Source organism: Neolamprologus multifasciatus, chromosome 18 (assembly GCF_963576455.1).
Source record: "Neolamprologus multifasciatus chromosome 18, fNeoMul1.2, whole genome shotgun sequence".
NCBI lineage: Eukaryota > Metazoa > Chordata > Actinopteri > Cichliformes > Cichlidae > Neolamprologus > Neolamprologus multifasciatus.
The window spans coordinates 19133112-19273615 of NC_140456.1; the positions used below are offsets into that span (position 1 = coordinate 19133112).

General features: G+C 40.8%; 11 protein-coding genes, 1 long non-coding RNA gene and 4 other non-coding genes across 33 annotated transcripts in view; 6 read left to right on the forward strand and 10 right to left on the reverse strand.

The window, feature by feature from the left end:
* Nucleotides 1–2148: 2148 nt before the first annotated feature.
* Nucleotides 2149–5811, reverse strand: tmem275a (transmembrane protein 275a). The gene is made up of 2 exons (XM_085139507.1): nucleotides 5192–5811; nucleotides 2149–4424 (listed from the first exon to the last, which is right to left on the reverse strand). The coding sequence occupies exon 2, from the start codon at nucleotides 4384–4386 to the stop codon at nucleotides 3766–3768; it is 621 nt and encodes a 206-aa protein (XP_084995633.1). The 5' UTR covers nucleotides 4387–4424; nucleotides 5192–5811; the 3' UTR covers nucleotides 2149–3765.
* Nucleotides 5812–6213: 402 nt separating this feature from the next.
* On the reverse strand, nucleotides 6214–18462 carry kncn (kinocilin). The gene is made up of 5 exons (XM_085139513.1): nucleotides 12391–18462; nucleotides 10279–10347; nucleotides 10111–10182; nucleotides 8627–8720; nucleotides 6214–7414 (listed from the first exon to the last, which is right to left on the reverse strand). The coding sequence occupies exons 1-5, from the start codon at nucleotides 12542–12544 to the stop codon at nucleotides 7345–7347; spliced, it is 459 nt and encodes a 152-aa protein (XP_084995639.1). The 5' UTR covers nucleotides 12545–18462; the 3' UTR covers nucleotides 6214–7344.
* Nucleotides 16148–16219, reverse strand: trnag-ucc (transfer RNA glycine (anticodon UCC)). Its single transcript has one exon. It is a non-coding gene; the product is annotated as a tRNA-Gly (tRNA).
* Nucleotides 16523–16596, reverse strand: trnai-aau (transfer RNA isoleucine (anticodon AAU)). Its single transcript has one exon. It is a non-coding gene; the product is annotated as a tRNA-Ile (tRNA).
* Nucleotides 17016–17087, forward strand: trnaw-cca (transfer RNA tryptophan (anticodon CCA)). Its single transcript has one exon. It is a non-coding gene; the product is annotated as a tRNA-Trp (tRNA).
* Nucleotides 17379–17450, reverse strand: trnap-agg (transfer RNA proline (anticodon AGG)). The gene has a single exon. It is a non-coding gene; the product is annotated as a tRNA-Pro (tRNA).
* Nucleotides 18463–19030: 568 nt separating the features above from the next.
* Nucleotides 19031–40146, forward strand: gigyf2 (GRB10 interacting GYF protein 2). Of its 8 annotated transcripts, none has more exons than XM_085139483.1 (29): nucleotides 19031–19160; nucleotides 21010–21061; nucleotides 21232–21391; nucleotides 21582–21677; nucleotides 21866–21974; nucleotides 23911–24016; nucleotides 24118–24158; nucleotides 24257–24289; nucleotides 24435–24611; nucleotides 25040–25251; nucleotides 25387–25537; nucleotides 26562–26801; nucleotides 26902–27074; nucleotides 29856–30012; nucleotides 30114–30280; nucleotides 30623–30717; nucleotides 31483–31611; nucleotides 31720–31850; nucleotides 31938–32038; nucleotides 32204–32344; nucleotides 33038–33196; nucleotides 33280–33528; nucleotides 33612–33734; nucleotides 34740–34979; nucleotides 35910–36112; nucleotides 36261–36412; nucleotides 36517–36719; nucleotides 38641–38782; nucleotides 38866–40146. In XM_085139483.1, the coding sequence occupies exons 2-29, from the start codon at nucleotides 21024–21026 to the stop codon at nucleotides 38931–38933; spliced, it is 3996 nt and encodes a 1331-aa protein (XP_084995609.1). In that variant the 5' UTR covers nucleotides 19031–19160; nucleotides 21010–21023; the 3' UTR covers nucleotides 38934–40146. The 8 variants fall into 8 exon arrangements, with proteins under 8 accessions (XP_084995609.1, XP_084995610.1, XP_084995612.1 ...); XM_085139484.1 differs by lacking the exon at nucleotides 19031–19160 and adding an exon at nucleotides 19177–19368; XM_085139486.1 differs by lacking the exon at nucleotides 19031–19160 and adding an exon at nucleotides 19456–20126.
* Nucleotides 40147–43619: 3473 nt separating this feature from the next.
* snorc (secondary ossification center associated regulator of chondrocyte maturation) lies at nucleotides 43620–50305 on the forward strand. The gene is made up of 3 exons (XM_085139510.1): nucleotides 43620–45003; nucleotides 49069–49227; nucleotides 49321–50305. The coding sequence occupies exons 1-3, from the start codon at nucleotides 44925–44927 to the stop codon at nucleotides 49428–49430; spliced, it is 348 nt and encodes a 115-aa protein (XP_084995636.1). The 5' UTR covers nucleotides 43620–44924; the 3' UTR covers nucleotides 49431–50305.
* Nucleotides 50306–54391: 4086 nt separating this feature from the next.
* LOC146497748 (G-protein coupled receptor 55) lies at nucleotides 54392–60011 on the forward strand. The gene is made up of 3 exons (XM_085139502.1): nucleotides 54392–54567; nucleotides 55665–56427; nucleotides 57209–60011. The coding sequence occupies exons 1-3, from the start codon at nucleotides 54563–54565 to the stop codon at nucleotides 57431–57433; spliced, it is 993 nt and encodes a 330-aa protein (XP_084995628.1). The 5' UTR covers nucleotides 54392–54562; the 3' UTR covers nucleotides 57434–60011.
* itm2cb (integral membrane protein 2Cb) lies at nucleotides 59718–65108 on the reverse strand. 2 transcript variants are annotated; one of them, XM_085139505.1, is made up of 6 exons: nucleotides 64393–65108; nucleotides 62436–62573; nucleotides 62130–62318; nucleotides 61923–62033; nucleotides 61614–61764; nucleotides 59718–60914 (listed from the first exon to the last, which is right to left on the reverse strand). In XM_085139505.1, exons 1-6 carry the CDS (start codon nucleotides 64477–64479, stop codon nucleotides 60823–60825), a joined length of 768 nt encoding a protein of 255 aa, XP_084995631.1. In that variant the 5' UTR covers nucleotides 64480–65108; the 3' UTR covers nucleotides 59718–60822. The 2 variants fall into 2 exon arrangements, with proteins under 2 accessions (XP_084995631.1, XP_084995629.1); XM_085139503.1 differs by having other exon boundaries at nucleotides 62130–62321; nucleotides 64393–65092.
* Nucleotides 65109–66382: 1274 nt separating this feature from the next.
* On the forward strand, nucleotides 66383–70294 carry hes6 (hes family bHLH transcription factor 6). Its single transcript, XM_085139506.1, has 4 exons — nucleotides 66383–66697; nucleotides 66792–66878; nucleotides 66981–67062; nucleotides 67395–70294. Exons 1-4 carry the CDS (start codon nucleotides 66623–66625, stop codon nucleotides 67802–67804), a joined length of 654 nt encoding a protein of 217 aa, XP_084995632.1. The 5' UTR covers nucleotides 66383–66622; the 3' UTR covers nucleotides 67805–70294.
* Nucleotides 70295–70774: 480 nt separating this feature from the next.
* per2 (period circadian clock 2) lies at nucleotides 70775–103701 on the reverse strand. Of its 5 annotated transcripts, XM_085139478.1 has the most exons (25): nucleotides 103501–103701; nucleotides 96149–96637; nucleotides 96072–96115; nucleotides 86728–86820; nucleotides 86381–86535; nucleotides 85771–85892; nucleotides 85445–85646; nucleotides 84407–84458; nucleotides 83422–83564; nucleotides 82839–82917; nucleotides 82630–82736; nucleotides 82381–82534; nucleotides 82121–82235; nucleotides 81083–81223; nucleotides 80367–80457; nucleotides 80052–80232; nucleotides 79631–79755; nucleotides 79242–79448; nucleotides 77689–77952; nucleotides 76344–77236; nucleotides 75914–76030; nucleotides 73811–74021; nucleotides 73404–73611; nucleotides 72033–72183; nucleotides 70775–71946 (listed from the first exon to the last, which is right to left on the reverse strand). In XM_085139478.1, the coding sequence occupies exons 2-25, from the start codon at nucleotides 96518–96520 to the stop codon at nucleotides 71797–71799; spliced, it is 4377 nt and encodes a 1458-aa protein (XP_084995604.1). In that variant the 5' UTR covers nucleotides 96521–96637; nucleotides 103501–103701; the 3' UTR covers nucleotides 70775–71796. The 5 variants fall into 5 exon arrangements, with proteins under 5 accessions (XP_084995604.1, XP_084995605.1, XP_084995603.1 ...); XM_085139479.1 differs by having other exon boundaries at nucleotides 73485–73611; nucleotides 96072–96637; nucleotides 103501–103700; XM_085139477.1 differs by having other exon boundaries at nucleotides 96072–96637; nucleotides 103501–103700.
* On the reverse strand, nucleotides 88160–96065 carry LOC146497752 (uncharacterized). Its single transcript, XR_014870495.1, has 2 exons — nucleotides 94365–96065; nucleotides 88160–94315 (listed from the first exon to the last, which is right to left on the reverse strand). It is a non-coding gene; the product is annotated as an uncharacterized LOC146497752 (long non-coding RNA).
* Nucleotides 103702–115717: 12016 nt separating the features above from the next.
* On the reverse strand, nucleotides 115718–128368 carry LOC146497753 (solute carrier family 12 member 9-like). The gene is made up of 14 exons (XM_085139496.1): nucleotides 127940–128368; nucleotides 125784–125918; nucleotides 124284–124421; nucleotides 124098–124204; nucleotides 123630–123831; nucleotides 123326–123433; nucleotides 122430–122541; nucleotides 121938–122095; nucleotides 121369–121451; nucleotides 118367–118491; nucleotides 118048–118240; nucleotides 117766–117940; nucleotides 117366–117512; nucleotides 115718–117218 (listed from the first exon to the last, which is right to left on the reverse strand). The coding sequence occupies exons 1-14, from the start codon at nucleotides 128139–128141 to the stop codon at nucleotides 116332–116334; spliced, it is 2772 nt and encodes a 923-aa protein (XP_084995622.1). The 5' UTR covers nucleotides 128142–128368; the 3' UTR covers nucleotides 115718–116331.
* Nucleotides 128369–128652: 284 nt separating this feature from the next.
* thpo (thrombopoietin) lies at nucleotides 128653–132869 on the reverse strand. 2 transcript variants are annotated; one of them, XM_085139509.1, is made up of 5 exons: nucleotides 132492–132869; nucleotides 132279–132403; nucleotides 132013–132063; nucleotides 131166–131330; nucleotides 128653–129340 (listed from the first exon to the last, which is right to left on the reverse strand). In XM_085139509.1, exons 1-5 carry the CDS (start codon nucleotides 132502–132504, stop codon nucleotides 129194–129196), a joined length of 501 nt encoding a protein of 166 aa, XP_084995635.1. In that variant the 5' UTR covers nucleotides 132505–132869; the 3' UTR covers nucleotides 128653–129193. The 2 variants fall into 2 exon arrangements, with proteins under 2 accessions (XP_084995635.1, XP_084995634.1); XM_085139508.1 differs by having other exon boundaries at nucleotides 132013–132099; nucleotides 132492–132855.
* Nucleotides 132870–133309: 440 nt separating this feature from the next.
* The window catches only part of clcn2a (chloride channel, voltage-sensitive 2a), a 64220-nt gene continuing 57025 nt past the window's right edge, over nucleotides 133310–140504 (forward strand). For 2 of the 5 annotated variants that reach the window (XM_085139490.1, XM_085139493.1), the window contains exon 1: nucleotides 138249–139819. In XM_085139490.1, the coding sequence (XP_084995616.1) occupies nucleotides 139769–139819 (51 nt within the window). In that variant the 5' untranslated portion in view covers nucleotides 138249–139768. Of the gene's footprint in view, nucleotides 134332–138248; nucleotides 139820–140504 lie in introns of those variants that run through there. The other 3 variants (XM_085139494.1, XM_085139495.1, XM_085139492.1) reach the window with 3 other exon arrangements.

The window sequence follows — 140504 nt, forward strand, 5'->3', positions numbered from 1 at the left end:
GAGCTGAAAGAAAGCAGCTGGCAATGGATGTGTTCTCACAGTTTATCGCAGTGGATGTAAAGTGCAAACAAAGCAATGTTTCACAATGTGCCAACATTTACTACCACTTGTTTACTGCGTGCCTCTGCTTCTATGAATGTTCTTTCACTTCAGCTTTCTGACAGACTTTAGACATACTGCTTTATTCTGATACAGCAAAAATCAGCAGTCACAAGGTACACATGCAGGATGAAAAAAAAGAAGAAAGAAATCCAGGTCACAGGCTGAAGGCGGTGTGTCTGCTAAGGGTGTTTATCATTACCCCTAATCTGGTACAAAGCACTGATGCAAAATCTGTCCAAGAATTATATCTTGATTTCAGCAATAAGGAAGACTTCCTTCTTGTACTGTGGAGCTGTAAAACCACTATCTGGCTGGTGATGAAAACCCCAAATGAAAATGATCCACTTTTTATAGCCTCCCCATATTACAGTGGACATTGACTATGTTGAGAAAATCACAGCTTTAATCAATATAAAAATGACTTTAAAAGCAGTCTGTGTGGACACAGGTGAGTTCAAGGGTCAAAGGGCGATATCCATTTGTTTTTTTTCATCGCATGTAAGCTGAACTAGTGCAGTTAACGTGACAGTCCCATTCCTGAACTTTGCCCCCACAGGCCATAAAAATGTGAATATTCCTACTCAGCCTGCAGCTTTGCCACAAACCCATTCACCTTCAAAAGGTGGTAAATCTTCCAGCCTTCAGGTGGATAAAGGTTTAACGTGTTATACAAGCCTCTTCACTCCAGGCCAAGAGGCAGAAGATGCTGGGAACATGTTTGACAGAGGTCCGAGGGAAATGTTTGGGACAACATAAACCTGGAGTGGTTTTCATGTTTTTGCAATATACCAACTGTTTTGCCGCAGGTTTAATCACAGAATCCCATTATACGCAGTCGATGCGTGACTGACACGGCGTCTTGGCCGAAGTCCTCGTCTGGTTCATCCAGTAACTGTGACCAGCCTCAACCAACCATCTGCTGCTTCAAACTCTTTCCAGCACTTTACCTCACTGTCACTGTAAACGGATGTGTCGGTGCATCGGGCATCATTCGAAATACATTTATTAGAAAACCAAAGTATAACGAGATTTTTATATTTTTGCTACATACTAATGCCTCAAAATCTCTTTAGGGTTTCATTAGTGGTGCTGCCAACCCAAGACTCACTGTATCAGGAATTTAGCAAAGGTATTGAGTCGCTTTTGGAGTCTGAGGAAAACATCCTGGGTCCATTTTGTCATCTGTGAGCTTCCACGGAAAGTAGAGCACCCCAGATTTGTGCCTTGATTATCCTGTGTGTACAAAACGGGAGTGGGGGCAAGCGATGGTCTGCTACCCTGATTAGAGATAATTATCAGGTGAGATTGCCAAAAACAGTTTCTTGTCACGTTTTCATACTCTTTCTAGGAATACGATGGAGACTGCAGACATTTGTGACAGCTTCCTCTACTGATCTTTGAATGCCAGTAATTTTTATGTGGATTCAAATTCACTTAAATATAACCCACTATAAGACTGGTTAATGTGATTCCCACAGGAGAGGCTTGTTATGAGCGACTGACATCTCTTGGCTTGTTGTAAAATGACAGCCGCTTTTCTGTAACCTCACTGAAACGCATACATGTGGTTCTAGCGACCTCCAGTGGTAGCAGCTTTGAGCGCATACGCAAACACTTAGCGGAAGAGCCAGATGGACCTCATATGGAGTTCTTCACTCAAGGCCATCTTGATGTAATGTGTTCGGGTAGATGCAACATTTCTGGTTCTTCCCAGCAGATTTTCAGCCAGGCTGCCTGACTGAAACACTCAGATATTCAATCAATTAGTCAACTGACAGAATTTAACCACAAAAATGGTAAATAACGCAAAAGCTTGCAGATTTGACCCCCTGTTCTTTACCAGCGTAATTTGGGTGTCTTCAGGCTTTGCACTGCTGCTGGGAAAAATAAAACAAGCAAAGAAACTGGGGTGGACACTCACCTCTATTTTCAAATGTGCCATAAACTTTAAAAAAAACCAACCAATTGTTATAATTAGTATATTAACAGTAATGCAGGTCATTTTTTAGTGGAAGAAGACTGCACAAGAAATATAAACTTGAAAAGTATTTTTTACAGAAAGAGCTTTTTTTATTTATGCCTTTTGAAGAAATCACATTGGGTTAGAGACCTTTAAATTAGTCTTGACAAAAATATTCTATCCTTTACATATTTTTTTGTTTAACATTTTCTATAGGTGCTACACAATTTAAAACACACAGACAACATTAATCAGTCACATCAGGGTGTTTGCATTCCCGTAACCCATTTTCTGAACATGCAAAATTAAGCTTGACACTCTAATTTGGCATCAGAGGCGAACTCTGAAGGAACACCAACTGGCTTTTTTTTTAAATGTCAAACAGTGTCTGTTTGTCTGTATGTATGCAACTGCTACCTGATACAGACTTCTGAAAACATCCTGCATGCATTTATAACACAAAAAAAAACACAAAATCACTGAGTCTTTCTTAACAATGCTGAATAGAAATCTGGAGCCAAACAAAGGCTTTCTGCAGAAAACTGTGTTGTGCACTTTTTTATAGCCCTCATTAGTTTGATCCTGATATCTCAGTCTAAGGCAACTTTTCCTTTCAAAGGAAATCAGGGGTTGAATGTCTACTAGGCAGATTTAAACTGACACGAAGCCATCACAGTGACAGGGAACAGATGCATTTTATATAATTGGAATATCTAAACTTCTTGGCTTTCCAGTGCTGTCAATGTTAGGTCCATAGGAGGAAAACATCTCCTGTGAAATTCCTTTGTTCACATTTAGAAAAGATGCTCTTATAGCACTCTAAAAAAGTAATGAAATGCACGCTGAGTAAGAGGAGAAAGAAATCCTTGCTCTGACTGGATTATGCATTAGGAACTACCGATTAAAGCTCTGATCAACATGACCTTAAACTGATGGGGTTGCCTTCGATTAAAAGTTTAACATGTCATAAACTGCCAGATGAGAAGAGAAAAACATAATATTCACAGCATTGATGATGGTATTCATTACATCAAACTACAGAAATAATGACTTCAAACGACACTGTATATAGTTACACGTGTACACATTGCAATTGGCTATTGTGTGGTGCAATCCCTTTGCATTTCAAGGGAATATTGCTTTGGCACATGTATGACCTATAATAGCTTACACCCCCAAAACAAGCTGAGCACTGAGCATGGCACACAAAATGCCAAATGTTATTAAATGCGTTTCCGTCCAGTTTAGCTACTGACCTTTCACGTGTAAAGTTTTCAGAAGAAATAAATAATCAGATGTTTAGTCTTTTTTGTTAGTTAGCCCTCTAAAGTCACTGCTGAGAGTTGAGGTTTCCATTAATCAGAACAAGAGTGAAAACGAGTGTTTAAAGTTTCAGACTCTTTGACTTCTTCATAAAATCAGTTCATAATGCCCCACGTTAAAAACAAAGACCTGTAAGAAAACGACACGAGAGAGGTAGGAATTTGAATTCCGAAACCTTTGATCCACAAATACTTGCATGCTATTTACCAGTTGGTACGGCAAGAAAGTAAATAAATGAATAAATAAAAGCAGAACTTTTGACACCTTTTCACAACCAGAAATATGGCAGTACGTAAACTAGAGAATACAATCACACCCAGCAGCCCCTCTGCCCAGAAGGATATTTACACTGCTAGCATAGACTAAGAGTCTCTGCCCTGCTAGGTGACCACTTCTTCACGTGGTAGGTTGAGCTTCACCTCCCCTCCTGCTGCTGCGGAGGTTGAGTAGACTGCGGTGGCAGAAACACAAGACGGCCCGTTTGTCTCCATGGTGAAGAGCTTGCAAGGTCCTGGCAGGGCTGCATCAGCATCAGGAGCCTCCTTTTCTGAGCTGGATGCCTGGGATGATGCAGGGGAGGATGTGGGGCTCAGCTGCACAGCTGTAGTGTCCTGCAGCGTGTGCTCGCTGGTCTCTATTTCAAATGCTGCCCCGCCAGCCAGCCCGCCGTGTCCCATCAAGCCAGCCCCTCTGCCCCCAACCTTGGACCTCCGTGAGCTGTGTGGAGGCGGGAGTCGACTGCACACGCAACACGCTCCGAAAAAGGAAAAGGCCACCAGCAGCAGGATAGGTCCGATGATGATTGGGGGGTTGGCAGAAGGCATCAGTGTGCTGAAGGCGAATGCTCCCACCAGGGTGATGTTGAGTCCAGCCAGCATGATGCATAGGCCACAAGCACAGCAGAGTGCTGGAGAGGGCAGACCATGAGGGCGAGACTTCCTTTTTTTCTGGGGCTCCTTTTTAGGCACAGGGGTGCCGGTGTTTCTATCAGCGATGACCATGGTTTCCGCTCCAGGCTCTCTGGCTTTCTATCTTCTATCTTTTTGTAGATACACAAAATTAAGGAAAATAAGCTTTTTTAAGTCATTACAATGGCACTGGTGTGCACGTGTAGAAAAGCTCTGTCAATCAGTGAGCTTTGATCTGTCACCTCATTGCGCTGCTACACCTACAGAATACAGATATGAGAACAGATTGTAAAAAGTTGAGTGAGCAGCACTCAGGTAGTGGTCATCTATTGGTGACACCTGCATAACATGTGAAGACAGCTGGCCACTGAAATCTTCCTAAATCAATTACACTCCTGTTTAAAAAAAAAAAAAAAGGATCTAAACAACAACTGTACAACAGCCGCGTGGACGGGCAATTCACTCTAGATGGCCTAAAATAAGATCCGTTAACAAAAAAGAGAAGCATGAGCCCATTAAGAAAAATCCTCAGTGGTACTTAATAACATGTCTTTAAGATGCATCCCTATTTATTTTCTCTTAAACTGTGTACAGTCACCGTGCAGCTGCTTCATTCATGCCACCCAAGCCACTAGAGGAAAGGCTGTGAGTGTTTAGTTGCAATCAAATGAGCCCTTTCATTCCAGCATGCGCCCATTGAAGATCAGACAGGAGACCTAAGCAGAGGGGATGTATAAAATATATTTTTGTAAATATGTGTCTGTAAATGTGTGATATATCGCAGTTGGCACGTTTATAAAACGGGTTTTGCTTGAGAGGCGTTTAAATGCGCCTTTACTTCCACTGATGTTGCATTTCTGCAAAAATTAAACCATGAAAGAAGGGGGGAGACACTCACCCTTTAGGTGGATGCACTGAAGGTCTTTCCATTGTTTGATCAGCAGATTTTCACCGCGGTTACCGGTCTTCTAATTAAGGGGCGAAATAACTGAGACGCTGAAAGGGCGAATCAGCACCAAACGAACGATTTTCATCCTGTTCTCGTGGCTTCACAGTCCTGAGGGCACAAGTCATGAAAGCCCTTCAATCACTGGCTCAAGCAAACACACACGCACAGACACACATACACGATTCAAGGCGACCGACAAGATAAAATCCGAGAGTGGAAAAAAAGAAGAAGAAGAAGAAGAAGTAACAGGCAGAAGATCACTTAGGTGAAATGGCATTTCTTAGGAGCAGACACGCAGACACACCGCGCGCTGCTGCTCCAGATGTGGACCGAGCAGCACGTAACACCTGACAGGTCAGCCCGAACCGGAAATGGTGTTCCAGACATCTCTGTCTGTGTGAAGCTGTCATATTTTCATTCATTCATATCTGAACTGAGCATATTCCCTCCGTCGCCGGACCGCTGGATGCGAAGCTCGTTCCCGAGCCACCCCTGTGTGCGCGAGCGAGTGCGCAAGTGGAGGAGGGGGTGATGAAGGTGAAAGCTGTTGCTCTCTACCTTCAGCCCACACCGCAATGTTGCTGATTCTTGAAAGGAAAAGGATTTTAATTTATTCCACAACTCTCTCGAATATAAATTTTTTTTTTTTATCTAAAATTATTATTTATTTATGCTGTGTATTATTTTATAATATAATTCAATATGAATATTTTTCTGTTAAAATATTTATTTATTTAATATTATAATTTAATAGAAAAATAGAAAACATATTATATTCATTCATTTTGTATTATTTTATGTAGCTATTTATTATTTTACTATAATTCAATATGAATATTTTTCTATTAAAATATTTATTTATTTGTTTATCTATTATTTTATATTATAATTTAATAGGCAAAAATATTGTATTTCTTTATGTGACTATTTGTTATTGTATATTATTTATATGAATATTTTCTATTAAAATATTTATTTGTTTATTCATTTTGATCTTTTTTTGATCATGTAGCTCATGATGATGATAATGATCCAGTGTCTACATTATTGGCTATCAGCTTAACTGGTAATAAATCGAGGATAGCTATTATTGGACCAACTTTTGGCTTGCTGTGGTAAAAGATGAGTCATCAGAACTCAAGAGGGTCACGACCTTTGCAGTAAGTCAGCTAGTTTGCAGCTACTGAATCTATACATGACAGCAAAAGTGTGTTAGTAACAAAACAGTCCTTTAAATGTTTTAAAATGGTTTAAACCTTCTTGTTGCCACCCAGGTTATTTACTTATCCTGTAAAATATGGACTATATTTGTGTATGCAGTTCATTACATGCTCCTCCACTGTCTAACTCCCAGACACAGGGGGATTGTGGTGTTGTGATTTGAGGCTTGACAATCAAGCTGCACCGCAGACTCCTCGGGGCTCCTGTTGTGCACAGCTCATGAACACAGCTCGGCATTATTCAGCCTCACAGCACGTTACACTTTTTTTGTTGCGCTTTCTGCCGGTGCTGTCCTGAATATCAATGTATTACGTTTCACTGCGGAGGGGGTGGGTGGGTCGCAGGTCACTGTGTGCACGCCATGGATGTTGCCACGTGTGTGTATTTGCATTCATTTATTTGTGTGTGTGCTACTCATGGAAATTACAGGCAGGGGAATTGAACAATATCCAAAACCCATCATCGCTTAATGAGTGTCATAATTTTATAATTGGTGGCATAGAGCATTGTACCATGATTAGAGGAGCTGCACAGGAGTTGGACTATTGGGCCTAATTTGCTTCACTCAGTGTCAGGATGTAAAATAGAAAACAAAACTCCACTAATGATCACAATCTCTGGATGTTTATTAGATGACATGCTGTTTTATATATATATATAATGAGGTGATCTCAGCTAACATGATGAGCTGATATCACAAATGAACAGGAAAACGAGATTTATAAAGATCTACACAGCAGAGAGATTTACACAGCAGTACTATTTTGTACTAAGTGTGAAGGAAGATCAATACAGAAAAATTAAGCTTCTTCTGCAGAAGTTGCAACCTTCTGCATCCAGCTTCCTTCACATGGAGGGGCCAGTCTTGCTACATGATGACCTCATGGCAGATCTTGATCGGAAGGCTTTAGTTTCCGTCTCGATAAGACATCCGGCATGTCTGCAGAAGTCCTGCAAAAGGCAGACGGATCAGTCATGAGGGAAGCTCGCGTTGTGTTCGCTGAACTAAAACCTTTTCCTTGAGATAACTGAGATTTTAGATGATCTGCACTACGTAATTCCTCATCTGTTAAATAACTGAGCCAAACAGTGCATCTGGTTTGTTTTTCTTGTTTAAATGAGACTATAGTGCTGAAGTGTGACTTCAGTTGTCTGGCTTTCAAGATGCTACACATTGAAAAGTACTCTCTTTCACAAATGTCAGTGAAGACCTGAAAAACTGCTTCGTTTTGAAGATCAGTGCAGACTCTGCTGTCTGTTTGTTGTCACACAGGACAGCGCATGAAATGCATGATGACATGATTGAAATATATGTGGTAGCACCATTGCCATAGTAACAAAATGAAAAGTGAGTGACTTTGAAAAGTAGGTGATACTTGGTAATGTTCACTTTCAAAAGCTCCCCATTCTCCTCTAAATTGCTTGTAGTCAGCCAACAAAAAGCCCCACGTCATTATGTAAGGCGTTTTGTTGATTCTTTTCTTGACAGTTTGGCTATGGTTTAAAAAAAATGTCTTTAACTCTCAGAAATAATAAAGGTAACCCTTACCTGTCTGGATAAACCTAGTTATAAAGTCATTCAAATGGAAAAGTAGAGACTGAAGTGCTGAAAGGAAGACAGCATTCTCTAAGTAGCGCATGTCATCAGAGTGAGACTGTCACATGGTAACATTTCAGTGTTTTTTCTCGATGTTACTTTAACACCTTAGTGTTTATATTATAATTTTAAAAAATAGCAAACAGTTAATTAATATAAGGCATAAAGATCAACAAGAACTACCAATCGGACGACACAGCAGATCTGTACATATCAAGATTCTGAGTAAAGCCCACGATAGTACTGCATGTGAGATATACTGCACTACTATGGAGCTGCTGGCTTGTGTATTATCACAGCTCTCAAAGGTTTTTGAAGTTTTTCCAAGATCCATTCATGCCCAGATTAGATTTTTATAAGTCTATCAACACGCTGACTAGTTTCTGCAAAATGTGATTCATACTGCAAAGCTTAGGAAATTAAAAGTACTCTTATATCCAGGAAACATAGCATTACAGTCACAGGAACTATATTCCAGATAAGGTATATTGAAATGCCTTTCTGCTGTACTGTGGTACCATTCACATCCTTATTTTGATCATGTATAATTATCAAAGGAGACAGACCCCTCATCCGGGTTGGCTTCAGCTATTGTTCCAGCCTCCACAAAGGTTCCCATACGACTCTTAGACCGTTCCAGATTAATCTGACTGTGAGTCCCTGGCAAGACAACAAGAGAGCATGGAAGCATTAAGTGTAACAGTACATGTTTAACTAGCACGTGAAACAATGAGCACTAGATCAGAAGGGTTATACAGAGGGAAAAACACTTATTTGGATTGTATAGTCACATATATGTATATAACATGGGTCTTAACAATTAAGGCAGATAGTTTTAAATGAATTAACTTAAACTAAAAAGACCATAACAGATACAGGTGTGGTTAAAAGTTTACATACATTCATTCACTCCTCATGGGCATGAAAATCATGGTAGTTTGGGCTTTTAATGATTTCTTTGAATTGTTCATATTTCCAGATTGGAATGATTGTACAGCATACATGTACTTTTCAGTCGAGCTTGAAGTTGATGATTTTGGACCCGGGGCTTCTTTCTTGGTCACCACTCTCTCAGTCCATGTTCTCGTAACACTCACTTCACTGAACAGTAACACTGGTGTTCCAGCAGTTTCCAGTTCCAATGTTGACACATCCGAATAACTTGCATTTATGAAAATTGCTTGAACTGATTACGTTGGAATCTGCGGTTGTCTAGAAATCACTCCAAGAGACCTTTTCAACTTGTGTAAATCTACAATTCTCCTTCTTAGATCTTCACTGAGTCCTTTGGACTTTGGAGTGCTATCAAACAAATACATTTTAAGCTGGCAAAGATGATCATGATCGTGATGACTACTGAGAAGTAAACAGACCTTGGCCTTGTCAAGTTAAAAGACAGTGCGCATGAAAACCTATGCTCATAAGTGTAGGTATAAGCAGCTCATCTAAGTGCAAGAATATAGCTTCAGAGAGGGAATTTTAGGACGGGAATGCAGGCATTCCTGAATTTTCCTGTGATTTTGACCTTCACATATGATTTCAATAAGTTTTGATATGCAACATTTAACTCAAACTGATAAAACAAAACAAAGACACATAATTTGCAAATGTTTCACTCAGTCTGGTAATAGTTTCCATGTTTGAAGTCAGCATGTCAAAAACATGAACCTACTTTCACTGGAGCACAAACATGCACAGATGCACAGTTGGCTGCACAGCGCTAAAACTGTATGCAGACAAACGTTTCCCCTGGCTCATGTTTGTTAACAATTAAGTGAAAAAAAAAAGCAGTTAGGAAAGAAGGAAATTATATTATTTTTTTTAAGCGCACTCAGTGAGACATTAGACAGATGGCTGAAGCGCTATCTCTGATAACAGCCTGAGCACAACATCTGCCTCATTGCTGTCAACTCTGCAGTGTTTCTACAGGTGTCTGAGTTTTTATCAAACAAATAAGGCGCATAGACTCAATGCAGATCAGTATCAAGTGCCTTTGAGTGTTATACGATAGCATTATTAACTCACTGGCTCGCTCCTTCATTTCACCCACCTTCTCGTCTCAGTGTCTCAACTGGCTGATCCGGAGCAGGATTGGCAGGTGCGGGGTGCACTCTGAAGTTCGCTGAGGATTTTAGCCAAAATGCCTTTTATTGTTATCGTGAACACACTTACAAATAATAGCATTAAAAAATATACAGGTATATATCAAACTGCTTACGAAAGGATGGAAGGATGTGGTTGATGTTCAGCCAAGCTTTTATGAAGGGGTAGATTGCTATTAGCAGGCCTGGAAAGCACAACAGTCCAATAAATTTATTAATTAAGGCCTGGCTTTACTCTAGTTCCCTTATGGTTGAAAAGCAGCAGATTTACTGCAGTGTTAGTGCAGATAACTGTCACCACGAGAGAGGAAAGCATTTGGTGCTGCAGATGCAATGAGAAGCCTCATTAAAAATGGGCATAAATTGTAATAGTGTATTAAAAAATACAAATTCAATCACCTGCATGGACTAATTCACACCAATCAGCGTAATTTACTTTGTTCAGTTGTTTGAAATGCAATCTCACTGCCTCCGGCTCCCGTGAGCCTTAACGGCTCATAAAAATAACAGTTTTTAATAGAAGTTTCCATACTTGGAGACTTTGCGGAGAAACAATAAGGCTGTTTGATGAAATATCTATTCCCAAACTGAAATCCACTCGACAAAGCCTTAAGATTATTCTCAGCGCAGCAGCTACAGTGTACGATGTTTTGTTCAGTTCGACTCAAAGTACAAAGTAATATCTGAACCGCTGGGCTCGTGTGCCTCTCTGTGGCACTGCGCTCCAATTCAAACGTTATTGATTTCCCTCTATAAGCCAGAAGATCTGGCATTACACCCCCGGCAAGTCCTGAGGGTGGCTGTGATGCATGTTTGTGCTTAAAATGTCATGAAACTGCGGAAGGAGTGAAAACAATCTGCTGAGAACACTCTGTTCATACTCATTAGTCAGCCTATGTGTTGGAGGCAGCTTCGCAGCACACAAGCCCCAAAACACATAATTAGATGCTACTCAGCTGCACAAATGCTGCCAAAGCGAATGTTTCTGTCAAGTGGCTGTGCGCAGTGTTGATTTGTCAGATTCTTAGCGCACATTACAAAGTCAAATTAGTTACTGAAAGATGATCAACTCATCAGAGAGGATGTTTTTTGCATTAACTATGCATGCACTCTGATGCCGTCGTCCTGTGATTGAAAACCCTGCCCTTTTGCTCCTTCTCTCCAGGAAACCGGTAAAGACACTTCTTTATCTTGGCAGCCCAGTTCCTCTGGCTATCAGCTGGCTCCAGTTACAGTGCTGTATCAAATGAATGAGGGATGGAAAACTGACACTGACCGCTGATCTTTCACCTGAGTTTTTGACATTTCATTTAAAATGGATATTCCAGCGAGATATAAATGTGCGCTCCCTCACTTTTTTGGCCTTCTTGAATTGGATTTTTAGTGAATTAACAAATTAACTCACTCACAAAGAAATGCACTGTGTAATAATCTCTCCGGTGACGCACCTTAATGTTTAGATATAACTATTCCCTAAAATCTTCTGCTTAACCTCTTAATATACAACGTATCACTGGTAAACCCTCCCGGGCCAGGGTTGGATTTTATTTTAGCTACATGCTACATGTTAAATCAGAAAACTGTCTAAAATGTTGCATTTTAAATTTTGGCACTACAGTTTTTCTTTTAACGGCTTTTCCTAGTTGAGCCTCATACACAAACAGAAACCAATATATCGATTGGACTCTACCCCTAACACCACATGGGTCACCAGACGACCAGGTGGGTGTTAAAAGGTTTAAAAAATGTGAAAGCCACAGAAATGGAGCATAATAAAATACACTGTATGGTAATAGCAGAAGTTTTAGCATCAAAAACTGCTTAAAGTACCTGAAGTAAAACTACTAATTTTGCAAAACCTTAGCCAATATTATTGTATTAATAATGTGCATTAATATGTATCAAATGATGTGTATAATACGTTATTTTGGGGGGCACAGAGAAGGCCAAACATATCATATGTGCTCTCTCAAAAGTGTGCAATTGGACATCACACAGAATTTGTACTCAGTTATAGATTTCTTGCATGAACCTCTGTTGTATGAAAGTTCAGGGCATCAGTGCATGAGAGACAACAGATCTGTCATGACCTCCTGAAAAATGTCACAAGTTAAAAGTTACACACAGCAATAGCAAAAAGCAGGTTTAATAAACAAATGTAATCCAAATATCCAGAATCGGCTTATTACCCTCCCTATAACTGCATCACCTAAAAAATCTTAAGACACACTCACCGAGGCCCCCCGCTCCCAGGAAGATACCTCCGACTGCATCAGCATCGCATTCCCTGGATACCCCAATGATGATGCAGCCCGCCACAATGCTGAGCAGGGCTGAGCCTACCCGTAGCCCGTGGTACTCTCCGGTGCTGACAGGGTTCATTCAGCACGTGGATGCTCCCCACCTGCTCCCCCCCACCACATGCACTGAGGAGCCCCGACACTGTGCTCTGCTTTAACTTGGGCCCTCAACTTTAATGTCCCCGAGCCTCACCCCGTGTCGTCTTTCACTCTCAATGATGCAGAAACACTTTCTCTAGTTAAGTCTCAGTCACTATATTCTGTTTCTTAAGATACCTCATGCATCTTTAAAGATAGAGCTCTGGTTTCCATTGACATAGAAAATTAGAAAACTAGTGGCTCTGACTCTTTTGACAGTGAAACCCATGCTACAAATCTGATTATAGTCCTCCGGCATCAAGTATCAGGGCTGCAGCAAATACCCTAATTGCAATTCTCAAACTGTTAACAAGTCTTGTAGAGTTGCAATGTGCTGAAACTTAAAGGCGAGGTATGGCAGCATGACTACAAAGGCAGCACAGAGGAAACTGTGACAGAGAGACAGTTAGATTACGCTACTTGTCTGATTTGCCTGTGAGCTTGAAGGGAATGTGTAATGAAAGGTTCAGAGAGTTCTCCATGTGGTGGGGGCCCGAGGCCATCCACAAAGGCATGCAGTTGCCATAGGAATAGCATATCCATGGCAACGGGGGAGGAAGGGTGGGTGGGGGGTTAGAAGGATTAACACCGGTGAGTTGGGTAACAAATGAGCATACTGGGTGGAAGAGAAAGTGACACATTTACTGTTAAGAAAGTAAACTCCATCTTTTCTGGATGATTGCATGTATTTTTAATCAATGCTGGTAATGCGGTTCCTATGTGTGTGTGTGTGTGTGTGTGTGTGTGTGTGTTAGTGACACAGCAAATAATGGCTGACAATAATGACTCTTGACAGCCTTTGTGGCATGTCAACCTTTAAAATCAAGCTAACTTGCAAGGGGCTGCAAATCCCCAGGAGTGAACCAGCCTTCCGAAGAGATTTATCAAGTCCTTTGGGGTCATCCGTCCCCCAGCAGACCAGAACATAAAAATGCCACATTACACCAGAGACTCATGAAACAACCCCATCATGGTGTCACAGAAACTGAAGGAGCACTTCTGAAGGACAGAGCTGTAGTTTCTGCTCAAGGTATTTGTTTTTTCGTGCTGTCCCCCCAGCAGAAAGAGAAGCACTAGAAGTCCTGATCTCCTGCTGTTTACAGATTCTGATGGGCTAACCAACTGAATAATAATACAGAGTCCTGTATACATCTGATCATTCATTGTGGAAAATAACCACAATTGTTCATGTATTTCTTTTCTGATTATACAATTCACAGAGAGGTTGGAGCCAACTGAGCTCTTAGAGGGTGAAAGGCCAGGATACACTATGGACAGTGTTGGGGAGTAACGGAATACATGTACCACCGTTATGTATTTAAAATACAAAATATGAGTAACTGTATTCCGTTACAGTTACAGTTTAAAAAGGTGGTGTTCAGAGTACAGTTACTTTGTTGAAATAAAGGGATTACATGGCGGTCTTTTCCTGTTTCATATGTTAGGCCAGACCTTCCCAAAGTGTGGGGCCCGCCCCCTAGGAGGGGCACAGAGCCATTGCAGGGGGGGGGGCTCAGCATGAAAAGGGGGAAAAAAACAAATCAACGCTTGGACACTGCTAGCACGGGGCACATACAGAAACGCAAAGCAGGAGATGAAGCATAGCGGAATATGTTTCCAAACCAACTTCATTCTAAGCCAAAGACTAGAAAATATGGTGAAGCAAGTGCCAAGGTAGGTCTCCCCTGCAAAATTGGTTTTCCCTTCGTCTGGAGCATCGCTGGGCTGTTCAAATCATTGACAAACAGCATCCCACATTCTTGATTTTTAGTTCACAAACACTTCTTGTGATGACTAACTACTCCTGACATTTTGGAGATGTTAGCTCTTTATACAGTAAAGTTACAGCAGGATACAAATAACATCAGGCTGATCCCGCCACGATTTGTTCCCCCTGTCTAAATCCCGGACTAACAGTATCCCACAGCTGTTTATGTTTTTAAATCCATTTTGCACAGAGAGGCCCACAGCTGACGTGAAAAAAGGCGCACACCTTTGACGTTGAGTGACGAACTCTGTATTCCTCGTTGACACGTAAACGCAAAAAATGAGTTTTAAAAAATCTCCATTTTTGGTGATTCGAAACGCCGTTTACGTGTGGACGAAACAGCTGCGTTTTCAAAAATACCCCTGTAGGTGCGGACATAGCGTAAAAGAGTTAGTAGTTTATTTCCTTACTACCTGCAGATTACTTGTATTTGCTTAATTGTTTACTAAATGTTTGAGGTGTGAAATAAACCGCAATTGAGCAAAATATGGGTGCGAACATTTTTCTTGTAGAACAAAGGGGGGCCCAGCGAAAAAAGTTTGGGAACCACTGTGTTAGGCTATGCCCTCTCTATTTTTTGTAATTCCACACCGGTGGAAACCCAAACAAAACACGCATTAAGAGGCTTAAATGCCTGTGTCTCAATCTTGCGTCTCATAATGACGTGAAGAAATATTTTTTAAAATGATTTAATATGTAGGCAATAGGCAGAGTGTTACAGGCATCGCCCTAAAGAATGTAGCCTCACGGGCAGTGTAGTCCGTGCTGCAGGGAGAATGGACTGCCATACCCCTTATGTGTCTGTGAGCGCGAGGGAGGGAGAAAAAGGAGAGTGGAAAAGTACGAGCTGTCAACGAGCAGAAATGGGAGCTGGAAGCATGTAAATATAATAATAACCACTGCAGCCAAAAAGAGTGCCTGAAGAACCCCGTTCTAAGTAAGCTATTAAGGCTCGACTGTACGCTGTGTTCGTGTTTTCCTCCGAAACAATAAGTTCCGCTGGAGCAGCCTTTCAACTCCTCTCTCTGTCTCTCACTAGCAAAGTTGACCCAGACAACAAAGTAAAGCTAGTTTTTGCCCAACACGGAACCCACATATTAGCCAGAGGTCTCTTTACTATGGTTCGGAGCCTCGGAATAATTTTCTATATGAGATCGCTGCAAAAAGCGCAGCCTTACCTAATGTCCACCCTACTGTTACTCATTTTATATTAAGATTTAAAAATCTACTTGGTATTGGTATGGCGAGTAACCTTCAGTAATAGTAATAATTCACACAGCAATAGTACATTCACGTAGTTGTAAAGAAGCATGATAATATATTAAGTAATCCAAAGTATTCAGAATACGTCACTCTCATTGAGTAACCTAACGGAATACGTTACAAAATACATTTTGGGGCATGTATTCTGTAGTGGAATACATTTTAAAAGTAACCTTCCCAACACTGACCATGAACAATGTTGCCCTTTTATCTATCACAGGGCTAACACAGGGAGAAAGATAAACCATTCATGGTCATATTGACACCTCAGCTAACCTAACCCATGCACTGTGGGAGGAAAACGGAGTAAATCCACACAAGCTTTCACACAAGAGAGCATGCAAACTCCACACAGAAAGGAACAGCCAGCTAGCTGAGTCACACCCAGACTGTCATATGTGTTATATGAATGTTAACATATGCACATGCAGTATTACCTTACGATAACATTTGCAACTACTGTATTTTTATGGATTTGGACGAAATTAATAAAAAAAAAAAAAAGAAAACAAACTCTGCGTTGGCCGGGAATCGAACCCGGGTCAACTGCTTGGAAGGCAGCTATGCTAACCACTATACCACCAACGCCTCGTTTTAGGATGGCTACTCAAATCCACTTCAATCCATACCGTATAGTTCATATGAACTATAATATTTATATTTTATATATACTACATATTATGGCTTTTCGCAGTCTGTCTACATAGTAAATATTTGGCGTTCTAGAAGTGTCTATATTTGGCTATAACATGGGGCTATTTTATTCTATTTTTTCGCCAAACCAAATACATCCATACTGACACGGCTTGTTTTCACACCGTATTAAAATCGGGCTCGTTATTTTCAAGCAGCAAAATAACGTTCCCAAAGAAGGGGAAAAGAACGTAATTGTGGCCCGTACGGGGATCGAACCCGCGACCTTGGCGTTATTAGCACCACGCTCTAACCAACTGAGCTAACCGGCCACTTGCCAATTTCGAGGTGATACGAGTCACTATATACAAATGACTAATGGCTGGGCCCACAATACAATAGAGATATGGACAACCAGCCCCAAAGTTTTTACTGTCTTACTTAAAAACAGGCCTTCTGATTAGGACTTATTACGGAAGAGGATTAGGGCCACTGGAAAAAAAAAGTGGGCACATTTTCTTTTCCAGAATTCTGAGAAAAAAGTCAGAATTCTGAGATTTTTTTCTCAGAATTCTGGCTTTAATCTCAGAATTCTGAGAAAAAAAAGTCAGAATTCTGAGATTAAAGTCAGAATATACACATTTCGACGTTTTTCATAAAATATTACTTAGTGACACAAGCTAAAGACCATATGTAGCCACAGCACAGCATGCCCACCTTTATGATAGGCATATACGATCCGTGAGCCACAGACCTCGTGGCGCAACGGTAGCGCGTCTGACTCCAGATCAGAAGGTTGCGTGTTCAAATCACGTCGGGGTCATTCCTTTTTTGTTCTACAGTAAAACGCACGCTTAAATTGTAATCTTCCATCTTACAAGTTGCTACTTGCCGCGTTTGCACGCATGGTAATTAAGAATACAGTTTTTTTCTTAAGAGATCGACATTAGATTGAGTGCTGCAGCAGTGAAGATTCTCACTCTGAAGAAGCTTTGTCTTATAATCCTAAATATCATCGCAACTGCATTTAATTACGTATCTGCGAAAGCGATATTGGCAACGTTAACAAGGAGAATTATTAACAGCAATTCAAAATAAAAAAAAATAAAACGGTGGGCTCGTCCGGGATTTGAACCCGGGACCTCTCGCACCCTAAGCGAGAATCATACCCCTAGACCAACGAGCCAGCTCGAAAAGCGGCATCGTCGTAATCCAACAAAACCAACAACAGGTCCTGAGCTCACAATTAGTAGCAGTTTAAAATTAAAAATCTTTATGTTACGTGTAACTGCAGTTGTTTTTGTTAGCTATAGATCTCTACATGAGTTGGTAAAAAACAAGGCAAACAAACAAATAACAAACTGTTGTTATTGTTCGGCCGACTGGCTAGTAAAAATGGATACAGAAAGTGTAATGCTATGGCCACGGGAGGATTCATCTCAATACAGATAAATAAGGCTCATTAAAAAGTGTTTACCAGTCCGACTAACTTTACCTGATTTATTTTACCTCGAAGTTTGGCCGGAGCCTTGGCTTTAGCAAGCAGCTGGCTCATACTCTTACATAAACTTTATAATTACTCAGCACCACATGCATTTCGGGTCTTGGGGTGGATAAATCCGTGCATTGAATCCAAAAAGGAAAATCACATACCTAAATCCACCATGCTATTTTGCCCTGCAGGGTAGATAGCGCCAATATTAACACTCACTGGTCTCACTTGGCTAAGCACTAGCCTGCATTAACCAGTGACCAGGCCTACTGGTATAACCTGTTAGTTAAGCATTATGTAAGAGTGACACATCAATACTGAACTGAATTGTCCTGAACTGAATTGGAACCTTGTCTGGCTGTGACACCTTTGTCATGACTGTGTTACAACTCTGAGTTGGAGGACCACAAAGCAAATTTGGCCTTTACTGAACCCCCTCATTTCACTCTCTCTAGCTCTCTGTTTAGAGTGTCAACTCCAAATTTTTGAGAAGTACCTTTTTATACATGGGGATACAATTAAACACAAGTTACCTCAAGCAGCCAACAATAATAACATATTTTAACACAGCTGTATATAGCAAGATGTGCCTTCTCTCTTATTGTGCTTTAGTGGTGCCTTTCCAAAAACAAAACAATGAAAAGTTTGTTTGTTTTGTTGTGTTAACTAATTATTGTGGAAGGTAACACAAGCAGATATTTAATAGCTATTAAAATGTGTGATTATATTCAGTGCTGCCATCTTCGATTACTAAATTGGTTTATGTGCTTCTCTGACTTTCGAAATCAGATAAAAATTCCAACTGCTAACTCGAAAAACTCGAAATTTCTGAATAACTAACCGACCTAACGTGTCGGTAATGATATCAGTAATATTGGGCCTGTATTTACTAAATATGGGATTATATCAAAAACAGCACTATTTTCCTATCATTCTACAAATTAATAAAGAAAACAGAAATCAAAATGTTAAGGGCTGTTTTAATGGGATTTGTAGTATTCCCATACAGTTGTGTTTATTTATAGCAGTAGTCTATACAATTATTGCTGTACAGTGAGCCATTTAAACATGTTTCGTATGTGGTGTTACATATGCAAAGTTTGCATTATACTGAGTTCAGTGGCTTATTGCGGAGAGGCCCGTGTCACGTCCTTTTCTCAAGATTTTTAAGGGATAAATACAAAGTTCACTTTATTTAAAATTAACATTATGAGCCAGAACATTACCACAGGCTGCTACTGTGTGTAGCAGTCAGCAAATCTTTCCTTGGCATTCGGGTTTATATATCTGCTGTCATGTGACCTGCGCTCAGCCATCTTGTGGAAAACGAAGAGAGAGAGAGAGAGAGCCCAGAGAGAGCCACACAGCTCGTATACAAACCTTGTGCTGTCAGAACAAGCGAAGGTAAGACAGCCAAAGTTTGACACACTAGCGAGGAAAAAATCATTCGCGTTAGGTAGCCGCCACGTCAGGGGGGCAAATTGCGAGGATCTGGGGCGCTTGGGGTTGTTGGTTCTACCACCATGTTTACTTGGCCTTGCAGCACCGGGCCCCAGTGCCTCCGTGTGCGTGTCTGAGCCGCGCGAAGTGCGGGTTGTTTTGACAAGGAAAGGTAGTCGTCGATCCAGGCTGCTCGGGAGGCCGCGTGGAGCTAGTTGGCTAACCCGTTAGCATGCTAGCAATAAGCATTGGTGATTGGATGGGAGGGGGGGGATTAACTTATTCCGGAGCAGTGTTACACAGTTTATGTGAATTATAAGCTTTACCTACTCTCTTGTGATAAACTAAAACAGTGTCAGTACACGCGTCTGCCTTTACTTGTCACACATATACGATAGCTAGGTTGGGATTAAACGTTGCTGGCTAATTAGTTAGCTAGCACGCTGGGATAACCACCGTTGGCCATCGTCTTTCTGGATAGCAAAAATACTCTGCACCAGGCAGTAAAGCGGCTCTTTAACTACAATTCTGCCGCCACCTTTCCGCACGTCTATAACCCCACTATGAGCATTTAACCGTCGGAAAACATGCTGGATAATGACAGTCACGAATGAGCAGTGAATGCTTTAAATATCCACGTTAGGTGTTTACAGGACTTGCTAGTTTGCTGCGTTGGCTAACACAGTGCTGGCAGCTGAGGGTGATTTGCTGAACCTTCCTCAGTGACCATCACAGCGAGCATTGCAAAGCCAGCTTTAACATTATTCAGCAACATTAACTTCACTTAGTACGTAATCAAGGCTGGGGTTTGACTACTGTAGTTTTGTTAGGAGTTAAACTATGGACTCGGTGACTTTCCCGAAAACTTAAAAGGAGTTTAACGCTCACTCCTATTTTGTACCATTTAAGCTGCTTAACAAAATTGTAACGGTACGTTGACTTCATAAAACTGATAAGTTATATTGCTGTGTACAGATTACGCGTTAATCATTTCAAAAAACGCCGTATCGTTATATAAAGCCGGCCAATCAAAGGTCTAGCTTTAAAGTGTGCCTAAACTCACAGAAGAAACACCACAAATGTCGCAAGCCCCCCTCCGGTTGCTGTATTTATTGCTGTAACTACCAACTTACACGTGGCTTATTCAGGCTTCCATATGGTCAAGGCTATTGTAAGTCAGCTGTCGCCGTTTGTGCCTGATGTTTGAGGAAGGCCTGTGCCTTAGATCTGTGCTTCCGGGTGAAGGGAAGGTCTTAGTAGTAGGGACACTAGCATAAACAAACAACTAATGATGCTGGCATAACATGATTATTTTGGGGAGAGTTGTTTTTGCTGAAAGAAAGTCCATCTCAGTCGTCAATTACAGGTGTCTGCCACAGCCTCCTTGCAGGCTGCGAGATGTCCTAAAATAGCTTTAGCACATTGAAATTGTACACTGGTTGTGTGCTTGTGGGATGGGCTACATAGCCTGAGGAGTTGAAATGCATTAAAGCCAGGGACAAACCCCTAATGTGTTTGAAATGCCTGAGTTTTAGTTTTCAAGATTTTCAGCAATTAAAGTAAAAACTGTATATACAGGTGCAGACCAGTACTGCATTCCCCTGTCTGTTTATGCCACATGCAATTTTGGAATACCCATTTATGTTTCCAAGTCAAGACATGCACATATCCAATTTTGAATGGATGCAGTAACACTTGTAAGCAGTATAAGGCTGCATGACTGTCTGTCTTCTTTTTTTGCTGTTGTCTTTTTGGGGGGCCGGGATGGCAGGTGTTTGGCACTAATCCTTTACCTCCATTTCCACATTTGCAGAACTTCAAGGGAGAATGGCCGAAACCCAGACACTTAACTTTGGACCAGAATGGTAACTGAACTGGTGTAATTTAATAATTATTGTGGATGAAGTGATTTTTAGGTTGTGAAACTGGTTTTCTGCGTGGGCCTAGTGCAGGTTTTCTCGTTCATGTTGAGACCTGTTGCTTGATTGATGTTTCTCTGTCCGTTATGTTTTTACTGCTTTGTCTCTGTCTGCAGGCTGCGTGCCCTGTCTGGAGGAGGAGGCAGCAGTGGTGGTGGTGGAAGCAGCAATGCTGTTGCCTCTCCACCCCTCTCACCTGCATTGCCAAAGTATAAACTTGCAGAATATCGCTACGGGAGAGAAGAAATGTTAGCACTTTATGTAAAGGATAACAAGGTGGGTACGTCCGTAACGTCAGCGTTAGATGTTGACGCAAGATCGTAGCCATTGTGATTTTCATACAAAGTGTGTGACTGCCAAGATTAAATTTCATCCCCCATATTTTGTTGTGCTATAATAGTCTTTGAAAATTGAATGAAATGGATCTTAATGGTGAAAACTTGTACTGTGCGTTTGTGTTGTCCAGATCCCTATAGACCTACACGATAAGGAGTTTCTGCCCATATTGCAAGAGGAGCCCCTGCCACCTCTGGCACTCGTGTCTTTTACAGAGGAGGAACAGGTATCAACCAGATCAGAACAATGACATTAATGTCAAGCTGGCCTGAGGCCAATTGAAATATTATTATTTTAATGGCATATGCATTGCATTTACTAATTTAGCTTTATAATACAGAGCGGATACAAAGACAAGAGCTCAGACTTGGCTTCCCCTCCGTTTGCTCCCCTCCCTTCTGTTTGTATTTGCAGAGAAATTTTTCCATGTCTGTAAACAGTGCAGCTGTACTTCGGCTCACGGGGCGTGGAGGTGGGCTGATAGCAGGGGCACCAAGAGGCCGAAGTACTTCAAGGGGTAGAGGTAAGAATGTATCTAAGCTCATGAATACATGAGTAAGTTGTGTTTCCTTTTATAATTTCAAGGAGAAGTAATATGTTGGATTTAATTTCTAGACAGACAGGTTTAATTCTTTGTTGAAGAAATGAGGCTGTGTTCTTCCAACAAGAGTGTTTTGAGCTACAAGGGTACTTGTTACCAAATGCAGTGGTCTGATTGGTCAGATCAGTTTATTTGGAGCTGAAAAACTGAGCTTGGTTCAAAAAATAAATCCTGCAAATTTGTCCAGGGAAGTTAAAGGCCTTTAGATGCCAGTCCAGAAGCTCCCACACGTTTAATCAGTGAATCAGTATAGAAATGTTTTGTCACAAGATAAAAGTGATCACTCTTGACAACTTTTTATTTGATTTCCCTCTATAAAATAAAGGAAGAAACAGAACCAACTCAGCAAAATGTTGCCTCGCACTGATGTGCCCTAAAGGTGGAAAATTGTCTGTGAAAGCAGACGGACGTTTGTTGAGGTGTAGTCAAGATGCATATCTATTTAAAAAAAATGAGTATTTTCTCACACCAGAGTAAAATAAATTACTGTTAGTCAGCCTTGGAGCAAAGGATATACATTCTGCCTTCTGCTGAGCATAAAGTGTTCATCTGTGAATCTGAGATTATTCCAAAGGAAATTTGTAAAGTTTCCTGGTGTAAACCGTTGACTGGAGAGGTGGGTGTTGCTGATAATTCTCAGCTTTCCATCTACATGGCTTTTCACAAAATCAGTCTACGTCTTCTTTCGCTCATCATTCTTGGAAATTGTAAATAATAAGATGAGGCATTTACATAATGATGGCTAGCTTGCAAGGTGTAGGCTGCAATAAGGATCGGTGTAATATTTCAAGATTCTTGCATGCTAATGCACTCCAGTAAAGGTGCAGTGTTAGACAGAGGTCATGTTAAGTTTGTGGCAACAGTATGTCACTATGATTTCAAATTGACCTTTGACTTAGTTCAAAGACTTAACCTTTTATCTGTAATAATTTTCTAAAATATAACGTGTTAAGAAACAAACGTCTTTTATAGAAACTGCTATGTTACCAGCTACCAGAGTTTGGTCTTGAAATTCAGATTATTTATTTACATATTTTTTTAAACAATTTAAGGCCCTGATGTCTGGACTGTTGATCTTTTGCTGTCGACATGTTCAGTTTTACATACACAGTGTGGGCGAGGTTAAATATTAATCAGAAATAGCTATTAATATTCATAAAATAACTGTTGTTACTGGCATTGGTCATGTCAGGTATACTTTTCCTGAACTAATACTTTAAAGTTTGATCAAGAGGTCACGCTATAGCTATATAGATAGGCAGTTTAATTATAAATAGAAAGTTAGTCATAGTGACACAAAAAAGTCTGAAAGTAAGTTATTGTTCTTCACTAGAAGCAGTCAGTGTGCCCCAGGGTGGCTGTGGCTACAATGTAGCTTGCCATCACCAGTGTGTGAATGTGTGTGTGAATGGGTGGATGACTGGTTGTGTAAAGCGCTTTGGGGTCCTTAGGGACTAGTAAAGCGCTATACAAATACAGGCCATTTACTATGGCAGTAAAACATTGCAGAATACTTCATCAGCCAAACTGATTTGTCCTTGTTCAAGGGTGTTGTCTGTGAGTCATGAGAGAAAAGATTCAATTAAAAATCTCAGGAACTGCTTTCTTGTACACCTCTGGATAAAAATGTGAATGGAGAGTACACCATCATGATTCAGCAGATTTGGGTTTATGGACCATGGTAGAACTCCTGCTGATGAATATAATGCTGAATGCAAATAATTTGCAAGAGGAATTGCTGGAGTATCTTAGCGGCATTTGTTCCTTTATAACCGTGTTAAATATCCCAACCAAAGGAAAGCCTGTGGAATATGATTATGAGCAACTGAATCTCATTAGTGTTTGTGATTGTTTTCAGGTCGGGGCAGAGGAGATGGAGGGTTTTACCAAAGAAGTTTTGACGATGTGGAAGGTTTTGGTCGTGGAGTAAGGGAGATGCATCGCTCCCAAAGCTGGGAAGAAAGGTATTAAAATGTTCATCTTTTTCTGTCAAAGCTTGAAGTTTTTTTTCCCTTTCGGCATAACAGTCATAACTTTATATAATGACTTTTCTTTCTATCAATAGGGGAGATAGAAGGTTTGAAAAACCAGGTCGAAAAGACCCAGGTTGGTGTCACATTTTGCTCCTCAAATAATCAATATGTGGTGATCTTTTGGGGCGAATGAACTTAGCTTATCTATTTGTTGCTTTGTTTTTGTGACAGATGCTGCTCCAGGACATTTTCAGATCAATCACAGTAAGTGTGTTTATGCAAGTTGAACTTTTGACCAATAGGAAGTTGAGATTTTTGAAGAATGTCGATGAGGCATGAGTTTGGTAACATAGATTATGATCTCATTGTCGATATAATCATTATTTACCTTTCACTCCATCGTTTTCAGTGCGAGGTAATTATGAGGACGGTGGAGCAGGACTCCCGAGGAAGCACGACTTCACGCGTTCAGAAAGTGAGAACTGGCGTACTTCTCGTGATGATCAGAATGGTGAGGATGATGAGGGGGGTTGGCGCCCGGCAGGTTCTCGGCGGGACAATGACCGGTGGTGCCCCCCAAGCCCAGGTGGGCACTGCACAGTCCACGTTACCGATACATTTATCAGAGATAAATGTATTTGTGGTGACTGCCACTGCCTGTTTGAGAAAAAAGTTTTTTGTTTCACAGCCAAACTGCTGGTTGGTTTTTGGAATTCATGATAGCACACAAAGTTGAATTCAGTTGAATTCTCCAGCTCCACCTCTTTCTGTATCATGGGCATTTTGTTAGCTTGGCTGTCAGTAATTTACTGCTTCTATAAAGTACCAGCCAACAAAGCGTGCATAGAGTGAGATTAGTGATTCTTCACCATTGATTCTTTATTTTAAACTGCTTTTCACTTGCACAGGCAAATGTATTACTTGAACATCTGCATGAAGTTAAAGTATATCATGAGTAAAATGGTTTTCTCATTATTTTCCAATGTTTTTTTTGTATTTATTTTGTCTTTCCAGATGGGCCTCGGTCAGCAGGGTGGCGGGAACACCCAGACCAGCGTCGCCGTTTCCCATTTGATGCAAGAGAAGACGAGCGTGGCTACAGGAGGCCAAGGTCAGGGAGTGGCAGCCTTGAAGATGAGAGGGACAGCCTGCCAGAGTGGTGTCTGGAGGATGCAGACGAGGAGGCGGGCACCTTTGATTCATCGGGGGCATTTCTCTCACTCAAGGTGATTTCATGCAGAAACCATTATACTGATAAATGGCAAGACTTGACTATCCTCAACTGGCTTCAAAACACTAATGGCTTAAAGGGATATGTGTGCCAAATTTTCAAAAGTGTTTTTTTTTTCCCTTCATAATAGCAGAAAGCCTCCAAGGAGCCGATCTTGGAAGAGGCAGAGATTGAATTCAAACCCTTGGAAGTGTGTGAAGAGGGCCTGGAGGACGAAGACTGCCAACCCAAGGAGACCAAAGAGACAGAAACCGAGGCCAAAAGAGAAGCTGACCGAAAAGGTCAGTCACGGTTTTTACATAGAAGTACATCTAAATAGACTGTAAGACTCACAGTTTTGTAAGCACGTTGGAAATGAAAGTCTTTTTATGAAGCGCACAAAAAGACTGGGCTGTTTCACTTTTGGGAAATGGCATTCCCCGAAGCCAAGCTCAGCCTTCAGGGTGATGGCGGTCTCTTACTGTATGAACTTCTGTATGAACTTTAGAGCTCTGAGCCAGATTGTAGCCAAATCACTGCTCAGGTCAGAGCAGCCACAGACATGGCTTCACCCACTCCAAGAACCATCCTAGGAGTTTGAAATCAGCACAAAGTCTGAGCTTCTGTGGGTTGGTAAATGACAGCCATCAAGAAGAACAAGAAATGACTTGAAGTTTGTGGGATATGCAAAATATCATGCATTAGATTTTGTTTTTTTAATTTTTTCACACCAGTTTGTTTCGATGTACAGAAGGGAAAAAATTCTCTTGTAGTTCGAACATTTTGTCAGCAGTTTCCAGAACCAGATTTTAGTGTGAGTGCCGCAGTATGACCAGTAACATAAGATTCCAGAAAAATACTTGTCATCAGTCAGATTTCAGTGATTTATAAGGTCTTGCAGTGTGAGCCTAGCATTAGTGGACCAGCATGTTGACTGGAAACTGGTTGAGATGTACTAATGCAATAATTTCATATACATCCCAGCAGTTGCTTAGATTAATATACTTTCAGGCAAAGTATTGTCTGTAAGGCGAAATTGTGGGAGTCTTTCAGCCACTGTCTCAAGGACACTAAAAAACACAATGGATTGCGCTGCAGGTGCTGGGCTGTTTTGTGCTTCAACCATTTTTCTAAAATAAAATGATGGCTGTTTAAAGGCGTGATTCAAACATGACAAAAGAATGTGGAAAATTATGTGGATGTGATACAATATCAGCTAATCACTGTTGACACAACGCACACATTTTAATACACATTTTTTAATATTACAAAACCTAATTATTATTTATGACAATTTCATATTGTGATTTGTAATTTTTACTTTAGAGTTGGCTAGAGTACCAGAGGAGGCCCCACCTGTTCCTCCAACTGCCTCAGATCCCCATTCTCCTGCTCAGTCTTTGTCCCCAAACCTGCCCAGCAGGACAGAAGACCCTGAGAGGCCAGCTGAGCGACAGCCACCCCTGGAACTCCCCCCAGAGCCCTGCAAAGTCCCTGTGCATGTCCCCATGTCTAATAGCATACTGGAATCTCTTCCTATGACGCACATTTCTACCACCCTTACAGGTGGGACTTTTATGCAGTTTCACTGTAAATATGACTTATTTTTTCAGCATGTGCCAAAAATACAAACATCTGCTTTTTGTTTTGTTTTTTTTCCATACAGAAGTTTCTGCTCCATCACCTACTCTCCATATACCACAGCAAAAGTCTATAGAGGTTTCTGTGCCAATGAACAATCCTTTACCCTTTCCTTCAAATATAATGGCACCTTTTGGCAGGCCCAACACTGTGTCACATGACACTGATGAAGACGAGGGATTAAAACACTTTGAACAGGTAATTATGTAAACTTTTATCATGAAGGTGTGTCAGCAGGACTGGTCACCCTCTGGGGTCTATGGATGCGCCAGTGCGTCAAATTCACATGACCAATTTAAGACGACGCAGCGACCCAAAGTCTCCATTTCAACTTGGGTCAAAAGTGCAGACTTCAAACTATATACCAGTTTTTAAATTGTGTCGATGGGCCATGTAAAACCAGAGTTATGATAAGAAATACACGCAATGTTTTTTTTTTCCTGAACAAAACAGTGGTGTTTACAGCGGGAAGAAACGGTAAAAACAGCATTTTCTAAGGACAGCGCTACCAAACACGCTCCGCTTGCGAGTGAAAAAAGAAAAAACACCCCTTCCCTGTTGGTGTTAAAGCGTACCATGTTAGTCAATCAAAAAAAATGATATGGTAACATGTGACACTTGGTTGTTCAGGAAGAGAGGGACGTTTTAGGAGTGGCACTGGCAAGAGAAAGCGAGCGAAAGAAAGAGCAAGTTTTCATATGTGAGACATTAGTGACGTTAATTGTGTTTGGAGGCTATAGTTGGTGTGTTGTGTAGTCATTGTTTTGTTTTGTGTGTCAGTTATACTGCTGAATGTCACATTTGATCCAAAGAAGCCACAAAAGGCAGATTCCAGTGTAAATGCTGTCTCCACATGGAAAAGAGGACTGTATTTTGTATCATATCTATCTAATAGACTCCAATTTGTGCATGTAAATGGAGAGTCCTCTTCACACACTGAGGTTAATTATGGAGTTCCACAGGGTTCAGTGCTAGGACCAATTCTGTTTACATTATACATGCTTCCCCTAGGCAGCATCATTAGAAGACATAGCATACATTTTCACTGCTATGCAGATGACACCCAGCTCTATCTGTCCATGAAGCTAGATAACACACACCAATTAGTTAAACTGCAGGAATGTCTTAAAGACATAAAGACTTGGATGGCCACTAACTTTCTGCTTCTTAACTCAGATAAAACTGAGGTCATTGTACTCGGCGCTGAAAAGCTTAGAAATATGGTATCTAACCAGATTCTTACTCTGGATGGCATTACCTTGGCCTCCAGTAACACTGTGAGGAACCTTGGAGTCATTTTTGACCAGGATATGTCCTTCAACGCACATATTAAACAAATATGTAAGACTGCGTTCTTCCATTTGCGCAACATCTCTAAAATTAGAAATATCCTGTCTCAGAGTGACGCTGAAAAACTAGTTCATGCATTTATTACTTCCAGGCTGGACTACTGCAATTCATTATTATCAGGATGTCCAAAAAACTCACTGAAAAGCCTTCAGTTAATCCAAAATGCTGCAGCAAGAGTACTGACAGGGACTAGAAAGAGAGAGCATATTTCTCCTGTTTTGGCTTCCCTTCATTGGCTTCCTGTTAAATCCAGAATTGAATTCAAAATCCTGCTCCTCACATACAAGGTCTTAAATAATCAGGCCCCATCTTATCTTAATGACCTTGTAGTACCATATCACCCTATTAGAGCACTTCGCTCTCGCTCTGCAGGCCTACTTGTTGTTCCTAGAGTATTTAAAAGTAGAATGGGAGGGAGAGCCTTCAGTTTTCAGGCCCCTCTTCTGTGGAACCAGCTTCCAGTTAGGATTCGGGAGACAGACACTATCTCTACTTTTAAGATTAGGCTTAAAACTTTCCTTTTTGCTAAAGCATATAGTTAGGGCTGGACCAGGTGACCCTGAATCCTCCCTTAGTTATGCTGCAATAGATGTAGGCTGCCGGGGGATTCCCATGATGCATTGAGTTTTTCCTTTCCAGTCACCTTTCTCACTCACTATGTGTTAACAGACCTCTCTGTATTGAATCGTATCTGTTATTAATCTCTGTCTCTCTTCCACAGCATGTCTTTTATCCTGTCTTCCTTCTCTCACCCCAACCGGTCGCAGCAGATGGCCGCCCCTCCCTGAGCCTGGTTCTGCCGGAGGTTTCTTCCTGTTAAAAGGGAGTTTTTCCTTCCCACTGTCGCCAAAGTGCTTGCTCATAGGGGGTCATATGATTGTTGGGCTTTTCTCTGTATCTATGAAGCGCCTTGAGGCGACATTTGTTGTGATTTGGCGCTATATAAATAAAATTGAATTGAATTGAATTGATACCCCTCCTGTTGTCAGACCTGCAGGGTTTAGGCCTGTGGAATTCTGTCTTATAGTGGATAGAAACTTTGGAGTTGCATAAATAATTTGTGTGCCTTCTTATTTGATGCTGCACGCCTGATTGTTCTGTAAATAGTTTTAAATGGTTATATAAAAAACACCTGAGACCTTGGCTGCATTTTTAGGTAAATAGTACCATTTAAATTTGTTGTTTGCAAAACTTGTGCATTATGTTTTGAAATTTGCCATTTTTATTTGCATTTCAAGTTATGAAAATGATTCGTTTAACATATTTGTGGTTTGTACAGTAAAAAATATAACTTTTTTCTACTCGGATATTTAATTTTTTGTCTTGATTTAGATCAATTGTACTAATATAGTATGTCAAAATATTGATACCAAACAAGGCAAGATAAACAGTTTTTGAAGGTGAAATATAAAGGTAAAATCAAAAGTAATCAAAAACGGCCAATTATTCCCTGGACCCCAGAGGATTAATGACCAGGTTTTTAAAAGCAACTCTTTTAAAATCCAAAACATAACAGCTTCTTTTTTTAATCATCTGAGACGAGGCAGTCTTTTGTGTCAGTTTTGATTTGGCTTAGGAGTAATTTTAATGCCTTTTCTTTATTTAAAAAAAAAAAAAAAAACTTTCCAGGAGGCGGAAAAGATGGTAGCGTACCTACAGGACAGTGGGGTGGATGATGACAGACTTGCAGCAAAGACTTCAGAGAAGCCCAAGCCTGCAGGCCTGCCCCTTACCCATGAAGCTGCTCTCAAGTGGTTTTACAAAGACCCCCAGGGGGAGATACAGGGTAAGCCTGGACTTCATCTGGTCAGAGTGTAGCTTAGATTGTAGTTTTGTCTTAAAAACAGACTCCTGAATGTTTTCTGCTTTCTTTTTGTGCTCCTTTAGGTCCATTCAGTAACCATGAGATGACAGAGTGGTTTCAGGCTGGGTACTTCACAATGAACCTTTTGGTCAAAAGAGGGTGTGATGAAGTATTTCAGCCTCTGGGAGAGATCGTGAAGATCTGGGGCAGGGTACCATTTACTCCAGGTTCTGCACCTCCACCTCTACAGGTAAGGATCCTGCAAAGTGTGCTCCATTTGATTCTTAAACGTGGAGGGACTGTTTTTCAAATCAGAAGTAGAATCAGTACTACCTTTTATCCTGTAGGTGGTGTAGTAGTCCTTTTTTAAAATAGAAGGGTGTGTATGGAAACGCGAGGAAACCTCCTTGTATTATCTTTTAAAGCACAATATAAGATGAACTCTTTTCAGTTCAAGCCTCCCTGTGATGCTGAATTAGATGGGCAGCTAGAAAGATGGAGATCAGAAGCTTTTTAATGCTTTGCTTTTTCTCCAACTTGATTTAAAAACATGATTTTTTTTATTGTAATTCTTTTTTATTATGTTTTGAAGGGAGATGGGGATCAAGAGAGGTTGAAGAGGCACCAGGAGCTCACTGCTCTCAACCTTTACCAGTTACAGCAGTTCCAATATCAATACCTCCTCAGGTATGCCAGGCTCAGATTTGACACTACATCAGCAAATTCACACAGCTCACTTTGACGCAACAAATTGGCAAATTGGTTTACATATGAAGTATTACTGCCCAAGACCTGCAGACAGACTGTGGTGTGTAAAACTGGTAGAGTTCCCGTTTAAGTTGAGACATTATTGCTTATTTATTCTTGCTTTCTGTGCAACAATAACTTATTTCGATTAAAAAATACTAGTTTTATTGACTCAACACTTCATCAAACATTAAGTTGGTTTATAAAAAAGTTCCAGTTTAGCTAGTGAGGACAAGAAGATTTATGGCTGCAGTGAAGGACATGCAGAGGGTGTGGTGTGACAAAAGAGGATGCTAAAGATAGGGTCAGATGATCTGCTGTGGCGACCCCTAAAGGGAGCAGCTGAAAGAAGCAGCAGCTGATCCAATATTGATTTGACACAATGCATAAATATCAGCCTCTGACTTTGGTGAATGTCATCTTATTTATTAATAACTGCTTTTCTTGATGGATCTATGAACTGTCCACATTATTTGTGGTTTTATTTACCAAAAAAAAAGGTTTATGGAATGCTTTTAATGCCAAGAGAAACAGGAGCTCCCAGACAAAACCTGCAACACAGCAGGGAGAACAGGCAAACTCCACATGAAAGGGTTGAAAGTGTTCAAACCCATGCTGCTTTTGCTTTGATTCCGCACTACAAAACCCCCCAGCCACTATACTGCTTTTTTTCTAATCACTATCTACCCAACTTCCTCCCTTTAGGCAGCAGTATGCTCAGGCCCTGGCCCAGCAGAAAGCTGCAGCTCTTAGCTCAGCTCCTCTTCAGCAGCAGCAGCAGCACCAACAGCAGATCAACCTGCTTCAACAGCAATACCAGGCTCTTAAGATAAGGTTGATAGCATCATTATTATCATAAGTATTTCAGTGTTTAAAAATGTTACCTCTAGAGACATCAAGGGAAACTGGATCCATTAATGTGTTTGCTTTATATTACTGTAGAGCATCTGAGAGCCTCCTACCTCCTGTTACCCGATCTCTGTCTGTACAAGACTCTGGTTCTGTGTGGGAAATGCAGAACCCGTCTACTCAGGCTTCCTGCACAACTAACCTCCAACAAGCTTCTCAGAGCAGTGAGTTTCTTACTTTAGTATCTTGAAGTTGATGGAAATGTGTTTTTGTGGCAAGTGTAATGTATAAAATTGAATCATTCTCAACAGCGTGGGATAGCAGCAGTGTATGGGATTTACCCATAGACTCCATGGCACAGGCTCCAACTATTGAGCAGATGCAACAGTTTGAGAAGGCAAAGAATGCAAAGGTGATTAAAAATCTTGGTCTACGAGTGTTTTACAGTGTCTCTACTAACCTCTAAAGATCTCAGAAGTTTGGAATACAGCAATAGAAGTCTGAAATGTCAGACTATTATTTTGAGATCACGTTTCTGTGAACAATGCCTTAAGTTCATTATTTTGCTTTGTGTCAGCTGGAGCTGGAGAGGCGTGAGGCAGAAATGAGAGCTAAAAGGGAGGAAGAGGAAAGGAAACGGTTGGAGGAGGCCCTGAGAGCTCGACAGGAGGAGGAACGGAAACGTTTGGAAGAAGAGGAGCTTGCACGGCAGAAACAGGTGGAACGCTTTCATAGAAGCACTTAAAAATGGAATGAGCACATGTCTTAGTGGCACTGGGCAAAAAGACAATCTTTGAGGTTTTCTTATTCACACAGTGTAAGAGGGGGCAGACTCTTCTGCACCTCCGGCCTCTCATTTCTGTCATTTAAATAAATTCTAACCAATGAAGGGAGTCTTAGGTCAGTACTGTAAAGAGTGGAAAATTCACATGGGCAGCAAAATTCAATGTTAAAGTGGGTTGAGCAGACTTTTTACCCATGAAGCTAGAAATGCGGAATTGACTTTTACTGTAGGGAAAGACGTTTTCCCTCTAGATTTCTGCCTGTTGAAGCTGTAAAGTAGAACCCATTTCCTGATCATTTTTTGTAGTAGAGACAAAAAACAAAACAAAGGGCAGTATTGATGTATCAGGTGCTTTATACAGATACAGTATGTCAGAGTTGCATTGTAATGTAAAAAAAGGTGGCACCAGCTAGTTTGTAAACAGTGTTGCTTGGAATTTGCTAAGCATTCATTGCTTAGTAAATTCTTAGTAATATTGTTTACAGACTAGCTGTAATCAGGCTTTATTCATGTTGCGTTCCAATGACAACAACCACTGGGTTGTCAAAAAAAAAAAAGATATCAGTTGGGTTTTTATGTTTTGGAGTCACCCTTTGATTTGACTGACACAACATTGTGAATTTTAAGGAGGAGGCACTAAGACGGCAAAGGGAACAGGAAGAAGCACATCGGAGACAAAAGGAGGAAGAGGAAAGAATGGCACAGGAGGAAGCTCTTCGAAGATTAGAAGAACGGCGGAGGGAAGAGGAGGAGAGAAAGAAGCGAGAAGAGTTCCTACGCAAACAGGTAAGGGTACAAAATCGTGTCTAATAATTCCTCTTCTTGAACCCAGCACTGAGCTTATTGGGTTTTTGTATCTGCTTCACCAGGAAGAGGAGCGCAGAAAGCAGGAGGAACTGGAAGCATTGCGGAGGCGTGAGGAAGAGAAGCGAGCAGAGGAAGAGGCGGCAGCCGCTGCAGCCGCTGCTGCCCTGGCCCAACAACAGGAAGAGCAAAAGAGGAGAGAGCAGGAGGCCCAAAGACAGCAGGAGCTGCAGAGACAGAGACAACAGCAACAAGAGGCCCTCAGGAGGCTGCAACAACAGCAGCAGCAACAGCAGCAGCTTGCACAAATGAAGGTATAAACAGAACCCTTATTTATTACAAATACAGAGCACGAGATGACTTTAAGGTTTACAAAATGCCTTATCCTGGTCCACAGCTTCCATCCTCATCAAAGTGGGGCCAGCAGTCACCAAACACTATAAACCAGACTCAGAATGCCCTGTCATTGGCCGAGATCCAGAAATTGGAGGAAGAGAGAGAACGACAGACGCGGGAGGAGGTAAGAAGAGTGGACCAGTTTAATTTTCAGTGAACTGCTGCTTTTCAAAAGTGTAACCAGTCTGTATACACTATATTAATTTTTTCATACACTGAATTGCCAAAAGTATTCACTCACCCATCCAAATCATTGAATTAACATGTTCCAGTCACTTCTATGGCCTCAGGTGTATAAAATCAAGCACCTAGGCATCACCAAGTGCAAGGCAAAGCATCAGATGCAGTGGTGTAAAGCATGCTGTCACTGGACTAGAGCAGTGGAGATGTGTTCCCTGGAGTGATGAATCCCGCTTCTCCATCTTTCAATCTGATGGATGAGTCTGGGTTTGGTGGTTGCTATGAGAACGATGCTTGTCTGACTACATTGTGCCAAGTGTAAAATTAGTGGAGGGGGATTGTTGTGTGGGGTTGTTTTTCAGGGTTGGGCTTGGCCACTTAGTTGCAGTGAAAGGAACTTTGAATGCTTCAGCATACCAAGACATTTTGGGCAACTTTGTGAGAACACTTTGTGGATGACCCCTTCCTGCTCCGACACGACTGCCCACCAGTGCAAAAAGTAAAGGTCCATAAAGACATGGATAAGCAAGTTTGGTGTCGAAGAACTTCACTGGCCTGCACAGAATTCTGACCTCAACCCAAGAGAGAACACCTTTGGGATGAATTAGAGCAGAGTTTGCAAGCCAGGCCTTCTCATCCAACAAGTCAGTCTGACATCACCAATGCTCTTCCGAAAAAAATGGTGGAAAATTCCCATAAACACTGCTAAACTTGTGGAATATCTTGCCAGAAGAGTTGAAGCTGTTTTACCTGCAAAGGGTGGGCCAACATCATATCAAACCATATGAATTAAGAGTGGGACATCGCTCAAGTTTGTACGTGTGCGAATAATTTTAGCATTAATGGTCTATCATCTGTCATCAGTACTTTGTTTCTTGTTGTTGAGATGCTGTTTCTATATATATGTGTATGTGTTTATATGTATATTAATACTGTGTTCACTTCACAGCATCGACGTCAGCAGCAAGAGATCCTTAAGCTACAGCAACAGCAGGCCCTGCAGCAGGCTCAGCAGCCTCATGCCAAGTTGTCGGGTTGGGGCAACATGGGCAAACAGCCAGTTGCCACCAAGTCTTTGCTGGAGATTCAGAGGGAGGAAGCCCAGCAGATGAAACAGCGGAAGGAGCAGCAGCAACAGCACCAACAACATCCTATTGTTGCCCCACAAACGCGCACTCAAAACAGAACTGTATGTGACACAAACAATAACACAAGATATTGTTGACTGAAACAGAATAAGAGCTTCGTAGAAAAGCAGAGCTGTATATGAGTCGTTAGTGGAGTCAGCATTTTAAGCCAGAATATCATTAATAACATCCAAAATATCGACTAATGAAATTTTCATTTAAATCCCAGGAGGAGTTGACAAAATTGTGATTTGATTGTTTTTTTGTTTTTAAATTAGTGACTTTACAAATCTGCTGTTTTATGCCTCTGCACGAGCAACAGCTGTGATCAGAGGCATACCTCAGATGTTTCTTCAGATATGGCACAGATGTTTGCTTGAAACCAGAGATGAACTGATTAAAAATTGATGGTCTGTTTAAGCAACAGCTGAAGAATTCAGAAGCCAGTCGGGTGAAACTTTGAACACGTTAGTCAAAAAACGAAGTACCATAATCATCTGTGGCATCATTATGATCTGCAGAAACACTTTCCTGGCTGTAATGTAGAATGTCTTTCTTTGTCCCTCCCTCCCTCCCTTTTGGAGGCACTTTAACCACAAGGCAGTAATTGTTGTTCTTCTGGTTTTACGTTTCACTTCTGCAAAAAGGAATTCCAGCAACTACACCAGTTATGATGAATCGGCAAAATCCGCCGATTTTCAGAATCAGCAGATTTTCACATAATCTGTTTGTTTTCTTACTTTGTAACCAAATATTTGCAGCTCATCCTTTTTCTGACTTTTAAGCTGTGAAGTTTTACACTTTTATTTCTTAAGAAACCAATCTGGGTTCTTGAACTGATAGATGGACAACACTATCACATCAGTCAATTTCTTTGGAAACTTTAAATTGTCTTTTACCATTTTTAGGCATTTTATATACCAACTAATGTACTGATATCTTATGAATGTAATGGGCCAATTAATCTGAGACGTGTCTGGTTCTCTTCACAGACTTCTCTGAGTAACTCTGTGTGGGGGTCTGTTAACACCAGCAGCAGCACTAACTGGGGCTCGGACTCCAGCAGCATCTGGGGTGACACCCACAACTCAAATATGGGTTTCTGGGATGAGGCTGTGAAGGAAGTTGTCCAGCAACCTCAACAGACCCGAAAAGGCAACGCGCAGAAGAACAATAAAGGCAACGCCAACCTCAGGTATTTATTTAGAGTGACAAAACTTTACAAACCCTCTTAGTCACAGGCTGTGATGAATAGCATGATTTGCAGCGTGAGGGATATGAGTAACACGCAGATCTTAGTGACTTACTTTGTCTTTCTCTTTCATTTGTTTGTGCACATGAAGTAACTCTTTGAGTGGGCGAGCCAATAAGAAGGTGGAGGAAGAGGAGAAGCTGCTAAAGTTGTTTCAAGGTGTCAACAAGAGTCAACAGGACACGTTCATGCAATGGTGTGAGCAGACTCTGCACACCCTCAACACGGCCAACAACCTGGATGGTGAGTCTTTAAATATAATTTAATATGAAGTCATCCCACCAGGAACTATTAATGGGCCCTTTCTGGAAGCCAAACACAAATATTCTCCTCCTCCTCTCTGCCAGTTCCTACGTTTGCATCTTTCCTCAAAGAAGTGGACTCTCCGTACGAGGTGCACGACTACATCAGGGCCTACCTGGGGGACACTCCCGAGGCCAAGGACTTTGCCAAGCAGTTCCTAGAACGTCGTGCCAAACAGAACGCTAACCAACAGAAACAGGCACCACAGAAACAACAGCAAGCCCTCAAGCAGCAGCAGCAACAGCAGGTGAGCAGGACTTACAAGAACATGGGTTGTTACACCAATTGTCTCACTTCCATATATGAATTGTAATGAGGTGAAAGTGATGTTTCACTTCACTATGTGGCTTTTCTGGCTGTATGCAAAAACTAAAACTGTTGCATCACCCTTTAGATGACCCCAGAAAGATGCCATCCATAACAATGTTTTTTTTAATCAGCTAATTTATAAATCTTAAGTCATAGCAAGTGCCAACATGGCAATTCTTTTTTCTTTCTTTTTTAGCCTGCTCTTTTTAAATAATAGAAAAAGAGATTGTCGAAAAGGTGAATTTTATCACTACATCAATGTTATGAAGGATTAATCCATGTTGCTTTTACTAAAACATGAAGGCAACCTTTCGTCTATGTTGTCTGTAGTCAGAGCAGCACCTTTTGTTTGTATAAAACCTGACACGCGAATGAAAATTTTTTTTGTTTATTGGAAGAATAATCTGAGTGTAGTGGTTTCTTTGAACTGTAAACACAGTGGGCACTCTCACATTGTTTTCCACCACATTACCACAAATGAGGGAGGCAGAATATTAGGAACACTTTTAAATGCAATGTGGTCCAGTACACCAACACCTCCTAATGTCACATCAATTTTGCACATTAACAGTGTTGTTTACAATGGCACTAAAAACTCAGTGTCATAATTTTGTAAAAGTGGAATTTATGGCAAAGTGCCTGATCATATTAACGGGTTTGGTTCTTCTACCATCAGGGTTGGGCTGATTTTAGTAAGTGGTTTTTATTAAAAGGTAAAATACAATTTAGTTTATCAAATAGCCAAAAACATCAGAGAATTCAGTTAAATATGTGAAGACTCTGCCTTGACTGTATGATCATTCATGCTTCCATACACAGTCACTCCTCCAAAGCAAACTCCCATTAATTGAAAAGTTTGATAGCTCATATTTATATTAAAAAAAATTATATTTGTGGATTAAAGTGGACCGAGTGTAGTATATCATAGTTTTACTTTTAAGATGTGATTTTTAAGCATCCAGGATTTTAATCATACTATAATCTGTCAAATTACACTTATGAAGCTCGTGCAACACTACGTTGTGGTGACAGACGTGTTACTTTGACACCTTTGTCTGTTTAACACACCTTTGAGCTGGCCTCTTTCTAAGTAGTGAAGAAAAGTGGGGCATCCATTCAGTGAACACATATGTCTTTTGGCTATATTTAGAAAATGCAAGGCTTTCAGTGAACTTTTTAAAGCTAACTGAACAATCATCAGGTGTCTGGCTTGTCCCATCTGTGCAGTCAGATTGTCTGTCGGTAATGTTGCTGTCAATTTTCTTGATATTTATTTATAATCACATCTGTCAACCCTGGATATTTATTATTTGGTGATTTGTATATATTGTGCTATTCCTTATATCTTAACATATTGTACTGTTAAATAGTCTAGTGTGATTCTGATTCTGATGATAAAAGTCGGGGTAGAATTACAGGAGTAGTTTGTTCCTTGATCAGAAGGTGGCGCTGATGGAAAAAATTATATGTAACAAAAGGCAAACTGAGCATTACATGACACCATTACGCCTTTCTTCACCCAAGTTTATTGTTTCAATTGCAGTAGGTTGCATCAGTAGCCTCGTGTGTTTAATGTCTTCAAGTAGAAACATTGACATGAGAAAAAAAATAAAAGATGCGGGTTTTTTTCGAGGCTCATCTTAAGCTATTTAGCACCTCCTTTCTTTTGTGAAAGTTTTAACGCTGTCACTAGTGGCAGTTCCTATTATTTCGCACTTCATTTCCCTCCACAGTGAATTCGAAGCATTAATGTTAGCTCTGGTTTCATCATTATGTTCAGCGATATCTAGTGGGACTGCGTTGAGCCTTTTCCCTGAGAGCTGAGCCGTCTTTTAAGTGCAAGTTTCTCTCTTTCCAAGGATTCTGTCTGGGGTGGAACAGGATCTTCATCAGTTTACCAGTCCAACCATACGAGTGGGCAGCAGCAGCGCTTTGAGACAGTCACCTCAGGGAAGAAGAAAAAGAAGCAGAAGATGGTCCGGGCAGACCCCAGCCTACTAGGTTAGGACAAACATCCATCTGAAAAATGATTACTTTTTTTGTGTTTCATGTGCTAATTGAGTTGTTTCTTTTTACATTTTCAGGTTTTTCTGTGAACGCGTCATCTGAGAGATTGAATATGGGAGAGATTGAAACTTTGGAGGACTTTTAAGGGACTGCAGCCAAGCAAACCCCCCCACCCCCACTGACTGTATCCAATTTGAACAGCAGCTGCTTTACCCGAACCCCCAACTGCTTCCTCGACTTTCACCCTTTATTTTTCTGTTTCCCTTTTATCAGGAGTACACTGGCCATTGAGGCAGAGCGTATTTTTCTGGTGCAAATGGACCTTTGATCTAAAAGTTTAACCCTAGAGAGAAACAGACTGGAGCAAACAGTCGAGGGATACCCCCAATGGAGAGTCTGCTGATTTGCTGACATCTCTTCAGCTGCTTCATCCAAAATTAACAAATTTAAAATTTGGCCTAAACTGTATCTCATTGTTTTGTTTTGTTTTCTATATATATTTTGAAGTGTGGATACATGAATGGGGTAGCTTGGGAAAGATTGGAGATTATTTCCATTGTTTTTTGTTTTTATTTATTGAGTTCCCCCCTACACTTTAGTTCCCCACCCCCTTCCTCCCCTCCTCCCTCTTTTGGCTGGGTGTTCATGGATAATGACAGCAAAGTAGAGCCCAAGGATTCGTGCCCACTTATGTCCTGTTTTAAGGACAAGTTCAAAAGTTCCAAGTAGTTATCTATTTCTTGTAAAATACTAGGCTGTTTAAAGAATAAACTTTCAATTCTGCATCTGTATTATAATATATGAAAATGATCTGCTGGAGTCATACTTTTTTATTGCAGTATGAAATAATAAAACAGTCTGATGTGTGGGCTGTTCACACCTGTGTCTGAACCATTCAGAAAAACTGCAAAATATGTGTGTAACTGATTTTTTTTTTTTTTCCATTAACCCGGTCACACTGCAGGAAACCACATTTTAGACATCCTGTCCGTGAATAGCTCGAAATGTATGCATGGTAATTGAATCAGTGCCAGGTGATTAAGAGGGTCTATTAATGAAATTAAATGTAGGAACCATGGGACAAGTTAATTATCTATGCATTTAGCCATGTAGACACGGCCAAGATGACCTGCTGGTGTTTAAGTATAAGAACACTGACTGGCCACAGTGTTTGGTACAGTTGTTCTACTGTTCATTAATACAATCACATATACCACATGGACAAGGTCAAGATGATGGGGAATTAGTGTGACTTGCACAACTGTAAACATGACATGATTGTTGATGCAGACAGGCTGGTCTAAGTATTTCAGAAACTACTGATCATCTGGGATTTTCCCATACATCTATCTCTGGGATTAACAGGGAATGATCTGAAAACGACAAAAGAAAGCATGACTTCAGTAACTCAAACAACCACGGCATGCAGAAGAGCATGCACAAAATAACCTTGAAGGAGATGGGCTACAGGTTGGATGTTTTGAGCAACAGAAGACCACACCAGGTGCCGTTACAAAAGCAGATATGAAGCACTGTGTGATGCTGTCATGTGAGGAATGTTTCCAGCACCTTGCTGAATCTACTAATCTATCTAATTGAAGACAGTTCTGAAAGCAGATGGGAGTTCAACCCAGTACCAGTAAGGTTTAGCTAATAAAGAGTCCATTTAATGTATTTTGCGTGCAGTAAACCAGATTTTTGCTCCTTTATTTCTTTCAATTTTTTCCCACATAAGCAGTTTGTTTTGTTTTTTTAAAATCGAAACTAACACTTAAGCCTCGAAAGTACAGTATCAAAAACAGCTTACTGATATTGAGGAAGTAAAACTGCATCTTTCCACAGTGCTGGCGCTAGTGTTAGTTACATGGTCAAGTCATATTTTTAAATCCACAAAGGGGAAAATTCTCCCATAAACAACAAAACATTTTTTTTAGCACGTGCTCTGGAGAAGCGACATGTGATGAGTATCCGTAAGGCAAAAACAGGAATGATGAGCTTCCCAAGAATGACTTGCTAAGATTGACTTGACCTACTTATAGTGATCAGCCACAACACTAAAACTATGGCTGAAAAGAATAACAATCATCTTGTTCCAATGAAATGTTTTGCAGAAGTTACTTTGGCTGTGAATCTCTCGGCTACATATTACCACAGACCAAGATACACCTAAAGCACCTGCCACAACACAAAAACTGCACAAGAGACTTGACAAACAACCCAAGGTGTTGAACTGTCTTTAACTCCCCAGACTCAAGTTAGGTACTCTGGTACAAGTTCAATCAAAATCAGAATGAAAATTTATTTATATAGCACATATTAAAACAACAATGTTGACCAGTACTGTTCACAACATACATGATGTCCCACAAGCCCCAAAGGATCTGCTACCAAAACCTTGTTCAAGACACCACAGGACAGCCCTAGAGTTTTATTTTGCCGTTCGCAAGGAGATGACTAAGATTTTAACATAAAGACGAAATCTTTGAACATAAACATTTTTAAAGTTAGTGTAAGTGTAAGTTTGCAGACAGGAAATGCTTGAAAACTTGCAGTCAGCTCCAGCTTCCCCACGAGCAGCTGCAATGTTGAAGGGGAACTCTTTTGTTAATGGGCCTAAAATCTTGTTTACAAGCGACACAGGCTAAACACTCCAGTGACAAGAGCTTATTTAGGTAATGCAAATGCTGAGCGCCAGACTTCCATGCTGTGACCTTTGCTACACCTACATGGTCCTGATACCCAGCCTAGAAGCAGTTCTGCATACTTTCACCACAAGATTGGTGAACCTGAAGTCAGAATTACTGAGAGCACTGATGATAGGAAAGAAGCTGATTGGCCAATGATCAGAAGATACATCCCAATGTCAGCCATTAGTACCAGATGATAATCTGGTACTAATGGCTCGAACCTGTGGAAATGTAGGTCGGTTCTCAAATGACACTGAGGCAGAATAGACTCAGGAGCTTGCTGGTGAGAAAGAGGAAAATGACCCCATCAGTACAGTTTGGGTTGTTAAACTGGTTCTGTTCTGAAAATGTGAAAATAGTTCCCTTGGTAATACTTGATAATTTAAGCACTTAGCATCTAATATTTAATTCAACGGTATTAGATGAGATACACCTGCTGACGATGTCATCATAGTTTGTGCTTTCTATGATAATCTGATTTTGTAGTTCCCAGAGGAAGCACCTGTCAGGTTTGAATCCAGTCCAGAACCTGATCTGTGTTGTGAAAAAGCCCCTAAAACGACAGAGATGTGCAGTGATTAGGCTTGTTGTGTTGTTCTCAGTGACAAAATCAAATCAATCTTCAAAAGGGTAAATAGGAACTGAAATGTCCTCATGCTACGTTGCCAGATTGTTGGCTACACCCATGAGTCATGGTCAGAAATTTATATGTGCTCATCATTGCCATGCGTCTCAAAATAATTTTGGCCTTTTATTGATTTCTTTGAACTATTCTTTTAGTTACAACATACATCTTTAGTGACTTTACAAAACAAGAATCGGGTGGGCAAGTTTGAATTTGTTTTGTATTTTCTCTAATCACAGATTAGAGAAATCTCACAGAGTCAAAGTATATATACAGGCTTAAACATATCTTCTGCTTGTGCTGTGTTAGTATCTGCATATCATTGGATGATGGTAATCTTCCTGCCCCTGGCTATCATGAGTCTTGGTGAGACTGGTTTCCATGCCAACAGCGCCCTTGTAGCCTCTGGCGCCAACAGTAGCGCGAGTCCTTGGGTGTGATCGTGGTCCGCATCTTTGTGAGTAGATTATGGTTTCACCTGAAGACAGTCTGGTCTGGCCGCTTCCGATCCATCGAGTCTCACATAGTCTGAGAACCTTGATGCTGTATCTTCTCATCTCATTGGCCACCTGCGCTGACTTTTTTTTTATTTTCTTTTTTTTAGTTCAGATGGCGTACACAAAAGACGGGAAGACTTGTGAAGTTCTTAAAAACAGCACAGCTATACATGCTAACTGGGAACAGCTGGGTAACATGCTTGGTGGCATAGTGGTTAAAATGGTCACCTCACAGCAAGTTGTTTCCTGGTTTGAACCCCAGCTGAATCGCACAGGATCAGCTTCCTTCCCATAAACACGCATGTTAGACTAATTGGTGTTTGGTTGTGTGTGGTCACGGAAGGGATGCAAACAAAAGAATAATGTGCTGTATCTGTATGTTTAAAAATGTGACTCTGACGTTGTGAAAAGAATTACATAAATACAGTGCTATACATGAGGTGGTATAAATAGGTGGAAGTGGAAGGTGCATGGTCAAATACTTCAACAATTTCAGCACAACATTGCTTAAAAGAATGCTGCAGGACTTGTTATTAGTAAAAGATAGTGAATGTGGAGAATTGAACTGTGTACAATTAAAGAAGACCGACACAAACAAGCTGCAGGAATGCCACCGCTTTCTCCACACTTAAACTCAGCGAAGATGAATTGAAAGCAGAAAACATTCCTGTGGTCTCACCACTCAGGATTTAAAATTGTTTTTTAACTTCATGTCCTCGGAGAGAGGGCAGAGTGGACCTACAATCCAGCAAAAAGAAAAAAGATAAGATAAGATAAGATAAGACTTTATTGATCCCATAACGGGGAAATTTTTGCGTCAAAAAAGATCAGCATCCATTTGCATTTGCATAAGTGCACATAGAAAGCACAGCTATGAAGATAAATCAGTGCTGAATGATATGTACAGGGCTTAACAAATTTATTAGATAACCTGTCATAAAAACAAGGAAAACAAATAGTTTAGAAATCTGTCAAAAACAAGTTTATAACCAAATAGTTTAAAATGATATTTAAGCCACTTTCATTCAGGGTTCTGATGTTACAGGTCCATATCCTGGTCTTGGCCTTGGTCGTAAGAAGACTTGTCAGCGAGCTTGCTTCCGAAAGGCTTTCACTGGCACGCATCATGGGCCCCACTGAAGAGGAGTCTTCCCGTCCAGGCAGTTGTCGGGATGTACTTGTTGTTGCAGTTTCTGTAGCATGGTTTTTTTTTAGAGGATGGGCTTGCTAGCCCCACACCCAACCCTCCTCTTTTCTCATCCTGGGCTTGGGACCAGGCAATGGCGGAGTTGGCTCTTATATATATACTCTCTCAAATCTTTTAAGAAGTGTGCTGAAGGTTCTACAAAATATTTTAACTTGACAAGGCCAAGGCGTATTTACAAAAATTGAGATATTTGGCTACAATGACCAGAGGTGGGTTTGGAGGGGTAAAGGTGAGGCTTTCAAACATAAGAACACTTTACCAGCTGTCCAGCATGGTGGTGGTGCTCTGGGGTTGTTTCACTGCTAGTTGTATTGGTATATTGCACAAAGTGGATGAAATAATAAAAGAGGACGACCTCCAGATTCTTCACCTTCACCTCAAACCAACAGCTAGACAGGTGTTGGGGCTTCCAACAGGACAATGATCCCTAATACACATGAAAACTGTTTTTTGTAAATGATAGAGCAGACCACAAGTAAACCGACAGAAATAAAAAAGTGACCTCACTGGTAGGTCGCCTAAGACTGACTGCTCAGGAAACCAGCAATTCCTGCAGCAGGTGACTTAACAGGAATGGAAGGAAAATATCACTGGGCCATCAACCTGAGCGTACATGTAGAAGCTGGTATTTTATGAAGAGTCCCCCAACTCTTTGAAAGTGCCAGTTTGCTGAAGCACCCCTTTAACATACTGTCCACATATTTGAAGCAGTATCAACAAAGATACTGTCTTTAGATTTTCTCAGTACATAGTTTATCACTGACACCCTCCAGTTTGCAGTCAGATATTTCCTTTAAGAATTGAATGTCCAATAGAGACCTGCGTGATGTGACCAGGCCCGAATGTTTACCTCTCACCCCAACTATGTGACCGGAGAAGTTGTGGAGTGGGTGGGCCCCCGTGATGATGTGTTCACAAGGTCCACACTGTCCAGAAAATCCTGTGCACACCTAGTTCCACCCACCATCCCTCTCTCCCTCTCTCTCCTGCTTGCTTTCCCCTCACCTTTCTCCCTTCTGTGCTCCCCCGTACTCTTCTCCTGCTCCCCTCACAGACTCAGCTATTCGTTAAGAGACTCTGCTTGAGGAGTTTTTGGAGACGCTCGTCGCTTGCAGCCGCCATGGTTCACAGCAGCAGCAGCATCTGCAGAGTGGCCCTGCTGGTACTCTTCAGCCTCCTGGTAGCCTTCGTCCATGCAGGTAAAACCTCTAGTTCTGAGTAATATTAATATATATATATATGTATATTTGTGGAATACATTTGTCGAATACACAATAAAGATCACCTGGTTGGGCAGAAGTTAATGGAGGTGGAAATGTTTCAGAACGAAACATGCAAAACCGTAAAGAAAGCATCAGCCTGTCGCATTTTAAATGTGGGCAAATTAATTTTTTTACATTTTTTTAAGTAGGTCGAGGTGATTTCTTTACAGACACTAAGATAATTTCATAATCTCCATAAAGACTAAAGTATTTTCTTTTATTATAGCTGAGCTTTTCTTATATATGAGTACATTTTTAGGGTTTTTAGACAATGTTGCCTGCGTTTCTCACAGCTTTCAAACAAAAAACTTTGTATATTCATGTCATATTTCCCACAAAGGCACACTGAGGGCCTGATGTGTGTGTCGGCGGCTTGATGTAAATGATGCAGTTGTGAGAACTGAGAGAGCTGTGAAAGCTGCTCTTTGACGAACAGGATGACTCAGTTGCTTTGCCTGATGTTCGTATGAAACTCAAACCCGCCGCCCTCTCACTCGAGCTAAGCTGAAGTGATTCAGCGTAGTGCTGGTTTGGATTTTGGTACCTCTGCAGTGCATTTTATGTGCGTGAAGAGAATTTAGAGATGGTAAGAAGAACATTTCACACAAAAACTGTTGGTTCTCTGAATAAGGGCTATTAGGATTGACAATCTGAAATAGCCCTTGACAGATTGCCACATCACTGCTCTTTCTTTCACTTTCTCTTACCTCTGCCAGTGTTTCCTTGGAATATATCTCATATTCACTCGAGAAAACCTCGGGAGACTGTAGACTGGCTCTCAGGCCTAGAGGTCAGAGTAGCAGTCAAGAGGGCAATGGGGCAACAAGGTCCTCCCTGTCTTGTATGGGAAGGAGGCAAAGAAAAATGTGTGACCTGTCACCGATTACACAACACCTACATATATTGTGAAAGACAAGTCTGCAGGAGTTATGACTTGCCTACAGCTTTCTACATTTTGTGGGCTGTTCTAACTTTGGAGGGTGCAGTTGCAAGGTGAAAGCATGTCCTCTATGCCTGCCAACACTGACGAATGAATGCTTTGTTGGATCACAGAACAAAAAAGAAAAACTCCCGCCAGGAGAAGTGCTAATAAGGCCAAGTTGTCATGGCTACAGATTGCATCTGTGCTGACTTCTTATATAAAATTGCGGTGGCACGACTGCATTGTCATACAGCAGTGTCCTCAATTGTTGTCACAAGTCTTGACCACAACATCATCCAAGATGAGCGTGACAGGCAGCTTCATTGGTTGACTCAGCATGGGAAACACACAGAGAAATGTCAAATAGGAAGTTTAAGCAAAAACAGTGTGATAATTACTCACATACACTCAGTGCTGAAAATCGTAGCCTTGACAGTGGTGTAGTTGTGTAATGTGAAAATGGAAAACAAAGTCTCTTCAGGCTGTCCTTGTTTCAGAGTAAAATCCAAAACACACACCAATTATTTTTCAAATATTTTACTGTGGAAAATGTGTCCACCTACTGTGGTATTTTAAGATGGCGAAACGAGGGCACACAACACCACCGGTGTCATGTCTGGGCTGCCTTACTTGTGGTTTTCGATGCTCTGCCAGGTTGCTTTTCACATGCATTCGTCTGCGTGCTTTGTCACCTGTCTGACTTGTGTGAAATCCTGAGCAAGGAGGCCAGGGGCCCCAACAAATGGGCCTCTGTGCTTTTTAGTGTCTGAAATCAGCCCTGCCCACAGCCTGCCAAACGCGTAGCGAGTCTGCGCTATATAAGAAGAAAGGCTAACGTCTGGAGTTGTGTATCTTTAAAAAGAGAGAAACAAGCAAAGATTTTTTTCCACCCTGAAAAACGCGATGTACACATATGCACGCAGTGAGCACTACTACTGTGAGCAGGAAACTGCACGTAAATGACAGATGCAGCAAATATGTTACAAATTAAAATTCATATATGCAATTTCATTTGATTTGTTAGAAGGTTCAAAAAACCCTCCAATTAAACAAAAAAAAATTCTTGCAATCTTTTCCTGGTTCACACTTCACATGGTTAAATCGGACAGACAAAACTGTCATTTTATATATAGCACACATGTTAAGACAACTCAAGGCTGCTGTTGCTGTTTGTTGCTCTGAATGCTCTGTGGGCTTAAAATGAAAATAACTTCTTTCTAAAACTCATTTTTATTTTTAGAAATGAAAACTCCTCAATGCACTGGTGCGTGCTGCTACTTTCAGAAAACAGTGCGAACTTGCTCTAACAAAAAGGAGAACAACAAATAAGGTGTCCAACATTATATATATCAAAATGAACTGTGCTGGTTTTTTTAATGGGAGTAGTACAAACTGTGCCATGATGTGCCATTGCAAAATGCAGCTCTGTGAGACTCTGTAGGTATACCTTAAAAATCATAAATGCTTTATAATGAATTATTCCATTAACTATGAACTAATTATGCACTCATGTATTGCAGTTTAACAGCTAAATGTTGGGCATGAATGGTTACAATAACAAAAACTCTAATAATATAAATCCAAACTTGACTAATTATCACAATAACAATCACCACGTTAATAAAGATTATAATCCATTTATAAGAAAACCATTGGAGTGGTCATGTGAAAGAACTGTGAGTCCAAACATGCTGAGGCACAGACAGTAGATAATATTTTTTTTCTCTAGTGGCTCCCTGACTAGATTCAAACCCTACCTCATGGAAACAAACCCAACGGAAAACATGTTATTATTTTTTTAACCTTCTTATTAAATCATTCTGTCCAGAAGGTGCAGCCTTTCACACATAGAGAATATTTAATAAACAAGTTTGTTTGACATCCAGTGCCCAGCCACTGGCTGGCTAGAGCCTGTCCGGTTGTTACTGGTTGCAGCCTGCTGCCCTGCGTGACCGCACAAGCTGCCTTTTGTGCCCTCGGCTGAAGGCCTCATTGATGCCTGAGCTGGCCACAGGCCCAGGCCTCCAAACCTTCAGCCAGCTACAGGACAGGAAGCTGCACACAACTCTGAGTCAATACTAACATCAGGCTGCGTATCAGAATTTCAGAGATACTGCCGCTAACAAGATATGATATGATGTGCACTAGTTTCAGTAATTTTGTCGTGTTTTCCCCTCTGTTAGCAACTAAATAAGGTGCATTTGAGCCTGAAATAAGGATGAAGGAGCTCCCTGAGGGCATCGAAGGCCACAAAGTAAATATGTAGGGTCAAATAGCTGAGTGTAAATATGTTTGCACGGTTTTTTGGTATGCGCAGAGTTGAGGACAGAATAATTGAATCTGTGAGGGTCTGAATGGGTGGGCTTGTCTACATTGAGCTTATTTTTTAAGCAGAGATGATGATCAGTTTTTCCCCCTCTAACTTCTAAAAAACAGCTGTACAGCTGTTCGATTGCCAAAGCTGTTACCAAGCCGTTAAAGTGGTTTAAACTCTCTAAGTGAGCATTTCCTAAACTCTAAAAATTGGTTAGGAAACACAAAAAATTAAGTCCAGAGAGACATCGTGTTTTTCTGGCTACTGCAGCAATGTGAAAAGTCTCAGGGCGACTACACGCTCAGAGCAGAGGAATGCCAGACAAAGAAGATTTGGGATGGAAGGAGAAGAGACGACTGAAGTTGAGAGCAGAGTCGGCAAATCACTTAATCTCCTACAGGATGTTTGTTTGTTTGTTCTGTTTAAGATTGGCTGAACCCTTTTGGGGAAAAAGAAACATGTTGAGAGACTCTACCTGGACCTCAAACGGATAAAATGTTCATCTTCTACAAAGAGATCTTTATACCCAGACCTGAGCTGTTAACCCAGTGAGACAAGAGAGACGCTGTTGGAGTCCTTACAGAAAGCCCCATGCATGCAGTTTTGCATCCCACCTAACACAAAGACAAGCAGGCCCGTTAGCAAACCTGGCGCCTCGTCAGTGAAAGACTTCAGTAAGAAAACATGCAATCATAGCTGATGCAGCACATCAGCCATGTCTTTTCTTTTTTTAATAAAAGCTATCCTTGTTGTCCTTTTTCTGCAGACACTGTTTCAGACACTGCCCCAGCAACTAGGGACAACCAAGACACCGTGTCTGGAGATGAGCCACCCAGCGACACCACCCCCAAAACCCACTACTTAACAGACCATCCCTCCACCATCGACTATGATGATGCCACAGAAGTTTTCAACGAAGAGGAAGGTAAAGTTGTCCCATTTTTGACTGATCAACATGCACACAACAACCAAATAAATTTTCTTTCCTAATTGTGTGTGTATATATGCGTGTGTGCAGGGGCCATGGGGCCAGGGGCCATCACAGCCATAGTTATAGCAGTCTTCCTGGGAGCATCTGTCCTCCTCGCTCTCATCGTCATCACACTCAGGAAGTTCACCGCCTCCTAGAGGAAACACATATGATTTGTGTGTGTGTGTGTGTGTGCATGTGTGTGTGCGTGTTGGTAAACCATGACTGTTTGTGTGCCAGTTTTTCTCTGTTGCTTCTCAGTTCCATCTTTCAACTCCAGGCTCGACCTTTGTGTAAAACGTGTCTTTTGCTTTGCTGAAAATTGTGGCAGGCTCCTTATCTGACTATTTGCAGGTTTCCTAAATACTCAAATTGTTGCTCAACACGTCCACTTGTTGCTGAAGGAACCATCTTAGAAACTGGCTGGCTCTTCCAGTGCAATGCTGTAGCACATTTGTCACTTGTGGGTTTTTTTTTTTAAACATGTTGTTTTCCAGTCATTCATGTTTCGCCTGTCTTCAATACATGATTTTGCTTCTATGTTAGCAGGAAGTGTTTGTGGTTATGTTTGTCTGCGTCTTACTTTTCCAATCAGTGAGAAATATATTTGAATTTTTTTTAGCCGTACACGGAAGGTTTTTATTGGTCTTTCTCAGGAACTGTACCTGAATAATTTTCAAAAATATTTCCGAGGTGTCGCCGTGCAAAAGTTTACAAGTTTGTATTAAACCATTAACAAACATTTGTAGAGTCAAATTAAGAAGAGAACATCTTTAAAAGGGGCTTTTTCAATGAAAGTAAACAGACGTGTTGTTTGTACCTGCAGAGCAAATATGCAGTTAGTGCTTGGATGAATGTGCCTTTTGTCTTTGCATGTTTGTGTGGGTTTTTTTGTCTCTCTTTTTTTGCAGGAGGAAAATTAGTATAGTATATTATGAGATATTTTTCTGTACAACCCAGAGTCCTCAGTCATACAGCTGGATGCTGCCATTTTATCATCAAGTCAAAAATTATTAAATCATATTTTAATAGTTTAATGTGTGTGTGTGATTGCACATGATTACTGAATTAACTGTAATTTTTTTCTTTTAGACATTATACATTTTCGTGTACAATTACAGACTGTATATAAAAGATGCACATTTGGGTTTGAAAATTGAAGCCAATTCAGTTGGGCTTTAAAGCTGTTTTCTTTATATTGGCCAACAGGGCGCCATGTATCTGATTGCTAAGATGAAGTCAAATTCTTTGGGAGTTTATAAGGGAGGGATCCCACTGGCCCCTCGATGTTTGACTTCAGTAAACACTTTCCTGATCGGTTTGTACTTAGCTTTCGCTCATATTTACCAAAACATTCACTTTGTAAATTATGGTACCATTTAGATATATAAACATGATAAAGCATGGTATGATCCGTGGCACCTTGTGACTAAAAAGTCATAAGAACCATATGGGCAAGCGATGTCCTTCAGTTCTTATTCACTGCTTGCTCATCACATTTAGTTTCAAAAACTAAACAAGGCAACTGGAAAAAACCTCCTTGCTCAATGCTTTTCATAAAACCAGACAGTGACTCACATCAGAAATTATTCAATTTTAACTTTTACTATAGAACTAATACTGTTATTTCTTCTTAATTCTGAATATTAATTTTAAAATGTGATATGTGTCTTTAGTAGTTAGTAGTCATCCTGTACTATAGTATATCGTCTTTCACTTCAGATGAACAAATAATAAACAAATAATAAATGAATTAAGACACACACCATGTCTTAATTTATTTAAACTAAACAAAGCCAAAATTCAGAGGTACTTTGTGAAAAAATTAATACTGAGTTAACAGAGTAAGTAGATACCGGGTGCTGCAACTCAAATACACTTTCAAACTGATCAAATTAACTCATCATCAGCTGGTGTGTGCTAACTCAGTGACGAGAATTAAGGACATCGGCAATGATTTTAGGAAAACAGCTCTTGCTTTCCATCAATCTTGAAAGATTTATGAGGCCATTTTCAAACAATTTGAAATTCACCTTTCCAAGGAGAAAACATTAAAGACAGTTGCCAGTTTTCCTCACAGTGGACACCCTGGCAAATTCACCCAAGCCCAGACCGTGCAGTGCTCAGAGAAACTGCAAAAAACGACACGCCTCAGTTAGCATGTTAAATGTTAAAGTCTATTAAAGCAGAATCAGTGAAAGACTGAAGAAGCGTTGTCTGTTTAGACGGGATGCCAAGAGAACCTTTCTCTAAAAAGAACATGGCAGCACAGTTCAGAACAGCATGGCAACGTTGCAAACTCAGCATATCAGCAGAAACAGTTCATACCAGCTATGAAGCACGGCAGTGGAGGGGTGATGATATGGGTTTATATTGTAGCCACAGGCACCCGTAGCCACTGAGTCCTCAATGAACTCCTCTGTGTACCAAAGTATTCTGGAATCAAACGTGGGGCTATATTTCCAACAGCTAAGGCTTGGATGAAACTGGACCAGGCAACAAAGCAAATATCCTGAGGAGAAAAGAAAGAAAAGATTCACGGAGTTGTAATAAGTCAAAGTCCAAACCTCAACTCAAATGAAATGATGAGGCGAGGCTTTTAGAGCGCGTAAACAAATGCCCACAAACCTCAACGAACTGAAGCAAGACTAAAGAAGAGTGGGCCAAAATTTCTCCACAACAATGTGAGAGACTAAGAAAGTCATACTGAAAACACCTACTTCAGGTTATTGCTTCCAAAGGTGATTCTTGAAGCTACTGAATCAGGGGGCGTACTTAGTTTTTCCCACACTGTATCTGCATTCTGGCTTAGTTTGTGTTGAATAAAGACGCGGTGTAATATGTCATCCGCTGTTGTTCATTTGAGGTTGTATTTTCTTAAGAACTTGGCAATGACCAGATGACATTTTATGTCCTGAAAACATTAGAACTGAAAGAGGGCATACTTTTTTCACATGACTGCATACAAAGAAACACATTTACAGAAACAAAAAAGTGTCATATGGTTTCCCCAAAAGTGAAAGCAATTTTTTTCCCCAGTTTAAAACTGAAAGCACATCTCGATCTCTTCTCACGTACTTGAATTTAACTATATTTCTCTGGTGACTGATGACGGTAACTTCAAGCTGTGAAGTGTAGCTGTGGGCACATTCTCACACTTTAAATTCAGTTAAGTCATCTCAGTACATGAAACCAGGAAACCCTTAAACATAATCACAGTCTAAATCTGCTTCTGCAGCTTCTCACAGACTTAAAAGGAAAAGGGCTTTGAAAGCAGTGTTCAGAAATTTTCTTTCACATAGGACAACTCATAGCGGTACGTTTATTAATAACAGCACTACTACTGAAATCACAGTATTGGAGGCATCTTGCTTTATTAATAGTGACTGCTGAGAGACTGTAAACAAACTAGTTGTTGACCTAAAAAAAGAAAAACCATGCAGGGAAGTCACATGGACAAGGCCGGGTCTTTATATTCAGCATTAAAGTATTATATTTAATTTTGATCAAATGTTACATCTTATATTATATAAATCTACATTCACATTATATTCATATCTCTTACGATTCATGCAAATCAATTTGTAAATAATGATGGAAATTCCAGTTTGAGGAAACAAACCGCAAGCAAATGAAAAATCTTGTGGTATTAGGCAAGATTTTTTTATCAATAACAGTTTCCTCAGCTTGATTCCTTTTCAGCAGCCTGTGTCTACATCTGATATGTGTTCTACCTTGTAGCATATCCTTTGCTAAGACTGCAGAACTTAAGATGGTAAAGTTGGTCTGCTGGTCACTAGGTTGGCTTACCACTTTGGTTCAACTTGAAATTTCTCAACAGCTGTTGGATTTCTCCAGTGTGTGATTCCTACTAGCTCACTGCTACTATTTTAGTGAAATATATCAAACAACAAGGATGGATTTCTTTAAAAAGCCACAGATGTTCAGATTTTACTAAGGATAAATAACAATAACACTTCATCTTGACGTCAAGAAATTTGTGACTTCTCTCAGGATCAGACTAGGAAATCTTTCACTTGTTGAGCAAATGTGCAAGTACTACAATATTTACCATGTTAGGTTTTAATTTTTAGGCGATAAATAATATGTCCCCTAGCCACACAAGGGCTGGTCCGGAGTAGGGATAAATGGAGAGGGTTGCATCAGAAAGGATGCCCGTCATAAAATCCTTGCCAAATCAAACATGCAGATCAAGACTAAAACAATAAATACCAAGAAGGCCACACATTTTAGTTAGGTTCTGGCAACAAAACCATTTATTTTGATTTAGGCAAAGGTCACACTTTGGGTTCTGGTCACAGGCAGGATAAAAGGTGGATGTAGCTGACATGATGCCACCCATTGGTTTCTTAAGTCCCATTTTGATCAACATTGCCATTTTGGTTGCAACCCCCCCTCCCCCCAGATGTGATGAGGAAAGGGTGGGTCTGACTGTGAAACCGTCTCTCCCTGGGTCATGACTTGTCATTCGCAAGTGGTTAGCTAATGACTTTGCAGTTTCATATCACTGACAATCCTCCATTTTAAAACTAGGAATGACCAAGATTTTCAAACAAAACTTCATCTTCTATTCAGTATGACCCAAAAAGAGTGACTGAGCTCATAATAGTCATGTGCCCATGTTTTATACTGTCTACATTTTTTATATAACCTTTCAAGAGCTTTAACCAAGCCTTCAGGAGCATATCTGAACCAATAACAGGTACCTCTTGTTATCTCTCACAGCGTAAACCAACCCAAACCTAAAACTGAAAGTACTACAAGACAAAATAAACTTTTCTGATTTAAAGCACCAAAGCCACACTTCTTAAAGTAGCTACTGGCATAGATTAGCTCATAATGCAAATTAGCTAGTAGTCTGTGTTGCATAATTCTAACCTTAAAGGCACATTTACCTTAAATTGCAATGTGGTGCAGTGGATTTGTAATATCATAGGCCAGTCATGTAGCCTTACAGGCCTACAACTACTCAAATAAGTCAGGATAAAGCCCACAGTCATTTTAGGAAAATATCTTGCCACTTAAACATAAACATAATCATCGTGAGTGCTGCTGCTCCTTTCTTCAGATGTTTACACAAAAAATAGAATTCCAGCAGACGTGCAGGGCAGGTTCATGTTAATTTGATTTTAAACAGCTATAATGCATTTTTGAACACATGCATGATGTGTGGCACAGTCAGGAAGTGGTGATGAAACAACAAAGGTTTGAAAAGGAGAAGTGCGTCTGGCACCGCGCAGACAGTCAGACACACTGAAACTTGACTGGCATGAGGTAAGTACACAACTAGATTTCACATTTTCCACTACATGTTAGCTGATCGTAAAAGAACGCCAGGTTACATGTTAAAAGTGCTGCAGTTACATGTAGATGATGAGTCAAACGTGAGGAACTTAAATTACAAGACATATTTCATATATTTATTTCATTTATTTATTTTTTAAATATATTTACTTATTTACTTCTAATTAATGCTGACGTTAAAAGTCAGGTTTCATTGTATATATAATGTGCTTTTTTTATCTTCATGCTAATTATTTTGATCTAAGTGCAAAGGGCCTTCAGCTTGCTCGCTGTAAGGAGGGACTCTGCAGCCAGCGACACGTAGCACACGCAGTCAAAACCTGCCTGTTTTTTTAACATTAGGTTTATTTCAGTCGAGTGTCATCTCGATGCACAGACAGTCATGTCAGAGATGTATTTGGGATTTTCCTGTAAAACCATGGCTTCACTCAAAATAGAACAGGTGTCAGGTTTGTCCATCACAACCTGACACCAACGCAATGAAGAGTAGAACATGTGACGAACCACCTGCTCATTTGTTTTCAACTGATATTAAATCGGTAAACACTCCGAGGTAAATTCCCATTTACCTCGGAGTGTTTGCCGATTTAATATCAGTTAGTTATTGTTAGTGTCTAAACAAATAACCTCAAATAGAGAACCACTTAACTGTGCTGTTGCAGATTGCAAAACTGATACAATAACAGAAAGTCATTTCCTTTGAAATCTTGATCATAATATATTCACAATTTTTTTCTAAAGGTCGAAGTAAAATGAAAGTTACTCCGGCCTGTACTTTACTAAGACTACCATTGCTACTACTTTCATGAGAATCAGGAGGCTAAAGGTTAATAATGTTCACGGTGCTCTTATGTTTGCTATGTTGTTTATACCAGAAACAAAAAAACAAGTTCACAGTTCCTGTACCCACACAGCTGAGAGGTTTCTAGTGGCTTGGTATAGTGGCGTATCATACAGCCCTTTCTGTGTGGGAACGAGTAACAAAAACAGGAAAGACAACTTAGACTGTTCTTTGAAATCCTGGCAGAGATGTTGAGATAAAATTAAATCCAACTGTTATATTGCAGTGACATCATGACCAACAACATGTCAGTGAACTGCAGTAAAGAGTTCGACCACGTGGATGGAGTGATGAAAGTTTTGGAGCTGGTCTTCTATATTCCTATATTTGTCGTCGGTCTGATTCTCAATATTGCAGCGCTGGTGGTGTTCTGCGGCCTTCTGCGAAAAAAGACTGAATCTGCTATTTCTGCTATCTACATGATAAACTTGGCTTTGATGGACTTGGTTCTCCTGTTGATTCTTCCCTTCAAAATGCATGCCACTAATTACAAGTGGCCCGCCAGCTTCCACGGACTGTGTTCAATTTTGGAAGGGCTTTATTTTTATGGGATATATGGAAGCATATACATCATTATGTGTATAGCTGTAGATAGATGGGTGGCTATCTGTCATCCGTTTAAATCCAAGCAGTTGCGTTCACCCAAAGCAGCTATGGCGACTTGTATGGCCGTGTGGATGCTTGTGTCTGCATCAGTCATTCCAGTCATCTGGAACTTCAGGAAAAGCAAGAGCAACACATTTCATTGTTTCCACGAGTTTTCACCGGAAGGCTGGAAACCTCTGATCATCATCAGTGTGCAGGTGTTTGGGTTTATTGTGCCTGCACTGGTGGTGGTTTTCTGTTCAGTTCAGATCATCTGGACTCTTCAGCAGTCTGGCCAGCACAGCCCACAGAGCCGGGCCTGTGTGAAGATCATCTACAGCGGGCTGTGCGCGTTCCTGGTGCCTTTCACTCCGAGCCACCTAGCCATCTTCCTGCAATTTCTGGTGAGAAACCCAAAGCTCATTTTATGCTCATTTTAAGTGTAAAGAAACTGAATCAACAGTCCAAAGCATATCACCTTAGGGTCCATTTAGTAGCTGTCCTTTATCACATTTATTTCAGCAGGTAGACATTTAAAAATTTGATGTTTAAAGTCTCGAACTCCTTATAATCCACTGGGCTGCCTGAATCAGAAAAATATAATGTGTATTGAACCTATTCTAACCTATATAATGTGTACTGAACCTATTTTATGAAGAAAAAAACAAGCTTATTAATATTTCAGTTAAAAACATTTAACTTTCTGCAGGTCCTTTACAATCACTTTTATTTAATTCAGTGATGCAGCTTTTTTACTTTGATTTGAGATTTATGTTGAGTATTCATCAGAAAAATTCAGGGGGGGAGGATGCTGCAAATGTTATGACTCAGCAGCGCTTTTTATGTCAGTAGCACATATGGTACGACGAAACAAGCCTAAATGGTTGTAACCACTGGGGTATTTGTTGAGGGGTACTTGTGTATAATTTTGATACTTGCAATAAAATTCTTCTTCAAAAGTTGACGTTATTAGAAATTATTAGAAATTAATTATCAAACTGGAGAGTATGGCAAGTGCGTAAGCATGTGTAAGTACTGCAGATATGCACAGAGAGGATCTTCATAGGAAATTTCACAGATAGGACCTGCACTTCACACTGCAATGCTACCTCTGCTACAAACCAAAAGTGTCACACATGATTCTTTGATGGTAAACTAATGTTTCCTTAACACACATACTCGCAGGTGCATCAAGGAGCATTTCAGGACTGTGGCACCAAGGCCAATCTCAGCCTGTTCATACAGATTGCTATGTGCCTGTCAAACATCACCTGCTGTCTGGACGCCATGTGCTACTACTTTATCGCCCATGAAGTGAGGAACACCAGACACAGCTTAAGGATGTCAATACTGAGCCAAAGGAGAGCCACCAACAGCACTTCTGAACGGGAGAGAGGCGAGTCAAGTTGAGACAAAAACTGTCCCTAGAGGATCACTGATGTGATGTTATGTTGTGTTAATATAGCAAAACGAGGCTAAAACCTTGTTTTGTATCAGAGCAGTAAAGCTGGAGACAAGTCAATAGTGGACCCAGTAGCTGATAAGCATAGTGTCACGCACTAAAAGTAATTAACCTGCCCGTATGGAAGCAGGTCAGAGTGTAATCTAAATTAACCACACAGCTGAATGCAAGGCTGTATGATCTGATCCAGCAGCAGGAAGCCAGTAGGCACCTTTTTAACCTCAAAGCGCTCTAATGCGTTAAATGAAGGCTGCAAAACAACCCATGAACTAAAAAGCCACAGTCTGACATGCTTTAAAAAATCATTAAAAGCATGAAAAGGTCAATCAAACCTGCAAACCAATAGTGAGTGAGAAAGGGACAGGGACAGGCAGCATGACTCATTTTAAAGAACTAAAAACTGATACTGGCGGGCAGTTCAAAAACGCCTTTGTGATATTATCTAGGACTGAAATCAAACATGCACAAAGAGGGCTCTTATTAGTCAGAATTCTCTTCAAAGACAAAATAGATTGATTGTTTCAGAATAAACGAATTTAACAGATGCATAATTTTTTTTTTTTATATTCAAAAAAGTTAACTAACTGTAATAATAAGCATTTTTTAGTACTGAATCTCTAATCTATGAAATACAGATTTACATAAAAAGTAAACAAAACAAATTTATGCCAATATATCGAATTAATTACGATTCAAATATGCATATTTCCTTGACGAGTACACAGATCAATCAGGGTTTATAAATCACATCCACAGGTATAGCTTTAAACAAACTAAAAACAAAACATTAGCAATAATTTCAGTGGTTCATTTCATTTTTTAAAACATTAAATAATACAAGGATCCTAAATGGTTGTAAAAAATTCTCACTGCAAAATAAGTAACATATCATCTATATTTATTAAATAATAATTAAATGCAAATGTTTAATCAGAAATACAGCAACAGTCAAATATAGAAATAAACACAGCCTGAGGAAGAATAGAGGATTTTTTTGTGCGTTGTTAATAGATTTTACATTCATTTTCTGTCTTTTAAATCTCATAATTTATACTAAAAAATATAATATAAAAAAAATATTAAAAAGTGACATTATTATAAGACAGGACTAAAGCATTTATGATTATTGCATTAAGTGATCTGTTTATAGTTTTGCAGATGAAAACTGACTTCGTATGCTTTTTTTGCTTTGTTTATAAACTGATATTGTTAGCTGTAGCATTTCATATTTAGCTGTGCTGAACTTTGTATTTTATTTTTAGATTGCAACATTAGGTGCATAATAGTTTTATTGAAATGTTTAAAAACCGTAAGTATGTAGTCCCGGCCATGCGTAGGTCACTGCTGAAAGAACAGTTTTCATTTTACTGTTTGGGTTTATGTGAATGCTGTCACATGAAAAGTCAAATGGAAAGCTGCTTATGAAGCACACAGAGCTGTCGCTGACCAGATATTGCCGATGTTGAACGGTCATTTTGTGGCGACAGCGGAGAGTGTTTTATGACAGCGTGCCTCACTGGTGGCTTAACTGTACCATAATGTTGTATTTAATGTATATATCTTTCATAAAAATGTGTGAAAAGCTCTCTGTGAAACCATCATATGCTGGTTTCATTGCATTACCTGCATATTGAAACTATATTTTATTATAATTTAAGTTTCTGCATTTTGTACTCAATTTTATTTTTGCTTGTAAAATACTTTTGTGATCCCTGCATCTTGAGCCAACCCACGGAGTTTGTCGGTCTGGGATTTTTTCCTTTTCTTCATAAGTTTAAAGTCAAAATAAAGACAACGTGAAGACAAAAACAAAAAGGATTTATGAGTGAATATTATGAATATTTATCCTAAATATTTAATTAATGAAATGCAGCCGGAAACTAAACTTTTACCTAAATATTGCATTTTTGTAACTATAGTAACTGCTGAATATTTAAAAATGTACACTATTAAATGAGACATTGTAAAGTAGGCTGATCAAATCACAAATGTCTTACTCATCAGTTTTGAAGGGAAATAACCTGAACAGATTATGATGTTTAATTGATAACAAAGCTGCAGATGAAAACTTTCAGATATTATCACTGTATTTTTGTTCCATTTCAGTGAGAATGCCACAAAGGCAGTGTAATGCTGTGTTGTTTCTCCTACTTTTATCAGTACTGTTCAGCCAATCTCAGTGATTATGAGCCACCGAAACTGTTGGTGAAGAACATTCAAAACATGACCAAGAAAGTTTGATAATTTATTGTCAAAGCAGCAAGATTTTACAAGAAAAATTGACTGTACAGCGAAATACAGTACCCAAGACAGTGAAATATGATAACAGATCACAGATCTCTCTCTCTCAACAGAATCAGATTTACTCCAACTTATACATCAGAAAGACAGCCCAAAATCTTTTCCTTTTTTAAGCTGGGACGAAACATCAGAACACATTATAATGCCAAGATAGGAAAGATTGGGAAATGGCAAGAGCTGAAGACAACAGGCAAATCTGAGTGAAGAGGAGGAAGAGCAAGACAACGTGAGTTTTTAGCCTTTGATATCATCTACAGTAAGTGATCTAGACTATAAAGCGTTCTTTATAAATAATTCATATGTCCTTAAAACCAAGCTTGTAGCATCCCTGACTGCAGACTTTGGTTCCTTCTGTCCTTCTACAGCACTGCTACTAATTACAGTCTAAAGCCGTTTATATCCAAGGAGTAGGAAAGTGTGAGAAGAACAAAACTAAAAGGCAAACAAGAAAGAAATGATCATCCACAAAACAAGTTGATCTCAGATAAAAATCTATGCATGTAACAATATGAAATTAAGAAGAAAATCAATGTACAGTATATATTGCTTAGGAACAATCAAAGTTATATACACCACTCATTATGATATCAACCAGCAAAGTAATATCTTAACTACATGAGGTATGTTTCGCCATCTTCCGACATTCAAAACAACAACAAAAAAAGTAACTAAAAATAACTTAATCAAAAAAAATACGAGGACAAGTATAAAAATGAAATGAAATCAAGTCCATTGATGTAAATGTCACAAACTTACATGCACAGGTTAACACGTTCTGCACAACATGACAAGCTACAGATATATCTAAACAAATCTAAAACATTATCCAGGAATCCGTTTAAATTAAAAAGACATTAACATAGTACACGGACGTTTCAAAAAAATAAAAGCATAAACAAAAACATTCCAACTGGATCTGAAACTAAAACTACGAGACAAACGCTTGCTCTTAAAGTGCAGTTTAACGCTTAAGGAATTCAAGAGGTATGGTTTAAATTGGCTTCAGTGTTGGATGGCTGTGATTTCCACCTCAGATTTAGAACCGGTCGCAGATCACAGTCTCGACCACAAAAGTGTTCTCAAAGTGGCGGATGCTGTGACAATTCTTGGTCTCACGCCTCTCAATACCTGGAAGAGAAAAACACGACGCATTTAGAAAATCTGTTCAGAATCGAAAGCGGACATTTGTTTCACATGCTTTCTCAAGCTACTCTGCCTACAACGTCCATTTTGAATCAGCAGAAGCCATCCCCACAAATCACGTCCATATATGTACGCAGGGGGAAGTTTGTTGCATCATTTCTGAAGCTCTAAACCCAATCAAAGGCAGCGACGCCACAGATATCACTCATCCGAATCACAAACACCTCCACAGAGTGTGTGGATGTGTCCACTGCACTACAAGTGACTCACATAGCAGGAAGTTCCCAGGCTGAGCCCACACAAACACAAACACACACACACACAATAATATTCAGGCTCACAAGCTGGTACAGCAGCATGTTACACTGCACTGCACTGTCTCAAGTGTTCAAAGGAAGACCCTATATGGTCCTCATTGATATTTGCTTTTCTGTCACTCTCTCTTTACTCCTACACACCAACTCTGGACACTGGATTCCCTGTGACTCAGTGGAGGAACATCTTCCTCCTCAGGTACAGAGTTTACAGCAAACCAGCACACGTCACTTGACTCAACATCTGACAAGAGCTGGTGTGAAAAAGAGGGTGACGAAAAGCGGAAGCAATCCTGCACATGTCACTACATTATTTAACATTTCATATAGCCCGAACAGACTGGAAAAGGAAGTGAATGTGTCAACTCACGTTGGCGCTGGCTGCGGCGTCTGAGGCGGTAAGTTTCTCTGCCGTAACAGAGCCTGTGAATGAAAGGGCCCAGCTGCCTCATGTTCCTCACCCTCCCCGTCACCATCATCTCCTCCTGGATGATGTACGTCTGAGGAAGGTACGTCCCTCTCTGTGGCAAAGAGACAAAAATGAATCACTCGACTGATCGGTCTGTGGGAGGAACGCTGCCAACAGGAAAGTGGGAACACACTGTCCTTCACTCTCAGACAACCATTTATCTCTTACAACCACAAGTGGCATTAACAGCTAATCCACTGTGTGTCTCACCTTGACATTGACGAGCAGCTCCCACAGGTTGCGTGGTGGCATCACTAAAGTTGTGTTCAGCTCGGTGATGTAGCATTTGTCCAGTGCGATGTCGTGATAAGCTGTAAGGCCCTGGAACAGAGAAAGAGAGAAATCGTGTTATGCCTTAATCCAGCGCTTACAAACAAGTGTAATGAGAGGAAAAAACATGCGAAGACAAACACCTACCCTCTGAAAGTCATGGATGATATCGGCAGGATCGCTGCCACCAAAACGTGGCACGGGTACGCTGATCTGCTCGTAGTTGTCTTCAAGGTAGATGCCGACGTTTTCCTCGAGTTCTTGCCGCCCCCTCAGTGGAGCATACACAGAGTCCTCAAAGATAACCCGACAATGGAACAAACTGTCTTCTGGGATCTGCTAATGGGATGCAACAGAACTGTGTCAGCATGTGACGTTTACTTTCAGCTGTGTGATTTTTACCCACTGTGTTCAGGATGTTATTTAAGAAAAGAGGGGTAATTGCTGACTAACCTGAGGTATATAGTAGTGGCGATAGATAAAGACAGACGCCAACACCAGTCCTATCAAGAAAACTGCCAGGCCCAAGGCAAGGCAGCACAGGCCGGTTGGAAAAGGCTTCTTTGGCCTGACTGGGTGAACCGACTGCCCCTGTAAAAAGAAAAAGCAGACTGATTAGAGTTCAGATCTTAGATCTTATCCTACATCCTGCTTCTTTTCATAGTAGTGTGTGAAAGTTTTTAAGAGTAGTTTAAATGATGCACTGCAACTCTGAATTTGCTTTGTGCAGTGTGAAATATTTGTATCTAATCCTATCACACTCACACTGCTTTACTTTCATACCCAAAAGCCAAATTTGTAACAGAGTTAATTTTGAAAAGAAGCAAGTGCCAAGTTGAGATCTGGTAGACGTACGACGGACATGAATAAAGCCCGCCAGATGCCCACCCACAGTCTCTCAGTCAATCTGCTGCCTCTCCCTACTACTGTTGCTATGGTGAGCGGAAGCATGCTCTGACGAAGATGCTGGCACGTGGCCGTCTGGGTCTATTCTTAGAGGCCTACTTCCACGCTCCATATTTGCAGATATTAAGTCTTAACTCCCTTGGTGGGAGTTAAAAATGAGGACAGTTGCGTAGAACAGGAGTCCCTCAGAGGCGGGCGTATTAATAGATCTACACACATTGGCTCTGACGCCTAGCCTGCCATAGCAGCCAATGAAAATCCACACAGCCTTTCACATCCTTCTGTTGACGTAACGAGCATTGGTAAAATATGTGTGCAGAAGTGATAGGTGCGTCATCTGTGCAGTGTGCTAGGGGGGAAAAAAGACGAGAAGCTTTATGTGAACATCCATTATGTGCCAAATATCTAATTATGTTCAACTCTGGGGATGAAGTCCAGAAAGGAGGCTAAGAAAAGCTGGTGACAGATCTGACTTCCCACTCAGCTAATGCAGGTACAAGCCGTTCTGCAAACCCCACTTTACACAAGCAAGGGAAAAAAAAATCAGTGTTTGAGAAACTACATCTATGTAGTTAAATTACATGTTTGAGAAATGGAGACTGAAAGTGTTGCAGAACTGAAATTGAGACAGAACTAAACTCCTCAATTTTTTTTTAAAATAAACTCCAAGTTTTCCAAGTTTTATCTCCTCTAATATATTCATCGAAAGCAGGAGCTATAAAACAGCTAGGTCAAACCGACACTGACTTTTTATACTGCTAGTTTTGGGAGGGTTAAGCTGCCTTTACACACACACACTTTGCTGCTAGATTACTACCACTCATTCTCATCTGCTCTCCGGCACTATCTGCAGGACACACGTGGTATAACACCGTGACATTACAGACTGGTGCAGTATCCACATCTGACAGCTCTATTGTTTCCTCACAGCGACAAAAGAATAAACAAACCCAAGGCTATCTGTACGCTGACAGCGAGAAGCCTGAGATTTTTATCTTATGCGTGGACACTTTATGAACAACTTGGTAAAATTATGTCCTCTTTCTGCCAATTGCACAAATGTATACAGGACTGCCTCTTCTGCAGTGTGCCTCCTAGCTGTGGCTAAACAAGGTGATGTAATACCAACATCCCATAGGTGGGATTGCATTGCAATGCTGGGGCTGTTCCCTTGTTGTAATATTAATGCACAATAAAACTTTTTTAGGCTCAGAAACACTACCACTGCCTTTATTAACCTTTAAGGGTGTAATTATATTTTTTAAGAAAACAAATGCAATATATCACTTTAAGCAGTTACTGGCTTTTCTTTATAATCATGTTAATCACATAAAATCCAATCCCATTAAATGCCATGATGCATGGACAAAGAAAGCAAAACTAATTATATCAAACTTTATTTTTTTAAGCTATAGCCTATGCAGGAGTAAACATCTACTTATTCTATAACGAGACAAAAGACAAATGCCGCAGCATGAAACAAAGACAAAGTGTGCAAACTCACGTGAGCCTGAGGTATAATGATCTTGTCCTCATCGTTGTCTTTTTCGGGCTTCTGCGCCGACACTGGCTGGAAAGTGATCTTCACCATGTTTGTTTGCTCAGTGTGTGCTTGCTTTGTCTCCTGTCTGATTCAGTGCGCTGGTTTCGTCCACCGGACCGGGAAGATTATATAGCGCCGGACCAGGCTCGCCCCCGGGCCTCGGTGACCTCACAAGAGCGTCTTCTCTGACGAACAAGCAGTGTGTGGGTCTCAGGGAAAAGCCGCCTCGCCGCTGTCAAAATAAGAGCCGCTAACGGACTTCGACTTTTAGAAAAACGCTAAAAATAACAGACTGTGAGCTTAGTTGCTTCCTGGTGAATTTAATTAAATATTTAAAGCGGCTTGATTGGAAAAAATGCTAAATTTACCTCGATTTTGGGGATATTTGGCTACCACGTGCCCTTATTTTGAAGACAAGCGCCCAATATGGAAGTGCTTTCCGTATTTTATTTAAAGCTGAATCTTCTATTCTCAATGTTCTCAACACTATCATCCGGAAATATTGTGATGTTTCAAACTGGCTGATCCAGCTACTACACTGCAATAAAGTTATCAATAGGTCAGCACTACTTAGTAGTAAGAGAGATAATGCTGCTCAGATGTCCATGGGCTCATCAATGCATATATAATATTTTACAAGGTGATTGTGTATAACTTGGTTAATATGCCATATAATCTAATTTAGCCTTTAGTATAATATAAAACTGAATGTGGTTACAAAATGTACTTTTTAAGACAGATTAAGAATCTATATTATGCATAAAACAAGCCTGATGTCATTAATACGATTCTAATATACATAGTAACATTAAATTATTCATTTCATTCTAGTGAACATCACAAGAAATATGCTAATCAGTAATATATGCACATTTTTTACAGCCATGGTGTACACACAGCTCTCATCTCCTTGCCTCAGTAATCATTACAGTATCTATGACTCACTACAGACGTAAGACTTGCAGCAACGAATTAGACAATATAGGAAATTTGAGCTGATAGTTAGTGATAGAAGCGTGTCCTGAAAGGGTTACAATCCACACCACAGCAAAGTGAAGTCCTAATGCAATAGGGATGATCTACTCTCCACAGTGTCATCACTGTTTTCTGGTCTTGATCACTTTTAATGAGGTTCCAGGCGCTTTACACATAAGAGTGGTCCATATTCTCCGGGATCCATCTAGTACTATAGATGGGGTGATGCCTCACAAGCTCCAAACGACATGAATGTGTGGACTGGCAAACATACAGTCTATAGCCCTAGGGGCTGTGGCTCAAGTGGCAGAGATCAGTGGATCAATCCCAGGATTCTCCAGTCCACATGTCTAACACATACTTGGACATACTGAACCCCAAATTGATGCTGATCTGAATGTGTGTAAATGTTAGAAAAAGCACATACAGAAAAGCATAGTAAAGCATGGATGTGTATACGTGAGACTGAGTGAATGAGACTTGTAGTAGAAAGCACTATGAGTGCTCAATTTGAGTAAAAAGGTGGCTTTGAGGCGATTGTTATGATTTAGCACTATATGGATAAGTGTTTACTTCTTCCCACTCCCTTTCAACATGTAAATTAATCATAATGGTAGCTATATTGAAATGTATTGATTTTTTTGTATAGTATTTTTTTTCTCTTTTCTTTTCTTTTCTAAATGTACCTGTATGTTGTTTACATGTTTAAAATAAATGACCAATCAATCAATCAATAAATAAAACTGAATTTAATATAAGTAACATGTTTACCAAAGTTGATTGAATGTGGTCAAAAGCTAAACCTCCGGTTATGTTTTGCTTTTCCAAAATAAAACTATTTTCTTTCACCCACTACAAACTAAAACCTTCAGGGTTGTTGACATTACCTTTGCAGCCTCTTTGTCCATATTTTGCACTCTTATGTCTGCATGCTGCTCCATGGTTAAGACATCGTTGTGACACAATTTAAAGTGACCACATGTGTTGGGGGGTCGTTGCTCGTTCACCAATTCACATGCAAATGAACCCACACATAGACTGCACACAGTGCATTCCCCACCCCACCCAGTTTCCTCCTCTCTGTGCTCACTGCTGCTGGGATCGCCTCGGCCATCTGTCCCACTGACGGCCTCTAACGGCTCTTTGGATTACACACCAACTAACCAACCTCCAGTCTGGTCGGCTCCTGGCAGCGCCTGGGTTGAACTGCAAAAACATGGCCCCCATCAGCAGCAGCACACACGGCCTGGACAGAGTGGATGACTGCGGTGGGGTCAGACCTGACAGAAAGGTAAGATCCCATGTGAGGATTCAGAGGCAGTATTCATACTTTTAGTCAGCTTTGAACTGGGAAAAAAACAACTCAGTTTTCCTTACTGTTGTAGATAAGAAAACCTCTGGTTGAGAAGAAAAGAAGAGCTCGCATCAATGAAAGTTTACAAGAACTCAGAGTCCTTATTGCCGACGAAGACGTAAGTTGCTGTTGTTTATGTAGCGCCATTGCTCAACAGCAACTAATGCAACTAGTGTGTTGTGGCTAAGCTAGCTTGTGTTCCTGATGTTTGTTGCTGCAGTTACAGTCAAAGATGGAGAATGCCGAAGTGCTGGAGATGACAGTGAAACGAGTGGAAGGCACTCTTCAAAGGCGTGTTCAGGGTAAACCGTACATATAAACCTTATTTAACTTTATTTACTTGAGTGTACAGTATTAACCATAAGCTTTTTTTTTCTTCTTTTTTTTTAAAGAGACATATAAACAGCAATACAATTTACAAATCATTCTTCCGCCAAGTAATATAGTTCTTTATAACTGGTAAAACTACTGATTAATTCATTGCTCTTGGCGGATTAATATTTTAATCAACTGTACTGTGGCCGCCACAGGTGCGCTTCGACCGTGGCGCAGCCAATCAGAGCACAGAGTGTCTGTTAGTAATTGCGCGTTAGAAACTAAGGTTTAACGGTCGTTTCCATCTGTCTGTCCGCAGACGCTGTACACCGGGAGGCCTGTGAGCGTTTCGCTGCCGGATACATCCAGTGTATGCACGACGTTCACACATTTGTGTCCAACTACCCAGGGATTGACCCAACAGTGGCAGCGGAGCTGTTGAAGCACCTTCTGGAGAGTATGCCACTTAACAACAACGAGTACCACCGAGTGATGCTCCCGGACATCGTAGCGGACAGCCCTTGCTATAGCAGCACTTGGTCCCTGTCTGAGAGCATTCACACAGCCCTGGTGTCCCCGGCACCCTCCACCACCTCCAGCGACGACCTCTGCTCTGACCTGGATGAGACCGACTCAGAGCAAAGCCAGGTTTCTTCTGAGGAGGAGGCAGACGGTCAAGAAGCGTTGCCCTGCCTAACTTGCTCTAAAGCTCTGTGGAGACCATGGTAGACAATTTAGGGTGGAATAGGAGTTTGTTTGGGGTTTTTTTTGTCGAAACAATAGCTTGGGTTAGAAATAGGCCAACACTACCTGAATAGGCATCAGATAAACTCTTCGTAAAGATATTCTAATATATCTTTACAGAGCTTAGTGACCTTGTTTGGGCCTGCTGACTTATGTAAATATGTACTTGTTCAATATAACTGCTGTATAGAAAGTAGACCCCCACCAGAAATGCACTGATATGAGTGTGTGTAAATTATTTCCTAATTAGGATCTGTTGAAAATTCTATTTATACATGTCAGTTGTCTGCTAGTAGGCTACCTCATCTAAGTTAAGCTAAAACTTTAATAAATATTTTAGGGGAAAAAAAAGACTTGTACTCCATTTGTGCAGCAGACTCTTCAGGAGAAAAAAAGCCTAATTTCACACACAAGAATCCCACTAACCACCCACCCACGGCTGTTTCCAAGATATTTGTTATTACTCTGCAATTGTGGACCATTTGTGTGCACAGGCTCTCCAAGATCCCTTAGCACTTCGTAGGCATTTGTGAGGTGTGAAATGAGTAATCCACTCACTCCCTCCTTATATAGTCCTGGCTGAGAACTTGACAAATGGAATTTATAACTCTGCTCGACTCGTTTTTTAAATAACGTGGGCACATAACCTGCACAGTCATGACTCTGGAATAAGTTTGGCTTTGTATTGCGCTGTGATATCGAACAAACAGTCATCTTTTTTCTTTCTTTCTTTCTTTTTGCAAGTTTGGAGTGGCGCACAAGCCTGTGGAAGTGAACATAATTTTAGGCCTGTGAAATATAAGCATGTCATTTCGTAGCAGTGGTTTAGGTTGCTGCTGACTTTCATAGCTCGCTTGATGTCAGACATCACTTCTGTGGTCTCAGTGAGAGCCACAGTGTTCTACATCTGCACCACCTAGTTCCTACTGCTAGGCATGAATAAGAAAAGCCAGCAATCCTAAAACAAGTCTATTCATATGCCACGTGGAGTGTGAGTCACGTCTTTACACCCCACCCCCGACTTAATAGGGGACACTGGTGAAATGAGAAGAAAAAGACTAATACACTGTGCATTGAATAGTGGAGCAATTCTATTTAGCATATAGAGTAGTAATTATACATCGAGGTAATGCAATCAGGTAAGATTTCAATCTGCTTTTATTGTTCTTTGTAATCCCCCTTGCTAGAAATAAGATCGACACACTGTTATAATAAATATCAAACGGTGTGACCATACGATAAAGTTAGGCCTATATTTTAAACTTTAAGCATTGGTATTTTTGTAGTAGTTTATTTATGTAAAAAGGTGATATTTCGTTTTAAACCCAGCTGTGACCACTTAAATTAATAACAAGCTTTCTCGAGTGCAAGAAAGCACAAGTAAATTATCATAATTCAAATTATAAACTACTAAATGACGACCCATACATCCTTGTTTTGGTCCTATTATTTGCTAAACTTGATGTAGTCCGTTGTGTTGTGACAAGACCGTATTAAAATATCACCGAAGGTATGGGGGGGGGGGGGGGGGGGGGTTCTTTCTTTTTCTTTTTTTTAAGCACGTTCGCACCTCGCGCTCAGTTTGAAGTAAGTATGAAGGTATGAACAAGGGTCGCTTTGATCACGAGGATCTGCGCAGAAGTCTGTTGTTTCGGTGGTCGGACAGACAGACATTTGCATTGCGAAGGTAAAAGTGACGAAGTAAAAGTGAATATGTATAAGACAGGCGGCAGCAGGGGCGTTCCCAGGATTTTTAATGGCGTGGCACAAGGGGGAACCCATAATAAGGCAAAGAGGGGAGGGCACAGGTAGTCAGATTATTTAATCAGTTAAAAATCAGTGTAGGAATATGGTTACAGATTTATTATGTTAAAAGTGAGTTTATGCAACCTTAAACATATGTGTGTGTGTGTGTGGGGGGGGGGGATCTAAAAGTTGTGATCCGACTTAAGTAGCTTAACAGTGAAGATATAGTATAACAAAAATATAGTTAACTAAATGTGTTCATTGTGTGGAATGACACTTTGCAGAATTATATTAAAGCCTTACTTATTTTGCAGATAAATCATATGAAGTACAAGACAAAACATTTGTATCCAAAATAAAACTGTACTTTATTCAAGTAAATATATCAGGTTACTTTGCCATCCATATATTCATCCAGGGATGTGGGGCACTAAGATTAACAGAATTGTAATTAAACTGCATTTAGGGCTCTGCAGACACTGTTGAGAAAAACTGCTAAGTTTAAGATATCGGAACATTCGTTTTTTTATTTTTTTCAGTCTGCAGAAATCATCCTTATTTGTCGTTGTTGGACTGGCAAAGAAGGTGCACGACACACTTTGCTTTAAGTTATGCAACATTTTATTTTGAGAAAAGTTAGCAAACATATCGGAATCATTTCCTTTAAAAAAATAAGAAAAACAAAAATAAAAATGTGTATGTCAGTGTCTGTTTTAAGACCACCCCCCCCCCCCCCAAAAAAGAGACCAAACAAAGAGACTCAAAACAACGGCATGGGCTTCAAAGTGAAAAAACTCTTCAGCCACCTGACGTCCGAGCTGCTTTATAACAGTGAAACCTAAAGTCAGCCTGAAGTGTTTGTTCTGAACAGCAACGAGCTTCAGTCTGTTCAGGATGTTCCTCTCCTTGTTTATGATCGCAACATCAGACCACGTCGAGCGTCATGCAGCACATTTCAAAACTGGGGAAAACCACAATAATCTCTTTACAATAACCACCCACCCTAAACATGCAGCTCGGTACTTTTCAGTTTGTGATGAGCAGCTTTCCTAGTGTTGATTATGCAATTCACATTTTCAAAATAGAGCTTATAATAAATAATATTAATTCTTTTGGTCCAGTTTGCTTTTTAAACTTTTTTTTTAAATACTATAACTTAAAAACACATTGACTCATTTATAGAGAAACAGTTATCAGTTATTTTATGTAAAAAATATAGCCTATACATATGCCTAGAGTCAGAGAGTGTTGCAAACACCAACACAAGCTTTGAAATACGTTAAAGATTTCTTTTTCTTTTTTTTTTTTTTAAGTGAGTGTCACAGCTGAAAAACAAAAACGCTGCATTTCACCAGAAACAGGTGAAAGGAAATCTGCTGAATGAAAAAAAGAAAAAAAAAATCTAGAGCTGCTTTTTGACAAGTGTACAAATTTTGAAATGAGATTTTTTTTAAAAGTATGACATTATGTGAATCAGTGTAGCACATGTGCCTCACACCCCCACCCCCAACTCAGTGCAAGCTTAAATCAACTCCATCACTTGATCAGCAATGCTTGTACAACATTGGACATCTTTCCCCTCTATGTTTAACAGCTGAGATCCCCCAATTGACTACAGGCACCAGCAGAATGAATATCAGACCCACAGGAGTCTCATTTACGTTCTTCTTTATCCAACACACAAAGTGCACTTGTGCTCATTTGGTGTCTGAGGTGTATGAATGACAGAAGTGCCGTTGCAACTCGGGAAACGCCACAAAATACTGAATTCATCAAACACCACAGAGCCACCAAGAGCAGCCCCCAGCTGACTGATGTTTGTTTGACCTCTGTGGTGGTGCCTGGCATGCGAGCACACTTTCTCTTTCCCTTTATTGGGCTCAGCATCTGGTAATCAAGTCTATATAAAAACCATTAAGAGCCACACGTGGCAACATGCTACAAAAGGGATGACGCAACAAACAGGCGCAGTCTTAGAGACCAGCAATTCCTCAAGCAACAACATAGTGAACAATTAAAAAGTAGATTAAAATATGATGTAATTAATCTACTACACATGTTCACATTCTACAAAAATCTGGACTGTTTTATCCAGTTTTCTTGCTGGCACCTACACAGGAATAACTCACAGAACAGCAAGAGAGAAACAGTAAGAGCACATTTAAAACTGGTCCCTCTTCAAAGGCTGCAAGCCAGTGGCTAACAAAGTCACTCTGGACACTTTGAGAAGCTTATTGTGCCGCCGTCTGTGTTTGAGAGTCGGAGGCCGAAGGAGAGCCGTGGCAGGATATTCCGGCGGTCTCAGATTCATCGAGGTCTTGGTACGGCTGATCCTGTACTGCCGTCACTGCCTCTAAGGCGTCATCACAGCAGGAGCACATCTGGAAAAAACATGTTCAGGTGTAAATGAGGCATTATGTTTACATTAACAGTGGATATCTGAACTGGAAGGGGTATTCAATACTACCTTGATATCTATGGCTTTGGGTAAACCTCCCTTCTTGATCCAGGGATGAACCTCGATCAGCTCCTTCTTCTGCTCTTCAGAGAAGCGCGGTTGGCTCTTCTGCAGCAGCCTCAGTTTCTCTTTGTCTTCTCTCAGCACCTTTTCAATATCACTGCAGACACATTGAAACGCACAGACACGGTCACGATTCAGCTCACACGTGTGACAAATGCTCAGATAAACAACACTGGAAGCTTTGATTTGCATGCTTATGTTGCACTTTTGGATAATTTATTACTTTTATGTTCAAACAAAGTTTCGCTGTCAGGCTCCTCACACCCAACACAGCAGATCTCTTTTGTTGTGAGGATTCCATCTAGTGGTCAAAAGTCTTACTACAACCATCAGGGTTGGAGCTTCTGTGTCATGATTACAGATTGCAGTTTCTCTTTTCCTCCACATTTACAAACACTGCTTTCCCTCTTACACAGAGATGATGCAACACAACAGGAAGATGAACATTTGCTACCACAGTTAAGGGAGTGTGTGGTAGATGCATAAAGAGTCTGAGTATATCAAGTGATGCTGCCTGAAAAGGGTGCTTCTTTCTCTAGAAGATGTGGTAGTCAGTCAGCATCCCAGTAGAAGCCTTGTAAACTAGCACTAATCTAATCCTATTAGAATAAGGATGCCAGAATTTATATTGAATATTTTCTGGGCAGTGGGCCTTTTCTGTAATTTAACACATTTATTTATTTGTGCTGACAGATTTCTTGCATTTAAATGGTAAATGGCCTGTATTTGTATAGCGCTTTACTTAGTCCCTAAGGACCCGCTTTACACTACATTCAGTCATTCACACATTCACACACTGGTGATGGCAAGCTACACTGTAGCCACAGCTGCCCTGGGGCGCACTGCGGCAAGGCTGCCGGACACTGGCGCCACCGGGCCACCAGGCCCTCTGACCATCACCAGACAGCATCATCATACAACAGCATCATTTCTTCATGTGCAGTCTTACTGTTGAAATTGCACTTCTTTTTATATTAAATGGGATTAAATGTGTAGTTAAACATCTATTCAGCCAGTGGTTCACCTGAGATCAAAGCTAGCTAGTGATGAATGTAAAGCAGTTTCACAGGGTGGGTTAAAACTGCGCATACACTTTCCAATGGTGGGGACTCGGTTAAACATGTTAAACAGTCTTTTAGCAAGCTGTTGCCTTCAGGCATCCCACACCAAGTTTCCTGCACACGCACACGGCCTTATCACTAGTGCATTACTGAGGAACCTTCCATTACAAATAGATGGTGAATAACTACCGCACCATAGTGTCTACAGGGCCATTTATCCTACTCCTCACTGGCTGAGCCCCATTCTTCCACTCACTGCGAGGCCAGCTGATAGGTCATCATGACCTTCTCATCTGTGTTAGCCATGAGCAGCCACAGTGAGTCCTGCAGTACATACTTTGTGATATGGTCGCTCTGCTCCATTCTGCCGCGTCTTCCATCTCTGCCGCTCATATGACCTTTGACCTTCTGGCTGTGCACCGATGAGTCCACACTGCCAAAGTACTTGCTACTGTTGGTGCTTTCTGAGAAGAGCCAAAGAGCAGAGTATTGTTAAAGGCCAAGTAAGTTGATGATCATATGACAAATTATGTAATTTTAAAAGCTTTCCATGTTGAAAATCGCTTGCTCTGTTAAAAAAAAAAGAAAAAAGAACTTGGACAAAAACTTCAAATCTGTATAGCAATCACAAGTTAAAACACGTGGTTGTAACTGTAGGACTACCTGAGACTCCGCTGGCTGACGTCCTGCCCTCAGACGTCCTGCCCTCAGACGTCCCGCTATTCGAAGTGCCGCTGGCTGAAGTTCTGTAGCCCATGGACCCTGAGGTGGCTGAGCCGGTGCCCGAAAAGGAGTCCTCTTGGAGGATAATGTTCAGCATGTCACTGGATGAAGAGTTGGCATCGCTGTTGTTAGCGTCACATTGCGAGCTTGTCTGCAAAAACAAATATTGAAGGAACACCACATCAGAGGAGCAGGATTCAGGTCCTCACACTGAAGCATTCATTACACTCGCAGACGCCGTTTGTCTTGCCGTTTTGCATCCTGCCTCAGATTTTAAAGACTCACCTGGGAGCATTTTCTGCTTAATCATAAAAACGGTCATTCTCAGCAAACACCAGTGTAGTTGATTTAAATTAGATACATGATCCTGATCCTTTTCCAGCTAATTTAAAGTGAGGGAAGTCAATAATTCATGAATGCAATATGTATATTATAATTAGAAAAGCATTTGCAAAATACAGAAGATGGCTGCAAACCACTTTTCCTTTCTTCATTATATCATCTCGGTACAATACAAACGACAATACCCCCCTCCACATGTTTAATTGTGAATGAGGTTCCCACAGCTGTGGAAGTCCTTCATGCTAAAATCAGTGTATGTGCAATGGAAAAAATACAAAGGTGAACCATTTAGAAGTAGCTGCATCAGTTTAAGTGTGGTCTGATCTTCATCAAAGTAACAATTATGAAAAATGCATTTTTTTAAAGGACTAACACACAAATTAGTGTATCGTCTTCAGTAATATGAAGCACATAGTTCAAACACCCACAGTATAGTAGACCCATGGGCTACAGGCTTTAAAAACCCCACTGGAGATATCCAATCCAGTAAGTCAAACCACACTGTTGGCATGTGTGAAGAGAGAACTTGACCTCTGCATTGAATCACACTTGTTATTAATCTCTGTCTCTCTTCCACAGCATGTCTTTTATCCTGTCTTCCTTCTCTCACCCCAACGGGTTGCAGCAGATGCCCGCCCCTCCCTGTGCCTGGTCCTGCAGAGGTTTCTTCCTGTTAAAAGGGAGTTTTTCCTTCCCACTGTCACCAAAGAGCTTGCTCACAGGGCGTATGATTGTTGGGTTTTTCTCTGTATGTATTATTGTAAGGTCTACTTTACAATATAAAGCGCCTTGAGGCGACTGTTGTTGTGATTTGGTGCTGTGTAAATAAAACTGAATTGACTTATTTAAAAAGGTGAGAGATGAAGGATGGAATCTGCAGCAGGACGCCAGAGGAAGCTGATCTTACCGTGTGCCTCAACTTGTCAATAGGACACTCTATAATGCTTTTTTTTTTTTTTTAACTGAGGAAAGTTGGGTTGAATTGTTTGGGGAGAACATACACGCTATGTGCACTGTACGGTAGATAAAAGATCATGATTTGAGTTTTTCTGGGCCTAGAAATAAACCCACTGCAGAATAACTACAAATAGAGAAAAATCTGTCCAGTATCCAGTCAAACCCCAGAGACACAGTTAAATGAACTCAAGAGAGCGCTTCACTTCAGACATCTTGTGAATCTGGCTGAGCTGAGGAAGAGAAGTCCAAATTTTGGCAGAAAAATATGCTCTTCAACCCACAGCTACCAAAAACATTTGAAGTTTCTTCTACCAGAGCATTTCTGACCAGTTAAACATAACATTTTGGGTTATTTTCCTTCTAGCACAACAAATACTTAATGGCTGTGTTGATTGAAAAACAGAGAAAACTTAAATTGTTCGTGTTTTGGTGTTTGTAATGGTCAGTTAAATAAAGATCAGTTCTCATTTTATAACCAATTATTAAAACTGGATTATTCCAAAGGTGCACATACAGAATACTATCCTGCAATGAACTTCCTCAAGAGGGCACGCGCCTCCAGGTTTTATTATGCTTCTTAGGCGGTTTTCATTGTCATGCTTCAGCTAAAAATCAGTGTCTACTGAACAAGCAATAATAATACTCATAAGTCATGAAAAGGAAAACAGTAACTGTAACAGTTGACATGGAATCGGGAAGAAATGGGATTTGAAAAGTGCGGAGGTTTTACGATGATTCGCCTACCTCGTTGCTGAAAGCACTCAGCCTAGAGCACACTTTATCCCAAGACAAACGCTCACAGAAACAGGCTGTACCCCCGAAATACAACGGTCCTGGAGGACCAAGGAGACTGAGAGATGGCTAAAGGGTGTAAGGAATAATAACATGATTAACACACCCTGGGCCACATTTAATCGGAGGAGTTTTTACAATAGCAAAACAGAAGTTATTTAGTGGAAATAATTTTGGATAAAATCACTGTCATAACGCCATTAAAGCCCACAAACTGAGATGCATATATAGTGAACTTTATGGGGGAACATGCCACAGCCTATAAAGGGAGCCCACAACGTTAAAATTCATTAACACTGTGGGATGCTGAATTCAGACAGATTAAGAAGGATCCAGGTGGAAAAAAAAACAGGACAAAGGGAAGTTGCATTTCCTTGTTTACCTGATTCAGTTCCCTCTCCTTAGGCTGGCTGGCACTTGCTGTTTGCTCCCTCTCAGCTGCAGTATTTCCTCGTCCTCCAGAGGGGAGCATCGCACCGTCCTGCCTGTCGACGTTCAGTTCCAGCTCCAGCAGGTTAAGGGGTGAGCTGCAGCGTGACTGGAATAAGCGAGGGGAGGCCTGGCCTTCAGCTCCTCCAGACTGTGGCGTTGAGGACCGAGACTGTCCTTCAACGGAAGGCTTAGGGATTTCCGAGGATGGTGGGAAGCAGAATGATGGAGTTGAGCTGCCTGCTGCTTGAGGAGGAGTAAAATTGGTCTGAATGTTGAACTGAGTCTGACCACTGAAGGAAGGTGGGAATGGAAAGGCAGCCTGAGCAAAAGGCAATGTTTGGGTGGGGAAGACCCCAGTCTCTGCTTGGTACACTGGCTGCTGTGGTGGAGGACCGGGGCCCATTACAGGGTACAGGTAGTTAGGGAGTACTAGAGCCACAATGGGGGTGACCATGGGGGAGGTGTAGGGAGCAGAATGGATGGATGAGGGGCCAGGAGTGGCTTGAGCACCCTGGCTGTCCCTAAAGTTTTGTGTAGTGGTATCTGTCCGTGGAGCTATGGACTCAGCTCTGGGGTAAACCTGGAGAGGGTAGCCTGGCATCACGGTAGGGTAGGCCATGGGAAAAGCAGTCTGCGTTGCCTCAGAGGGAGACCAAGATGTCTGGTTAAGGCTGTAGTTTGGAAAAGAAGGCCGCTGCAGCTGTGGTCCTTGATGGGACGCTGTGCTGTCGGAGGACTCGACCTGTTTAGCACGCTTTGATTTGGTCTTCTTATTCCGCGTGCTTCTCCGTGTGGTTGGCTCTGCAAACGCTCCACCCTGTTTGGGTCGAACAGCAGGTGCAACTAGACGATCAAGAAAATGAAAAAAAATATTTTATTTAAAGTTTTCATGAAAATTTGCACTGAAACAAATATACTGTGCAGTCATAGCTAGTGGAAATATAACAGATTAAGGTTGAAACAGGGAGCCAGTCAGTAAACTGTAGAGAATATTCCCGATAATATTTTTTTGTCACTTACTTTTTTTTCTTCAAAACAAAAAACAAAAAACAAACAAACAAACAAACAAAAAAACTCCTCTAGCTTTGGGATTGATTTCAAAGTTACTTTGTGTCTGTTACTCTATTTCTAGTCTTTTTTAAAGCCATGTCACCATCTCCGAAGATTTTTAATCAACGAAATGAGTCATAAATTATAAATAGAGATTGAACAGGTTATAAATAGACATGGACGTAAATTGCAGTGAGCCAGAATTATCCTTCCTGTGTCAGTATGGGGTTGGTGTTTAGTTGTACCATCACTGCCGATCTGTTCTTTCTGACGCTCCAGGTACTCGGAGCAGTTTGCTTCGAGGGGGGAGAGTCTGCGAAGCTCTCTGAAGTGACACAGAAAGGCCTGCTCCTCCTTCTGCGTATGTGCTGCCAAAACCTGCTTGGTCAAGCCCAGCTTCTTGTAGCACTCTCTCTCCTGACTGGGAGGTGAAAATGCACACGGAGGAGCCGCAAGGTTCTGGCTGGATTCGGCCACTTCCCCTGCGCCCGGTACGTCCTCTATGATCTCTGCATGAATGACAGCAAGAGAATAACTTTAATAAGCTGTAAAGCAACAGAAGGTGGGGTTTTTAATGCAACACAACATTTTATTATTAAAAGCGACAAAGAGAAAAGCAACATAGAGAAAACAATGCAGTAGCCTACAGTGGAACATATAATGACACACTGAAAGAAAGGCTCACACAAATTGGGAACCACGTTCAAAGCCAACAGTCTGTAAAGCAACTGCACAGTTAAGACATTGCAGTGAAGTACAACAGTTACAGACAATGAATATAGAGAAATTGGGCTGAGGTATTAAGATGAAGCGATGCACAATCAGTGAGAGTTTTGCTGCATTTTTGCATAAATAGCTCAGTTCATTTTCAGTCGATTCACTCAGTACAGCACATAGTATGGGGTGCGATATCCTATACTACACGTGTTGTACCTCAGTCCTCTCCTTCAGAGAACAGAAGCTATAGACATAACTGTTGGTTTTGTTATTCTGAACTAAGGTGGATTATTATGCTACATGTTTGAACTGCAGAGTAGCTTTGCATGGTTTCAGTTTAAAATAATCCTTATTTAATTCATACTGGGCTTTGGTGCAGACAATCGAGCCGTTTTAGCTTTTTGCCTTTTAAACCAGTTCTTCCTACTGACTGGCTCTGTCTAAACTCTCTGTAACTGAGTATATTTATGGCAGTCTAGTGTGTTAAACTGCCATAGTGTGTGTGCATGTGTCCCCCCCCAATCATAAATCTTTGCAGTTATTTCAAATAGGACGCAAACACACTTCATACATACTGGAACTTGAACTGAAAATTTGCCATTGTTTTTTCTTCCTGTATTGAAGGTTTTGCTGATAAACTACAGCATCACAAACACACAGACACACATAAATCAGCACGTACACATACAGGCTGCATTTACAGTGCTGTGAGAAGCCATTTTCCTCTGATTTCTTCTATTATTGAATATTTTTCCACACTGAGACGTTTCAGATCTCCAAGAGGCAGAAAAGGATTTTTTGCATACATGAAGTAAAAAGCACTAAAATATCCACAGTAATAGGTTTAAAAAAACAACAAAAATCTGTTGCATCCGTTACAGTCGCCAATATCACTCCAAATCAGTGATTTTTTAGTACTCTGTAGTGCTCTTTAAACAGAAATAAGCTGAAGAGTGTGCGATTCATATCGAACAACATTTTTTTGTCTTAATAATCAGATACCTGTAGAGTTCCAGTATATTAAATATGCAACAATAGAGGGAATCTGGTTGGAGGTCAGTACTTTTTCACGTCACTGTACCTGACTCGGGTTGAGGTTTCTTGTCCCCAACATGCACTATGGTGCTACTGTAGCTACACTGGCTGGTTATGGACACCACACTTTCTGGTTTGTTTGGTACAGGTAGGGGCCGCGAAGTGCCCACTACCGCTGTGGCTGCGTCAGTGGACTTTTTATCTTGATCATCCAAAGCAGAGAGACCAGACTGATCCTTCAACAAGGATGATTCTGCCAAAGAGAACAGAGAACAGGAACTACTGACAAGGAAGTGGTATTGTAGAAGAGTCTGATAGAGAAGTTTAAAGGGAAGAGTCTGAAAGCCTTAGAAGGCTGTAACTTTGCATGATAAATAAAAAGGTAAGAGGTTTGTGTTATTCTTATTTTAGATGATCTGAAGTAGTGCCACATACCATTAGACACCTGCATGCTGCTGGATCCCTTATGTTTGTCCTCATCAGAGTTTGAGGACGTGGTGTTAGAGAGAGACTGGCATTTCCTTTTCATGGTGATGGGAACATTACAGCTCTCCAAGTACCTACAGGGATTTTTCAATCACAAAATTAGTATTTATGCTGATAATACCCGATTGTAAAAGTCAAAGACAATCAAGAACTTTAGGAACTCTGTAAAGGTTGAATTTTATAGTAACAATTCTTTCCAATTCCTCCCTGGTAAAAACATGAATGTGGACAGTAATAGAGAAATATGATACAGAGAACTTGCTGAACTTTCTTTGTATCCATTACGTATTACAGGAACATATAAAGTCCCTCTACATGGGATGAGCAATGCTAATGGCTGGCATTTTCTTCTAATGAGTCATCTCTGTACCTGATAACACTGTCCAGGCAGCTGATCTGCTGGTAGGAGTATACAGTCTGATCATTGAAGGCCAGGTCCTCCTGGAAAGAGGCTCTGCTCTCCTCCATAGCTGATCCCGCCTCCTTCCAGTTAACAGGAGCAGTCGAGTCTTTGGGTTGCACCACGGCTTGGCTCTTCTTCTGTACAGACTCTGCAGCAGACAAATTAGGCATTAGTGTCTAAGATTAATATGAAATCACCTCATTGTATCAGCAACTGAACAATTTGCAAAAAAATTAGCTCTGCAACTTAGCAAATATGCAGATAATTATTCTCTGGACTTACTGCCATTGCTTTTTTTGTTGTCTGGCTTTGCCGTCTGCTGCTCTTCTCTCTTCTGAAGATGAATTCCCTTGCAGATTTCTTGAAAAGTTCGCTGGTAATAGACAAACAAGAGTCAATCATTTACAATCTGCTCAGATTTTTCATTCAAAATAATAATACAAGAATATTAAGACTAAATTCATATTAATCTTGGCTAAATTTGTTTCATAATCCTGAGGCAAAAGTGCTGTTACCCTGACCACATGGGTAAGGATTCACTGCAGTGAGCTGTAACAGTGACCTAATTCCCTTCCTTAGTCACTTCTTCGCTATATAATCAAGTGAATAATTTACTTAGTGGTTAGCAGCAACTTGAGGTTGAAGATTCTGAATAGTTTCACTGCCAACTGTTGAATAATCAGACGTCCATAAAGAGAAAGTGAGCATGACTCACTACTCAGTGCGCTTTAGACTACAAGCCACATTTACCTCGTCACACATACAGTGCTTTTTTTCTATACAACTCGAGAGCTTCATATCCCTTACATGCAGGGTAAGACTTGCCAGTGAACCTAACATGCATGTATTTGGACTGTGTTTGATCTGCGACATGCATGCACACGTGCTTTGTTTTCAAGGCTGCTGAACTCAAACTCGGATGCTAAACTAAAATGTCAAACAGTAAATACAGTGCATGCAGCGTTTAAGAAATAATGCATGTTTGTGGGTTTACTCACAGGTCTGGCTTTGCCCCTCATGTCCTCTTCCTCTTGATGCATCTTGCTGTACGACAGGCTCTCGTTAGAGGAGCCTATGTCAAGAAAGTGGTCGTTGCTGTGCAGACTACCATAGCCACTGGACCCACTGTTATGAACAGGCTGGTTACAAAAAAAACAAGACAAAAGAAAAAGATTAAACAGGAACAAATGAAGAGATTATTTCCAGGGACAGAGAGGACATTGCACCTGCAATAACAGTAACTGTTAATCTCCTTCTGTGATGGCATCAGCCACACAGGGGTAAATTAGTCAATTTTTTACTTTATTAGTTTGCTTTGCAGTTTTCTTCATTAATCATTTGGTTAAACCTAACACTGGTATTATGAGGCGCACACATAGTAACATTGTGTGGTTTTTCTAATTCTATGTTTTCTAATATCTATGTTTTGTTATATTAATTATGCTTCTCTTTGTTTGAGTTACCTGGGTTTGGCCAGTGGCTGTTTCCTGTCTGGGCAAAAGGGTGGCTGAGGACTCTGGGAACAAAATACCTGCTCAGCAGGACCAACCATGGGCTTACCAGGAGCAGGGGTGTTTTAGGTTTAGTTAGGCTATTCTGTGCTTAGTTAATATTAGTGTGTTTTTTGTTTCCCCCCCATTGTGTTCAAATGGTTTGGCCAAATCATTATAAAAGCTACCCTCATGTGTGTTTGTAATTAGGTCAGTTTGTGAGTTAAGTTGTGTCTCACTTTGTTTTGTTTAAGTTTCTGGAAATTACTTTTCATAGAGTTATATTTAGTTGACCTCTTTTATGGGCCTGCTAAGTATGTTTTTGAATTTTGTTAATTTTGGACTTTTCGAGGGTTAAAATAAAGAAAACCCTTTTTGAGGACACTTTTTTGCCTGTGTCCTCTTTGCTTTGGCTGCTTGGTCCCTCACACCTTCCCTTGATCAATCCTTAGTCTGTGTAGGGTCTTGCTATTTCTTCCACCTTCCAACTGATTTTTTTTCCTTTCAGCTTATAAAATTTATATTAATTTTGTTTTTTCCCCTCACCTGTAGCAGGAGCCGATGGATCTGCTCAGTAATCTCCTGGACGTCAGAGTCCATGGTCTTCACCTCTCTGACGCCTGAGACTGGGCCCATAAAAATGTCTTCATTCACGGGGCCCCTGGTAAACAAGCACATCTTACGTGAAGCACCTTTGTCATCCAACTAAGAACTTGTTTCTATAATGTCACATATGCCGTGGTCAAATATTAATCTACTATTGATTTAAATGTATGTATCAACTTGTTTAGGTAATAAATACTTACATGCGGACTTTGTGTCTCCCAATAACAAAGGAGACCTTGCGGCTCCAAGGATTGACAAAACTGGACCAGCTGGTGTCTAAGATGATGTACTCTCCATTTCTTGCACAGAACCTGATGGACGAGTGGTCAAACGGTTGGCCTGCGCACTGGAGGACTGCAGAGGAAAAACAAACAGATTGAGACAGGCGCTGATTTCCCCTGCTTACACTGGATGTTGACGTTTCTTCTGTCAATTTTGTGTGGGCTCACTCTTTCTGTGAATAGCCAGCATGATCGGGCGGTCACTGGGATGCAGGTGGCAGAGGACTGGGGTGCCAATCAGGTCCTGTGGGAGGTACCCAAGAAGAGGTACTGCCCTGAAACAAAGTGCAGTGTTAGCAGCCAACAGCACCAAATGTTTGCACCTTTTTCAGAGATCATTTAGTTTAAATTCAGCAGTAAAAGCATTCTTGGCTTACCTCTCATCCACATCCTGGAACACACAGCTTGGAGAGTGAGTGGTGGTGAAGATGCGCTTGTCTGTTGGAATTCTGGGTGCTTAAGGATTAAAAAAAAATGCAGGTTCAGTTCACTTTAATTTATATAGCACCAAAACACAACGACAGTCTTCTTAACACACTTTTTAAAATTATCATGATGAAGACCTTACGGTGTCCGAGAGAAAACCCCAACAATCTTCAAGAAAAAGGGAAGTTTTAAGTCTAATTTTAAAATTAGAGAGGGTGTTAGTCTTCTAAATGCTGGCTGGGAGTCAGTTCCACCAGACAGCAGTCTGAAAGCTGAAGGCTCGGCCTCCCATTCTACTTTCAGAAACTGTAGGAACCACAAGTAAGCCTGCAGTTTGATAGCAAAGTGCTCCATTAGGATATTATTGTACTAATAGGGCTTTTAAGATATGACTCTGTCTGATATCTCAAGACCTTTTATAGGAGGAGAAGAAATTTAAATTCAGCTCTGGATTTAATAGGGAGCCAGTGAAGAGAAGCCAAATTAGGAGAAACATAATCTTGCCTTCTAGCGCCTGTTTGTCAATATTCTTACCATCATAGCCAGAGTGGACCCTCTCAGCCAGAAGGAGGCAGCAGAACTGGTCTTCAGTGTGCACTGTGTCCTGGACCTTCATCAGGTAAGGCGTCATGCGGAATGGATAGTACTGCAGGTCACCCTCACACTCCTTACCACCGCTGGATATTAGGCAGAAGAGGTAAAGTGAGCCAAACAAAGATGAGACTGGCCTACATGAGTCAAGTATGCACAAATACCCTCTAGTCCAGCGGTCCCCAAGCCCCGGGCCTCGGACCGGTACCGGTCCGTGAGTCGTTTGGTACCGGGCCGCGAGAGTTGAGGCTCAGGTGTGAAACGTATGGTTTTCAGGGTTATTTTGTTATCGTTTTTATTGTTAACTTGGTTTTCCTGGGTTTTTTCACGTGTGTTATGAATAAATCTAATTTTTTCGGTACCGGTACTAGTTTTATTTTGTTGTATTTATCCGCGACACCTTAAAGGCCGGTCCGTGAAAATATTGTCGGGCATAAACCGGTCCATGGTGCAAAAAAGGTTGAGGACCGCTGTTGTAATCTAATCGCTTTTGGATTTTAGAATCTGAACACATGGGGGCGCTCTGTGGTCATTTTCCACCCATCTCTCTATACAGTAAATAGGAGTGAATGTCTGTGTGCACAACTTTAAATAGCTGTTCTGTTTAAGGTTTTAGACCTCTGATGTGACCCATAAATCAGACCAATACCCAAATATACAGTTAAATAAAAGAATTCTTTAAAATAAAAGATTTAAAGAATGCTATAGAAGTCTGTGGAACATCCTAACAAATGCTACGTGTGTTGTTAATATGTAAATGGTCTTTAACGCTGGCCTGGAAAAAGCAGCTGTTTACAGGTTTTTATGCATATGATGTCACAAACTCATTGAAAAAGCATCTAGCCTGGAATGAAAGTATGAATATGAACTAAGAGCAGGTACGAGCAGCAGATGGCCCGACACTGCATTTGACCCAGCACCCACCCACCTGATACGACAGAAAAAGGACTTCTCCTGTATGCAGTCAGGCGGGGACGACTCTGAAATGGGAAGAGAAACGTTTTAATTCAAAAGCAACACGATCCGGCCAAATGGTGGTGAGAGTCTGGTCTCCTGTAGGTGTCCAACGGTTGATTAATTCCATCAATAAACATCATTTGGAAGCCCAGCCCTGCACTTACTTTAAATGAATTTAAACATACATGGTACACCAGCCAAAATAATTTCAGGCCTAATTGGGAGAAAGAGTAAATGATTTATGGAGTATATTTAGTCTTATTGAGCACTTTGTGTTACAAGTACCATATTTACCACCACCCTTCTGAGCTATTCCCCACACACAGGGCTCATCTGGGATTTAAATGCAGGACCTCTAAAAGGGTCTTTGTCTGTAAACAAGATTTAAGGCACCACACTGACTGGTGAAGCTGGCCATTATCAGTTACGCAGAGTCTCTCTGGGAAAATTAAATGAAGGGTATTCATTATCCGATTTCAAACTGTGTCTTGGCCATTTGCACGTTTTGTTCTTTTGTGGACTTTTAAAAGCTTCCCCATTTGGCAACCCATTATAATTTCCAGATTATGCTTTAACGACTGAGACAGCTCGATCTGTTCCATATAGCTGAGTGAAAAGGGGTAAACATCAGCGGTTTTAAATGGATAACTTGAATCCGGTGAACATAAACTGAATAATGTACCTCTAAGCCTCTTCATTATAGACTCTCAGATGTTTTTCCATTTCTGTGAAGTCTTTATATAGTTCTGGTACTTGTAATGGATGGTCTGACATCATCCTCTTATTACTTGTATTGTATTTATTATTATTGTAGTTGTATTTAACTTAAACGCTCAAAAGCTAAGCCCTCTTGGATAAACCCATATTTGTACTTATTTGGCTTTTCTTTTCCTATACTGTAACTGTTCTTGAAAATATTGTATTGGAAATCTGTCCTTATATTAAAGTAGAAATCCCTTCTGGTGGTCCATAAGAACAATTACTTCAGAGATCTGTGTCGTCACCATACCTGCTCCAGTGCACATGCTCCAGGAGGGCAGGCGATAAGGCGTCGTGAAGCTGTAAAAGACGCTGACATCCTGCGGTGTAAGAAACTCCACAAACTTGGTGTTTCTGAACACATCTCTCTTACAGTTGAGGATGGAGGCAGCCTGGTCAGAAATGTAGACTATCCTTCCAGTGATAAGAGACACGGCAACTGCAAACATATCCTGTTGAAGACATGAAATTGTGGTTTGAGGAAAAAAATAATAATTACAAGACTTTTTCTTTGCGTCTTTGTTATTGTTTATATTATTGCACAAAACAGTTTTAAAAGCTACTTCAAGATCTTACATTGTTTTTGAGAGTGTACTCAGAGGTGATGCTATCGATCTCCTCTATTGTGTATGAAGACACATCCAGGCCTGGAGGCTGACTGTCATTGATCATCAGGAGCTGGTAATACTCCTCATTGGCTGAAAGAAGAAATATACACAGAACATTTTTGTCAGAATATGCTCAAAATATAAGCACAGAGTAGATGAAAACTAGCAAAACTAACAAAATAGTATCCACATAAGACTACCAAGACAGAGCTGTAATAGTCTGTAATCCTAAATCTCAGCACTATGCTGAAATGCGTCACAAGTAAACATCTGCCCACCCATTAACATCTGCAAGCATTTCAGCAGGAATGAGGTGAGCATTTACAGATCATTACCTGGAAACTGCCTACATAAACATTCCCTCCTGCTCAAAGTTATGCCTTTATTTCTTTTTGGCTTTGGCTTTGAGCAAAGCTGTAAATTGCACAGAAGACATTCTTGTGGCAGAAATAGGAGTCAAAAGCAAACGTTTACACAAGAATGTTAAGTGTTTCAATAAAAAAAAGTAGCTACTAAGAAGGAGGAACAGACCACAGAAACAAGAGAAACTCAAACTGACGCTTTTAGACAGTACACACCTTCCACCTGTTTCACACAGCGAAGTGCATACTTCAGGGTGTTCAGCGTGGTCGACTTGTTATTGTGTCTCTTGTCAGCAGGCAGGTGACGCTTCAGCTCTTTCAGAGTTTTAATCACCTCCTTCTGCGTCTTGGCTTTGGCAGACTCCTCGCTACTGCAAGTTGCACACATACACGCACAGCGGCGAGTCAGACAAGGAAAACAGTCCCTCAGAAAGCGATTAAATAACAGGCACAATAGCTGGTTGTGTTATTCTGTAAGGTGTTCTTGTGGCCCAAAGAGTGAGAATGTCCTGTGAAGTGACAAGAAGCTTCTTCGATTATACAGCAACAGGTGGTGCATTTACCTGCAGCCGCTGGTTGAAGGGTTGTCCTGCTCAGAGCTCAGCAGGCTGAAGGCGTTTGAACTGCTCGGTGGAGATGGACTATGGGAGTTCGAACTGTGTGGGAAAAGAGGACAGGAACAGTTTAGTTTAACACTGCAAATGAAAGTCGACATCATCTTTATTATTAGAGTGCTGGTGTATATGCTTTGCGTGCAAGGTAATAGGTTAAAGTGATCTTTTTGTACTGTAAAGGTGGGCCAAACCAACTCATAATTAAATAATTAAACAACAGGAAACTAATTGTAAAAGAGGTGACTTTCTGTGCATATGTTTTATATTTTATATGCACTTCTTGTCAGGGCTCTGTGGGCGGGCAGGTGGAGATGTGGATCCAAGTGCAGGACTCGGAGATGGAAATGTAACTGAAAACCACAGCTTTATTGCTGGCATCAAACAAAACATAAAGTGACCACTGAGACCAAAAACACACAGGTATACCGCAAGGGTACGACGCGACACTGAGCACAGGAAAACACAGGGCTAATATACACAGGGTGGTAATCAGGGAATGGGCAACAGGAGGGAGACACAGCTGGGAGAGATTGGACTAACGAGACAGGGGAGCAGTAGAACTGAACACACGAGACACAGACCTTCACAATAAAACAGGAAACAAGAAACCACTAAACAAAGACGCAGACAGAGAGGCAGGGGTTCTGGGTCAAACCCAGAACCGTGACACTTCTAGAGTGATTACATCACCTAAAAGAATACTGGATATCTAATAATAAAAGAATAAGTACTCTATATTCAAGACTCGCAGCATGGGGTGCAAGTTACCTAACATAATGACATGTAACTCTTATAATAGAGGAACAAGTATACTCAAACTCACAACAGGGTTTTTATAATTGAGCTAAAGAAAGCTGCTGTTTTCTGCCTTTGTGAATCAGTGATCGGTGTCCCAGCAGCGGCTTCAAAATAGCTGGGTTACAAAGGAAGCTCTCTTCAACTGTAAGTATAGTTAAGGTTAGTTTTCCCTCTGTGGTGACCTTACATAAATCTGCAGTGGGAGTGCAGCAAAGGGCTTTGGGTCTTTACATTTCTATATGTATTTTAGTCATTGTTCATGTGGCATCCAACTTTGAACTAAAAAATATTTTACTCCTGTAGTATATTAGATCAATCTGTCTCATTTGGTTAGGCCAGTTTGTTAAATGCTATTTCTGATTAGAGTTCTGTTTTGTTGACCTTTTAATGGGCCCATTTATTTCTTAAAGAGAGTCTGTTTGAATTATTAGGTATTTTTTGTATTATTTGTGTCTGATTTTTTTACTCATGGTTTCCTTGGTGATGAATTTTCTGTTAGCTCTTGAGTTTCTATTGTGACTTTGTTATTCCTGCCTCAGCATGAGTTCATGTGTTTAGTAGTTATCCTTTGGGTTCATTCCCATTTTACTTCCCACCTTATCTCATTGTCTTGATTTCATTCAGCTGTGTCTTGTTGCCCTCCTGTTTCCACTTCCCTGATTACCTCGTTATGCATAAATAGTCATGCCTTCCTCTCAGTCTCTGGCTCAACATCTGTTATGCTTCTCAGTGTGCGGTCCCGTGCATAATTCTGTGATTACTCTGGATAAAACTGTGCTTTTTTTCCCCCCTCGGTCCGTCTTCTGTATCTTGTGTTAGAGCCCTAATTCTGCACAACCTGATGTCAACTGATGCATCTATACTGTACATGTATGACCCAAGGTGTTAACCTACAAGCTTAACACTACACTAATACAATAAAATCAACAGCGCTCGAGGACACTGACTCACTATCACACAGCTTACTGTATATAACAAGCTTACCTGGCTAAGAATAGAAATCACCTTTACAAATAGCCTCTCCAAGCACAGGTGAGTCTCTAATTCTGCTAAATATAGACTCCAGCACCCACAGCTGGTATTAGATTGGACAGCTTGAGCATGTATTAGTGTGTGAGACTTAGAAAGTGTTTTTGAAAGCAGGCTAGATTGCAAAGGAGCACTTACTAAGTCTGTGTGCCACTCTCTGAGCACCGCAGTACATAGTTCATTTTAGTTTCCACATGGATGTTGGCAGTAATTAGAACCTGAGCTGTGTCACAATTTTATTATTATTCTGAGTTAGCTTCAGAGTGCGCTCCACGAAGGACTCAAAGGTATCAAATATTTCCAATGAAAAAAGCGGTCTCTTAATTGGGCTGGGTAATATTGGAATTTCAGTCAGTGCTCAAATTTCCATGTCAATGTAAAAAAGTGAAGCTAATTTTGTGCAAAAAGTACTCAAGTACAAGTATCTCAAAGGTGTAGTCAGTTATTTTCCAGTGACACAATATTTGAAATAGACAGCATTGTTGTAAATACTTTACCTAATAACATCTTATTCTTTAGACCCTTGGTGGGTTTTTTGTTTTTTTACTACGACATGCTGACATGCACCTATTACACTTTGATGCTGCATATATGCATTTTTTTAAAAACCCTTTTTTTCTGAATGACCTATATATGTGTGCCAGCTGGTATTGGTCTGTCACAGATTAACTGGTATCACACCACAGTGCAGGCAGCAAGTAATCAGTCAATCCTACTATATTTTTATAGTACCTCCAAAGCAGGTTAGTGCAGTTCAAAGTACTTCACAGAAGACTGATGTGGAAATTAAGGCTGGACCAGGAGTAATAAAACCTCACAAATATGATGCAATAATAAATTTAAGAGTAAGCTACCAAAAAGTTCATCTCACCATCATTTTCCCATTTGACTATAACTCTATTAGTATATTATATGCATTAATACATACAAACACAGTATTGTTAATGGTAGGGAATGAAAAAGGAAAATATATAATGTAAATATTTAGTATTTCACCACACTAGTATCTTCAAAAGCACCAGTATGTTTCTGTGCAATTTACAGACACCAGGACACCAAGCTGTACCAAAGAAAAGGATATCAAAAGGCAGCAAAAAGTAAAATAAATGTATTCATTGATACTTTTTTGACCAATCTGATTTAAAGATAAGAGCACCTGTTCTGTTGCAACACTACAAAGTCAGAACATAAACAAAGCAGCTAGTCCACTGCACGTATTAGCCAATAAGCTTGTCTAAAGACTATTAACAGCTGTCTGAGAAACTAACTCACCTGAGCTACAACTCAGCAAGCTACTATGAATAACCTCCTTACCTGACTAAGAATAGAAAACATCTTTACAAACAGCCTCTCCAAACACAAGTAGGAGTCTAATCCTATCAAATATAGCCTTCAGTACTCAGAGATACAACAGCTGGTTTTAGACTGTACAGACTGACCATGTATTTGCGTTGAGCAGCCTAATTCACATTGTGGTAGTAAGTCTGTAGGTCGTTTAAACTAGTTACAATAAGAGCGTGCTCAAAGAGGCTAGTTTGCAGCAGGGACACAAGGTGACAATCAGGGCAATGCCATCCTGTTTAATTAGGAACTGCACAATGACTGTGTGGTTTTCTTATGTTTCACAGACATGAATAAGGCCAGCGTAAGTGGGCCTAAAAGCAGGTTTTAAAATGAACAGTTCTTTACATGAATGAATATAAGTGGAAAACACCCCCAGTTTGGGCTTTCTGGGCCAAACTGAGCCAATCTTGTTTAAGGTTCAGAGTATTAATGGAAAAAGAAGTCACATTTCTGCAGCAGGTGATAAAACAGATGCATTTTTTCCACTCTCTTCCAGAGTTTGTTTAAAATTTAACATAATGGTCCAAAACCACAGAACTGTATTTTCTACCATGTACATACTGGCAAAAGTTAATTCAGATGAAATGTCAATTTTTAATCATTTCACCCTTTTATTTCCCCCTGAGTAGTTGCTGAATAACTAGCAGCCAAACTATTTAAATCTGGCCACCATTAAATTAATTTGTTTTAACAGGTCAAAGTCACAAACATAATCAAGTTTAGTGATTACAGATTAGGCAGCTGCAAAGAAGCAACTCACATGTTCTACTAGGTAAACTAACTGCTTGCCAACTCAGTCCTGTGGCTTGGAGGAGATCAAAATAATGGCTTCAGTTACCGATCGGAAAGGGCAGCAAGGTAAAGTGATGAAAATATTACAAGTGTGGTGTCCACTTTAATGGATGATCATTTTTCTTTAGGTGGGCCTTTGCTGGGATGCAATGGTAAACACCATGTACTCTTAGTAACAGGTTGTAGTGGGTGGTGTTACCTCATACAGACTTATTTAAAACTACTACTTTCTGTACAGGCTTTGTTCTCCCTACCTTTTATGAGGTTTTCTTCCAGGTGCTCTGACTTCCTCCCACAGGCTAAACATTTTAGGCTAATTTGTGATTGTAAATTGGCTGTAGGTGTGAAAGTGAGCATGTGTGATTGTCTGGATCTCTGTGTTAGACCAGTCTCATCTCACTCAAAATGATCTGGGACAGGCTCCAGATGAACACGCAGTGAGAGGGAGAGACAGAGCAAACAGTATCCTGGCAAAGGCAGAGAGGAAGAAAGGGACAGAGAGCAAGAGAGGAGAAAGCAACCCAGAGGAAGCAGAGATCGTAACTTGGAGTATGGATCATTAAATTCCACAATTAACCTAAACTTCAACATGTTTATTATTAATTAGTTTTTGGGAGTGAGTTGATGCCCACTGCCCATGGATACAAAGAGACTGATATTAGTTTTCCTACAAACACTGGGGCATATTGGCATTTGTGTGCTAGTTTAGCTCACTGGGTAGAGCAGATGACCTATATTCTGTAAGGCTAACGCAGAGACCTCGGGTTGAATCTGCTATTTGCGGTGTCTTTTCTGGCTCTTTCTTCCAGCTTTTCTGTCCTTTCTCCACTGTCATATCTCAAAAAAGGCTAAAAAGTTCAAGATAAATATGTATAAACTGTCAAATATCAGTGGTGCACTGCACTGTATCAGCGACCAAGCTATGAGATACTGACTCACCTGAACTATAACTCGGCAAGCTGCTATGAATAACCTCATCACTTGGCTAAGAACAGAAAACATATTATTTACAAAGAGTCTGTCCAAACACGATTAGAGTCCAATTCTGTCAAACACTGCCTTCAGAAATGCAACAGCTGGTTTTAGACTGTACAGAGTGACCATGCATTAGTGTCGACGTGCTGATTCACAATGTGGCTCTAACTCTGAGTTATTTCAATTAGTTAAAAAAAAAGAGGCTCAAAGAGACTTTAATTTTTACACTGTGCACCAGAGACAGGAGGGGATGATCAGGGCGAGGCGGTCTTGTTTAAACTGCAGAGTGACAAATTTTTATGCGTGTTTGAGAGACATAAATGACCCAGGGAAGCCATAACACAGGTAAGTTTACACTGCAGTGCGCTTAAAATCAGTGGCTCATTCTCTACGACGACTATAAAGCTATATGAACTATATGAATAGTGAGAAAAGACAACAAGAAATGTGAATTAAAATTTTGATTTTCTTTTTTAGGGAGTTGATTAAAATAGCAGTGTACAAGTGATATCCAATTCTGGCACTACATGGTAATTATTTCTACAGAGGAGTGTGCAGACGTGACGCACGTACTCCTACACAGAGAGTGATTGTAGGGATGCAATTTTCTATTCGGAGCCTTTTGTCAAACAGTTATTCATTCACTGATAGCTGTGCAGATTCTTTATATAGTTAAACTATTTAGTCCAAAGAAATATATTTTAGAGCCATTTCTGACTGACTTCCTCTTTGGAGTACTGATGGAAAGTAAATATCTTTACAAACTGAGATTTTTAACCTTTTTATGTCTAAAATCCTGCATACATACATGGAAACACCTGTCCACACTAAGCGATAAATACTTATAAAATATATCTTTCATATTGGTGCATTTTGATACATGTCCTACACATTTGATGCACTGTGATCTAGAGTTGTTAAAGACTAAAACGTGAACCCGTTTCTTACTTTGGACTTTCCCCCCCCTTCAAATCTGCGTGCTGGCTTATCTCTGTATGTCTGGCAGATATAAATCTCGACAGAAATGTTAAAAGCTGAAGAACTGGTGGCAGTCACCCACGATCGCTAAAATGTGGGGCTGTTAACTGAGTTACATCAGCCGACAAAGATTTACTTTTTCTCAGAAGACGTTTTGACTTGTCGCAGGAGAAAAAGGACAGGTGACATAACAGTGGCTCTTCTGGATTCGGCTGTACGAATAATTGATATTATTTTTCACACCTATGCTTTTAAAGGTCAAATGTCTGCTCCTACTATAACACATATAACACTATTACTTGAAGTACATTCTCCTCCTTGCTTCACTCTCGAGCGTCACAGGTGGATAAAGTGGGATATTAAAGGGGAAAATTGAAGGATACTCCTGCAGGTCTCACAGCATGAAACAGACCAGTGATGGACCTGAGCCTGGAGCTACAGGCTCAAAGAGAGTATAGTGTGTATTTATTCATTAACTGCTTTTACTTTTGTCCCCTTTTTATTAATTTTTAGCATGCTTCAGTGTATTAGAAGCATGATTTGACTTGAGTTCTTACTCTTTACACAAAATATGGGGTGAAATACCAGCCACTTAAGTAGGTGCACATGATAACCTGCCTGTTCGTGCAAATATCTAGCCAATCACCAGTTCAAAGCTTTAGACATGCAGACATGGTCAAGATAACCTGCAGAGGTTCAAAGCAAACATCACAAAGTGGAAAAAAGGTGTTGTAAGTGACTTTAAATGTGGCATGATTGTTAGTTAGGCTGGTCTGAGTATTACAGAAACTGCTGATCAGCTGGGATTTTTCCACATAATCATTTCTAGAGTTTACAGATAATGGTCAAAAAAAGAGAAAATAACCAGTGAGCAGCAGATCTCTGAGTGAAAATTGTTGCTTGATGTCAGAGGACTGCTTCAGCTGATAGGAAGGGAATTATAACTCAAATAAGCACTCATTAAAACCAAGGTATGAAGCCGAATGAATGCACAACACGCTGAACTTTGAAGCAGATTGGTTACAGCAGCAGGTGGCACTCCTGTCAGCTAAGAATGAGAAACTGAGACTCAAATTTGCACGAGGTCACCAAAATTGAACAGAAGGAAAACGACGCCCGGTCTGACAAGTCTCCATTTCTGCTGAGACATTCAGATGATTGGGCCATAATTTGGAGTAAACAAGTGAAACATGAAAGCATGGATCCATCCTGCCTTGTATCAGCGAATCAGGCTGCTGATGGTAAAACATTGTGGGGAATATTTCCTTGGTACACTTTTGGCTGCTTAGCATCAACTGAGTATCATTTAAATACCACAGCCAACCTGAATACACAAAGCTGAAATCATCTCACACTGGTTTCTTGAACATAACAATAAGTTCACTGTACTCAAACGACGTCCACAATCACCAGATCTTAGTGCGATAGAGCACCTTTGGTAAGTTGGTATCCATATCATGCATGTGAGGCTGACAACTCTGCAGCAAATGTGTGATGCCGCCGTGTCACTAAGGACCAAAATGTCCAACCCCCTTTTGTCACTTAAATTTTGCTATTTAAATGAGGAAGGTCAATGAGAAGGGGAGTGTATTAAAGAGCAACAGATGCAGGTAGCAAGGTACTAAACACAGAGAAAGACGGAGTATTTTTAGATGCTGAGGAAAAAAAACTAGCAAAAAACTGGTACAAAAGGTTAAAAGTTCAAATGAAGAGAGCGGCGTGAGTGAGAAGAGAGAGGAAAAAAAGTAATAGCATTTTTTGAGGGAGGGAGCTATTGCGTGCGAGGCGCATATGGACAGGAAGAGGAGCGGTTTTTAAACAAATAAAAAAAAAAAACTCCATAGTGAAAAGATCATGTGAGGTAAGCCAGTCAAGGCTGAAAGTGAGGCAGTATAACGTCAATGCCTTCCACTTGGCCGGCGCCACCCAGTAAACAAAGACAAACATTTTGTTGCCATAGAAATGTAAAGGAGCTGGCGAGCATGACACAACCCATCTGCTATAAAGAGACAGCCAGCATCCAGTTTCCTACTGGAAGGAATGGTCATTTTTATTTTTTCCACTGCTGTAGTCATGTCTTGGGCAGGCTGCACTGCGTCTGAACATTTTTTAAATCATGATGAAGTCACGTCTGCACGTTTGTGGAGAGGCAGGGGATTTTTTATTTTTTTTTATATACTTTAGTCATTTAAAGTTTCCTTTGAGAAATGCCGTAACCAACAACTCTTCAGATACTAAGGCTGTGATGTGACTGAACATTAAGTTAAACTATAAGGTGTGCCGTGGACAGTAAGCAAACATTAACTCTAACTCAGAGAAAAGTGAACATTAGAACACATCTGTAAACATAAATCCAGAAAAACACACAGCATGCTACCCTTTAAATTCTCGTGAGGATCATCTTTAAACATAAAGCTGAAACCACCTCACAATTCATGAAAATAGCCTTTATAATTTACCAGGGCTACATTAAACACTAACCACACAGCATCACAGTACAAGTGTTTGCATTTCAACCTGTTTACTCCAGAACGAACAGAAGCATGGAGCACATGGACGTATCTTGCCAAAACATGTTTTTTGTGTGTCCTACATAGAAATCAGCTCATGTTTATCATGTTGGATTCTTTTATAAAAAGTGCAAAAAACAGACATGACTCACTGTATGACTCACTTGTATGCAATGTGAGCTGGCAATGAAATCTACTTTAGGGAGTGAGAACATGTTTGCGGTGACACTAAATAATGTCAAATTAATCCTTATTTGGCAAAAGTCCCAACGTAACATTTTATGACAAACAGGATGTGTACAATTACATTTCAATTGGGCTTCTGGGGCCAAGAGCACGACAGCCATCACTGAAGCCTTGGTTCACTCGCTCATCTACATGCATTAGTCAATGGGGACGGATGCATCAGCTGCTGATAACTGTGACATGTTAATGGTTAATTGTTATGCTGATTGTTGTCACTCATTAGCAAAGGGCAAACGTAACTACGAGGGTAAAAGGAAAGAGCATAAACAACCCAGCACAGTTTTTCCCATGAGGAAAACTGGTGTTATCTTCAGATTGGCATTTTTGGAATTTTCTTTTTTATCCAATGGGGTCTTGAAAAAACATTTATCAGCTGCTGCGGTAATTTGTAAGCACAGACACAGACTGCTGTGATCATTCTTTTTGTTGAACTACCTGCAGATTCCTGAGATAGCAACCTTGGGTCTTGACCCCATTTATTATCTCCTACTGCTGGCTTGTCAGACCAGCCAAAGACTTGTCAAAGACGCAGTACTTTGGCTGATTGTGTGTATGTGCTACTATGCAAACACGAAGAGCAACCCTCATAATGGTTTTATCAGTCCCACAACCACCACTGACCTCTTATTGCTCTCAGAGGATTCAAGCAGTGCCGAGTCCTTGCTGTTGCCGGTGGAGCTTCCCATCGACTCGTGGCCGTTGCTGTCGTTTCCATGACTTTCATTGCCGTGGCTTTCATTGCCGTGTGATTCGGTCCCACTCCCGCTCGATCCGCTACTCTTCATCTCCACATCCTCCTCGGGTAGTGACCGAGAGCGAGCGTTCTTGCGATGGTTGTCTGGTGAAGTGGGAGGGTCCTGACCGCTGCTGTCGCTGCCCTCAGAAGGGAGGCCTAGGTCAGGCCTACCTTGGCTGAAGGCACCCATACGGTGCAGCTGTGCCATGGAGCTGCACCCTGGGTCCCCCCTTGGGATAGAATTGCATGAAGTGGACGCTCTGCAACCCGAGGCTCCATCCTGATCTTCCAAACCTGGGAAGCAGTAGGGCTTGGAGTCTGAATCTTCTGACATCAGGAGATCTACACAGGCCTTGTTCCAGGTTAGTTTACTAGATGATTAAAAAAAAAACCAATCACCCCATTTTTACAAGGGTGATAGCCAAGGGAAATAAAGAAGAAGTGGACTGATCTGCGGAGAGAAAGAGAGTATGCATGTTAGTAATGAAGTAAAACTTGTCCATTCCACATTTTATGACTGCATTATATGTAAATAAATGGGTAATATATGATGGAATGAAGTGATAGTGGAAAAAAAAAACCCTGAGTCAACTAAGTTTTGATGTGTTAATACCAACAGAAATTGAAGTCAATAGATGCCTGGGTGAAGTAAGGTCAGTCAAACACATGCTTGGTCAAGATTACTCCAAACCTTAGTCAAAACATAAAGAACCCACCAGCATTTCATTTGCAGACAACAACAACATATTTTTAAAAGTCTTTGAGACACAAATCAATGCTGCGTCCATCCTTCAAAAAGCTGTCTCGTCTTTGTCTGGTGTGAAATCAGAGCACATTGTGCTCTTTGACCCCTGACCTGTGTAGAGCCCTGCAGATTCTTCTCTGATGTACTGTAAAAATATCTCTGTGGTACAGACAGCGTGGCCTTTAAGAACAGCAGGTCTGTCCCATGTGAGCCCTCCAACCCTTTCAAAGGATCTTTCATTCTGGGACACATGAAACACCAGACAAGCTGAATGCCATCATAGACTGCTGGCCTACAGTGAAGGGGCTTTGGCCTGTTTTCTGTGGTTTTTTGACAAACTGTGCAAAACCACTGCTCTGTTAAATAATGATGCAGTACAAAAGCCAGATTCCCAAATGCTGGTGGTTGGAATTACTTCTGGTTACAGTAAGTGACGCAGAGCTCGGTGAGAACATCAACAGTGTTGTGTTTGGAGTAAACAAGAAAAGGCCATGGCAATGGCTATGATCAGAAGAAGTGGCTAAAAGTTTTTTCCCTCAATAGGCCGTTTCTGGAAATTGATTTATCAGCAGCGAAACTCTTTCTAAAGGGCAGCACTTTGAATCACAGCTAAAGACTGGAAATTTACAAGACAATTTGCACAGTCAAATCAGTCAGGTGAGAACCTTTGTGAGAGTCACGTGTACGACATGTGCAAGACCAAATGGTAAAAAAGGCAGATTAAAAAGGGAGTATGTGCTGCTTCACTCTATAATGATACAGAATTAAACTAATTACGCACAGTGATGCAGTGTAACCCATGGTTTGTATGATTGCTTTGGTGTGCAAGTACTTTTCACTAAACTAAGTTCAAATATTGCTTTTGTTTTTTTCTTTTAGTCAAAGAAAGATGAATGTTCCCAAAACATATATTCAAACTTGAGATTTACAGTCATTCAAATAAAATCTTATCAGTCACTCAGTTCTGTTTCTGGGCAGCATGTTGAAGTTAAAGCCACACTGTGCCCGTGTTTAACCTCTAGTCTTGGATGCCTTCCAGGAATAATCTCCCTCGTCACTAGAATGCCTTTCCCCAGCCGTGCAATGGAAAATGTCTATATTCTCCTCAGCCTGAAGACACACGGCAGCTCTATGCCCTCCTTAAGTCAATAAGCCCGGAAGCAGAAGTGGATTTAGCCTCACAGAGTTAGCTTTTCAACGTCAAGCCCATAGAAGTGCAACGACTTTTACGTAGGCAGGTGTTTGGATGTCACTAATGTTTGTTGTCTATTGATCTGGTAATGACCTGTTTGAAAGGTGTGTGTGTGTGTACAGTATGTGACAAAAAAGTTGCTGGCTTGACAAAAATGTGTTTTTCATGTTGTTTCTGAAGGGTTTTTAAAACTGTAGATTTGTCCTACTTTCTACTCACGTTGCACCTGATCGATAAGTTCGACCATCATCTGTTTGTCTTTTACTTAAAATAGAACACAGGTCAAATTAGACAGAATGACTGACAAGAATTGAGCAAGCGCAGAGGGATTTGATACTTTTCTTATAGCACGATACAACTAAAAACACAAGGACCACACAAGCAACACGACTCAGTTTCTCAAATTCACACAAAAATATTATTAAAGTTACAAAAAAAAAGAAAAGAAAACAGAAAAATCTGGCTCATTGAGCAGTTTAGAGTTCAAAGCGAAGGTTGCAACACTGACCTCTTACTAAACTTTTATTTCATGTGTGCACGTGATCGTCTGCAAATCAGACTGGCCAATCGATTGCGCAACATCACACAGTCATCCTTACTTTGTCAAGGATACTGAGGTATTTGCATTAATAATGAGCAGATCTGTTGGCCTTTTCAAATAGCAGAAAGCAGTTGGCAGTCAGCAGCCTGCATATCCCTGACATGCTGTGAAGTAGGCATATTCTCTCTGTGAACTGGGTCAACGTACAGCCGAATAATAGGGACAATTAAGGGACAAGTGAGCAACTTGTGTTGTAGTTTTTAGACTGCTTGGCAAGCTTAACTGGAGCAGTGAGTTTGGCAATGACTTGTCATCGCTGCAAAGTGAGATGAGCTTCGTGGCTATTTTTCAGTCTTTCCTTTCACACAAAAAGTCCATCATGATGCACAGCGGACATTATAAATGAGAGATTTTGTTAAACCCAACATAGTGTACATACTGAACATTCTTCACTGACCGCTGACCGGTTCGTTTTAGTTAAATGGATGAGGGTTTTTGGCAGGCGCTGCTGCAGAAGCAAAAAATGCAAAAGCAAGTCTGGTCCAAAGTTGAAGAGCTGACTGGCAATGTTTCTAACATTCACAAAGTCCAGGAGTTCGCACTGGTTGCCAACTACCTACCAGACATTGACCTCATGACCGCACTGTCATGCCAGTTGGCTCAATACCAGCAGACAGTCGGTTGAGAAAGATACTAAGAGAGACGGTAATCAAACACGAGCAGGATCAGATACTTAGAAAGGCTAAGAGAGAGAAAGTTCATCCATCCTCAAAAATATTCTCCTTGGACTAGATGGACTGCTTTAACTGTCTGTTCTTCACTTTGTTAGGTATTCAACTGCTCCTTAATGCAAATATCTAATCAGCCAATAACATAAGAGAAGCTCGATGCATACCGGCGTGTCGACATCGTCAAGACAACCTGCTGAAGTTCAAACCGAGCATCAGAATTGGGGAGCAAAGGTGATTTAAGTGACTTTGTGCATAACACATTGTTGGTGCCAGACTGACTGCTCAAGGATTTGCAGATAGCGGTCCAAAACCAGACGGAGTTTCCAATGAGCTGCAGTTATCTGGGTGAAAATACCTTGCTGATGCCAAAGCTCAGAGGGGAATGGCCAGACTGCTTTGAGCTGGTAGGAAGGCAACAGTAACTCAAATAACAACTTGTTACAACCAAAGTATACAAAAGAGCAGTCATGAAGTCAATGGGCTACAGCCGCAGAAGAGCACACTGAACACCACTCCTGTCATCTACGAGCAGAAACTGAGGTGGTGGTGTAAAGAATGTGAAAGCATTTTTGTTTTTGTTTGCTTTTTGGATCTAGGCCCCCATAAAATACACTCCATCAAATTCTTATTTGGATGGAAGGCTAAGAATGTGAACAGAGACCTGTCACATGTCTGAAAGTAGGCTACATAGTAGATGATGGTCCAGCAATGACAATCCAAGCTACTCTGGCAACACTGAGAAGTTTATGTAATTTATTGCTCAGAACCACTACACTATTTTGTTTATGGAAGCTGAGGACTTACTCAAAATAGATCCCCCTCTCTAATTTTTATTTGCGTAAAAGACAATTAACAAGAAAGAGTCAATAAACCCATGCAATAAAAGTCATTAACGGTGGTTCATTTTCAGCACTTACTCTTGGCACACCACCTCTTAATTGTTTCTCAAAAAAGCCCATGGATGACCGATTCTTCTCTGTAGTCAAGGTTACCCGAGGCCACTTCAGCATCTTTGATTGTTCCTTTTTTCCTGTCATTAACTGGGTCTTTTCCATCCAGTTGAGCTGCCGAGGAAGCAGAGGAGAGAACGAAATGGATTTCCTGTTGCCCAGTAAGAAACTAATCATCATTTTTAACTGGGTAAGCTCGCAGGGACCTTGACTCATACTCGTCCCTCACATGACATTTGTGCAGGGTTATCTTTTGGTTATCTTTCACCAGCTTTGCATAATCAATACACACAGGCAGTGATACTATTAAGCGTGAGTTACGATGCAGTTCTTGTCAAAGGAAGCGGTCAGGAAGCCTTTATATCCTCCACTGAGGTAAGCAGAAGAGGTAACAGGTGACAAACAAGGTAAGATCAGAAACATAACGCAATTACAGCCTCTATATTAGCAAATCTTCGCCAACACTTTCAATCCATTTAATGCGATCAGATGGTCGTTTTTCCGGGAACACAATGGTCACTTGGCCTTTCTGAATCTTCAAGTCCCATTTAGAGCTTAAAACATCAAAACTAAGGTTGTAATTAAGGTGGCAAATTAAGATTTGATTACATGTGCTCAGCCCCCTGAATCTATTCATCTCTCTAGTCGTCACCGCAGTTTTCCTAGACGGCTGGAAAAACAGACTGTCTGCAACATATTTCCAGATAACCTTGGTCCTTCTTAGAGTTTTTTTTCTGTTTTGTTGCTGGTCTTATTCAGAGTTACCAGAAATATTCAAACCTCCTGCTGCTGACTTAAAAAAAACCCAACAGACTCATTGTTTAAAAAGTCAAAACTCTTCCATCCTGAGATCCTAACAATAAGACTTAATAAGATCCACTATGTTAGGTACAAATGTCACCGTACTGGTAATACACTGTGAGTACCAGCTGACTTCCAGATGTTTTAACTGCTACCTATACAGGAACCTGAGATTATATCATAATAACTCTCACCAAAAAAACCAAACCATATTACCCATTCCTTACTGCATATCACATGCTAGACTTGAAATTGAATATGAAAAAGTCCATAAGATCAAAAATGCTCTAGCTTTACAAACAGCTCCATATCAAGCTGTAATTTTATTTCATAACATTCATTGATACTCTGTGCCGCCTGCTCACTATGTTCCCCTTCATGTGATTTTTATGTAATTCATCTTTTCTAGGGGAAATAACCAGCACCAGATTACACAACTGTGCCAAATGAAAGACGTTCTAAGGATTTATTCATAATTAATCTTTACACACCACAACTGCATAATTAATATGTTTATTACACTTTAATTGGACTCAAAACAACTCTTATAACCGCGCAGAAGTAGCTGCAGATTTTTGTGCATCGTGTAGAAAGAGTCCGTTACATTTCCATTATTATCACACAGGCAGCGTTTCTCAAAGCGTTTCTGGCACTCTTCCCCCCTCATGATGTATGAGAACCTCAGATTCATGGGGTTGCCCTTGAAACAATGATGCAATAATGACTTTAGAAGCTTAATATAAAAAATAAACACCACTTCAAGATATTTGTCCAATGATTTGTTTTTGTAGGCAAAGTTCTTACACCATCATTTGTGTTACCACAAAATTTAACTGCATGTTTAAATTAGCAGATGGAGGCAGAAAAGCCTCAGTTCTAAACTACCTATAAGTACTAAAACATCAGAGGCTAAAGGGTTTAGTCTCAAGGAGTCTGAAGTCTTATGGATTTAATGTGGGGGTTTCCACCAGTGTGTGCATGGTGTATCTTGCACACTTTAATATGATGGTATGTTTTTTACTTTAACGTCTCAGTTCAAACATGCATGCAAAAAGTGCAAAACAATGACTTGTATGCACCATGACTCCACTCACGTGCAGACATGACTGCAGTCCCTCTTTGGGATTATTTCATAATTCCCTGACCTACATCTGTCCTTGATGACAGCTCAAAAACTTGCGGTAAATAAGACTCGCAGTGCGCGCGCACACACCTGCAGAGACCACCTAAGACTTTCTTTGCTGTAGACCACCAGAGTCCAAGCAGAAAATTCCAACTATTTTCAGCACGGTTGCATCAAACTGCTGCACGTTTGCTTTGGCACCTTTCCCTTAGACTGTCCTACGGCACTGTATGCTTTAAGATGTTTTTAACTATTTATCATAACAATAAACTCTGAGTGAAATATGGTTAAAAAAAAGAGAAAGAAATCTGCAAATTCATCTCCTACTCCACTGCGATTGTGGGCAGGGAGTGCCATGCCAAGGCAACCGTTCTTATTGCAACAGTAAGACAAAAATGCATAAATGAGATCTCCACTGAGCCCTATTTGCGTCACTCATCTTTCTCCTCCCTCCTCAGTCACAAAGGGTAAGGTGAATACACCCAAATTAAGCCTCCCACACAGACACTTCTTCCATTAATTAAGATCCACATTTGCATGCCGCATTTTGACTTGTCTTTATCCTCTTTTAGCAAAATTAAAAATCAGCATTTACTTTGTTTTCTCTCCAGTTTCCCTTGTAAGGACTTCTGCTGCTGCTGCTGCTGTTGAAGATGAATGAATGCTTTTATATAAGGATTGTCTCACGGTAGCAAATACCAGCAGCCTGACTCAGCCTATTCAAAAAAAGCGTGGCGCACAGCCCAGAGGTTTTCTAATGGGAACTGCGTGTGAACTTCTGCCATGTGCTGCTGCAGTAGCCTCTTTATGTAAGTCGTCAGGAGTTTTCATGTGTCAGTGACACTACAAACAGTGCGCCATATGCGACTCTGCCATCGCTGCCCAATGCATCTCCGCCGCTGTGAAATACCTGCCAGATTAAACCCTTATGTTAAAGGTCCTCTGAGCGCAGACCACCGGTATTTCACCTTTAAGTGCGGCGAGTTTCGTTCCGCTCCCGCTGTTACATGGGCACAGCTGGTGTCCCGTTGGAGTCTCCTGACCCCCACGGCAACACACAGTTATGCAACTTTCACCTCCCGCGATCCCACAGCAGAGCCTTTTAACACATTCAGAGCACAACTGGATAAAAGTGGAGTCGCCTTCACCCCTACACGTTCTAGACAACCCGGAGAAGCGCCGCAGGGTCTTACGCACCAAAGAAAGAAAGAAAAGAGAAACTCCCACCAACCTGACAGAAGGCTGATCGTCTTAAGCTTCGGGTGTCTCCGGGTGAAATAAAGGCTGGCCTCTGGTGTAGTTCTGCGGTTGGATCCGTACTGCGATGATTAGCGGGTCCCGACAGCCCTGCGTTCGTCTCTCAGCGATGCCCTCTACCCCGTCCTGATTCCCACTCACACCGGGACTCTGCCCTGGATCTCCAGCGCTGGCAGTGACCTCATTTCGATAGCCATCCTCCAGCTCCTTCGCTCATTGGCCCACGAACCTGTCGGTCTCTACGTCACGGCGCTCGCATCGAATCCGCGCCAGCCGCCCCCGCACGGGCGGGGGCTCCAACCGCCGCTCCGCACTGTGATTGGTCCCCCCTTATGCCACTCCTTTTATATAAGTGTGTCACCGTTTTCACGTGGAAACCCACGGCTACTGCCGGCGTGTGAGAAGCGAGAGCAAATCACTACGACGCAGCTGCGGGTGAATGAAGCAGTTGCGATGGTTGGCTCACAGCGGCTCAGAGCGGCCGACTGTTATCTAAACGGTTATACAAGTCTGCGTATGACCAATGTGGCTGAAGTGCGCAGTCATTCGCCTAAGCAGAAAAGTTCCTTGACTCTCCTAAAATAATGTGATATAACCCAAGGTCTCATTGATCGCGGCTGTTACCTAATTACAGTCACCCTTACATAAAAATAAGTGGGAACTTGTCGCTGAAGCTGCTTCTAAGATATGTCGTAACACAGAACTGTGCAAAATCATCTGACGATGACGTATCAAAATATAAAGGCAGCTTTTGTTCTTTTTTTGTATTTGTTTGTTTTGTTTTTCCTGTTTGCAGACTAGTCACATAACTCAAGCAGTAAAATGAAATAATAAATGATAATTATATTTTGGTGTGACCACCGTTCCTCTCAGAGTTGTGGTTCCTTCAGGTAGGCATACACACAGGTCTCTTCCCTTCTGTCTCTTCATATAATGACAGGATGATGTTGAGGTCAGGGCTCTGTGGGGAGGCACACTCTCTGCAGGACGACCTGTCCCTCTTGTGGCTGAATGTAGGTTTTTTCTGCCTTATTTTATTTTTTTTTAGATATCGTGGACTTAGATACTGAGCTATAGGGAAATGATAATAATAATAATAATAATAATAATAATAAAAACAACAACACCAATAATCATAATCATAATCATAATATGTGTTGAGGTGGCTCAGGAGATAGGGCAGGTCACCTATTAAGCTGAAGGCTGGGGGTTCGCTCCTTGTCTTCTCCAGTGCCAAATATCCTTGAACAACATACTAACTCCAAGTCTCTCTCTGATGTGAATTTGTATGAATGGTAGATAGAAAGCATAGAAACAAGTGAATGTGGCATGATTTATATTTTAAAAAGTGCTTTGTGTGCTCAGAGTAGAACAGTGCTATATAAGAACCAGCTTATTTCTTATTTAATAATAATGCACCTAAACATTTTACAAGTCCTCATTTTTCACCGGCCATTTTATTAGATACACCCATTCAACTGCTTGTTGACATAAGTATCTCAGTCATGCAACTGAGCACATTTAAAGCATGTGGACATGTTCAGGACGACCTGCTGAAGTTCAAACTGAGCATCAGAATGTGGAAGAAAGGTGATCTAACTGACTTTAAACATGGGATGGTTGCTGGCAGCAGATGACCTACTCTAAGTATTTCAGAAACTCTGATTTTCCTGGGTTTTTTCCACACATCCCTAGGGTTTACAGAGAAGGGTGTGAAAAAGAGAACATTTCCAGTGAGTGGCAGCTGCGTGAAAATTTCCTGCTGATGTCAGAGGTTAGAGAGGAATAGCCAGACTGCTACAAGTTGACAGGAAGGCAACACAAACTCAAGCACAGACATGTTAGAACCAAAGTATGCAGAAGAGCATTCTCTGAATGAACAGCATGTCCAGCCTTGAAGCAGATGGACTAAAGCAGCAGAAGTCTGGGTCTGCTGTCTGGATCTTCTGTCAGCTATGAACAAGAAACTGAGGCTACACGTCACAAATCAGAAGACTGGAAAAACATTGGTGATCTTGATTTCTGATGCAACAGCCAGATGAAGAATAGTATGAACATTCAGAATTTGGCATAAGCAACATGAAAACATGCTTTGTATCACTGATTCAGACTGGTAGCGGTGTGATGGTGTGTGGGATGCACGCCACAGCCAATCTGCGTATTGTCGTTAACCATCTTTTGATGGCTACTTCCAACAGGTAGCACACCATGTCGCAAAGCTCAACACATCTAAAACTGGTTTATTTAATATGACAGTCATATCCAATAGATCACCTTTAGGATAAGTAGGAACAGGAAATTAATCTCTTGGATGTGCAGCAAACAAATCTGCAGCAACTGAGTGGCGCTATCACATCTTTGTGAATCAAAATCTCTGAGGACTGTTCCAGCAACCATAGTAAATCTGCACCATCAAGAAATGGGGATTTTCTGGAGGTAAAAGGAGGTCCAGCCCAGTACTAGAAAGGTGAACAAACTGGTGGTACATGTAGCTTGTACTCATGCTGAAAAGACTCTTGTAAATAAAGTATATCTATATACTGGTTCTTACATAGTAATTAATCCATTACACAGCAAGACATGATTCAAATTTTACATACATGAATGCATAAAACGTTCATATTGCCCAGTAACAACTCTTAGCACAGTCAGGAGGAAGCAATTCAAAATCATCAAAGTTAAAATGTCCCTTCAGGGGTCTCTTTTGTACATCGCTTGTGGTTGTTGACTTGTCTTTTGCCCCAAAGTCTTAGTGGTCGATACCAACATTCATGTTTACCCTTCTCTTTTGCTTCAGTTACATTATAAGAAATTTAACTAGTAAATCCTTACAGTTAAACACATTTTGTGGTTGTGTTGATGCTTGCACTGTGATATTATTTCTTCCTGTTCTGTGTTTACAGTAATGTATCACAGGTTGACTATGTGAGGCAGTGCCAAGTTTTAAATGTGTAGCATTGGAGTAGCTGGTGTAGCAGGCACTTACATTTGTTCCAGTTGCCACTAAGTTGTGTGTGTTCACTTGACTAGAGGCAGGAAAAAATCAGTCACATAGTGGCTTCCCACATTCTTCTTAGTGAAGCTTGGTGACATATTGGAAGTCTTTTGTGTTAACTGTCTGTGGGTGTATCAAACAGCTCTGTGATTAATACTGAGATCTCAAAATAGGGTGCATGAATTTACCCGCATTTATTGTGACTTGCACATGAGAGTAGAGTATGTGGCCTATGGCCCATGTTTATGTACAGCCAGTTTGTTTTTCTACAGTTTGCTCCTGTGTGTGATATCAACAACCGATTATGTTTCAGTGAACTAATCCAACTGATTTATGTGAAGCTATCTCTCATCCTACACTGAACATCTCATCATGTGTAAGAGGCTGGAGCATATCCCAGCTAACCTCAGCATGAAGACAGACAGACACATTACACACACCTACAAGTGGTCTGTAGTCTCCATCTGGCCTGCACGTCTGGAAACAGAAGCAGCTGGAGGAAGCCCACACAGACAGAGGGCGACATGTGCTGCTCATCTTTTCACACAGAGTCGCTAACCATAAAGCTACCATGCAGCACTCCCCCATATTCCTTTTGTAGTACAATTTAAGCTAGAAGGCCACTGATCATACATTCATTCACTGTGGCAGGTAAAATGCAATACAAAGTCATATTTTGCCTTTATCAGCTGCTCCCTCTAGGGGTTGCCACAGAGGATGATCTGCCCTCTGGCATCTCACCCTTTCCCTAACATCCTCTTCTGTCACACTAACCCTCTGCATGTTCTCCTTGACCGCATCCATGAAACTCCTCTTTTGTCATCCTTTTTTTCATTTGCCTGGCAGCTCCATAACGTGTCCCGGGTATCCACTATCCCCCCTCTGCTCATGTCCAAACCATATAATTTTGTCTGAAAATGACTGAGTCCCTCTGATTCCCATCAAAATCTGAGCATCTTCAAATTCTGCCACCTGTCTTTTTATCAGTGCCACTATCTCCAAACCATACATCATAGCAGGTTGTAAACATTCCCTTTCTGCTATCCTTCTGTCACAAATCACCCCTGACACACATCTCCACCCACTCCACTATCTTTTTTTTTACCTCTCTTCTGTGCTGTCTGGTGTTTTGAATGGTTGGCCCCAGGTATTTAAACCCCTCCACCTTCACTGCCTCTGCTCCCGCAGCTTCACTGTCACAGTGCTAGTGCTAAAAATCCTACTGGTCAACAAACACAGCACCTCATGCACTATTCTGACCTCTGATCACTGATTCAGAGACGTACTGTGAAGCACCAAGCTGGTGATAGCACAAGGTATAAAAAAGGAAGATCTCATCCCGTCACAATTTAAAATCTGAAAGTTATGTTGTTTTGTATTCACAAATACAATCAAGAAGGTTTTGAACATCTATGATTGTTGGACATCATTGATTTCAAGATTTGTAAAATGATTGCGTGGTGCACACATTTCCAAATGAGCCAGCCTGGTGTAAACCCTTTAAATAAAAACCAATAGAGCACATAAAAGTTTTTTGAGGTATACTTCTAAACTTTTACTGAAACCAAATCAAAATAGTTGTGGTCTAACTTCCGGTATCATTCAGTTCACCATTATCTGTGTCCACAGATCATCTGTCTGTGCTTACACAGAAAAACTGTTTCCATATAAGGAAGAGCGCAACAGATGGCAGAAAGAACTAGTCAGATTTGACTTGTGCCGGGTGGTTTGTGCTGTGCAGCAGGCTGCGCCAGGCAATGTGAAAAGGTGAGAAAGCGGGCGTGCCAGACATGCGCAACCTCCCAAAAACAAAGATGACACCCAGACTCCAGTCACATCCTCTTTCATTCACACATTCGTGCATGACGAATGTAAAAAAACAGAAGGTAGATTTATATTGACGAAGAAAGAAGCTATTCAGAGAGAAAGTCTTTCCATTTAATCCATACAGTATAAACTAAAGATTGAAAGTAACAAAAAGTAAAGTAAAAGTAAAGTAACCCTGTGAAAACTCAGATAGGCCACCCACAATCCTGCATTAGGAAGATGGAAGAAAATAGATGGATGGATGGATGATTAAAGTGCTTCCAGTGCCACTGCTACAGAGCTTCTAAACGTAAACCTACTAATCCACTGCTACGCAATCAGTGACGCAGGCATCCTAATATTTCACTGAACTGGGATTAGTAATACCCATGTAAACCGCTGATGGCTGACAAACATTATGAGACATCATGATGCAACATAAGCAGCTCCCTTGTTTGGTCCCTGGATGTAAAAGAGTGAGACTGACGCAAATCAGCCCATCGGTCCACGGTGCTGTCAAGGCCTCCATAAAATCAAGGGCATCCCCGCTATGTGGGGGTGGTGTGAGACAGCTACTGCATGACCATCAGAATCACTCAAGGCAAACAGTGAGTAATTTAGGATCATACAAGTTACTGTTGTAGGCATGTGATTATATTCTATTACATAAAGTGATCTAAAGGAATCCTGATAAAGTCAAGAAATGAAGTCTGACAGTGGCAACTTCCTGAGCTTCTACAGTCAAAAGTGGCTAATAGACTTCTAGCTGAGCCTGTGGAAGATGCTGAGACCTGAGGTCATGTTTTGTTTTTTAAATTTCAAAGACTTTTATTGGTAAATAAATCAAGCATCTGCACAGATTTAGGATTTACAGTGCTGACTCTTCTTTGTAACCCCTGTAGTTTTCTGTGGAGATCCATTTCTGCCATATCAACGCTCCAAGCTGATCACAGTTCAGTGATTCAGAGACGTTCAGTTCACCCCTGATCCTTGGTCCCATTAAGATCTGAGTAGTTTTCCGGTCTGAGATATTATTTTGCAGATCTCCGAGCCTCTGTGGTGTCATTTGTGGATCCATGATGACATGGTGTTCCATGATGCTGGAAAACACACAGACTGTAAATTTAAGCAGGTTATTTTGTTACATAAACACAACATAAAATGCTAAATTTGATGAAATCTGGTCAACTGAAACTTCCTTGATTCGTATACATTCAGTTTATACCGAGCACATTTACCTTATTAATGAACTGTTTGAAGTAATTAACCTTTGATTTTAAATATTTGACTTGCATGTTAAATAAAATTGTTATTTTGTGTTTATTGAGAGTGAAGAGTTTTATGTATGTATGTATGTATGTATTAATGTTGAGCATATGCTAAACATTTATGTGGCAATTGTAATTGGGTTGTCAATTTATTAGGGACACCTCACTGACACAATTGCCTTTCAAGAAGGTTGTTGTTTTCTTTTTTTTATTAGTTACAAAATCAACTGATAGTGCTTCCTAAACTTTGTGTTCATTTTGGTGAGCACTGCCGCCTCACATCAAAAAGGTTCTTGGTTCAAACTTTAGCTAAGGCATCTCTTTATGACATTTCCATGTTTCCACTGTGCCTGTGTGGAGTTTCTCCATATGCTTCTTACTACAGTCCAAAGACAGCTCAGCAGAATAAAGTGCTGTATGACGGAATAGTTTAACGCTTACCATTAGACTTGAAATGCCACTCCATGTCAGTCTTTGAAGGCGACAGGTTGTGTTGCTTTTTAACTGCACTGTATTATACAGAGAGGTGTTTCTGTTATCAAAGGGACCATCCATGTAATGAGCTACACTTCAGCAGCACCTTAAATTTAAGTCTGAAATTAGACTGGTTCTCCAAGAGGGTTAAAAATGGACATTATAACCTTCATGAAGGAAAGTTTATTCAGGCAAAGCTGCATCAGGTTCGGCCAAGTGCCCCAGTTTAGCCACCTGTGTGCAAAGAATAAAGTAATGTGATACAGTAAACGACTATCAAATAAAAGCAATGAATAAGTTGAAAGCAAACATACACCAAAGCTATCAGTACTTTTATTGACACTATGCCCAAGGTTCTGCTGTGGTCTCAATTGAGTTATACAGTTATATTTGCTTAATGTAGGGCAGTAAATGGAGACACAAATGCATCTAAAATGAGTCACTTACTCCTTTAAGTCATGACCACATTTGACAAAAATCTGTCTATTTAACTGACAGAACAAACTCATAAAGCCTTCTTTTGTTTATCCCCCAGTTACAAACTAAATAATATGCTAGGAAATGATTATTTATTAACATGTATTTAACCAGGAAGTGAAACTTTTAAGCTCAAGTATTTATTTTGCAAAAAAGATTCTAGTAAAATCTCAACCTGAACTAGGCCTATGGATGCTGTGGCAGCAGGAGGAGAAAGAATCGTACACTTCCACAGGACTAAACTGTCGACATATCCTCCCAGTCCGCCCACTCTCACATGAAGTGGAGCTATTTCCACAGTAACAGCAGTTTGAACTACGTCACTAGTGCAGAGTAGAGGCAGATGATGTGGGAAAATTTTACATCAGCGCACATATATTGGCAGCACTATGCGGCCAGCTCCCACTCACACTATTTTTCACTTGAGTGGTCCTGATACTTTAAGAAAATGCAGCTGATGGTTAATCAGAACTTATAGATGTGTCTTTTCAGAGGTTTAATAATGACAAGACTACAGAGATGTCAGAGAAGGAAATTCAGAAAAGACTTGATAATACCACAATGCTTGAAGACACGTGAGGGCACTTGTGACAAAAACACACCATCATCTATCAGCTGGTGAATTACACCCACTGCCACTTCATTAGGTACACCCATTCAACTGCTCTTTCACGTAAATATCTGATGAGTCTGATGGAGACATGGTCAAGATGACCTGCTGAAATTCAAACCAAGCATCAGAATTTTGAAAGAAAGATGATAAACATGGCATCGTTGTTGGTGCCAGACGGGCCGCTCTGAGTGAATACTGCTGATCTACTGGGATTTTCCCACACAGTCATCTCTAGGGTTTACAGAGAGTGATCAGAAAAACAAAAATTATCCAGGGAATTAGCTGAGTGGAAATGACTTCTTCATAGGGGATATTGTGTTGGCACACTTTGGGCCCCTTAGTTCCAAATGAGCATCATTTAAACACACATCAGTCTACGCGAGTATTGCTGCTGTCCATGTCTATACTTTTACAACAACAGTGTATACATTTTCTAATTTCTAATTGCTGCTTCCTGCACGTCCCAAAGCTCCAATGACCTCAGTCTGGTTTCTTGAGCGTGACACAGAAACAGTCACCAGAATAATACAGCACCTTTCGGGTGTTGTGGAACAGGAGATTTGGATCATGGATGTGCAGCTGATAAATCTACAGTAACTGTGTGATGAAATCACGTTAATATGGAACAAAATCTCTGAGGACTGTTTCCAGCACCTTATTGAAACTGTGAAACAATTACTTTCTGAAAGAAAAGGGTGGTCAAACCCAGTACTAGCAAGGTGTGCCTACTGAAATGGCATGTGAATTTATACATGAAATATACTTCATTTCCCAGACTGCTCTTTGTATATTAATGACAGGTTGCAAATTTGCCGTTCTTTGTCACAGACTGTTGTTCAAAGACAAAGTGAAAGAATGAAAAATCGTTGTCATACTGCTTGTAGAGGATGATATGCAGAAGCATTTGATTTGCTTTCACTTATCATTTATACAATACATCCTATGGAACGCTACTTATGGCTGTAGAAAGAGCATACAAATTTTTGGGCTGGCATAAAGCAGGGAATCAAGCCAACAGGAAGACGAGCAGACCGACCATCTCAAATCCAAGCAAACAGATTTCTGAACAGAAATTTAGCAAAGATATCGTCATCCCAGCAGCAACATATGAGCAGCTTAACTATTTTTAGTCATTACCATTTTTGCTGCCATATCTACAATCTGCTTCTCTGATGTTTCTCATACCATTTATGGCAAGTTGGATGTTAAAAAATTGATTTGACCACCTGAATTATATGTAAGGTTTTGGACCTAATTTAAACTTTTTGCCAGGAGGGCATTAATCTATCCCCTTCTCTCAAACCGTCTATAGTATTTTGGGTTTTTTTTACACTAATTAAAGACTAAAGGCAGCTCCAGTTTTTTTTTTCTTTCATTACTGATCCTTCTTTATACTTTTCATATATCAGCACTTCTCCATTCTACAGCTGGTCAGTCGGAAGTGAGTCAACCTGTGGGCATGAAGGAATCCCCCTCAAACCAGTCCCCAGTGCTGCACGAGAAATACGCGCTAAAAGCAAAAAGTCTTCTCCTTGTAGGAGGCATGTAGGACTACTGCACGTTGTATCCAGTCCAAAATAGTTGAACACTCCGAGTTACTTTTATGACTGTAAACGTGGCATCCCCTTATAGTGCTCAGAGCCCAGGCTGCCTCCGCCTGTGAACGTGCTCCCTCCCACACGCAGTTTGTCAGTGAGGTGTAGGCGGGTGTTGATACACTTATACGAAAGATATGCAGCTCTGCAGCAAATGTGACGTATGCAACAGTTGGCACCGTCTTTTCGTCACAAGATGCATTATAGCTGTTGCCCACAATCACTAAATCTGCTGTTGGCAAATTGCATCAGCCAGCTCAGTGTCATGCCAAACTGGTGGGCAATTAATTTTCCCCATGGGAGCCACACTGAGGGACTGTTGTGGAAGACCGCAGCAATAAACTTGTTTCTGCTCATTATTCACATTATCTCTTTGTAAACTCTTTATAAGCTTTGCAGCTCCCCGGTCAGCTCGAATGACTGAGATCATTAACATTAACATTTTGAAAGTGGAGCAAAGTTGGCGACACTGGGTGGATACACAGCTGTTTGGTGCTGAAGTGGGGCCCTCAGTATTTGTCTTTCATTCTGACTAATCCTCTGAGTGTGATTTCTCTCCATTTAACTGCTGTGTTTAAATCCTTGCCCAGCAATGAGACCTCCAATAGTCTTTTTGTCATCTCTTCCTCTGTCCTCTGCCTGACTGCCAATGCCCATTGGACTTGTTCCCCACTCAAATCAAGCTGTGCATACAATTACTCTGCATGTTTAAAAGAGCTAAGTAGAGAGTTAAACTCTGTGTGTATTTAACCTGGCTTTTTTGTAATTACATTCAAGAAACCGGCTGTTCTTTTTGTGGCTGCTCATCTCATTCACTGCTCCCTGAGACTGGACCAGGAATCACACACACAGACGAGTCTGATTGTTTGGAAAGATTTAGGTTCAGGGGTGGATACGGAGAGGAGAAGATGTTTTCATTTCTGAAAAACCAGTCAGTAAACATAATTGTTATGTTAGGAGCATTTTTCTTTGCTTTTCTTATAACCCCTGACTGGCTCCTATTTGTCATTTTGGACACTGATGTGTCAAGGAAATGTGTGCAGATTTATAATCCTAAAAATATATATAGATTTTTAAGATTTCTAGTCTTTAATTTAGTAATATTTCACACCTGTCAAACATTGTAATGTTCTACCATAAGCAAGGCTAACAGGCCTAAAATGGAAAGATTTACTGCACCAGAAGCCTGTAGACCAGGGGTGGGGAACTTCAGGCTTCAAGGGTCGGTGTCCTGCAGGTTTTAGATGTGTCCTTGACAACACAGCTGATTTAAATGGTTAAATTACCTCCTCAACAAGTTCTCCAGAGGCCTGGTAATGAACTAATCATTTGATTCAGGCGTGTTGACCTGGATAGATGTCTAAAACCTGCATGACACCGGCCCTCGAGGCCTGGAGTTCTCCACCCCTGCTGTAGACCAATCCCAACATCATTAAATCAATCACAGACAAGAACAACCAGCATAGGTTTGTATTGTACTCCTTTGTATTTTAAGCAATTTATAATTTAAGCAATAATATTTGTTATTTTAGTCACTAATATAGCTTGGAGTCTACCTAATCAAGCATCTTTACTTTAACACTCAGATATCTGCAAGTGTTTGGAGCTCAAGATTAAGCCATTACAAGCTCTAAAAAATTTATTCATACCCAGTATTTCACACTATGTCAGAACAACAGCACTTTCTTACTTTTTTGGTTCATGGACTACAGCAATCTGTATTTAAAAGTATCACAGCCCAGAAGTGTTTTTATAACACTTTTACTACAGCAGCAGTTCTCCCAGCGGCGCTGAAGCGAGTCTGACCTTCAGCTTAAAACCTTAAATATAAAAGATGGGCCAGACTCTATGCGTGCCCACACTGTCAGATCACAGGCGTCACCGTGTGCTGGTGCACTATTGCTTCTTTGTGACTTCTAAGTAAATGCACTCATTAGAAAAGTGGAGAAAAAAGGTGCCTCGGTGTCCTTGGATCTGCTGGCTTCTGTGAACAAATTCCCTCCCACATACTGTTTGACAGTAATGTGTAGGTGGGTGTTGTTTTCTGCTGTAAACCTATTAGAATTTCTCTAAATGCGACATGCCGCTGGCTCCTATTCAGTATGCACCACCTTACCCACCACAGCATACATGTGCCAAACAATAGTGTCATTCAGAAAATCTTCACTCTATTTTAATTATCTTTTAAAGCAACAGATGAGTTTGCCTTGTTATCAAGCAATCTACATCATATTCTTATTTTAAAATTATCCTGTGGCATAAAAACACGTAAAGATATAACATCTGCACACTGGATTTATTCCGAGGGGCAAAAAGTTGCACTACAAGTAAAAATCCCATTATAAAATAATTATAGTACAACACAGTCTGACTGGATAAAACAGTCATGTCTTTAATGATCGTGTTCAGTAATCACTCACAGCTCAGGCTGGAAAAACTAAGTGAAGTCTTGAATTTAGTAGTTCAAAGAAACTTCTCTAGCAACAGCATCATTTCCTGGAGATGCTGATAAGAAGTGCACAATGAGTATTTGGGGGATTTCTTGATTTTCCAGCCTTGCTCAGCTCACACCACAGCATCTCAAGGTGGCTATAGACCAAAATAGTTGTTTCTTTTTCTTTAAACCATCTGTTCATTTATTTGTGCACCCCAGGTCAGCCAGTGGCATAGCGCCCTGACATTCGCCCCTAACATTTCTTGATTTAATTTTAGCTCCCTCAGTGCTAAACCAATGGTGCTTTGGTGTTTGTATACAGCAAACATAATCCTCCTAGAAGTCATATCCAAAATAATAATGAAAACACTTGACTCCAAGTTTAATTTGGAACACATAGGACTCTATTATTAGTTTAGTTAGATTGACTTGGCCCATAATTACGACTCAGAAGGAGATCCTATCAGCCCTGAAAAGTTTTCAGACATTTTTCTGGGAACTGCATTCTTTATTTTGGCAAGAGAGCCAATCATAAACAGACCGACCACGTGGAGAGTTCTGAATGAGCAGATCAGTCTATGTTAGCTTATTTGTAGTACACATTCAGTTACATGGTATTTGCACCATTGTGGTGCACTAAGCCTTGTAAATTCTTACTTGTATAGCTGTGATTGTGAGCAGTTTGCTAGGCAAATAGCGCCCTCTGAGGTTCAACAGGAAACACTCAGGTGTAACTTTTTTGTAAAATACAAGTAGCTAACAATTATTAACTACAAACAGGCCATTCAGGTAATACAATTATTTATTTTTCTATAAATCTGTGCAAAATTTAAAGCACACAATAGCAAGATGACACCCACTGTGGCAGCAATATTTTAGCAAATAAATGAGAATCTAATACATCAATATCCAATCAGCTTTCTACTAATACAATCATCTCCTCTCACACAAAAATGTACAGATTAATTTTCTTAATGCCACTATGGCCTAATCTCAGTTTCAAAGGGATAGCCTCTGTTTTCATTGTTTGTGATACTGTGGTTGACGACTCTAACATGTTAATAAATCGGGAGGCAACAGGCACAGCCCCGTTCATGAACGATACTAGATTCTGCTAGTTGATGACTAAGAGTTAGTACAATTCTAGATGTCAGTCGTAACCACAGGAGTGACTCCATGAACAAGCAATGTCGGCCCAAGGTTTTGACTCAACAGGTCCACCTGATGCAGGTAGGCACGGTAACGGCTTCTATCAGCTGGGGGGTGTGGCAAATACAAGAAACGCACAGCTGGCTGAGGGACACCATGACGGCAAATCATATCATTGACGGCACAGATGTACTCATCTGTAAGTTGAGAGGCATTACTGGGATATATCTGGTTACAGTCTTCTCTCTCATCTGCCTCATTCTGTTCGGCCCTTTCTCTTTGCCTCTGCCAGTGCAGCACCACCACCTCATCCCAAGCCACCATCTGCACCTGAGCTGAGATCCTTAGATCCCTAAGCATACCCTGGAGCTTTGCTTCCTCCTTTTCTTGCAGACTGTAGCCAGCCTCCATGCACAAGAAGAGTCGGAGTCTCGCCTGGTTCCAGGCACGGGAATCATGAAGCACGCAAGCCAGCTGGAGAAGAAACAATGAGCAGATGCCAACATAACCATGGCTGTCTGGCTGAAGAAGATTCATAGGCCACACATCAATGAATGGCCCGGGCACACCTCTGATCTTTCTTCCCGACCCTAAGACTCTGTCCCGGTTGAACTGGTCGAAACACCGAGCCAAAGTCACATTCTTTCCCATTTTTAGAGCATCAGCAATCACAGAGACGTATTCCTCTTCCTGCAGGTCTTTGGGGTCCTCAGCACCCCGCAGACTGGGAAAGAAGGGAGAGCGTTGCTCTCCAGGAACTTTGGTTGGACAGACCGTATCAAGGCTATGGCCTGTAGACAGGAGAATATGACCTTGGAGGTGGTCATGAGGAGTGCAGTCATCATAGAAACCCAAGACAAGGGTGTTGGGCCTCATTCCACCTAGAATCAAAGACTTGTATCAACTGTGTTTTGAATAAGAAAAATATGAATGATAAAATGATTTATTATATTGGAAATGCTGCCATAACTAACTGCTCAGTGACAGACAGGACCTAATCCTACAACAGTAAAGGTAAAGCCACCTACCAAAGCCTGAGATGAAAAGCAAATTCTGAACGCCGTGTCGGACGGAGTCAGCCAGGGTCAGGTTGACAAACGCTTTGATTTTCAAATGATCCACTAAACAGAGCCAGGAGTCATATCGACTCTGCAAAGGATCAGAGGGCAGCTCATCTGCACACACACAGAGGCACACACAATATAACAAGAATCAGACTTTCATAGGGAAAACAAGCAAACTTCTGTTTTAACACTTTTCCCTCTCACTGTGAAATCTCGTTAACGTTAGGATTCATTAAAACTGATTTACACTCAGAAATAACAGCTCTTTTCATCAAAGACTATCACTGAGGTACAAATATCCCCCTCTAAGACCTAAAGTCCTCAATAATCCAGTAGATCGGGCTCCAGCGTACACATTTCTTACCCAGCAAGCCCAGCTTTATGTGTCCAAGGACATAGAGGCCGCTCTTCTTCAGATCATTAATGAAAGTCATGAGGCCTGTACAGCTGCGAGGGTTTGCAACCATCAGAAGCACCTGGGGCCTCCAGAACTTAACATGGTCCTTTCGCACATCCAACATCAACAAGTACTTACGCACCTTGGTAATTACGGAAAAGAGTAGTAAATAATGATTAAAAATAAGTGATTTATGCATATTTATGTCACATTTGTGATTCATGTGAGTGAAAAACACTGTTTATGCACCTGGTGGAAGATGAGAGCCTGGCTGATGTAGCCCCAGTTGCTGATGGGCCCCAGGTAGTGGATAAGCATCAAGAGCAGCAGCATAAAGGCTATGCTGGCAAATGCATAAATTGCATTGATCAAAAATATCATGACCAGGCAGCCGAAGATGCCCAGAGTGCAGGTGTGCCATGTAAAGAAACGGAACGAGGGTCTAAGTATAAAAAAAGAAATAAACAAAAATGAGAGAACATGGTATGAAAATGTTCCATTTTGGTTTTACCTGTGCAAATAAAATCTAAAGCAGAAAGGTAAGCCACTGCCTTATGCTGCACTGTACCTGAAGTTTGGTGCAGAAGCCCATTCAAGAGCCAAACAGGCCAGGTTCACAGCAGCATACACCAACAAGAAGAAGATGGTTACAATACCAGCAATGGTGTTCAATTTACCTGCAAATAGCACCATCTAGTGGAGGCGATTGGAAAAAACAGGTTTTAGTGAAAATTAAGAGTGGCTTTAGTAGAAAATCTCAAACTGATATGCCACTGAGACCAAAAATTCTTCTGTTTTAGTCCAGAAAAATATCCAGTCAAATGATACCAAGTGAACAGGCTTTGACATGCACCATTAAAATGCAACAGAACAATGTTTGCAACAATAAAACTCATCATACGTCGACTATGATAGCTTTGAACCCCCAGCTGCCTCGACACCACAAATTTAAACAGCTACACTATATCTGAATTTACAGGATAAAATTTAAAATACAAAAATCCTTTCACTCGAGCTAATGAGCTGAAGCTAAGCAGCATGGTACTGTAAGAATTCAATTATTAGTTTGACAACATTCAGCTCCGTCTCCCTGCCAGAACCTTTCAAGCTGTGAGTCCTCTTCACTCGACAAATGAGCAAAAACCTGAAGCTGAGCACAATGATGCTCAAAGTCTTTTTGCATCGCTGAGCAGCGGCTGAAGAATGAGCAAAGTTAAATGAGCTATTGGTTTGTTGTCTGCTCTTGATTTTTCTTCCTCTGTTCCAGCTTTAAGCTTTCATTTACAATCATCTGCAGACAGCACTGCACCTTTAGCAAACAGTGTATGACGTCAGTGCTGATGCAGCATCACTACACACATCCTAATTTATTTTTTTCCCACCTGTATTAGAAACAGAAGACAGGGTGGAAGTGGAAAGATTTTCTTTTATTTTTTAAATTACTTTTCTTAATATGCTATTACTGGCTTTTTCACTAGTTTCCTCAAATTTTATTCAGGGTCCATAATTCAGACCAAGAGAACAAGATCCCTTCAAAATGTGACTTGGACACTTTAAGTCTGCACCTTGGCAAAGCTACAAGAAGCTCCCCAAGCTTCGGCTAGTCACAGTTGCCACTGTAAAAATGTTCATGCATTTGAGGGCGTCTACGGTTTGATGGCAGAGCTATACTTAGCAAATGGGCAATAAGCTGGTCCACTGATGTGCATGACATTATACCTTAACACTTTTAAGACCAGACTGAGTAGCACTTTTGGGTCTGTGCAGAAATTATTTTGCAACTTCAATCGTGTCTTCAAGAAGGCAGATGTTATCTGCAAAATCTAGGTTCTGAAGGATAACAGCTGCATGCTGGGAACCTTCTCTGAGTGGGGCCATCAGTACTGCAAAGCGTATCGAGTGTAATGATATAACTTTAAAGGTGCAAGTGGATTTCCCTGAAGGACACCAGAGTTGATGGTCAATATGCCCATTTCTCACTCTGGGGTTAGTTCAGGAGCTGAGGTGTTGGTTTACATTACCTGACTGCACTGACTTTCGGGGGGAAACTCTGTACTCCAGCAGGGTCTTCAACAATATATTACAACTGATCTTCAAGGCAATAAAGCATGACTTTGTTAAGAGATGTATTCTAAAACACTTATTCAGCTGCAAATCAGAGAGGAGAAACACACAGTTTTACTTGTTGCTTAGCAAGGGCAGCTCTGAGCTCTCGCACGTGAGGGCTCAGGGACTCGCAGCTCTGAGACTGCCCTGGTCTTTATTTCATACATCAGTGGGTGTTTGTTCCTTACAATGGAATGTGGAGGTGTGTGTGTGTGTCAGAGTGTGACCCCATAAACGACTTCCCTAAACCTGCTGGTCTGGAAAATCCAACAGTTCATCTAAATGTAAAGAAGGCAATTAGACTAAAACTGACATAGCTACGTTTATCCTACTGTAAAACAATAAAAGAAGGTACGACCTTTCCCATGCTCCCAGGATGTGGGTGTGAATGCCAGAGCACTCTGGAAGGCACACAAAGCCTTTGCAGACTATTAAGGATTGCACATCCTATCACTACCATATGTAAACTTATATTATTAAAAGATTATACTGACTACTAAGTACAATTTTCTATTGACAGACTTCCTTACAGGGGCCGTGGCCTCTTCCAGGACTCTGCGTTGTCAGAATATGGGCCAATGTTGATCATACTGATGTACTAGTTTGAGCAGAAGGTGGTTGTAAGAAAGGGTGATGGCATCTGCAGTCTTGAAGAAGGTTGAGGTTTCCTCTTGTTAGTACACGGACTATACCTGACAGACCTCAACATCAACATCAGTGGAGAGAAGTTTTAAAAAGCAGTATTTTTTTTTTTTTTTTATAAAGTGTTGGGTCTTCCTGCACTTTTATATGAAAATTTCTTCAATTTTCTTGCCAGAGAGCTCAAAAACTAGTTTTCAAAGTGATGATCAGGCTGCCATCTGTGGTGATGTGAATGAACTCTGCAGTGTTTTCAGTTAGTAGTTAACGAGCATGTCCTACGAAGAGGTTATTAGCCACATCTGCCACCCAGCAGTCTTTTCGTGCCATCCTAAATGTTTCCAGGAGGAGCCCCATCACCTACAGGAACCTACTGAAGATCCTGAGTGTCACCCGTAATCACTGACTCCCTCATGATGGTCATGTGATGCTTTAACATGAGACAACTGGGGCTGCCTCGCTGTGGGACACAGATGTTAAGAGGTAGTGGGGCGGACCATCTCTGACTCAAGAAACTGATTGAAGAGGATGTTAGACTGCAGAAAGAAAACCTGTGTGTCATGCTGAACTGAGGTGTTTGGAACTTCATAGTATAACCAAGAAGAATTGGAGGATGATGTGTCTGCCCTTTACCATTCATCTATTTTCATCAGGTATTTTGAATTGGTTGCTGTATCCTAGATTACTGGGTATGTGTAAACAATCAGTGTAAGATGGCTCAGCCTATAAGCTAATGAGATATCTGCTTTCAAGGCGAGACTGTCTAAACTTCAAGCACAGAGGAAAATGCAATTTGATGTAACATATGTGATACTGATATCCTACCTGCACAAGCAACCAAGAGACAAGCACTGAGACCCAGGGGTTTCCACTTTGAGAGGTTTTCCTTGCCAGAGCCAGAACACCGCCTGCAGAGATTTAGACAACTAACAAAAGCAAAGTCTCTCTGTCTGTTTCGCCCATCGTCCCAAATCCAATAAATAACTGAGTCACCACACGAGGATTTTTTTTTTTCCTTCTGAGAAAGTCAACACCGAGTGCCATCTGTTGTCAAACGAAGCTTTCCAGATTAACATGTCTCCACTTGGAAAATGACACATGATGAAATTAATAACAAGTGACAATTTCTCACATTTGAGATGGAGACCCAGCTCAGCAGATGGCTGAATATTAAAATGTCGACTCAGCTATAGAAGACCAGATGAATTGGATATACTTTTATATAATCCAGATCAACACTTCAGCCCTGATCATTAGTAATTAACTCCTTTTTATTACAGGAAAGGTTAGCATCCACACCTGATGGTTTCTTATAGGAAATTGTTAATGTTAGAGACAACTAGAAATCCAAATTACAATCATCAGACAGCAAAACGCATGCTCAAGAATCTCACCAAACAGGTCGTCTTTGGACAGGGCGTACAGCACCCTGGAGGCTCCAATAAGGTTACTCATTGCTGCAGACAGGGCCGAGGAGTAAATGCCAACTGTGACCATGGGTGGCAATATATTAATGTCCCCCAGGAAGCTGTAGTCTCTTTGGAGAAGATAACTAGGAGAAATTGGGAAAATTTGACATGTGAAACTAGTTGTAAAGTCTAAAAAGTTTATTAAATTTTAAACTATAGTTCTAATTCACAACAACAGTCACCTCAAGGTGCTTTATATTGTAAGGTAAGGATGCTATAACATTAGAAAGAAACAATCAGACCACCTCCTGTGAGCAAGCACTTTGTGACAATGGGAAGGAAAAACTTTTTTTTTTTTTTTTTTAAAAACAGACACCGTTTTGTTTTCAGAGATCCGACTCTGAAAGCAGTGACTGTCAACATCTTAAACAAGAGTAGTTGTTTATACTTGTTTCAGAGTGTCTGTGTGTGTCTAACCGGTCACAGGACCATGCCACCAGCAGACTCAGCACATTATAAGTGATGAAAGTTGTAAGAACAGCGGCAAGAGTTCCTCTCGGGATGGAATAGCCAGGGTTTTTCAGATCACCTGAAGAAGGAAAAATAAATCAGCATCCATGCTGAACACATTTAAACATAGTAACATTAAGGTTTGGCCAAACTCAGACCTTTCCCACATTATACACGGCGTGCCGTATCTGCGCCTGGATCAAAGAAAAACCTGCAGTTCTAGAGATGCGTTAGTCAACCCATTATTTTGCTCTGCAAGCAGGCGATTACCTACAGCTTGTTACGTACACTCTCACAGCATATTTTCCCATTTTTCCTTTCAGGCTGTCAACAGTTGCTGGTAAATACAGTGTTGTGAAAAAATATTTTTCCCCTCACTGATTTCCTTGCATGCGAGCCACATTTGCATGTTTTATTTCAAACAGAATTTAACAATAGACAAAAATAACCAGAGTAAATACAAAATGCAGTTTAAATGTTTAAATCATTTCCTTTATTAAGAGAAAAAATGCTATACCACATAGACCCATGCAGATTTGATGAATAACTTAATTTGATGATCTGTGTGACAAAACAAAACAAAAAATAAATTAGGCGGAATACTTCTACACACCACAGCAGCTAAAAAAAAAAAAAAAAGTGGTAAATTTTAAAAACAAAATCATTGTACTTTATTTGATATTAATAACTACAGGCTTTTACTCTCTGGCCTATGGATCCTCTGACAGGACTTTCTTTTATGGCTTTTGCGAGAATTATAACACGCAGCATGTTAAACTTGTTGTTTTAATCACTCCTGAAGTGACATACAGCTAGAGAAAGGCACTACTGCTTTCCCTTATCTTTTTTTAATGACATTTTACCTGACATGTTGGATCCTGCCATGATTCCAGTGCAGCCGTTGAACATGACCGCAAACACTCCGGTAAAACTCATCATGGCACCAGTGGTGTAGTCCACCGTGTAGGCGGCTAGAGGGAGTAACAGGAGGCTCGACTGTGTCATTTATACAAACAAAAAGGATGTTTGAATGTAAATGTCAGCATTTTTTACTAATTCAAAGCATTATTGGAAAACTGGATCTGTAATTGCATTTTTCTGTCTCCTTACAAAGCAAAAACTAAATAAAAGCCAATCAACACATCTGATGACATGTCCAATGCTTACAGAACAGGTTTCCCTCCAGCGTGTGCAGCCTGAAGCCTGTATAATTGGCAGTGCTCATGCTGGTGGTGTTCACTGCAGACGTATGTGACAGAGTCACCACGGTGGGCCCCACAATGAAGAAACTAATGAAGATCGAAGCCAGGACCGTCATGACTACGATGAAGATAATGAAGGTGGCTTTTGCATAGATGTGGGCTCCCACCTGTAATCATAAGCTGGTAAAGTTACTCCACTTAAATATTAAATATCTACACATTGTTTCTATGCATGAATCAAAAATTCAGATATAAATTTTAAAAGAAAAGAATAGTTTAAAAATAAATTTGGAACAGTAATTATTGTTGATTTAAAACATTCAAATTCCTCAGTTCTGAATCTTTGTTTGTTTAACTCTCATACAATACAGTAAATATCTCAATAATCTTAGAATATATCTAAAAGAAGGGCAATGAAAAACTCCAATCTCACCAGACACACAATGAAACACAGGAAAAGCAGGGCAGTGCCATAAAGCAGAGACCACCAGTATCCTGACGGCAGCATGTGATGGTGACCTGCAGCAGCTGCAGCACCCTCTGAGTGACAGTAAAACAGAGTTAGTGCATAAACAAGCCAACACATCTACATGGCCCATCCTGTCCCAATAGACTTCACCTTCTGGGACCCCGAAGGTAGATGTAATAGCCTCGACCAAACCCAAAATGTAGAGAGCACTACTGCAAATGTTGGCAAAGAAAAACATGATCCCAATGCTTCCACCAAACTCTGGACCCAGGGCTCGGCTGATCATGTCTGGTGGTCCAAGTTGAGGAATTTCTGACTTGAGGGTGGCAGTGGGATAATTAGTTTTCCCCTGAGGGGTCTTAAAGGACTGAAATGACCTAAAGTATTCAAGTGTCATGAACTTGGATGAAAGCTCTAAATTAGAATTAAAGTTTTTTCAATGCTTCACTTCTAATCTCCTGTGAAAGAATGCAGTGGACCATCATTACAAGAAAAGGGAAAGAGCTAATGGTCTACGACTGCTGGAACTGATCATGTTAATAAGGATGTATTTTTATTGCATCCCAGGACTTATTTAAATAGTCTTCGATTGTCCAGTTTTAGTGAAGCAGTGCAAATTGTTGCCGCTTTCTGATCTCGCGTTCTTTTTGTCCTCCATAAACATTAGAGATGGTTGTGTTAAAAAAAAAAAAATCAAAAAAAAAAAAATCCCAGCAGCAGGTTTTGAATACTCAGACCAGCCTTTCTGCCACCAACACACATGCAACATTCAAACTCACTTAAATCTATTTTGTTCCCCATTCTGATGCTCGCTTTAAACTTCAGCAGGTTGTCTGATAGATGTTAAGTTACTGCCAAGTAATTGGCAGGACAGTCATTTGCTCCCGTAAGCAGTTCAACAGGTGTACCTAATAAAGAGACTAGTAAGAATATAAAGTTTGAGACAATTTAATATTTAAAGGTAAGCCATTGCATTGCTTAAAACCTAATTCATGAATTATTTGCAGGCTTTAGGATTATCATGTATTACTTAATTTTGAAAGCATCTGTGACCAAAATAGGAAGGACTTACAGGGGATAATTTCTTCATTTAGAATAAAAAAAAAAAAAAAAAAAAACACGAGTGGGCCAGTAGGTGAGCAGCAAAGCCCAAAGGAATAATACCGATTTACTTTTGACACTGGTGTCTTTTTTTATTTGAATTTTAACCATCTTTTATCTAGCCTGCATGAAAGTACACATGGAAAAAAGCTAAGACACGCTTTAAAAGGTGCACAACTCAAGACAACTTGCTGCCATCACACATTAAGCAGCCTAGTGTGGCAGCATTCTCTTAGCTATCTTTTCCTGAAGTTGAATGACATCTCCTTCACGTCTTCCCTTAAATAACCTCAAGACATTTTCAATCAAAGTCAAGAGAAGACCTTTGACTGCAGCCAGATTCTTAAATATAAAACGCCCAAGCTTGGTCTCAATACTTCCCCTTTAAGAGGCAGCTAAAGACCTGAAAAGAAACAAAGGAGACGCCTGTGCAGCTAGATGATATACAGCAATAAAGCAAATCAGAGGGAAAAAATAAGTGTGTTAATGAATTCATAAACAAGGTGTGATTTGAAAGGCCACGCCCCTCTCTAAGCAATAAAAGGATACAGTAGGCACCTCCAGCATCTAGAGCCCCATTGGTGGAGATTGCACAGATGGAGAGCACCGTCATTGTGATGATGAAGTAGGCCACCAGGAACATGGCAATAGAATGGTACAGCCCTGCTTGGCCCACAACAAATCCTGTAATAAGCAAGTAACAGCACATCTTTCACTGAACATCCATTTCTTTATCACTTTAAACCTTTTAGCATCACATTTAAAATAAATAAGATTGAAACAAGTTTAAAATCTATCAGACGAGAAATATCAAACATTTGCTGCAGTTTGAATACTCACAGCTTGCAGTAGTAACTTGATTCATAAGTACGGGTTGGACTGTTTTACAGGCTGACGTGATAACTATCAGAGCCTGACTGCACAGCTTCAGTATCAGTCTATTTTCTACACATGTAAGCATAATTTTCCTCAAACAGTGGGTGTGCAGTGCAGAGTGGAGGCCCGAAGTCTACTCAGATTTACAGACATGGAGATCTTTGAATAGCAAGCCATAATCACTTCAGCTGCATTTGTGTCACTGGGACTAGATTACCGTATGTCCCGATTTACCTTTTTTTTTTTTTTTTTTTTTTTTAAACGCATCCAAATAATACAAAACGCTGCAGCCAGACTTCTAACATGTTTCAGTAAGCAAGCCCAGATTATTCCTGTGTTACTTTCCACCTACTTCCAACTTTATTTCAGAATTTGAGTTAAAGTAGTCATACTAACCTTAACACCATACAAAGTGCTATGGTCCAGACTACCTATCTCAAATTCTTGCTTTTTGCAGGATTTGCTAATAAGCTCTGAATTTAGTAGTTAGTTAGGGGGACTGGGAATAGTCTCCCACTCCAGCTACGTTTAGCTGACTGTGTTTAACCTCTGTTTTTAGGATCTGCTTTTTACCTGTTTTTTGTTTTTAAAATATGGTTTTGTTATTTATTGTCATTTTTGATTATTTACTACGATTTTTCTTTTTGTATCTTATTTTGTTGAACAGCACTTTATGACTATATGTCTGTGGAAAGCATTTAATAAATGTAATCACTTAAAGTGCTTTAAAAAAAAAAAAAAAAAAACTTAGTAGACAACCCAGTGTAAGGTTTATGCCACAGCTGCCCCACATTAACAATATTGGTAATGACCAAAATCAGCTTTTATGTTTCTGTAATGGTTAATCCACCAGTTTACACAAGCAATTTAATGGAAATATTTTAAACACTAAAATTAAATAATTATTGTTCTCCATGAAGTTTCAAATTACCTTTAGAAAGTAGAAAATAGTAAAGCACTTTAAAAAAAATTAAGTTGCCAAATTAAAGACAGAAAAAACAGAAAAAAATAGTTTGTAGTCAAATGTTATGCTCAATTGATTTCCTATTCAGTCATTTTTTGTTTCGAACAAGTTTTTCAAACAGTTCAAAAACATTTGTGTTTTCTTGTTTTGTATAAAAGGTGTATCATATATCATAATAACACACACAGGTCTTCAGACAGCTGCTTTAAAAAAAAAAAGAAAAAAAAAAAAAGGTCCAGGCATTTGTAAAAGCAGATGAATGAGCAGGCGAGACAAGAAGGGTACGTATGACCATTAGCACAGGGTTAAGTTTAATAAGCCCACATCTCCCCTGAATATCCATTAAAAACACCATCTAGAAGATTAGTTGGATGACCTATAAAATCTTGAGGCCCAGGCTATTTTAGTGAAATGCCACAGGTTTAAACCCCTAGATGCGTTTGGTATTTTATAAAGGTGTTTCATAAAACAACTTTATGGGAGTTTTTTGTTTTATAAAGCTTCTAAAGGAGAACAAGCCAAGAACCAAACCAATTCCCTAGTTTGCACCTGTGGATCCTCACAGAGGGCCATAGCTCACAGGTGAGGCATTGATGTCCAGAGAAAAATGAGGAAATAAGAGTTAACCGATGATATTAGTGAACTAATCGTCAGTATCAAGTTCAACTCATTTTTAATTGTCCATAACTGATAGAAAAAAATGGGTGTTGGTTGTAAAATATCTCCATATTCTGAAGTCTGACATCAATGTTTGAAAACAACTTATTTGGCTACAAATAATCCACTGAACACGTGTCAGGGCTAATTTTTGTTGAGGTAGAGACTTTATTTTTCAGTCTTTTTAAGATCTCCTGCTGATACTCACCAATCCGCAAGAACACAACAACGCTGAACATGGACAGTAAAGTTGGAATGACGACTCCAAACAGCACCCCGAGCTTCTGAGGCGCCCTATCCTTGGATCGTCCGGGGTGTACCCCTCCTCCGACCCCGGTGCGTTTAGATCCATCAGACGGCTCGCCGCTAGTGGTCAGTCGGTAGTGTAATAAAGGCGTTTTTTCTGACATCGTAGATTATCAATAATAACTGGTAAATGCAACTTCATTTAAATAAAAGACCAGTTCTATATTGTTGTTATGGTGAAACGTGCCATCCACGTCGAGAGCCGCCATTTACCTCCACGCCTCACCTGCACGAGCCCTTCACCTTGGGCAGGTAATTTGCTAATTGAAGACAAAAATGACGTTGCTTCCTGCAAGGGCTCGTCCAATAATGTCCAGTCTCGTCTCCTTATAATTAGCTTCTTTTTTGTTTTGTTTTTTAGACAACAATCAATTAAAATAATTTAAATGATTAATAAAAAACAAAAAAAAACAGTTTAATGTCTTTCGTCTATATTATAAAAGTCCTGTATCACAATTATTTTGAATAATGTATCTTTAAACGCAAAATATATGAATTCTATCGAGAAATTTCCAACAATACGGAGATTTCTTGTACAAGAAAAGCAAATAAGAATCATATTAATAATAATAATGCTAATAATAATAGTAGCATACTTCTTTAGCAATGCTCAAGATAAGATTTAAAAGTGCAAAGAGAAAAACACATTTGCCTTCTGCTAAAAAGATATTGCAGTATTAGCAGGGCTGAAGAGCAACAAAAATGTTGGAATAAGTCTCATTCTGTTTACATCATCAAGCTGAAAAACATCTGGAACCAGGATTTAGATAATACAGATGTTGTCTGAAGGCATCATAAAAACGCTACATGGCAGATTTTAGCCTGTTGTAGGATCTACAGGCTTACAGTCGTATTTAAAGCATCTCCACTGTCCTGCAGAATGATACAAAGATAAAACTAAAACAAACAAACAAAAAAACGCCTCAATATCATACATTCATTTTTCTTATATTCATATTACCCTGTCTTTGCTTTCTCTTAATGACCGACAGATACTGAAGTATTCACTCTCTTCTGGCTATGAAAAACAGAACATCCATAACAGTGACTTCTGAGAAAAGGTGACGGGAAAAAATGTAGATCAATCCAGTTTTTGCTTTGATGGACCTCCTTCGGGAGCGACCCCCAGCTGCAGTAGTGAAAAGCTGCTCCCGTGTCACCGGGAATTGGTGCACCTGTGCTCCAGGCCAACCATGAACCATTCCAGCTTGGCTGAGATCAGCAGGTTGTAACTCATCAGGACTGTTCTCAGACTCTGAGTGCTTCGAGGAACACAAGACAGCGATGGAGTCACCACTGGCCCCTGGTGGTTGAAATAGGAAACACAGCAATGATGTGTAGTTTTTAAAATGGAAATGGGGAAGAGCATGAAGCCTGTGAAAATGTTCGGAGTCACCTGGAAATGAGATTGTTGTTGAACTGGGCTATTATTGACAGTAAGTGGTTTAATGACTGTCATTAATGAGCCTCGGTGTGTTTTAATACCACATTCTATTACCTAATATTATAGTTAAAAAGATCTTTTATTTCCTATTTGATGACTATTTTTTTATTGTAGAAGCACAGCTGATTTTTTTTCCTGCTGTTTAATTAAACTTTAATTTAGTTAGTTCATTATCTGGAGCATCCATCTTTTTTATGGATGATTATAATATAATTGTAAAATGGAGCAAAAGTGTTTACCACTCGCTTTATAGAAAAGCACAAACTGACTCTAAACAGCATAAAAATGAAAATTAGATTAGATTAGCATCCAGATAATGGTCTTGGAGGCAGAGCTGTAAATTAAAAAATAGCACCCAACTAAGACTGTCCGCTAAAAGGTAAAGACGGGTTCACAAATAGGATGATAAAATGGGAGATTTGTACAGGATCAAAGGAATCTTTAATAAGGAAGGCTATCAGTCCTATCGGTCCTCCGGATGCTGCTTAGTTGGAGCCAAGTTGCTTCTATGACAGGACCGAGCAGTAGATCCAAACTATTTAGAGAAGAAGCAGGTACGGGCAGCACACTAGTGAGAAGCACTTTATGAGGCTTGAACACGCTGAAAATTGAAAATATTAGCAGTGCTACTCCTCAGCCTGCTAGCACTTATGATGCAAATTTGAAAAATCGCAGATGATTTTCAGGAAAGTTGAACGTCTGACTTTGACCTTGAGGTCAACGTCACTGGGATTCAGACTACTTAGAGATTTCTAGCAGATACACCAATCTCAAAATCCTGCGTCGCCTCATTCATGAGTTATCGCATTCACAACCTTGGGTTACCACACTGCCAGCCTAGCAGGGTGACGACAATACACCGTCAGCCTTTTACATCTAAGGGGTAACAAGAATACTGTCAAAGGTTTGACATGCTTTGTCGTTTCTTTGACATAAACAAAGCAAAATATTATTATTATTTCAACTAAAAATAATTATTTCTATATTTGTTAGTGCTGTACTAAATTTTCTATTCACTTTACACCTGATTGGATGATTAAAAATATGAGTTTTCATGTCAAATATAATTTCTTTTTGGGTGAACAGCAAACCTGTGCTCACGCACATTGAGCTTAAGTTTGTGGTCTTGCCCTTATTACTTCTGAGAACAACTTTCTCACTAACAAAGTATGTTCCATTATCTTCTTCATGTCCTGAGGAAGGAAAGCTCGGGTCACACAGCATAACATCATCGCTTCCAGTGCACGGAGATTCCAGAAAGACTCACACACTTACGAGAAACCAGGATATTTCCACGCCAGAGGAAGCTGATAATGCCTCTGGATCACATGCACACCAGTGGTAGAGAACCCCGTTACATGTGTTCCCTCACGATGTGCGAACTTTTATCAACACAATACGTGTCGTAATGTGTCTGATGTGCTTGAGTGACAGAGACACTCAGTCAGCTTTTGGATTTGCAGGTGAGAAGACTTGCAGACTTTAGTTTGACAGTGAAAGCTTCTATGGAGCTGAAATTCTACGTTACCTAAAGAAAATATCTGAATCCAAGACATTCAGAAATTTTGTGGCCAAATTTACAGCTAGTCTACCATTTGCACTTACACTGAACGGCAAATCGGTGCTTACTGGGAGTGCTTATGAGCTTGTTTGCAAGCAATTTGTCACTGTGAGTGTGTCTTACGCTCAGCTGAAGGCGGGTGAGGATGAGCAGGTAGTTGTTGATGTTGTTCTCCAGTCTCTGCAGCAGCAAAGTGCCACATCCTGCCGGTCTGAGGCTCCTTTCAGACTTCACACCCTCAACAAGAAGCCTCAAAGATGCAACTATCTCTCCTCTCTTCTCCCGCTCCTGCAGTTACATGCGCATCCAGAAAAGGGAGGAGAGGTAATAAAATGTTTGGCAGCACTTCATTATGAAGCCCATGACTTATGGTGCAATTTTCGATCGTTTTACGTGTAATTTTTCTTGATTTAGGGAGTAATTTTCAGTACCTAAAAATACTTAGAACAAAAAGGTTTTAAAAGAAAGAATAAACAAATTATACTTTAAGTATTTTGCTTAATGTGAACCTTTTGTGTATATCAGCATCCTAATGTTTCCCAAATTACCCAAAGACGATGAACCCTAAATGTCTATTAGTAATATAAGAAGGGGACGTTAAGATATTACATAATACAGCCCACAGCCTTAATGAGGAAGCAGTGTTTGTCTTTTCCTCTAAAATAGCCCAAAGGTATTTTTTCTACATATTATATTGACAGTGTAATCTGGGCCTGCTTTATAATAACCCTAAATGTGTTCACTGCTAAATGCTCACAGTGCAATTTGTTCCTTAATTAGTTTAAATCCTCCAATTTGATACCAAGTTGTTCTGTTGTGCCTATTGTGCTGAACATTACACCCTAAATTCAAACAAAACACACTGTGAATACTGGGAAATTACACCATAAGCTGTGGGCTGTTGTACAAAGTGCTACCAAATGTTTTACTGCTGCGGTGGAGGATGGATTCATATGTGTGCCAACATTACCGATTTGTGTTCCCAAGATGCTGCGTGAAGCTCAGTGCAGGGTAGCTGAACCTGTGTGGAGAGGGTTGCCGAGCCATTACAATTACTCTGCAACGGAGGAGACACGGGAGAGACAAGTGACAGAGACAAGACAGACAGGTGGACAGGCTGACTACAGGTAACAACAGACGGATTAGATACAGCATCCAGATGGAGGTTGTGAGACAACCCATTTCTTTAAAATAAATCGATCTTGAAGCCAGAGAGAGAGGCAGTGACATTCTTACCAGTGCACTGGACATCTCAGGCACAATATTCAAAGCCTTTCTGGCTGCTCTACTGCACACAAACTCTGTGGACTTGGTCTCACTGTCCCACACTTCAGAGGCTATCACACAGAGCAGGAGAAGTCCTGGATAAGGTCAGAAATACATGCTGAAAGTGAGCCGTCCCAATAAAGTTTGTAATAAAAGACTCATAAGTGAACCTTTTGTACTCACTGCTTAAAGCCATGCCCTGCTTGGCTTCTCCTTATGAGTCCACATTTGTTCCATTAAGAGATGTGCCCAGAAATTGAAAATGTGGAAAATGCCCAGAGTCTGCTGTGGTGTCCTGTTTGTCTTCTCACCACTTCATTTCCCACCTTCTCATTCAGTAGTGGGAAGTGCGAGTGTTATCTAGCCTGAGAGCAGGATGTGCTCCAACTTCTCTGCTGCGCAGCATAACAGAATGTTATAAACTGAAAGTGGCATTTTATTGATATCAGCGAGACTATTTTGCTTCTGAGTTGGCTGTCGTAGTTCTCGGGGAATAGCATCGTTGCTGGAAAACAGGTTAATGATCTATTATTGTGAAAGAATCCATTGACACAGCTGTCCTGAAAGATATTTACTTTTCGTCCAGGTTAGCGCTGGCCAATAGAAGTCACAGCCAGGGTACATAAACGTCCTCAAACTGCCAGCAGGTGGGTGTGTGTAAGCACCGTGGGTGTATAACCTGTGTGTGATGACATAATGCATGCGTGACTTAATGTGTTTAGAGAATTTGAGGCGCCCTAAACGTCCAGCAGATTGCAAATGTTTCATTTTTTAACAAAAGCTTATAGAAAGACACAGCTTGTAACTTCTAAACAGGCTTGCGGTCTTTGTAGGCAGGACAAGGTGACATCACTGGCAACGTGATTACCCACTCGAGGGTCGCTTAATAGCCTGTAAACATGACAGAGAAGGAGAAATGAACAGTCTGCACCCGGATGCATGCAATCACCCACCGGGTTGCGCTACCTTTAGGGTCGCAGCTGGAGGACGAAGCGGTGAGGCTCCTGTTCAGCTGCCATGTGAGGTTTAAGGTTAAAAGGAGGCGCATTAGCTGTCAACACACATGGACAGGAGACAACGTGTGGAGTGCACCATTCATCTTCATTTTCAGTCACACGCGCTCATCCTCCTACCACCTCAGTCTGGACATTGATTGAGCCCCGCTGTCTTCACCTTCCTGCACCCGAGCTATTTTTGCGTGTCATGATTAAGACGCACGACGCTTAATATGGGACCTTAAAGTGTTTGCGCGCGCGTGTGGTGGTGGTGGTGGTGCCACATGCGAGCAGAGAGGGAGAGAGAGAAAGAGAGAGAGGGATGCAGAGCATGACCGAGCATCAACACTCAGTCTATGTTCTGTTTCCCCCTCCAAGCCTCCCTCTGTTTCTGCAGTCGATCCCGGCCGCTGTTAATTAAGACGAATGCGCGACGCCGATCCGCATATGATGAGCGGAGCGCCTGGATTTCTGCACACGAGGAGAAAACTGCGGTCTGTAACACTGACGGTACCCGCATTGCATCACGGACACGACACCCGGTACCCCGCTGTCTCCCTCCCACCTCAGCAGGCGCAGATGAGGAGGCTGTAGCATCTTATCATAGAGTTTCTTTGACTTGTGCAGCCGCGCTCTCAGGCGGCCGGCTGCTGTTGCTCATGGTCTCCAGATTCAGCCAACAGCTGGCTGCTCCTCTGTGCGCCGTTCTGGAGGCGCAAAGCCGGTAATTACGCGCGTGGCTGACAACTTTGGCGCGGCGCTGTATGGAATGCGCACCAGCAACAGGCCATTCTCTGGGATCTACAGAGATTTCCCTTCCTGGGAGTAAAGTGCGATTTTCGGGAGTCATCTGCAATCCGATCGCCTCATCGACTGAGTGAGCGCTACAACCTGTGGCTGTGCGCCACTTTATTTCTGTCAAAATCCTGCTAAGGCGCAATGGAAGGACAGAGCTGACGGTTTTGAATACGTAGCCCGGAGAGCAGGGGAAAAAGGGAGAGAGGAAGACAGCAGCCCAGGGAAAAAACGTGAGTGCACAGCTGAATCAGTGTCTCTTTTCTGTCTTTTTTTAAAAGTATCAAATGTCACATAATGTTCCAAAGTTTGCTCATTCCAGGGTCAAGGGCAAATTCTAACTGAAGGTCTAACTTGGCTTTGGTGTATTTGCTGGTGTTCAGGTTTCGTTTTGTCTTTATTTCCTCTCAGTTTTCTTATTCTCTATCAGCTGTATCAGCCAACAGGAATTAAAAACAACTGAGAAACTTGGCACACAAAACAGAAGGGGCACAGGTGGTTGCACATCTTCATGTTGCAGAGGAATGACTCAAGGTGCTTGTGGCAGTGTGGCTGTATCACACATCTATGCCAAATGTTCCATAACAAAGCAACTTTCCCAGTGATCCGTATATATACACCACCAAAACATTCATTTAATTCTAATGACAGGCCTTTTATATAATACGGAAGAGCGTCTTACCTCATGTAGACACCGAGGATCAGTGGGTAAGAAACACATCAATCTGTCTGTGGGGTTTTTTTCCTCCTGTATGCTGGTGCCACACTGGCCTCTGTGCACAGGTGATAGATTTCTAAAAACTCCTGTAGAAATGGAAAGATGTGGGTCAGTGTGCTGGTGCTTGGGGCTGCAGAGCACCCAGTTTCTCTGCTGTCAGGACCACAATACACACAATACCTCTGCCCGTTTATGAATGCCAGGTCCTTGATATAATGATGCCAGTGACACATATTCCTCTCAAGGTTAATGCAAGGCCGAGTTGGAAGCCCACGGTGCATATGAACACGAAGAGCATGAACAATTGTTTTTTGTGAACGTGTGTGTTTCTGTGTTTTTAGGTAAAATGCCACAGTGGTCTCTGAGGGCCTGGTTCATTTTGGTGCCTGTGGCCCAGCGCTTTGAACCGGTTGCCTTGCCAACAGTCAATAAGCTGCAGCCTTCTGCAGGACCGTCAGCCAGTCAAACTAGTCCCCACAGGAAGTTATGATGTTTTTTATTCAGGATGACCTGAGACTGGTTCAATTTTTTAATGTGAGAGATACAATTTCAAGAATTTATTAGCAACCCGCCATTTGGTGGTAAAACTTTCTAACAATGCAAATAGCAGTTAAGAAAAGACTCTTTGGTTTGGCTTAAAAAAAGTTTGAAACGTCCTGAAACCAAACAGAAAACAATATTGGCAGACATGAAGGTTTTTTTGTTTTGAAGCAGTGAATCCCTGGAACAGTGGTTATCGTTTAGGTGTGAGGCCCACTTGGCAGCACATCTGTCAGGGCAGTAGATTTCACTGCCAGTATGTAGCACCTCTGAAAAGCCTTCCAGTGAAAGCCCAGAGAGATGACTGCTTGCAGTATAATTACACCACACATGTGGGGAAAGGAAATGATCTGAATGTGTAGCAAGTCTTCTTGTGTGAGCGTTTGGAGGTGGATACTAGCTCTCTTGAGACACACACATGCACAGATGGGTGACAAATTATAGGAAAAACATGAACACTTGTGCAGGGTTTTCTGTCTCAAATAGGCCTTTGTGTGTGACCATTGATTAATCTGCACAGAGGAATAGCAATGATCCTGTGTTTCTTTACCTAACAGAAATCTGTGCATTTTTCTGTATTTTATAATTGAATAAATTAAACACTACTTAAAATATAGTCAGTACAGTCCTAGTAGTTATCTTTTTTTTCTCAAGTCCACTTCTGCCTTTAGAGGAAAAGGTCACTCCAAAGCATGTTAAAACATCACATCAACAAAACATTTCTATCCTTGTTTGAATGTTCTCTTACTGAATGACAATGCCCATATTCATTAGTATGAGAATGGCATGAATCATGAGCTGTGGCCTTTGGATCAGTGTGTTTGGTAGGACAATGACCCATCCCTCCAACTGAGCTCCAGAGATCTGAAACTGTTCTGGCAGCACGCGGTGGCCCGACACCTTACTAAGCCACTTTGCCTTCTTTTTTGTTTTATTGTTTCTTTTTATTTCCACCCATCTGTTTATACACACCACAGTTTTATGACTCATAAGAGGAGTGGTTACAAATACTTAAAGGGGATCTGCTGTAGTGTTCATTACCACAGAGCAGAACTATAAAATACTTCTTGTGGAAATGTTTGGCAGCAAGTTTTCATGCAAAATGCACTTGCAGGCAATGCATATTCTCCCTCAATCCATCCATTTGTCTGTTTTCTTAACCACTTGCCTGATTCAGGGTTGCAGCGGCACCGGAGCCTATTCACGCTGTTATTAGACCAGAGGTGTGATACACCCTGCTTGGGTCTATAGTCTGCTGCCTAAATCTATAGGCGTAGAATAAAGTGTGTTAGAGAGGGGAGTATGAGAAGTGAACTGCAAAGTTATGATTATAATTTATTCTATATTCTATAATTTGGTGTTTTAAAGTTGGTGCTGACAGCACTATTCAGCACATTTATCCAAAAAATTGGTTCTTTGAGTTTAAATCTTTCAATTTCACATCATTATTCATGCCATTAGATCACATCCGCTTCAGCTTTGAACCAGTTTCCATGTGCTCGTGTGTGCTTTTACTTATTTTTTATTTATTTCTTTACTTTTGGACGAATTGTCAGAAAATACTTTTGTTGCGTTCACTGACTGAAGAATGAAAAAGCTTTGCAGAGAGAAATGCATTTTCGTTTCCAGCACAATATGAGGCATTTCCAGCTCGCACATTTTCCACATAAAAAATCTCTTATATTTTCCTCATTTCATCCTGAGAGTGTGCTGCTTTCGTGCTTCAAAGAGTCAGAGAGTTACTGTCATTTTAGCTCAGATTGCATCAACACGAGAATGTTTAAAAATTTAAGGCCACACGATACAGATTTCTCATGTGAAACTCAGCGTAATTGTTATGGGAGGCGCTAAACGGCCTGAGAAAACAGTTGCATCTTGTCTGTGGCTCCCAGAGGAGATTTCTAAAGTCAGTGAAAACAACTTTGATCATGTCATCAGGGTTATGTTCGGTTTTAGCACAAAAGAGTGCAAGACCAACTCAGTTACCCCGCAAATGATGGAGGGCTCAATTACACACACTAATGAGTTGCTTTATGGGAATTCACTTTGACCTTGCTTCAACTTTGCCTACTTCACTTTTCATGTTTGAGAGATATTATCACACATGCTGACTTATCTTTTTAAAATATCTATGAAGGATTTAATGCAGTCAGATGCTGTGACATAGACCGACAAACAAGATCCTCTACAGGCTTTGCCAAAAAGTGATTGCTGGTATTTAAACTGATGTAAATGACTTGCTGACCTGTAATCTCTCAAACATATCTCTCTTGAATGATATCAAGCCATTTTGAGACACAAAGTAGAAGCTGCAGTCAGTAATTTTTTTATAGCCTTGAAAACATCTCATTAAGATAAAAAAAAAAAATCTGCTTTTAAAGAGACAGCCGACCAAAATACAGGATAAAAAAACACGAGTGAGGGAAATAGGTATTTGATCCCCAAGCAAAACATGATTTAGCACTAGATGGAGAAACCCCTGTTAGTGAGTACAGCTATAAGACATTTCTTGTAGTTGCTCACCAGGTTTGTGCACATCTCAGGAGGGATTTTAGCCTCTTTACAGAAGCTTTCAAAGTCTTTTAGGTTTCTTGGCTGGTCTGGAGACTTGCTAGGCCACTCCATGACCTTAATGTGCTTCTTCTTAACGTACTCCTTTGTTTCCTCAATGGTATGTTTTGGGTCACTGTCATGCTGGAAGGCCCATCTATGACCCATCGTCAGTGTTGTGACTGAGGGAAGCAGGCTCTCGACCAAAAGTTTATGGTACATCGGTGCTAATTTTGACAACAAAATTTGATTAAGTTCATCTAAATCTTTTACTTTTAGGCAAATTTTAGTCAACTAAAGATCACTAGGTCAAAGTAGACTAAATCTAAAGTTGATTTTGTTGACTGAAATATAATTTTTAAAAGTTTGTTGTGTTTTTATCAGTGAGAAGTGCTCCACACGGTTTACAAAGCGTCTTATTCTCCTTGACATTAAGTACAAAATGTATCCATATGTCTGTTCCTCTCTTTCTCTTATGAGAAGACCAGGTAGTTAGCCCCCCCGCCGCCGCCGCCTCCATCAATCCTGTTTCTCAGAGGCAGATAAAATGTGTGCACCTAACCTTACTTCACAAGGAGATTACCTTTGACCAGATCACTTTCACACTCATCCCGCTTTTGTACACTACTTAATAGTTCTGATTGGATCTCATCTCTCCAGAAAAGTTTCATCTCGTTTTTATTCATTGACACAAATGTCAGTACATTTCCATCCCAGTTTTTGTACTGGTGCATTCGTTTTTATTTAGTTATCGTCTTGTTTTTATCAGAAGAAAAGGTCATTGATAAAAACTGATCAAAATTATTGGTCAGTAAAATGAACACTGTTGTACATGGCTCCGTCCTTTGTCCCCTCAATGTAACAAAGTCGCTCTGTAACCTTAGCAGAAAAACAGCCATAAGGCAGAATGTTTCCACCTCTGTGCTTGATGTGGGGATGCTGCTCTTTGGGTCATACACAACACGGAGGATTGAGCAGATGCCAAACAGCTTGATTGTGGTTTCATCTGACTTTCTCCTAAACCTTCTCTGGATCATTTCTATGTTTCTTCCATTTCCAAATAATCACACCAACAGCTGTCACCTTCTCACCAACCTTCCAATCTGCTGGAACCATAATTGCTGCTGGGTTGGGCATCACTTATTTAACTCAAATGTGTATAACACCTTCAAAAATTCGATTGGTTACAGCCTATTAAACCCAAAATATAAAAAAACAATATACAAGGACATTAAACGTTAAAAACAACAACAACAAAAAACAACATAACACCAGAAATGACTTTTTTGTCACAACACCTCGTCCTGACAGCCTTGCTGGGATATTGTAAGGACTTCTTTCTGACACTCATTGAGCCATAAAGCTAAGCCCACTACATTACTCATCACACTTGATCAATCCAGTGATGACTCAAATCGGGAGCAAAGGAGAGCTGGGTCGTCCATGATGTTTGTCCCAAACAATCTCGGCAGAGCCGCAGGCTACCCGACGCCCTCGCACTAAAGCACGAAATAAAATGCGAACATCCTCAAGTCCAGTAAGTCCAAAGAGAGACAGACAGCAGCAGCAGCGGCAGCACAGTGAGAGTGGAGGAGGGAGGCGGTGTATGCAGCCCAGCCTCACCAGCGCTGCTGTGACGCTACAGCCGGCCGTGGCTCTCAATCCGGTGCACCCACCTCGCTTTGCACCATGCAGGAGGTCTTACGATAAAGAAACCTGTTACTCTCTGCACACGAGATGGCAGGCGGCAGCACAGAGTCTTCCTCCTCCTCCTCCTCCTCCTCCACAGACTGATTAGCGGGCGACTCCTGAGAGTCTTGGATTTCTTTTTTGTGGGGGTCTTTAATGAGGATATTGCCGCAATGGTGAAAGACAAGGCCGAAAACAGGACGCTCCAGTACCAGCAAACTTTGGTGAGTTTCACAGATCTCGGTTTGAGTCGTGTGGAGGGCTTTCATGGATGCTTGTTTGACTGGAGGACGGGCGCAGCTGGTGCCTGTTCAGCCGTGTCCTGGACGAGAATAGCAGGAGAGTGTGCAGCTCCTGTGTCCAACATTTCTATACAAAACCAAATAAGATATCTATTTTTTTCTTTTAAAATATGAAGAAAGGGTTTCGGTGTGCTCCCCCTCCTGTGATATGTAGCGTCACTCGCTGCTCTCCAGTCATTCACCTTGATCCACAGGTGTTGCATCACTCTCAGCCTCTGCGTGCACCCACCCTCCTAATTAATCCCAATCAATTCCGATGTCACCAAACCACGTAAGATTAATTAGTTCGGCTTGCAGAATCTCATGTTTGCCTATCTATATTAACCTCATATGTGTCCTAATTGCTTATTATTTAGATGTTAATAACCTTGAAATACATATCAGAGCCTGCTGGGTGCTTTTGTATTCCAATCATGTCCTGTATTTTCTTATCTTCTCCATTTCTCCTGCACATCTTGGTGTCCCCAGTAATGCCCCCACCCTCCCCTCTTTTATCTTCCTCTCAGCCCTCCTGTCTGTGAGAGTGGCCCCTTGCACATATGAACTAAAAGTGGAGTGTTTCTGAATATTAATTTCCTCGTGCACTAGTTTTCCTCACTTATGTCAT

What these genes read in the sequence shown, in the direction of transcription:
- itm2cb (XM_085139503.1), bottom strand. Translation starts at nt 64,479, where the DNA reads ATGGTGAAGATCACTTTCCAGCCAGTGTCGGCGCAGAAGCCCGAAAAA. An exon ending in TCATCCATGACTTTCAGAGG is followed by an intron (nt 62,034 to 62,129) that starts GTAGGTGTTTGT and finishes TCTCTGTTCCAG; the next exon opens with GGCCTTACAGCTTATCACGA. An exon ending in ACGCCGCAGCCAGCGCCAAC is followed by an intron (nt 60,915 to 61,613) that starts GTGAGTTGACAC and finishes TTTCTCTTCCAG; the next exon opens with GTATTGAGAGGCGTGAGACC.
- snorc (XM_085139510.1), top strand. Translation starts at nt 44,925, where the DNA reads ATGGTTCACAGCAGCAGCAGCATCTGCAGAGTGGCCCTGCTGGTACTC. An exon ending in GGTAGCCTTCGTCCATGCAG is followed by an intron (nt 45,004 to 49,068) that starts GTAAAACCTCTA and finishes CTTTTTCTGCAG; the next exon opens with ACACTGTTTCAGACACTGCC. An exon ending in AGTTTTCAACGAAGAGGAAG is followed by an intron (nt 49,228 to 49,320) that starts GTAAAGTTGTCC and finishes GCGTGTGTGCAG; the next exon opens with GGGCCATGGGGCCAGGGGCC.
- per2 (XM_085139477.1), bottom strand. Translation starts at nt 96,520, where the DNA reads ATGTCAGAAGATTCAGACTCCAAGCCCTACTGCTTCCCAGGTTTGGAA. An exon ending in GCTGGCTATTCACAGAAAGA is followed by an intron (nt 82,535 to 82,629) that starts GTGAGCCCACAC and finishes TTTCCTCTGCAG; the next exon opens with TCCTCCAGTGCGCAGGCCAA. An exon ending in TGAGTGCTTTCAGCAACGAG is followed by an intron (nt 74,022 to 75,913) that starts GTAGGCGAATCA and finishes TTGTTTTTGCAG; the next exon opens with ACAAGCTCGCAATGTGACGC.
- hes6 (XM_085139506.1), top strand. Translation starts at nt 66,623, where the DNA reads ATGGCCCCCATCAGCAGCAGCACACACGGCCTGGACAGAGTGGATGAC. An exon ending in GGGTCAGACCTGACAGAAAG is followed by an intron (nt 66,698 to 66,791) that starts GTAAGATCCCAT and finishes TTACTGTTGTAG; the next exon opens with ATAAGAAAACCTCTGGTTGA. An exon ending in TCTTCAAAGGCGTGTTCAGG is followed by an intron (nt 67,063 to 67,394) that starts GTAAACCGTACA and finishes GTCTGTCCGCAG; the next exon opens with ACGCTGTACACCGGGAGGCC.
- thpo (XM_085139508.1), bottom strand. An exon ending in CTGAGATGTCCAGTGCACTG is followed by an intron (nt 132,100 to 132,278) that starts GTAAGAATGTCA and finishes CCTCCGTTGCAG; the next exon opens with AGTAATTGTAATGGCTCGGC. An exon ending in TCACCCGCCTTCAGCTGAGC is followed by an intron (nt 129,341 to 131,165) that starts GTAAGACACACT and finishes TTCAACCACCAG; the next exon opens with GGGCCAGTGGTGACTCCATC.
- tmem275a (XM_085139507.1), bottom strand. Translation starts at nt 4,386, where the DNA reads ATGGTCATCGCTGATAGAAACACCGGCACCCCTGTGCCTAAAAAGGAG.
- gigyf2 (XM_085139483.1), top strand. Translation starts at nt 21,024, where the DNA reads ATGGCCGAAACCCAGACACTTAACTTTGGACCAGAATG. An exon ending in CTTAACTTTGGACCAGAATG is followed by an intron (nt 21,062 to 21,231) that starts GTAACTGAACTG and finishes CTCTGTCTGCAG; the next exon opens with GCTGCGTGCCCTGTCTGGAG. An exon ending in AGCAGCAGCAGCAACAGCAG is followed by an intron (nt 36,720 to 38,640) that starts GTGAGCAGGACT and finishes TCTCTTTCCAAG; the next exon opens with GATTCTGTCTGGGGTGGAAC.
- kncn (XM_085139513.1), bottom strand. Translation starts at nt 12,544, where the DNA reads ATGAACCCTGTCAGCACCGGAGAGTACCACGGGCTACGGGTAGGCTCA. An exon ending in AGCGGGGGGCCTCGGTGAGT is followed by an intron (nt 10,348 to 12,390) that starts GTGTCTTAAGAT and finishes TGTGCTTTCCAG; the next exon opens with GCCTGCTAATAGCAATCTAC. An exon ending in GAAGCCAACCCGGATGAGGG is followed by an intron (nt 7,415 to 8,626) that starts GTCTGTCTCCTT and finishes TGCCTTTTGCAG; the next exon opens with GACTTCTGCAGACATGCCGG.
- LOC146497753 (XM_085139496.1), bottom strand. Translation starts at nt 128,141, where the DNA reads ATGTCAGAAAAAACGCCTTTATTACACTACCGACTGACCACTAGCGGC. An exon ending in GCTGGAGGGAAACCTGTTCT is followed by an intron (nt 123,434 to 123,629) that starts GTAAGCATTGGA and finishes TACTCCCTCTAG; the next exon opens with CCGCCTACACGGTGGACTAC. An exon ending in GTCCAAAGACGACCTGTTTG is followed by an intron (nt 121,452 to 121,937) that starts GTGAGATTCTTG and finishes AAATCTCTGCAG; the next exon opens with GCGGTGTTCTGGCTCTGGCA.
- LOC146497748 (XM_085139502.1), top strand. An exon ending in CCATCTTCCTGCAATTTCTG is followed by an intron (nt 56,428 to 57,208) that starts GTGAGAAACCCA and finishes ACATACTCGCAG; the next exon opens with GTGCATCAAGGAGCATTTCA.